This window comes from Abramis brama, assembly GCF_963993115.1.
Source record: "Abramis brama genome assembly, chromosome: 22".
Classification (NCBI taxonomy): Eukaryota; Metazoa; Chordata; class Actinopteri; order Cypriniformes; family Leuciscidae; genus Abramis; species Abramis brama.
Window position 1 is genome coordinate 26,438,016 of NC_139984.1, and position 144,179 is coordinate 26,582,194.

Genomic DNA, 144,179 nt, shown 5'->3' on the forward strand with positions numbered 1-144,179 from the left:
GCCATTTTTAAATGATCTCGCCATCGAGGCTGATCCCTAGTTGAGTCAGTGGTTTATGCGATTTTAGCGTTTAGTAATATTTTGTGTAAATATCTGCATGTCTCATTTCATTTCATTGAACTATTGCAAATATAAGTAGATGTACATATCTATATCACCACTGGAACAGCACATACCAGTTTCCCCCGAAAGAAAAGACTGTATTTTTGTTTCAAATTCAAGAAATAAATATATTTTTTCACAAATGACAGTCTTCTGAATTTCACTTAAAAAAAATTCTTTATTATTATTTTCAAACAAAGACAAACGTCAAATCAGTATCACCATTCAGGAAGGCAGACCTTTCTTCAACAGCGTAGACAAGAAACTGCCCAATTCTTCATCCTGAGGAAGACAAAGATAGTTTTAAACACTATGACAAACAGGTTAAAATTTCAAAACTTAACATGTAAAATCTAAATAACTCCATCAAAAAATATTATTGTATGAATAACAGTATATAAATTAGAATAAGAGATAAGTTATTCAATAACTTAGTATGGTATATTACTATTATTGCTTTCAAATCGATTAATCGCATCTAACATAAAAGTTTGTGAATATATGCATGTGTGTGTGTGTGTGTGTTTGTGTGTGTGTGTGTATATGTAAGGGATAATGTAGAGTGAGGCGGTTGTTATAGCGAATACAACCCCGGCGCAAAGCGGAGCCATTATTACATGGCTACCTACCAAATAAATCAATAATTTGACACAAAATATTGATTTAAAAAGGAGTTCATCTATCTATAAATTACAGAAACGTCTGTCTGTCTGTGTGTCTGTGTCTGTCTGTCTGTGTGTGTGTATGTCTGTTAACCACATATCTCTCAAACCGTTAGTCCGATGGATTTCAAACTCGACAGGTGTCTCGCTACGGGCATGAGTAAGTGCAGTGCCAAGTTTGACGTTGTTTGGATGAGAAATGCTAAAGATATGGTTAAATATATCATTTTTATGCGTCCATAGCAACGCTCTGTTTTTCATGGCAACGGTGTGTACATAGACTGTAGACTGTAATACTTAGCAGCGGTCTGTTATCAAGAACTAACAGACCGTATTCTACATTGGAATTCAGCCAAGCAGTGGCGTAACGAGCCAACACCGGGCCCTTAAGCAGGATTATCAAAGCGGCCCCCCTACTACAACACGTGATAACGCTACGCGCACCAAAAAAAAAACTGCTGGTGACGGCGCACCATAATAACACATTGTTACTGTTACTGTCACTGCTATACATAGGCCTATGTCCAAATACATAAAAAAAGATGCTCACTTACATTATAGCTGCATTTTCCGGGCTTTCCTCTGTGCGAAGTTGTCGATCATATCATTAAGATCCAGATAGCGCGCACGGGCATTCTCAATCGCTTCAGGTGCTTTACTCGCTTCACTATCTTGCTCCATCTCAATCTCGATCTCCCCCTGTGTCATCTTTTTAAAGAAGCTTACTATTATTGGTAATTTATTAATTAATTTATCAAATTCCTCTTTTCGTTTGCGCTTTTGAAAGCCACTTTTGTGTTTAAAATTTGACGACTCCATATCTGTCTCAAGTTCAACGTTTTTTACTGTTTTGCCCGGGGGCACCCGGGGATTCCCCAGTCCCAATTCGAAACAAATTACACCAAATTCATCATTGTTCGTTTCAAACATTTATTTAATGATCAGTCAAATATGTTGTTGTCAATATTTATTCAAATCAATTCGCAAAAAATTAAAATGCGATCAGACTAAAAGTAGTAAAATGCGATGGGGGACCCGGCTGTCAATCAATATTCCAGTAACGCGGGCGGGCCCCTGATTGGTCCGGGCCCGTAAGCAACCGCTTACCCTGCTTACCGATAGTTACGCCTGTGCAGCCAAGCCATATAATAAATATATACAGTATGCATGTGTGTATATATATATATATATATATATATATATATATATATATATATATATATACACACACACACACCCACGTTTATGTTAGATGCGATTAATGGTGATTTATAATGATTTATGATTTATCGATTTGACAGCACTAATTAATATGTGTTCAAAGCATAGACTGTAGGTTCAAAGGTTTGGGTTTTTTAAAAGAAGTCTCTTGTGCCGCACAAGTTGTGCGCACTAAGAAAATATATTACACTTCATAGCAACCACTTCCTATTTTAATATAGTATACAATGTAATTTATTCCTGTAATGCAAAGCTGAATTTTCAGCTTCATTACTTCAGTCTTCAGTGTCACATGATCCTTCACAAATCATTCTAATATGATGATTTGCTGAGACACATTTCACACTTTTCCCAGGATTCTTAAATGAATAGAAAGATGTTTTAGCATTGCAAATGTCTTTAATGTCACTTTTGATCAATTTAATGCTGAATAAAATCAAATGAATGAAAAAAACAGGTCTGTATAAGCGTTTGTTGCGGTTGGAGGTGTTTCTATAAGACGCAATATATTGGAGAAGGTGAAGTGAACCATGCGAGAAGATGACATCACTTTGACACTTTCTCTCCAGCATTTGTGGCCGTTTCAATCGTGATGAACTACCGCATAATAGATGGTGACATTTATTGTGATAGGTTTGTGTTGTGAGCTGGCGATACCCGGCCCTGAATGCAACCCGTGCTTGTTTGGAAACATAAGGGCAAAAACTTTCCCTCGTGGGCTGCGAGATGCTGTAAATTCCACTAGACCGACTGTATGACCACGCATAGAGGTTATATTATTGCTCACCTTTAAAATTAAGTGGTTAAAGTTGAACACAATATAACCCCTATTAAATTAGGAAGGGCATCAGTGGAGATGATTACCCTTACGGAAAATAAGTTTATTCAAGTGTGCTATTAGTATACTTCTTTTAAACTAAAAAATAAGAAAGTATACTTTCAGTCTACTTTTTATGTACTTCTCAGAAATATACTTCAAATTCCATTCAAGTTGACTTATACTGACAGAAAAGTCTTAAGTTTATTTGGCCTCTACTTGTTGATCGAGATATACTTAAAAGTATAATTAAGTATTCTTGGCTTGTACTTGTGTTTACTATTTTGATTGAGTAGCTTATTAAATACTTTAAAAAAAAAACCCCATAATATTACACACTGTCTTATAAACTAACATGTTCAAGTTTATATAGTAACAAGCTTTCTAGTGGAATAGCTTATAGAGTAAATAAAATAAGCATGGAACTGAACCTGATCTTGTACACAGCGATAATAATTCCCTTACGAAAAATAAGTTTATTCAAGTGTTCTATTAGTATACTTCTTTTCAACTAAAAAGAAGAAAGCATACTTTCAGTCTACATTTTATATACTTCTCAAAAATATACTTTATGTACTTCTCAGAAATATACTTAATTACACTTAAGTGTACTTGACTTATACTGAGAGAAAAGTCCAAGTATATTTGGCCCATATATACTTGTACTCAATCTTTTGATCGAGTTTAATTATTCAAAGTATACTTGGCTTGTAGTTGTGCTAACTCTTTTGATCGAGTAGCCTATTAAATATACTTTTTTATAGTTTTTCATATACAGTCTTATGAAACTTACATTGTTTGAAAATATTGATTAAAATATTGATATAAAACAGATATGTTTCTAATTCTGTGTATCTGAATTTTTGGGTAGGCTAGTCTGGTAGTGTATACATAGGAATTTACTTTAATTCTACTTCACTCTTTCCCCACCATTGACTGAATTTTCCAATTTTCCTATGACACATCTTCTAGTACAGAATCTCTGGATCAAAACACAGGAGAAGAAGAAGCTGAAACAAGTGATAGAAGATTGCTCACTCAAATGTAAAATAATGTGGTCATCAAACATTAAACAACTTGTAAATCAAAACTGCTTAATGTTTCCAAATGAAATGAAGCGTAACCCATGAAGAGAAAATGACTGAAGCTTTGGGGGTGTTGGACTCAATCTACTCCATCTGTGTTTGATCACGTTTCTGAATCTGATCAAGGCGTAGTCTTTGACAAAAAATAGATTTTCTCATCTTTTTTGTTTAAAATGTTGACTTTATTTATGAAACTTACCAACATTCAAGTGTTCATAAAAAAGGATGCATGAAGCTAATAAAATGTTTTTAAAATTAAAGTACAGTTAATGGTATTTTTCAAGTATAAATATAAAAATAACATTTGAACATAGTAGTATAGGCCTACTGCAAGTGCAAAAAATATATATAAATAGTAAACTATAAGTATAATAGTTCACTTAAAGAAAATTTGCAGTATAAAACTACTAAACTAGTAGTTTACTGAGAGTACACTAAAAGAAAACTTGCAAGTATACTTGCAGTATAAAACTACTAGTAGTTTACTGAGAGTACACTAAAAGAGCAAAAATAATATATAAATGGTAAACTATAAGTATGATGTTAAGTTCACTTAAAGAAAACTTGTAGTATAAAACTACTAGACTAGTAGTTTACTGAGAGTATACTTCAAAGTTGCTACAAGTATTAAAATAGTAAACTACTAGTATACCCATAAGTTCACTTGCAGTACAAATGAGAAACGTAATTATGAACTAGTTGTGCACTTAAAGTTTACTACTGTTACACTTATAGTACACTTAAACATATACTTTTATGTACTAAAAGTGGGCCAATTTAGTCCCAAGCGGTATTAAAATAGTACACTTACAAGTTTACTAGTACATATTGACATTAGTATACTTACTACATAATGTATACTTAAAAATATACTTGAACATTACTTAAGTATACTTCATAAAATGAACTTTAAGTATACTTCTTTTTCGTAAGGGTATTCACCTGATAGCTCCAAGACAGCAGAATGGCTTTGAGGTTGGGCTCCTCGGCCGAGGACGTCACTTTAATAACGATGGATTCCACTATGACGGTGCCATCTGGGACGTGCTGGATGCTGTAACTTTTCAATACACTGAAAGAGATCATGGAAAAAAAGACTTGACGTGTAAATGTCAGCACATGAGGACAAATACTGAACGAGGTTTGTGTATTTCAGTATTTCAAACCTCATTCAGTATTTGTCCACATGCGCTGACATTTACACTGTGGCTAGAGTGGTAACAGCCTTGTTTACTGAGGGCAAGCGTTTGTGTGCAATGACCCTGTACGTGATGAACCAAGCATCAAGACTTACAAAAATAGTAGTAAACTATCTATCTATCTATCTATCTATCTATCTATCTATCTATCTATCTATCTATCTATCTATCTATCTATCTATCTATCTATCTATCTATCTATCTATCTATCTATCTATCTATCTATCATTGGGCATAACTGAAAAAATAACATTGTTTTGTTGCATTTGTGACCAATTTAGCTGCAGTCTGAAGACCCGTTTATATGAATAATTTTTAAATCACGACACAAATGACTCAGTGATGCCCTCTGAAGTAAAAACTTCTTAAGATATCTCACCTAAGCTCTAGGTGCTAAATTCTGAGTGTAACATCCCACACCGACTGTAGACTTGGAAACACATGACCTTCAAGACGGACTTTTCTGAAAGTTTTAAAGTTCTTCATTACAGAATTTACATACCAGTGTTATTTTAGTATTATTTATAGTTTTATTAATATTTTGAAATAGCATTTATTTTTACATTTTCAGTTTACTTTCTAACATTCAAATTTAGTTTAGTTTTTAGTAATTTTTTGTGTTTTGTCATTTTTATTACATTTTTATATTACTATTTACTTAGGTTTTATTTTGATTTTTTTATTTTGATTTAATTTTACTTTTAGATTTAGTTCAGTTGTAGTTTTTATTTATTTCCAGTTAGTAATTTTTTTTAAACTTATTTCACCTTATTTCAAATTTTTGTTTAATTTAATATTTATATTTTACTTTATTTCAATTCACAATAAAAAAAAAGTTTTCATTTTATTTAACAATAATAACCCTGTTGCATATGGGTATAATATGCATAATTACACCCATAGAGGGGGGCATAATTAGCTGCATCAATTTAGCAAAAGGAAATTGTGTGTGTGTGGTATTGTTTGCTGACCTCTTGAGGTGTGTGTAGATTCGGCCGAGTGTGTCGGTGTCACTGTGGGGGTCGTGGAGCTGGACGCGGCAGGTGAAGCGCAGCTGATGTTCACTGAGGCCTAGCTCTTTGAGAGCCTGCTCTGGAGAAACCAGCCGCAGACTCTACACACACACACACACACACACACACACACACACACATATATTCAGAAAACAGGGAATTATTGTCATCCAAAACCTCACATTAGTCAAATAAATGATGAAAACCAACCTAAAGAGCTATGTTGACTTACATTGTCCTTCATTATTAATGTCCCGTGCATTGTGCGAGGTCTTTTAGCATCAGGCAATGTACCTGTGAGAAAGTTTCATATATTTATATTTATATTTATATCCATAGATAGAAAAGCAGAAACTACAAAACCTAACCACAGGACAGAAAAGAAATGATGGTACTGTAAACAGGTCAATAAAGCATTCAGTGGTGTACGTGTCATTGATCACCTCCGAGGGCCATCTCTCTCTTCAGCAGGTTGAGCGAGATGTCCACGGGGACGCTGGGGTTCGTCACTATGGTCGTCGTCTCTCCATTGGCTGGCATATAACAACTGACACCTGCATTGGGTAAAACAAAAGCGTTTTTCTCAGAAGAGAACATCTAAACACTGAAAAGTAAACTATTTAATTGATTGCATGCTTCAACATTGCATTACTCCCTAAAAAAGTAACTAATTGCGTTACTTTTTTTAAAAGTATTGCTTTATATTACTTTTGTGGTTACTTTTTCTCACCTGGGCTGGGCTTGCTTGCTTGTTTTTTATTAACAAAAAAACTAAAGTTCTATTTTTGGCAAATGTAAAGGCCCTTTCTCACCATAAGTAAAATGAATAAGCCATAGTAGGCTGAAGGAAATGCAAATTCACTCCTGTACAGTAGAGGGCGCAAGTCAAACAAACATTTCAGCTGTGCTGCTGTTCTGGAACGCAGAAGAATAAGATGCAGGAGAAGAAAGTTTAAGACTCTTATTCCAGCAATAAAAAATAAAAAAATGAAACACAAATGTGAAGTTAAATTATTTCCTTTTTGCTTATTAGGATGGTCGAACTGGATCATCGAAGGTCAGCTGCAAAAACATTGGTTCATAAAGTGAGATTAAGTACATAAAGTATATTTTTATTTAATTATTGCAGGTTTGCGTAATATTGTGATTTGCATTTCATTTTTTATTTATTTTGAGAAACACTGAATCTGTTTTTGTGCAAGTGAGTAAATGAATGTTTTAGTCTAGAACTACAATAACCATCATGATTACACTAAGCGGTAACCTTCTGGGCCCGTATCCCTAAAGAATTTTTGTGCAAAAAGTGGCTCCTAGCGGCCAAATTCTAAGAAAATTCTCAGAGTCATGACGTTTTCTTAGAATTTCCCCTAAAAGTGACACGAAAATCCCAGTTAATATAAAAGCTATTCCTCAAGATTCCTAGCGCTTAAAAGGGCTCCTAAGGCGAGATCTGCTAAGAGCAGGGAAGAGGACTTTTAGTGGCTTAGGAGTTCAACAAATCTTGCTCCTCAGTCCAGTTCGGCTTGCAATTCCTTTTTTTCTCCATTTTCTGTGTTTGTAGGATATTTGTTAACAAGCCTTCATAAATAGACCAGCCAGCAATCACAGACATTGATAAAAGCTGAGCCGTGTTACCCTCGTTAAGACCACACTGAGTTGTAACGTTGCAATTTCTACTTAAGGACAGCCCCTTGAGATAGGCCATCTTGTTTTCAATGGGGTCCATATGGGAGTGAAAGTACAAAATATGCCAGCTAAGATATTAATATGAGCAAATAAGACACGAATCATTATTTGAACAGGGTGTAATGAGCTTAAGTTTTCACATATTTTAGATTCTAATGTTAGGCTATAACCCCTACAGCTTACTATTCATTTTCCAGATATTTTCTTGAATGTGAAATATTATTTACAATTACAGTCTGCATAAGATTAGAGTGTATAATTATTTTTATTGATTTGAGGGTACATCCTTTGCTCATTATCACCAAAAGTTCATTTTCATCAAACTTGTAGGATCAACCAATCACGGCTTTTGAAATGATGACTCATACCTAGCAACGGGGTCAACCACACCTCCTCACTAAGATAGGATTTTCCATCCATTCCTTGCTCAGAGTTCACTGAAAATGTTCTGGAATCACTTCTAAGCTAAAACTCCTGGCAAGGAATTTTTAGGTTAAGTTAGGAGCTCTCTGAGAGGATTCTCAGAATCTTTAGGGATACGGGCCCTGGTCTCTAACCAACAAGGTGACTAAAACTGCAATTCATCGACTGGCCTCTAGAGACAGGCTCCAAAAGAGAGTCAATCACAAATACCATTCATTTAAAATGGACTGTGGCAAAGTGGAAAACTGTTCTGTGTTCAGACGAATCAAAATTTGAAGTTCTTTTTGGAAAACTGGGATGCCATGTCATCCAGACTAAAGAGGACAAGGACAACCCAAGTTGTTATCAGCGCTCAGTTCAGAAGCCTGCATCTCTGATGGTATGGGGTTGCATGAGTGCGTGTGGCATGGGCAGCTTACACATCTGGAAAGGCACCATCAATGCTGAAAGGTATATCCAAGTTCTAGAACAACGTATGCTCCCATCCAGACGTCGTCTCTTTCAGGCAAGACCTTGCATTTTCCATCATGACAATGCCAGACCATATACTGCATCAATTACAATATCATGGCTGTGTAGAAGAAGGATCCGGGTACTGAAATGGCCAGCCTGCAGTCCAGATCTTTCACCCATAGAAACATTTGGTGCATCATAAACAGGAAGATGCAACAAAGAAGACCTAACACAGTTGAACAACTAGAAGCCTGTATTAGACAAGAATGGGACAACATTCCTATTCCTAAACTTGAGCAACTTGTCTCCTCAGTCCCCAGACGTTTGCAGACTGTTATAAAAAGAAGAGGGGATGCCACACAGTGGTAAACATGGCCTTTTCCCAACTTTTTTGAGATGTGTTGATGCCATGAAATTTAAAATCAACTTATTTTTCCCTTAAAATGATACATTTTCTCAGTTTAAACATGTGATATGTCATCTATGTTGTATTCTGAATAAAATATTGAAATTTGAAACTTCCACATTATTGTATTCTGTTTTTATTCACAATGTGTACAGTGTCCCAACTTTTTCTGATTTGGGGTTGTAGTTTCTAAGTTGAAGACTACAACTTCCTCTTTGGATATTGTTTCCACCAGCGACAGAGCAACAGCTTTCACACACTTCACTTGATATAAAAACAATGTGCTTTTCTCTGTAATTCAAAGTCTTCTTCAGGGATTCAAGATAACTCCTTCAAGTGTTTGTATATTTTGAAAAACATTTAAATTATTATCGATGGTGCATGTGATTAGAATAACGGTTGTGCGGAGGAAACCAAACGTGTAACAAATCTCAAAAATGAAATGGATGCGGTCAGAAGCCTGACAAGTTCATGGCCTGATGTGACAAGCATGTGTTTTATATACAAACACTTTTAAACAGTATTCCACAATCTGAATAAAACATGATCAAGTCTGTATCATAGAAATGCTTAGAAGCAATGGAAATTGGATCCAATCACAGTTTTATTAAACAAGAAACAATTAAACATATAGAACACAGAGATGGGGACAAGTAATAGAAACAGAAGCAACTCAATACATAACAATATCATAGTGTACAATGAACAAATCTTCAGGTTTGCTGTAACATGGCCCTATTCAATACATATTCACACCCATCACCATGATTAAATACTAATCTATCATTTAGCAATGCTCAAAATAAATGAAACTCAACTTTAACAGCTTTGTCTATTGTTGAGAAAACGGTGTGTATGTCGCTCCACTGAAAATATAGACTCATTTTGCAGCATTCTGGTGTGTATGAACGTGACCAGAGTCAGACTTAACGCTGCTTTGACACGTATCACACATCTGGTGTGGTGCCATCCCAGTTGAAAAAAGTACCAATTTTATTTTTATTTTTCACTAATACCAATAAAATCTTCTTTTTTTTTTTTTGGTGTAGTAAAACGGCTAGTCTATGGCAGTCAAAAGCAGATAACCACATTCGATGTATAATCTTCGTAAGGTTCCATAGCGTAGAGTTTGACTGTGTGTGTGTCCCCTTGTCAAACACAAATCTTCCTACACGATCATCAGACATCGGAAAGTCTTGTTTCACAATATCTTCATCTTCACGTAGAAACTTTGTCAAACTAATTTTCTGGAGTGGATAGTGAAGGTCATCATCTGTTTAAGCTTGTTAACTGTTCAGTCCTGTTCATCTGTTGCTGTTCTTGTTGGTGTTACACACATCACTCTAGATGTTTTCAGGAGTTTTTGGAGTAGCATTGTAACACTAGAGTCTTAATTACTATCCTAAATCATATTTAAATACCAAATTTAGGAGGCTGGGCTGTAGGTGAGAAACATCCAGGGTTGCAATGCTCTAAGGATGCGACACCTTCATAAAACATCACACTTAGTGAGATTAACCAGTTTTTTTTTTTTTCTTCAAACAAAAGTGATTACAGTAATTTGCTGGTAAATCCTTGTACTCTGATGCACTGTATTTTGTTTTACATCATAGATTGTGAAGGTCTCTGATAGAAAGATGTCTTCACACCTTTGTTTTACGGTGTTTTTAAAAACATTACATAGATGTTTTATTACATTAAATATATAAGAGTTCCTTGTGCTGCATTCTATATCCACCCCAAAATTCATGGGAGCATTGTCTTATTTGAACAAAGAGAAGCCGAGAACACCTAGAGCTCACTAAAATTACAGCAGATTAGAGGAAACAGTTGTTTTTCAAAGTGTTACACACCCACACACACACCCACACACGGTTAACAGTTTCTAAAACAGTTTCAGGAAAAGTGCACACAAAACCAAAGTATCATAAAAATACAATAAAAAAAAAAATGTCTCCAAACTGTTACATGCTACAATTAAACTTTGAAGCAATGGAACTTTGGAAGAATGAAACGCATCACAATGAAAACGTTGTGCCTTGTGTGAACTTTGAGGCCAAGAACACTAGCACTGTTAAACATGCGTGACAATAACTGTTCCAATTCAACTCTGATGTGATTGAGCTTGTTTCACATATAACTGTAAATTATCACAGTAATAAACAGTTCACTTGCATTTGCTAGCTAACTATTGAAATTTATGATATACTAAAATATTTTGGTACTATGCTGATGTGAACAAAAACTGCATGTTTTCATTAAAAAAAAAAGAGAAAAAAAAGGAGAACAAAATATTAAGACATAAAACACACCGTCTGTTTTTTGGATCAAACCTAAAAGACAGACGCCTAAAACACTGGTGTCAAAGTATTGGCATGGACAGAAACATTGCACCTTTCACTTAAAATTACTACTTATCAACTGTAGTTCGTTTACTTAACAGTTGTTTAGAGACAAACACAAAAGAACTGTGTATCTATGACTGTTCGGTGAAGTGCAGTTTTAAGTGTAATAGTTTGAAAAGTTTGAAGTGTAATGGTTGAATAGGTAACAAAATAAACGGCATAACTCACTTTTCATGTTGGGTCGTTGTGTCTTGCGATCCCACAGCGTAGATAGACCAGAAAGATGTCCTAAAAGAAATTTCATTTGTTTAGTCTCAAGCAGTGTCATGTAGAAGGACTGACATTTAATTCTCAAAATGCGGTATTTGTTCATGTTTTCATTATTCCTATGAACATGTTTGACCACGCTCAGAGAGTCTTTACAAACTACAAAACAAAGAAACTAAATGTAACGCGGATCATCGATTAGTGGAAAAATATCATTTTACATACTGTATCGAAACTTTCACAATAGACCAGGAGAGAGGATTTCTGTATTCTTTATGGCTAATTTTCTCTTTTCCTATAAGCCTTACAATCTTTCGTAATAAATTGACCTCTTGAATTTACTTTTGTGCACAAATAAACCTTGGGCTGTTACAGTCAAGACCACCTTTGTCGAGTCCAAGACAAGGACTCGAGTACTACAGCCCTACATAAACCCTGTATAACGATTATGTTGCAGAAGAGCAAAAATTACAAAGACTTTTAGCACATATATTACCTTTATTTGAGTCAAAGAAGATGGTGATAACAACTGAAAACAAACTATAATCTTTAACGTTAAGCGGGACGTTGAAATAAACAATTCTGCGGACATTAACTTAATATAATATTAAGTATAATGTAATATAATATGAAATACTGGTTTGTCAAAAAGAGAAAGTTCAGTCATATATTTAAAAAGCCTCTTAAATGAAAGGCCTGCGTTTATCACACAAGTTTTCCCATGTGTGGAATAGCATGAACTTACATCGGTTTGTCTTTGCCTAAAACAAAAACACAGACCAACAAACAAAGAAAATGTGAACAGTGTCATCTCAACAAGATGACTAAATCTAGTGGTGTAATAAAGTGGTGTCATTTGTAAAACCATACTTACAAATGTGTAACAATACTGACGCTTTTGACATTTCGTCTACATCGAACGCACATGGCACCCTTTAGCGTCAATATGAGACGCACAGAGCTTTGTTAGGTTATGGGTAGGTTTAGGTCTGGTGTAGGGTTAGGGTTAGACCGCTAGGAGGCGCCTTCTGGCCCATTTCTATCTGCGTCTCATATTGACGCTAAAGGGTGCCATGTGCGTTCGATGTAGACGAAATGTCAAAAGCGTCAATATATGACGCCCTAGGATGAGAACGGGCTGAACAAACTTACAAATTGCTCATCATTTGAGTTATCTATATTCTGTATGCATCATAACATTTTTTTGTATGGCCTAACTTATTTTCTTAGTGATTTGGGGTCTTAATTTTACATGGTGATTTCTGCACACGTCATTTTTTTTTTTATCTGCAGGTTTTACCAGAGTGTGGCACTTTGTTTACCAGCCTCAAACGTTAATGAATGTGCAGCTCTCAGTGCAATAGTCAGATGTGATTCAGTTGTAACAGATTAAGTGTAAAACAGAATAACTTACTTTTCGTAGGCCTACTGATGCTTCATGTGATCCCACATCATAGATAGCTGTAAAGTTGCACTAAAAAATATCAACTTAGTCAAACACTCTCAAGCAGAAAGACTTTCACTTAAATTCTTAATTTGCATTTATTCCTATAAACACCGAATGTTGACAGTTCTCAAAGAAGAGTCCAACAAACAAAATAGTGCTATCTGAATAAGATGGATACTAGTGGAGTGATAAAACAACACTTACAAGACAAAATGAACAAACTTTCACAATTGCTCACGAACGGATTTTGTGTATTTATTAGGGGTTCAAGCATGAAATGCTGAAACCCTATTGTAATTGTAAGGATTCGTAAAACGCATCGTGCAGGACAAACCGTAAGGCCTAGAGACTTGAAACCTGGCCAGATGGTAGGCCTCAATTTGGGGACAACCTATCAGAGTATGACCCCGATTGGCCCATAGGTGGCGCTACAGCAACCAAAAGTTCAAAATCGCTCATAACTCTTAGACCGTTTGTCCCAGAATCAAGTGTCTTATATCGTTGGAATCCTTGGCTCAAGGCGGACAAAATGGCTATCTCCGATTTGGATGTAGGCAGGGAAAAATTTCTGCTATGTCGAATTTTGTCCAAAACCTACTTTTGCGAACTAGTCCCTGGTTTTTCGCCCGATCGGAACCAAACCAGTCTAGGACAATTCTCTGGACTCTCTAGATCAATAATTATCGAAAAAAAGTTGAACTTTGGCATTTGGGTGGCTGTAACAGGGTCATTTAGAAAAGGGGCGTGGCAAAATACACTCAAAAGCCTATAAATCCCAAATGAAAACTCAGAACTTCACCAAAATTGATGAGCACATGTGTCCGAACATGGTGAGGAAGCATGCAGAGTTTCATGGAGATCGGACCATAGGTGGCGCTATAACTGGCAAAAAGCCTTCATTCTTATTAGGGGTTCAAGCATGAAATGCTGAAACCCTATTGTAATTGTAAGGATTCGTAAAACGCATCGTGCAGGACAAACCGTAAGGCCTAGAGACTTGAAACCTGGCCAGATGGTAGGCCTCAATTTGGGGACAACCTATCAGAGTATGACCCCGATTGGCCCATAGGTGGCGCTACAGCAACCAAAAGTTCAAAATCGCTCATAACTCTTAGACCGTTTGTCCCAGAATCAAGTGTCTTATATCGTTGGAATCCTTGGCTCAAGGCGGACAAAATGGCTATCTCCGATTTGGATGTAGGCAGGGAAAAATTTCTGCTATGTCGAATTTTGTCCAAAACCTACTTTTGCGAACTAGTCCCTGGTTTTTCGCCCGATCGGAACCAAACCAGTCTAGGACAATTCTCTGGACTCTCTAGATCAATAATTATCGAAAAAAAGTTGAACTTTGGCATTTGGGTGGCTGTAACAGGGTCATTTAGAAAAGGGGCGTGGCAAAATACACTCAAAAGCCTATAAATCCCAAATGAAAACTCAGAACTTCACCAAAATTGATGAGCACATGTGTCCGAACATGGTGAGGAAGCATGCAGAGTTTCATGGAGATCGGACCATAGGTGGCGCTATAACTGGCAAAAAGCCTTCATTCTTATTAGGGGTTCAAGCATGAAATGCTGAAACCCTATTGTAATTGTAAGGATTCGTAAAACGCATCGTGCAGGACAAACCGTAAGGCCTAGAGACTTGAAACCTGGCCAGATGGTAGGCCTCAATTTGGGGACAACCTATCAGAGTATGACCCCGATTGGCCCATAGGTGGCGCTACAGCAACCAAAAGTTCAAAATCGCTCATAACTCTTAGACCGTTTGTCCCAGAATCAAGTGTCTTATATCGTTGGAATCCTTGGCTCAAGGCGGACAAAATGGCTATCTCCGATTTGGATGTAGGCAGGGAAAAATTTCTGCTATGTCGAATTTTGTCCAAAACCTACTTTTGCGAACTAGTCCCTGGTTTTTCGCCCGATCGGAACCAAACCAGTCTAGGACAATTCTCTGGACTCTCTAGATCAATAATTATCGAAAAAAAGTTGAACTTTGGCATTTGGGTGGCTGTAACAGGGTCATTTAGAAAAGGGGCGTGGCAAAATACACTCAAAAGCCTATAAATCCCAAATGAAAACTCAGAACTTCACCAAAATTGATGAGCACATGTGTCCGAACATGGTGAGGAAGCATGCAGAGTTTCATGGAGATCGGACCATAGGTGGCGCTATAACTGGCAAAAAGCCTTCATTCTTATTAGGGGTTCAAGCATGAAATGCTGAAACCCTATTGTAATTGTAAGGATTCGTAAAACGCATCGTGCAGGACAAACCGTAAGGCCTAGAGACTTGAAACCTGGCCAGATGGTAGGCCTCAATTTGGGGACAACCTATCAGAGTATGACCCCGATTGGCCCATAGGTGGCGCTACAGCAACCAAAAGTTCAAAATCGCTCATAACTCTTAGACCGTTTGTCCCAGAATCAAGTGTCTTATATCGTTGGAATCCTTGGCTCAAGGCGGACAAAATGGCTATCTCCGATTTGGATGTAGGCAGGGAAAAATTTCTGCTATGTCGAATTTTGTCCAAAACCTACTTTTGCGAACTAGTCCCTGGTTTTTCGCCCGATCGGAACCAAACCAGTCTAGGACAATTCTCTGGACTCTCTAGATCAATAATTATCGAAAAAAAGTTGAACTTTGGCATTTGGGTGGCTGTAACAGGGTCATTTAGAAAAGGGGCGTGGCAAAATACACTCAAAAGCCTATAAATCCCAAATGAAAACTCAGAACTTCACCAAAATTGATGAGCACATGTGTCCGAACATGGTGAGGAAGCATGCAGAGTTTCATGGAGATCGGACCATAGGTGGCGCTATAACTGGCAAAAAGCCTTCATTCTTATTAGGGGTTCAAGCATGAAATGCTGAAACCCTATTGTAATTGTAAGGATTCGTAAAACGCATCGTGCAGGACAAACCGTAAGGCCTAGAGACTTGAAACCTGGCCAGATGGTAGGCCTCAATTTGGGGACAACCTATCAGAGTATGACCCCGATTGGCCCATAGGTGGCGCTACAGCAACCAAAAGTTCAAAATCGCTCATAACTCTTAGACCGTTTGTCCCAGAATCAAGTGTCTTATATCGTTGGAATCCTTGGCTCAAGGCGGACAAAATGGCTATCTCCGATTTGGATGTAGGCAGGGAAAAATTTCTGCTATGTCGAATTTTGTCCAAAACCTACTTTTGCGAACTAGTCCCTGGTTTTTCGCCCGATCGGAACCAAACCAGTCTAGGACAATTCTCTGGACTCTCTAGATCAATAATTATCGAAAAAAAGTTGAACTTTGGCATTTGGGTGGCTGTAACAGGGTCATTTAGAAAAGGGGCGTGGCAAAATACACTCAAAAGCCTATAAATCCCAAATGAAAACTCAGAACTTCACCAAAATTGATGAGCACATGTGTCCGAACATGGTGAGGAAGCATGCAGAGTTTCATGGAGATCGGACCATAGGTGGCGCTATAACTGGCAAAAAGCCTTCATTCTTATTAGGGGTTCAAGCATGAAATGCTGAAACCCTATTGTAATTGTAAGGATTCGTAAAACGCATCGTGCAGGACAAACCGTAAGGCCTAGAGACTTGAAACCTGGCCAGATGGTAGGCCTCAATTTGGGGACAACCTATCAGAGTATGACCCCGATTGGCCCATAGGTGGCGCTACAGCAACCAAAAGTTCAAAATCGCTCATAACTCTTAGACCGTTTGTCCCAGAATCAAGTGTCTTATATCGTTGGAATCCTTGGCTCAAGGCGGACAAAATGGCTATCTCCGATTTGGATGTAGGCAGGGAAAAATTTCTGCTATGTCGAATTTTGTCCAAAACCTACTTTTGCGAACTAGTCCCTGGTTTTTCGCCCGATCGGAACCAAACCAGTCTAGGACAATTCTCTGGACTCTCTAGATCAATAATTATCGAAAAAAAGTTGAACTTTGGCATTTGGGTGGCTGTAACAGGGTCATTTAGAAAAGGGGCGTGGCAAAATACACTCAAAAGCCTATAAATCCCAAATGAAAACTCAGAACTTCACCAAAATTGATGAGCACATGTGTCCGAACATGGTGAGGAAGCATGCAGAGTTTCATGGAGATCGGACCATAGGTGGCGCTATAACTGGCAAAAAGCCTTCATTCTTATTAGGGGTTCAAGCATGAAATGCTGAAACCCTATTGTAATTGTAAGGATTCGTAAAACGCATCGTGCAGGACAAACCGTAAGGCCTAGAGACTTGAAACCTGGCCAGATGGTAGGCCTCAATTTGGGGACAACCTATCAGAGTATGACCCCGATTGGCCCATAGGTGGCGCTACAGCAACCAAAAGTTCAAAATCGCTCATAACTCTTAGACCGTTTGTCCCAGAATCAAGTGTCTTATATCGTTGGAATCCTTGGCTCAAGGCGGACAAAATGGCTATCTCCGATTTGGATGTAGGCAGGGAAAAATTTCTGCTATGTCGAATTTTGTCCAAAACCTACTTTTGCGAACTAGTCCCTGGTTTTTCGCCCGATCGGAACCAAACCAGTCTAGGACAATTCTCTGGACTCTCTAGATCAATAATTATCGAAAAAAAGTTGAACTTTGGCATTTGGGTGGCTGTAACAGGGTCATTTAGAAAAGGGGCGTGGCAAAATACACTCAAAAGCCTATAAATCCCAAATGAAAACTCAGAACTTCACCAAAATTGATGAGCACATGTGTCCGAACATGGTGAGGAAGCATGCAGAGTTTCATGGAGATCGGACCATAGGTGGCGCTATAACTGGCAAAAAGCCTTCATTCTTATTAGGGGTTCAAGCATGAAATGCTGAAACCCTATTGTAATTGTAAGGATTCGTAAAACGCATCGTGCAGGACAAACCGTAAGGCCTAGAGACTTGAAACCTGGCCAGATGGTAGGCCTCAATTTGGGGACAACCTATCAGAGTATGACCCCGATTGGCCCATAGGTGGCGCTACAGCAACCAAAAGTTCAAAATCGCTCATAACTCTTAGACCGTTTGTCCCAGAATCAAGTGTCTTATATCGTTGGAATCCTTGGCTCAAGGCGGACAAAATGGCTATCTCCGATTTGGATGTAGGCAGGGAAAAATTTCTGCTATGTCGAATTTTGTCCAAAACCTACTTTTGCGAACTAGTCCCTGGTTTTTCGCCCGATCGGAACCAAACCAGTCTAGGACAATTCTCTGGACTCTCTAGATCAATAATTATCGAAAAAAAGTTGAACTTTGGCATTTGGGTGGCTGTAACAGGGTCATTTAGAAAAGGGGCGTGGCAAAATACACTCAAAAGCCTATAAATCCCAAATGAAAACTCAGAACTTCACCAAAATTGATGAGCACATGTGTCCGAACATGGTGAGGAAGCATGCAGAGTTTCATGGAGATCGGACCATAGGTGGCGCTATAACTGGCAAAAAGCCTTCATTCTTATTAGGGGTTCAAGCATGAAATGCTGAAACCCTATTGTAATTGTAAGGATTCGTAAAACGCATCGTGCAGGACAAACCGTAAGGCCTAGAGACTTGAAACCTGGCCAGATGGTAGGCCTCAATTTGGGGACAACCTATCAGAGTATGACCCCGATTGGCCCATAGGTGGCGCTACAGCAACCAAAAGTTCAAAATCGCTCATAACTCTTAGACCGTTTGTCCCAGGATCAAGTGTCTTATATCGTTGGAATCCTTGGCTCAAGGCGGACAAAATGGCTATCTCCGATTTGCTCGCCCTTCAGGCGCCAATTTCGAGTAAATTGCATTCTTTTGAAAAACCTATTTTTGCAAACTTCTCCTAGGTTTTTGGCCCGATCGGAACCAAACCACTGCAAGAATGTTCTCTGGAGTCTGACAATCAATAATCATCCAAAAAATTCTAAATTTCAATTAACGGTCGATAAGGGGAACCAAAATATTTGATGGCACCAGGGCCACTTTTACTAAAACGGTTATAAATTGTGAACGGAAAGGAATTTTTTTGCTAAACTTGAAAACATAGGTAAATAGCTAAACAATAACGCCAAAATGTTAAACTTATGATAGGAACTGACAAAAAAAATTCACCCATGGATCATTTTGATGCTCTCACATGTTTGAAACGAACAATGATGGATTGTGATGAAATTTGTTTTGAATTGGGAGTGGCGAATCCCCGTCCATACTGTCATTGACCATTCGCAAAGACCCGCCCACTTTACTTACTGTTGCTATGTCTGACAAGCGACGCCACTCTCACGCCACACCAAGTTCTCACGCAGTGAAAAATACATTGCAGATCAGAGAGGAGACTGCGTGCTGACAGACAAGTACTTTTGATATGAAACAAATGGCGCTTTTCCACTACACAGTACCAGCTCGCCTCGGCTCGACTCGACTCGGCTTTGTTTGGTTTTCCACTGTGTAAAAGTTGTGCCTGTACCTGCTTCCAGGTACTTTTTTTCGTACCACCTCCGGTAAGGTTCTAAGCAAGCTGAGGCGATACTAAAATGTGACGTGAAAACACGGCAGACTGCTGATTGGTCAGAGAGAATCGTCACTATTCACGCGCCAGACGGAGTATCCTGAATAAAAAACAGCAAAAACAAAAACATCCAAAAACAGCATACACTTGATTTCCTCCATTGTCCTGTGTGTGTGGCAGCGGATGTATCTCGCGTAGAAGATTAAGTCACGGCAGTTTCCTGCGGCGTCGCTATGACGACCAGGTACTATTGTGGAGGTACTATCTGCAATGGAAAACGGAGCGAAAAGCAAGCCGAGTCGAGTTGAGCTGGTACTGGTAATGGAAAAGCGCCAAAAGTCTCACCTTTCAAATGTAGTCATTTTTTAGAGACATTTAAACAATAAATACCGTTTTGTGACTCTTTAATGTGTCTGACAGATCGCTGTAGACTCAAGGCTCAGTTAAAGCTGCTCGTGAACCGATCATTATTATGATGATGAGGAGGAAAGCTGGATGCCTGACGAACAAAACGTATATCTCCGATTTCATTTCCGCCATGATAGATTTTCCGCCATTTTGAATTTTGTCAAAAACCTACTTTTGCGAACTAGTCCTAGGTTTTTTGCCCGATCGGAACCAAACCAGTGCAGAAATGTTCTCTGGAGTTTGAATATCAATAATTATCGAAAAAAAGTTGAAATTTCGATTCACGGTCGCTAAGGGGCGCCAAATTGTATGTTGTGGGAGGAGCCTATTTTACTAAAACGGCCATAACTCCAGAAGTAAATGAGGTATCTTCACCAAACTCGGTACAATTCTTTAAGAGGTCAATTTGAGGTCACAGTAAAAAAATCGTGGCGATTGGCCACATGGTGACGCTATAACATGAAAAAAACATAAAACTGGCTATAACCACCTGACCATTAGTCCGATTGACTTGAAAATTGGTATGCAGTGTCTTGGTCCAAGGTGTCATGTATGTCTATGAGGACATTGGTGTATCTCAAAAAACATGGCCGCCATCGGCCAATGAAGTTTGAGCACCTATTAGACAAGGTTAACGGAGGCCGATCGGAACGAAACTCAGTGGGCATGTTCGACTCATGGCCCTAGAGGTCTGTAAGAATTTTGAAAGAAATCAGCCACTAGTTGGCACTAACGAGTTTTATGGCTCTGTAATCACGTGGTGTTACACTTATCGTAAGAAAATGCATATCATTTGATAGATCTGCTCATGCTGAAAAACTTTGCCTCAAGAACCATTGCTGTCAATCAAACCGTTCATTAAATATTCGCGAACATGTTAAAAACCTACTTTTGCGAACTAGTCCTAGGTTTTTCGCCCGATCGGAACCAGACCAGTCTAGGACAATTCTCTGGACTCTCTAGATCAATAATTATCAAAAAAAAGTTTAACTTTTGAATTTTTCGTATGGCTATAATTGGGTCATAAAGAAAAGGGGCGTGGCAAAATACACTAAAAAGCCTATAAATCCTAAATGAAAAAACACAACATCACAAAAATTGGTGAGCATATGTGACATAACATCATTAAGAAGCATGCCAAATTTTATGGAGATCGGACAATAGTTGGCGCTATAACTGTTAAAAGGCTTTAAAACCATATATTTCCTATGGTAAACTGCCTGTATTGGCTGTAAATGGACTTTTCCATCTCTGATCATATAATTTTTTTTTATATCATAATGTTAAAAACTAGTGCAATACAATTCTCTGGACTCACTAGAACAATAATTGTCAGAAAAAGTTGAACTACTTCATTTGGATAGCTATAATAGGTTCACTTCAAAATGTGGCCTTTACCAAGTGTCCCCGAAAGCCTATATCTCTTTAATGAAAGTTCAAACCTTCTTAAAAACAAGTCAGAACATGTGAAATATCACTCTGAACATGCATGAAAATTTTCAGACAGATCGGACAAAATTTGCCTCTATAACAGTTAAAAAGGTGAAAATGATATGAATATAATGGCATATTAAGCCAATAAGTGGTATTTTACTGCCCCCTGCTGTTTAAAATAGTAATTTTGTCATATTGTTCTATAATTTATATTGAGACTTTATAAAATCCCTATTTGAACATTTACAATTACATTTAGTCAAAATCCATCTGTTAAAGTATTAGTATTGACAGTTTGATCACATCATATATATCAAATATCTGTATCTACAACATTATGTGTGTGTGTAGTCTTAGGTTTCTGAATAAATTCTGAATAATCTGATTAATAGCTTACAAAGACTTTGTGAAATGTTTATAGACCATTCAAATATATTTTCATAATGACACATTCCAATAGCATTGAAAAAACAACAACATTTGTCTTTGTGTGTGTGTGTGTGTGTGTGTGTAAACATGCATTATGGAGTTAAAATGGAAAAACTGGTTTGCTTTAGTGCAGACAAATGGTGAAAATCATGAAGTTTAAAGTGAAAGTGAGCCAATAAGTGGTCTTCTACTGCCCTCTGCTGGTCATTCTACTTATTAATGAAGTCTACTCACATATGCTTTTGCATTCATTAGACACTAAAAATCACTTATATAACAATAAGACACTAAAAAATAACTTATATAACAATTACTATTGTAGCACAATCATATTTTGTCAGAGTTTATCACTTCATTTGTACTGATACTTCACATAATTGCTAGCAATGTGGTAAATCATGGTAAATCACGCTAAAAACATGGTAAATCATAATAAATAATACTAGAATGTGGTATATCATGGTAAATCATGCTAGAACATGGTAAATCATGGTAAACTATGCTAGAACAGGGTAAACCATGGTAAACTATGATAAATCATGGTAAACTATGATAAATCATGATAAACTATGGTAAACCATGCTAGAATCACAGTAAACAATGGTAAATCATACTAGAATGTAGTATATCATGGTAAATCATGCTAGAATATGGCAAATCATGCTAGAATCATAGTAAATAATACTAGAATGTGGTAAATTGTTGTGGGAGGAGCCTATTTTACTAAAATGGCTATAACTCAAGAAGTAAATGAGATATCTTCACCAAACTCAGTACACATGTGTATGGGTTCAATTTGAGGTCACAGTAAACATTTTTATGGAGATCGGACCATAGGTGGCGCTATAACTGTTAAAAAGCTTTAAAACCATATATATCCCATGGTAAACTGCCTGTATTGGCTGTAAATGGTCTTTTCCATCTATTATGTCCGTGGTTACATGCTTGCTAAATAAATCTTAATAACTTTTGATGCTTTTGTGCTTAAATGCCTTAAAGGCCTTAACTGCTTGAACCCCGATAAATGCTGCTTGCAGCTTTAATTATAAATGTTACTTTTCAATGTATGCTGTGCCCTCTTTTCTTACTGATTTGGTCTTTTGAATTTTACAGGTGTTTTGGACACACATATAGTAACTTCTGTATAAATATTATGTTTGAAAGTTATTCAAGAGTGTGAACACTTTGCATCACAGTGGTGTGACACACCCCTGACAGAATATGTTGGCATGTAAAAATACACACAAAGAGTTTAGCACAACTATTCACACACACACACACACACACACACACACACACACACACACACACACACACACACACACACACACACACACACACACACACACACACACATCTAACTATATATTCTGTCGCTTTGATAGAACCTTGATATCACCCATTTTTGGGGGTCAAAGAAGATGGTAATAGTCGAAACATCCTAAGCTCATCTCTTTAATTTTGTGCTGGATGTTGAAGGGCTAGTGACATCCATGATATTTTCTAGCATGAAGCTTTGTCTGGATCACTCAACACAAAGTTTTGTGTTCTGACCACACAAAGATTACACTAAGATTAGATTTCTTGAGTATTGCATGTTTGCACTGTACCCGAAACTTAGACGTCAACATGTATCCCTTGTGGTTGTTACACACACACAGGTATAATTTGAAATGTAGGTTTGTCAAAAGAAAAAAAGGTACAGGCATACATTTAAAAAGTTTTCTAAGTGAAAATTGTGTTTTACTCATGTGAGAAAACTGCTCAGCTACAGTACTAATAAAAGATGCTGGTCATCAGTCTGTTTTAAAGAATAAAATAAAGTAAAAGTTTTATTTAAACAAAATAGACAACTTTCCTTGCTTTTTCTATGGCAAACAAATGTATAAAATGTATACATAGACTGTGTGTCTTATTTTACTCAGAATTTTGAAGTAAAATATGTAAATTTGTTGTTTTGCAACACACACCCACACCATGGTTGGGTTAAACACTAAAACATTTTCTTTAAAAAATACTCAAGAGGAGTGGCTAGCCGCACACTGATCCACTCAAGACTGGAAGTCTACAAAAACATATTTTATTTTTCAAATTGCATCGTGCAAAAAAGTGCAAAGTGCATGTGGGTTAAAAACAGAATAGACACCAGCAAACGTTTCAGCACATTGCTATCTTCAGTGCTCATTTAGCAAACAACATTCACCCTTTTTAAGCAAGTCAGCAATTAAGGACAATCAGCAGAAAGCAATTATCTCAAAATCTCAATTGTCTCAAGTAGAATTACAAACAAGTATATATGTTTCAAATGAACAACTTCCAATGATAATACAGCATTACAGACACACACACAAAAAAAGAAAGAATGTATTTTACAAAAAACAAGAAAATTCAAGTTCTTCATTCATACCCTCAGGAAATAAAGATTTAAGTTCAAAGATCCAAAAAGCCTCCCTTTGCAATAATCAAATTTCAAATTTAGTTGATTCTGTTTTGAGACCTTTAGTCACTTCCCTTCCTAGTTATTTGAGAGACACCGCTGATTTCCTGCAACTCTGTAAAATGTTTGTTGTGATGCTATTTTAGCAACCATGGATGTGACCTCACTGCACTGAAAAAAATGATTCTGACCCCTTGTAAATGTTACATGTTTTTATCTGGTTAATTTCACTGATTATAATGTGTTATTTAATCCTACTTATTTTTTATTATTAATTTTCAAATTCACTGCTCTTGTTTAAAACAAGTTAATTTCATTCAATTAAAAGTAATTAGAAAAAAATAAGTTTAATTTAATTTCCATATACACTGTCAAATGAATACACTATATCTACTCAATAAAATTGTGCAATTACAAGCAATATTATTAATTAAATTTAACACATTAGAATTGAGTAATAATTAATAAAATTAATTTCTTAAAAGTTAACTATTTAACAATTTTAAAACAAAAATATCTGAATAACAGACAGACGTCAAAGATGAATTAAGAACTATTTATTTTGTATTGCCAACATTGAAGACACCTGATGTTAACAAGCAGAATCACTGAAGGAGAAAACTGTAATGTTACAACCGTAATTTTAAGTTACCATCATGGGGATCAGTGTGTGTTTTAGTTGGGCTCTTTACCCTGAAACCATAAACTTTAAATTTTGTTTGGCTGCTGTACTTGAGTTATAACAGCCAGATGAACAAAGAGAAAAGGTGATCTGATGGTGTTGGTTGTGTTTTAACATAATCATTATTTCACAATCATTTGACCTGAAACACTGAAACCGATCACCTCTGAACATAAGCTCATTATTTATTCATGCAGCAATGCATGATGGGAGCCATGAATGAGTTTTGATTAGTGGCACCCAGAATGCACTGCAACATGCTTTATAATTGTCACCATTGTTGAGATTCACAGGCTGATTCTTGAAAAAATTTAGTAAATTCAACTTAAAATAGTTTAGCTAAAATTATGAATATTATTAATCTGAAATTACTTATAAAATATAAGTACAACCAATTTACAAAATATAAGTACACTCAACTTAAAAAATATATCTGGATTTAGATAAATTTATTTTGTGCAACCCCTTGACGTAATAAAATTAAGTAAATTCAACATAACATTTTTTTCAGTGTGTATACTAACATCCCACATCATGAGGGCCTACTGGCTTTAGAACATTTTCTCGATTTACGCATTGATGATGAGGGTCTTCCGACTAAATTTATCACTGAAATGGCTGAAATGGTACTTACTAAAAACTATTTCTTATTTGAAAATCAATATTATTTGCAGGTTGAGGGCACCGCCATGGGGGCCACTATGGCTCCTGACTATGCCAATTTATATTTGGGTTTTCTAGAGGACCAATATGTTTTCAACAATAACACCTTCTTGGACAATATTATTTTGTTTAAGAGATACATTGATGATTGCTTTGTCATTTATAAAGGTTCTGCAAGTGATTTTGAAACATTTGTTTTGTACATGAATTGTCTTAGGCCCTCCATTAAATTTACATATCATGTGGGGTTCACTGATGTCAATTTCCTGGACACTTCTATATCAATTGTGGATAATAAAACAGTCTCTTCTCTTTATAGAAAAGATACAGCTAAGAACAGTCTCCTTCATGCTAACAGTGCTCATCCAATGCCTCTAAAACGTGGTTTACCTTACAGCCAATTTTTAAGACTTCACCGCATTTGTTCTGGGAGAGAAGACTTTGAGTCTAAAACCCAGAGCTTACATGGACTTTAAATCACGAGGCTATCCCAACCAGTGGCTTGATACTGCACTTGAGAATGTTTCCATCCTACAAAAACAGGAGGAGAGAAATTTGACTATGAAAAAAAGAAATAAGAATTTTTCATGCATTTTTAAATCCACATTTAGTCCACTGAGTAATGATATTAAAACCATTATCAAGAATCATTGGCACATTATTCAAAGTGATCCCCAGTTATTGAATGTATTTAGTGAACAACCACTTTTTGTCTCTTCCAGGAGCTCTAATTTGAGGGACAAGCTTGTCCATGCTGACACCCACATCTCCTCTCCTACTACTCTTGTCGATGCCCAGGGTAATTTTCCATGTCACAATTGCTCTTCTTGTACTAAGTATGTCAAATGTAAATCATTTACACATCCTCGTACACTAAAAACGTATAAGATTAGACAACTGATTACTTGTAAGAGTACATATGTTGTTTACATTATCATTTGTCCATGTTCACAACTATATGTTGGCAAAACTACACGTGCATTACGCACAAGAATGATTGAACACAAGTGCCATTAGGAGACAGGATGATACATCTTCAATTTCTCGCCATTTTAAGTCTGCTAACCACTCTCTGTCTGACATGAAGTTCCTGGGCATCGAGAGGATTCTACCTCACAGGAGAGGTGGAGATAGAGATAGAAAATTATTGCAAAGGGAGGCTTTTTGGATCTTTGAACTTAAATCTTTATTTCCTGAGGGTATGAATGAAGAACTTGAATTTTCTTGTTTTTTGTAAAATACATTCTTTCTTTTTTTTGTGTGTGTCTGTAATGCTGTATTATCATTGGAAGTTGTTCATTTGAAACATATATACTTGTTTGTAATTCTACTTGAGACAATTGAGATTTTGAGATAATTGCATTCAGCTGATTGTCCTTAATTGCTGACTTGCTTAAAAAGGGTGAATGTTGTTTGCTAAATGAGCACTGAAGATAGCAATGTGCTGAAACGTTTGCTGGTGTCTATTCTGTTTTTAACCCACATGCACTTTGCACTTTTTTGCACGATGCAATTTGAAAAATAAAATATGTTTTTGTAGACTTCCAGTCTTGAGTGGATCAGTGTGTGGCTAGCCACTCCTCTTGTTTATTCTATATGCCATTGGCTCTACGCACCTGTAGTACAAGGACCTGCAGCACAAGAACTTTTTTTCTGTTTGGAGCGCTACATATTTTTTCTAACTTAACTTTTCTAAAATACTAAAATAACAAAAGTAACGACCAAATTTATATACACTAAAAAGATGTTTTTGTGTGCGAGCACAGAGAATCACCAGAAAGCTTTTGATGAAGTGTCATTCTTTAAAGGAGCTGTAGGCTATGTAGGCTAAGAAATGTATTTCAATTAATCATAAAATGGCCCTGATATGGGGGAGGGGGAGGGGATACACCGCTCTACAGTAATTTGAAAGTGATTGCAGTACCAGTTTTGGCCACAATCTTACATACGGCTCCTTTAAACATCTAGGCTAGCCTAAGCAACTGTCCTAAAACCATTAACAAACCCATTTAGGATGCACTCTTCCCCTGCCAGTTCCACTCGCAAACACCTTCACTGTGTGTTATATAAATGTTTTGATTCTTTGTCTCTTTAACACTGATCCTATTGGCGTCGGGAAACAGATACAGATGTTCTAGAAAAAAACGACAACTTTTCTTGTTGAGAAGAATATAGCACGGGGTGTGGGGGTAATTAGTACTCTTTGGCTTGATGAACGTGTCTGATTCTTTGTCTTAGGCATTAACATAAAACCTAAAGTTCAGGTACTACTGATCCTACTGAGGTGCACACACACACACACACACACACACACACAGTTGTTCTTAAAAGAACATTTACCACTCTACAGATAAGGCGTTGCCTATATGTTAACATATAGGCTACCCTATTGATCAAACAACAACGATTTTGACACTCAGGGTGTCAACATTACGTAATACCTGCTTGGGTGAATTTCACCCCCAACAATCAAAGGAAAATACAATCAGCAACAGTTTCCCCCATACAGACGTTCCCCCTGTAAAAAACATTTGACACCCACTGACCAGTCAGTTTGAGTGACAAATGGATTCCCTGTCAATCACTAGTGATATTGTCATAAATCAATCAAAGGGGTCATAAATCAACCCAAAAGTGAAACAAAGTATATGTTAATACTACTTGTGTGGACCGCTACATCGCCACCGTCCACCCTCACACCTACCTGAGGCTCCGCAACACGAGTCTCCCAGCACTGGTGAGCGCCGCCGTGTGGTTGGTCTCTGGGTCGGCCATTTTGGCCTTCATGCTAACATGTCCATTGTCATCTAAAGAGAACATGTGCTTTGAGGGCTTCACTTCAGAAGACTGGGACTACTTGGCACCCTACAGCATATGCAGTCTCATTTTTGGGTCCCTTGTGCCTTCTGTGGTTATCCTGGTGTGTTACCCCTTCGTGGCCCGCCGCATCGCCCGGATCAACAACTCCACGGCCCGCGGGGCACGGAGGGTCATCTACGCCATCCTGGCCATCACTGTTCTGTGTTTCCTGCCTTATGTCATGCATCTAGTGCATCTCCTGTCCCGCTTGAGACAGGACGAACATAATGACTTGATGTACATCCTCCGTAGGGTGACCATAGCTCTGGTCAGTCTAAACAGCCTCCTGGACCCGATATTGTACTACTTTGCCACCGGACACTACAAGTGGAGGTTCAAAAGACTGAGGCTGAAGAAGAAAAGGGGCGTTTATTCCATTTCCAAGGGTTTTTAAGCTTCTGAAGGCTTTATTCTGACTGAGGCTATTTGTTTTAAGTGCCGTCTACCATGCAAGATTGAACTGAGGCAAGACAAGGTGACTCCTATCGCCCTTGAATGAAAAGACTGTATCTTTGTTTCAAATTCAAGAAATAAATATATTTTTCACAAATGACAGTCTTCTGAATTTTACTTAAAAAAAATTCTTTATTATTATTTTCAAACAAAGACAAACGTCAAATCAGTATCACCATTCAGGAAGGCAGACCTTTCTTCAACAGTGTAGACAAGAAACTGCCCAATTCTTCATCCTGAGGAAGACAAAGATAGTTTTAAACACTATGACAAACAGGTTAAAAGGGTACATTTCAGGTCCCCCTGAAAAAAAATAAAAAAAAAGGTTGTTGATTGTGGCCTGTGGAATGTTGGTCCACTCCTCTTCAATGGCTGTGTGAAGTTGCCGGATATTGGCAGGACCTGGAACACGCTGTCGTATACGCCGATCCAGAGCATCCCAAACACATTCAGTCATGCTGACTGCAGGAATGTCCACCAGAGCGGTCGCCTGTGAATTGAATGTTCATTTCTCTACCATAAGCTGTCTCCAAAGCCAAAAGAATTTGGCACTACATCAAACCACGTGTAACCACACCAGCCCAGGACCTCCACATCCAGCATCTTCACCTCCAAGATCGTCTGAGACCAGCCACCCGGACAGCTGCTGCAACAATTGGTTTGCATAACCAAAGAATTTCTGCACAAACTGTCAGAAACCATCTCAGGGAAGCTCATCTGCATGCTCGTGGTCCTCATCGGGGTCTCGAACTGACTGCAGTTCGTCATTGTAACCGACTTGAGTGGGCAAATGCTCACATTCGATGGCGTCTGGCACTTTGGAGAGGTGTTCTCTTCACGGACGAATCCCGGTTTTCACTGTACAGGGCAGATAGCAGACAGTGTGTATGGGTCGTGTGGGTGAGCGATTTGCTGATGTCAACATTGTGGATCGAGTGGCCCATGATGGCGGTGGGGTTATGATATGGGCAAGCGTATGTTATGGACAACGAACACAGGTGCGTTTTATTGATGGCATTTTGAATGCGCAGAGATACCGTGACGAGATCCTGAGGCCCACTGTTGTGCCATTCATCCACGACCATCACCTCGTGTTGCAGCATGATAATACACGGCCCCATGTTGCAAGGATCTGTACACAATTCCTGGAAGCTGAAAACATCCCAGTTCTTGCATGGCCAGCATACTCACAGGACATGTCACCCATTGAGCATGTTTGGGATGCTCTGGATCGGTGTATACGACAGCGTGTTCCAGGTCCTGCCAATATCCAGCAACTTCGCACAGCCATTGAAGAGGAGTGGACCAACATTCCACAATCAACAACCTTTTTTTTATTCAATACAGTAAAACTGCACATTTTAGAGTGGCCTTTTATTGTGGCTAGCCTAAGGCACACCTGTGCAATAATCATGCTGTCTAATCAGCATCTTGATATGCCACACCTGTGAGGTGGATTGATTATCTCGGCAAAGGAGAAGTGCTCACTAACACAGATTTAGACAGATTTGTGAACAATATTTGAGAAAACTAGGCCTATTGTGTACATAGAAAAGTTTTAGATCTTTGAGTTCAGCTCATGAAAAATGGGGGCAAAAAGTGTTGCGTTTATAAATATGTTCAGTGTATATATATATGCATGCATGTGTATATATATATATATATATACATATATACACAGTATGCATGTGTATATATATTTCTTAATTTCTTAGAGACTTCTTGTGCGCACTAAGAAAATATATTACACTTCATAGCAACCACTTCCTTTTTTAATATAGTATACAATGTAATTTATGCCTGTAATGCAAAGTTGAATTTTCAGCTTCATTACTTCAGTCTTCAGTGTCACATGATCCTTCAGAAATCATTCTAATATGATGATTTGCTGAGACACATTTCACATTTTTCCCAGGATTCTTAAATGAATAGAAAGATGTTTTAGCATTGCAAATGTCTTTAATGTCACTTTTGATCAATTTAATGCTGAATAAAATCAAATGAATGAAAAAACAGGTCTGTATAAGATCTAAGCGTTTGTTGCGATTGGAGGTGTTTCTATAAGACGCAATATATCGGAGAAGGAAAGTGAACCATGCGAGAAGATGACATCACTTTCTCTCCAGCATTTGTGGCCGTTTCAATCGTGATGAACTACCGCATAATAGATGGTGACATTTATTGTGATAGGTTTGTGTTGTGAGCTGGCGATACCCGGCCCTGAATGCAACCCGTGTTTGTTTGGAAACATAAGGGCAAAAACTTTCCCTCGTGGGCTGCGAGATGCTGTAAATTCCACTAGACCGACTGTATGACCATGCGCAGAGGTCATATTATTGCTAAAATTAAGTGGTTAAAGTTGAACACAATATAACCCCTATTAAATTAGGAAGGGCATCAGTGGAGATGATTGTTCACCTGATAGCTCCAAGAAAGCAGAATGGCTTTGAGGTTGGGCTCCTCGGCCGAGGACGTCACTTTAATAACGATGGATTCCACTATGACGGTGCCGTCTGGGACGTGCTGGATGCTGTAACTTTTCAATACACTGAAAGAGATCATGGAAAAAAAGACTTGACGTTTAATGAAACCTTTAGGAAAGCACAAACCTCATTCAGTATTTGTCCACATGCGCTGACATTTACACTGTGGCTAGAGTGGTAACAGCCTTGTTTACTGAGGGCAAGCGTTTGGGTGCAATGACCCTGTACGTGATGAACCAAGCATCAAGACTACAAAAATAGTAGTATACTATCTATCTATCTATCTATCTATCTATCTATCTATCTATCTATCTATCTATCTATCTATCTATCTATCTATCTATCTATCCATCCATCCATCCATCCATCCATCCATCCATCCATCCATCTATCAATGGGGATAACTGAAAAAATAACATTGTTTTGTTGCATTTGCGACCAATTTAGCTGCAGTCTGAAGACCCGTTTATATGAATAATTTTTAAATCATGACACAAATGACTCAGTGATGCCCTCTGAAGTAAAAACTTCTTAAGATATCTCACCTAAGCTCTAGGTGCTAAATTCTGAGTGTAACATCCCACACCGACTGTAGACTTGGAAACACATGACCTTCAAGACTGACTTTTTCTGAAAGTTTTAAAGTTCTTCATTATAGAATTTACATACCAGTGTTATTTTAGTATTATTTATATATTATAGTTTTATTAATATTTTGAAATAGCTTTTATTTTTACATTTTCAGTTTACTTTCTAACATTCAAATTTAGTTTAGTTTTTAGTAATTTTTTGTGTTTAGTCATTTTTATTAAATTTTTATATTACTATTTACTTAGGTTTTATTTTTATTTCAATTTTACTTTTAGATTTAGTTCAGTTGTAGTTTTTATTTATTTCCAGTTAGTATTTTTTTTAAAACTTATTTCACCTTATTTAAAATTTTTGTTAAATTTAATATTTATATTTTACTTTATTTCAATTCACAATAAAAAAAAAAAAAAACGTTTTCATTTTATTTAACAATAATAACCCTGTTGCATATGGGTATAATATGCATAATTACACCCATAGAGGGGGCATAATTAGCTGCATCAATTTAGCAAAAGGAAAGTGTGTGTGTGTGGTATTGTTTGCTGACCTCTTGAGGTGTGTGTAGATTCGGCCGAGTGTGTCGGTGTCACTGTGGGGGTCGTGGAGCTGGACGCGGCAGGTGAAGCGCAGCTGATGTTCACTGAGGCCTAGCTCTTTGAGAGCCTGCTCTGGAGAAACCAGCCGCAGACTCTACACACACACACACACACACACATATTCAGAAAACAGGGAATTATTGACATCCAAAACCTCATATTAGTCAAATAAATGATGAAAACCAACCTAAAGAGCTATGTTGACTTACATTGTCCTTCATTATTAATGTCCCGTGCATTGTGCGAGGTCTTTTAGCATCAGGCAATGGACCTGTGAGAGAGTTTCATATATTTATATTTATATCCATATCCATAGATAGAAAAGCAGAAACTACAAAACCTAACCACAGGACAGAAAAGAAATGATGGTGTGTGTGTAAACAGGTCAAATAAAGCATTCAGTGGTGTACGTGTCATTGATCACCTCCGAGGGCCATCTCTCTCTTCAGCAGGTTGAGCGAGATGTCCACGGGGACGCTGGGGTTCGTCACTATGGTCGTCGTCTCTCCATTGGCCGGCATATAACAACTGACACCTGCATTGGGTAAAACAAAAGCGTTTTTTCTCAGAAGAGAACATCTAAACACTGAAAAGTAAACTATTTAATTGATCAACATTGCATTACTCCCTAAAAAAGTAACTAACTGCGTTACTTAGTTACTTTTTTTAAAAAGTATTGCTTTATATTACTTTTGTGGTTACTTTTTCTCACCTGGGCTGGGCTTGCTTGCTTGTTTTTTTATCAAAAAAAAAAAAAAAGTTCTATTTTTGGCAAATGTAAAGGCCCTTTCTCACCATAAGTAAAATGAATAAGCCATAGTAGACTGAGGGAAATGCAAATTCACTCCTGTACAGTAGAGGGCGCAACTCAAACAAACATTTCAGCTGTGCTGCTGTTCTGGAACGCAGAAGAATAAGATGCAGGAGAAGAAAGTTTAAGACTCTTATTCCAACATTAAAATAAAATAAAAAATGAAACACAAATGTGAAGTTAAATTATTTCATTTTTGCTTATTAGTATGGTCGAACTGGATCATCGAAGGTCAGCTGCAAAAACATTGGTTTATAAAGTGAGATTAAGTACATAAAGTAAATTTTTGTGTTTTTAACATTTAATTATTGCAGGTTTGCGTAATTTTGTGAGTTTGCATTTCACTTTTTATTCATATTGAGGAACACTGAATCTGTTTTTTTGCAAGTGAGTAAATGAATGTTCAAATTTAGTCTAGAACTACAATAACCATCATGATTACACTAAGCGGTAACCTTCTGGTCTCTAACCAACACGGAAGTGACTAAAACTGCAATTCATCGACTGGCCGCTAGAGACAGGCTCCAAAAGAGAGTCAATCACAAATACCCCCCCCATGTTAAAATGCCCAACTTTACAGCAGAAAAAAATATATGTTTACAGCCTGGTACAAAAAGTGGTTTTGGTCTATAGCTAATTTTGCCCTTCATGTCAACTGTGAGGGGTAAAGCCCTGCATTTCAGCCCGAGCCCGACGGGCCCCGACTTTTTTACGCTCCTAGGGCCGGGCTTCGGGCCAATTTTCACGTCATAGTTCACATGCGGGCCGGGCCTCGGGCCTTTTTGGGGTTATCCTTCTTTTTATATTTTTAGACATTAATTAAAAAATATATGAGAAGTTGACGTAGACGATAGAAAAACAAACATAGAAAGACATTTAATAACCTCATAACTTTCATAATCTTATAATTACACTGACATGATTGACATGACAGTCGCATGCACGCATGCACACACACAGAAGGTTTCCCGTCAGCGGAACCAACGATTCACCTCATGTGCAAATAATGGAGAATATTAAGAGAAAAATCGCAGAGTGATAGAAGAGAGGACTGGGTTAAAATCTTCCACTGTGGATGCTATTCTTATTCTCCACGATGCTCTGTAAGAGACTGTTCTAACTTTTCGTTTGATTGGACTTTATTTTCGTTTAACTGTTGGAAACTACTGGAAAAAAGAATGGCCATGTTCTGTGTTGCATTTTTGAGGTAAGATAACCTGCAAGTTTGTTTTTGATTTTTGAATTATTTAATTTAATTTGTTTAGATTGACTATTGCTCATTTCGTTTGCGAGCACTGTTGCGAGCAGCCTGAGCCTGCCTCAGTATTTAAAAAAAAATTACTCACTGTGGTTTAATAAATAAACATTAAAAACTAACTGTCTGTGTGATATGCTTGAAGTGTTTTATATCTATGGATTTTATTGTAGCTAAGTAAAGTATTAGCGTTGATTTGAGAGGCTAAATTGATCAAACATGTTTTACTCGCTGTTGGCTCGGCTTGCTTGGTCGTCATTTTTTTAATTTATTTTTTATGCTCCAAACATTTGTCTAAATTAACTTAATAAAGAAATGAAAAGAAAAGAAACATAACTAACAAAACGGACATATTTTAATGGCAGTCTGCCGCTGTGGAAAAAACACACAAAAAAAACACGGGCTCGGGTCGGACTCGGGCTGATAATTCTGATGAGCTGTCGGACACGGGTCGGGCTAGGGCCTGAGCGTCTCGGGCCAGGGCCGGGCTCGGGCCTAGATTTGAGGCCCGTGCAGGGCTCTAGTGAGGGGGGTGAATTTTTTCTATAACTCATCCGTTTAAATTATATTAAACCTTAAAGTTCTGCATAATTAAGGGCGTGGCCACTTGAGTGACAGGTGGATTGCCGCCGCTGTCACTACTAGCCGTTTGTCTGCTGTCTGTTAGCCGTCACGTCACCTCAGCTAATCCTGTTTCTTTGCCCATTTTCAGTTTATCACAACACCATAAAATGACGCACAGTGTTGACGCGCTGCCAAGATGGCGACGACCAGTTCCGCACACTGGGCTTCAAAAATGCTCTTCAGAAACCTACGGGTGACGTCACGGACACTACATCCATATTTTTTTACAGTCTATGGTTTACATACAACACCTCTGCACTTATACTCCTGATTTCTCTCAATATAGGGACAGGAGAGCTGTCAGTCAATAAATGGGAAAACAAAGAAACTTATTTGAAAAAGTAACTCTAAAAAAAGTAATCTGATTACTCACGTTACTTGTAATGCATTACCCTGCCCATGAATAAATCACAGAACTGGAAATAAGTGATAGTAAAGCAGTCGGCAGTTAAAAACAATCCAATACATTTTGAGAGTTTGTAGACTTACTGAACTCCTGTTCGATCTTGTCTTTGAGGAACTCCATTTTCTTGGCCTCTCCGTGCACCAGCAGTATGTTCCTGGGTTCTGCCATGCGGATCAACTGCATGATGCCTTTGGCGTCGGCGTGTGCACTGAAGGACATGTACTCCACCTGCAGCTTCACCTCCAACTAAACACACACACACCACATATGAGACTAGGGCTTGCATAGACTAGTCGGGTGGTCGAATACTTCAACCACTAGTCAGCGCTGTCAGAAGCCATCAAGTACTCGAGCGTGCAATGTCGACGCGCTCGTTTTGTTTTTTAACCCAAACCAGCAAGCCATGACTGAGCAAAGAGAGTATGTCTTATTCTATATAATAAACTATTTTGAAACGGTTGAGTGAAGATCCAAGTGATGCGAGTACAGATCCATTATTGTTTTTTTGAAGATTTTTGAAATGTTAAAAGAGGAGGCTAATGTTGTATAATACCCCTAGGTTAACTGTTAAAATGAATTTTATCACATATTTCTTGACGTCAAAGATATGGATATTAAGGTTTTAATATTGAATCAATTAACATGTTAAATATAAAATGAAACACGTTACTTTAATGTTTTTACAATAAAGTAAGAGACTTGTTTGCAGACACTGGGCTATTCAGCCCATTCTAAAAGCTATTCTTATCAATGCCTTTTTTTACACTAACATAAACCACGAGTACTTGAGTTACTTGTTTTGACAAGTAACCGAACAGAGATTCAGACGTGAAATACAAAGGTTTGACATAAGAATAAACTTCTGGTTTGGTCAAGGAAGGTAAAAATGGCAAATTTTTATGGAAATTAAGGGAAACGGTGGACAATATAGAGACTACAGTTCTACAGATTACTACTAAAGTTCTCTGATGCCATCTAGTGAAGGTCAATTAAAATCTGTGTTTGCTGCTAGCAATTACCGTTTGTCTTCCCTCTATCTCCAGTTTCTTCTGTCCATTCAGGATCTTGTGTCCCACAGTGCCTTGCACACAGTATCCTGGCATGATGACCTGAGAAACAAATACATTAAACTCATATATTTTCTCTTTCGATGAACCACTATGAGCTGGAACAGGCATTGAATGAGCTGAAGTGGTACGCAAGTGTTTAGCAGTAACATCTTCTGCTGTTTCATAAGGTTTCTTACCATGTTCTTTTCATTCCCGGCCCATTTCTTGAAAATCTGTAAAGACTGCCCAGCATGCAACATTCCAGGGGTGGCGAACACAACCTGATGGAACAGATATCAAAGTCCCTGGCTGCTTTCTATAATATCATGCACTCATTTGATTCACTTCACAACAATCTATCAAGTCTTTTTGAATGCTATAACAACAGAAATGGCTACAAAGTTAATGTCTTCGTAAAAAGAATCAGTTCTACGATTCTGAGGAAGTTCTTGGGAATCGAGAGTCGAATCGAATCTCAAATCTTTTGATTCTGATCACCAAAAAGACTCGAGTTCAGATTTGTTCACCGACTTATTCTGTGACAGATGTGGAAAATCTTTTTAAATATTCCAGTTATACGAACATATTTAATATTACATTTAAAATGTAATTATTGTATTAAATAAAGGAAAATAGGATTTAAAGAAATAAGATTTAACATTTTCATGTTAAATATTCTAAAAGGTTTCTGAATGTATCAGTTAATAATAATAATAATAATGCATAAAGCAGTAGTCATAATAATAATAGTATATAAATGATCAAAGTATATCAATGATCAGATAAAAAAACACTTCTTTCTGATTAATATTAATTTTAGAATATTAACAATAATTAAAAACATAATATAAATTAATATCCTAAAAGGTTTCTACATGTGTCATTTAATAATAAGAAATAATAATAGACAACAAAATATGTTGCATAATATAATATTATTATTATTAATTTAACAATAAAGAAACCCATGAATATTCCACATAGAACTGCAGAGTATATTATCAGATTTAAAGAAATAAGATTTAAAAATGTAATTATATAATTTTTTTAGAATACTCATTAATAATTAATTCTAAAAGGTTTCTATATGTATCATTTAATAATGATAAATAATTGATATGATATATATTTTGCATAATAATAATAAAAAATGCATGAATGCCTCCTTATAGACTTGCAGAGTATATGAATTACACATAATTGTTTTTGTAGCGGCCTTACCATTGGTCCAGGGTTATCAGCATATGAGCGATCAAAGGCTTTGATGTGCTTGAACTCAAACATGTTTCTCTGTACAAAGGTCTTGCGGATCTTCTGATTGGTCCAGGTGATGAAGAGTTTGTAGTAGTGATTGGCTTTCTCCGTCAGCCCGGTGGAGAAATAAATGGGTGCTTTCAAATTCATTCTCTCCCTGTTAAAGTGAACAACCAGCAATTAGACACTGTTCTTCTGTGCCAATATACAGTTTCCATTAGCATCCTGACAGAATATATCAAGGTGATCAAGCAATTTTACAAGCTCACCAGAATGTTTCCAACAAAATACAGAGTTCCTGTGCTCTTCCCAGAGCAAACACTGGAATCAAGACCTAAAAGAGAGACACCAAAATGAACAAGACATAAACACACACGTCTGAGAACGTACAGGTATGATTGAACTGACATTAAAAAATGGATAGTTAGCGCTCTCAAATCTGATTGGATGAGTCTTGTCTACCTTGCCTCCTCTTTCTACTGTTTCGTGAACCTTCTTCAGGAAATCTCTTTCCCTGCAGCGTTTGGAGTCTCTGATCGTAGTGGCATACGTGGATTCTGATATCAAAATATCTGGCCGGCATTTGTCAATCCAAGCAGCTCTGAGTATACAAAGTCAGAGAATTTAAATGGTTAGTTCAGCCAGAAATTAAAATTCTGTCATTATTTATTCGCCCTCATGTCGTTCCAAACCCGTAAGACTTTCATTCATCTGCAGAACACAAATGAAGATCTTTTTGAGGAAATTTGAGAGCTTTTTGTCCCTCCATTGACAGCTACGCAACTACCACTTTGACACTTCAAAGCGTTCATAAAGAGATCGTAAAACTAATCCATATGAATTGAGCGGTTTAGTACAAATTTTCTGAAGAGACACGATCGCTTTATATAATGAACAGATTGAATTTAGGCTTTTATTTACATGCGTATAAACATTCATCAACTCACACATCAATTGTGGTAAACGGTTCAAGCATGTTCGCTTGACGTGTGAGAACCAATGAGGTTCATTCTCCTGTTACACGTCACGTTTGAGCTTCAACCAGAACCAATGAGGTTTGTTCTTGCGCGTCAAGCATGTTCGGTTGAGCTTCTGCTTATGTTTGTCTGATCAATGTTTAAATGTGAATAAAAGTCTAAATTCAGTCAGTTCATCATATAAAGCGATTGTGTCTCTTCAGAAAATTTGGACTAAACCGCTCAATTCATATGGATTAGTTTTACGATCTCTTTATGAACGCTTTGAAGCGTCAAAGTGGTAGTTGCGTAACTGTCAATGGAGGGACAGAACTAACTCAGGTTTTATTAAAAATATCTTAATTTGTTTTCCGAAGATGACAGAATTTACATTTTTGGGTGAACTATCCCTTTAAACATGACTTGAGTTACATAAAATGTGTGACAAAAAGAGATTTTACTCACCCCAAATGTCTGTCTGGTGTCATGTTGTAATCACCCTATACAAATTGATTTAGATATAATTAGCAAATTAAGTCAGTAGCTGGAACATCATGAATTTGAGAGTATGCAATAGTTAATGTGACACTCACTGTGTAGACAACAGACTCCGAGCCAACTTTGATTTGAACCATGGCGGCTCCCAGCACATGACCTGCATAGTACGCTTTGATCTCAAGCTCTTCATCTACCTTGATGGAGCAAAAAAACAACAACAAATAAATAAGTCAGATAAAATTATTCCAAAAAAAGCAACCATTAGCAACATAAACGCATTTATTTGAAGCTTAAATGGCATTTTATTTAAAACATTTTCAATAGGGAAAAATTTACAATAAAAAATACAAATTAAATTACTAAAATTATTTATATTAATTAGTTTATTAAACCTGTTTAAATTAATTAACTAAACTTAATTTAAAAATGAACTTTACCTGAACTGTTTGGTGGAGGTTGAGTGGCACAACTTTCTTCATACAGTCTTTGATCATCTGTGAAGTGAAGAAGTTGGTCTCTCCCTTTTTGTCGACTGTGATCTTTCTGAAGTCCTCCAGCAGGATGGGACAGATGGCTTTGGTGGGGTGGGTCATGTAGATGGGCCCGTCGTAACCCACCATCTCGCTCATGTAGGGAAGAGCACCGCAGTGATCCAGATGGAAATGACTTAGAGGAACACAAAGGAGGAAAAAGAAATCACAATGAACAGGAGGAAAACTCACACAACCATCACATGATACAAATCAAGTATAAACTAACCTTATAATGACACAGTCCAAGAACTCAGTGAGGCGACCGTTCTGGGTAATGTAACTAAAATCTGGGAAACGTCTCTGAAATGAAACACAGGAAGTTAAGGGACTAGTAGACTACATAATTATACACATATGATAAAACACATAATTAAATACACATATGTGAACGTAGCAAGAACTGTTGAAATGTACATCATCGTTGTAGCCCATGTGCATCCCGCAGTCAAGCATAATGTTTTTGCCTCCGATGGAGACCAGAATACAGCTTCGGCCGACGTCCTGACCAGCCCCTGCGAGAAAACACATTCAGAAGAACTTGGTTTAGAATTACTCCCATTTATATTATAAAATTATAAGTCAAAATAATAAATAATCACTTATATATATATATATATATATATATATATAGTTATTTTAATGTAGTTCTAATGTAGTTATTCATAATATGAAATGTGAACTCAAACAACACAAATGCATGTATACAATATATATGCTCACAATATGGTATTATTAGATGGTATATATTAAGTCTAATATACATATGTAAAATAAGTTGTTTTAAGGTAAAATAAGCAAATTAACATAAACACTTGAACTCATTTACTCGCTGATTAATATATAATATTTGTATATATTACCGGTTTTGTTAAGTATCACATGTTTGACAATGGCTTATTCATACACGTTTTTCAGAAATGTTACCTACAAAATGAAGCAAACGTCTTACCTAAAGGCGTGATTTTGATTTCAGGCATCCTGACAGCTTTGAAAAAATCTGAAATTAATGTTTTATGTTTAACGATACAGGAGACTGACAGTCAAACTCTTAACTGTAACGTTAGTAGATTAACGTTAGCTGGATATGAACACTTGGTGGGTGCATGTTAGTCAGATTGCACACTTTCAAGGGATGTAAACCAACTGTGAAGATTGTATAAGTGTGTGGATATGTTCAAATAGTAAAACAGGTTAGCACGGCAGCTAAAAAACTTTAGCCATGATGACGCCACAGCATAGAACAAGTGAGAAGCATATCAATAACCCTCTATGTGTGGGCGTGGCTTAGTGGCCCATTCGTTGTCTATAATTCTAATTAATAATTCTCTTATTTTACCTATTCACTGTGTATTTTCATTTTAATGGCTATCAAAGTCCTCCACGGTTATTATTCAGGAGTAAATTATTATCTAGACCGCTACTAAAGCGAAGTACAGACAGACAGTTCACGTGGTAACTGTTACTTTTCACAGCGCTGGTGAGGTTGGACCAATCATGTTCGTTTGTGATTTCTAGACAGTTTTCATTCAGATTTCAGGGGCGTATTTATGTTTTGTTATCAGCTAAAAATCTGTGGAGTTCATAAATTAAAAAGATTATGGTGTTCAGTGCATAAATGTCTCCAATAAGACTAAAAGCCTACAGATATTTGAATGCGGCTCAATGGAGAATTCGACTTTCTGAGCCCTCAAGCGCCCCCTCGTGGAAGACTACTTTGTGCTTCATAAAAAAGCTAGCAAGAATTGACGTCCAATGTCACGTCGTTGCGTGAATACGTCATGTTCAACCCTATTGGTTAAATTCCCCAAACAACCGCAGACGGCCAAGAACCAACGTCCAATCACATGGACATTTATACCATGTGACATGAAAAATGTGATTTGATTGGCGTAATGTTGCCTACGTTACTTAAAGAATGCAGGAAATCGCAGAAGAGAGGATAAAAGGGAAAGCAAAGCCTTTTAATGATATGATCCCAAAGAAGAACACATAAGATACTTTTTACTTGCTAATTAATAAATAAGGACTTGTATTCCCTGTTATAAGGATTTGTCCAAAATAATCCTTCGTTTATTTCGTGGTAGCTGAATAAGAAATAACAAAAATGGCAGATACATTCAGTCTTCAAAGGGTTTTAGAAACATTCAGATCAAGCCTAACTGAGAATAAGGAGGTTTACGTTGAATATTATATAGCAGGATGGAAAGAGCTGGTCAGGTGGGTACATGTTTTATTATTGTTTTACATAATGGTCTAATAGGGCTACTTTGAAAAGGGTTGCCACGACTCTGGCAATATGAAGGAATTTTTATTTTATATTTAATTTGTATTATGATTTCAAGACCTTTACAATTCACATGAATCAATTTTAATTCATGGAAGAGTCATATTGCCCATTTGAAAGTGTCTAATGCTCAGATATAGAAATAACTAATTACAAATGTCTGGAAAAGTAATGAAAGAATTAATTAGTACAAAAATGTAGGTACTATACGGTTATCCGGACCACACCTGACCACACGTGACCACAACCGATCTTAACTCCAGTGACGGGTAGGTTTAGGGGCGGGGTTGGGGTAGGTTTAGGGGCGGGGTTGGGATAGGTCATCACATGTGGTATGGATAACCGTATAGTACCAAAATGGATAAATATGGATTGCCTTATAATGGATTTTCTGCTCTTTTTCCATACCAGCTTCATGAACAGTTTAGGGAATGTGTTTTCCTTCATCTCCAAGGATGTGATCTGCAAAATCCAGATCCTAGAGAACTTCCTTTCAGGAGAAAATGGATCCCACTATGTCACCATCCAGTCCATGGTGAAGTATGAGTTGGAAAATGAGCTGGTGGACCTCACCAAAAGAGGCAGCCACCCAGAATCCGGTTGCCGGACTCTTCTGAGGCTCCATCGTGCTCTGCGCTGGCTGGAGCTCTTCCTCGAGAGACTGCGGACCAGCGCCGAGGACAGCAAGACCTCCGTCATGTGTTCGGATGCCTATAACGAGTCTCTGGCTCAGCACCACCCCTGGCTCATCAGGAAAGCTGTCGGCGTGGCCTTCTGTGCACTTCCAGGGCGAGACACCTTCTTTAATGTAATGAATGCGGGAGATCAGGTGCAGGTGGTTGCTCTGTTAGGAGAGTCTTTGCCCCTCATCTCTGAAGTATACCAGATCACAGAAGATTTATATGCCAAGAACAACCTCCTGGAGTTACCATAGATTCCTTCCACTAATTAATACATAGTTCTTGTGGCACATACTCACTTATTCACTACAAACATACTACAAACATCACTACAAACATTAGACTTATTTTACTGTCTGGCTGCAAAAAGTTCATTCATTTGGTTTGCCGAAGGCACATGCAATATGCAGATTTAATGCACATTTTAAGCAGGGATCTGCTCATTTTACACAACCTTGTTGGCCGAGTGGGCATTAAACGCTGGGTGTATTTGAATGTATTTGAGCATAGGGAACAATAGAAATGTTTATTTAAAGCTATCTGTTTATGATATATATTTCAATTTAAATTGAAAGTGCTGTATATTTGAATATATAGGTCATTTACCTTTTCCTTGAATGTTAATTATCTTATTGGTGATAATGTTATTTCACTTGAATTCATGTTGAATGTGTGTCTTTGCTGAAACCACAAAGGGGGAGATTTGGTTGATATAATCAATGTATAATTAAATATAATAAAATCTGTGTTTTTGTCATGGTTATTCTTATATTATATCTTGCATTTAGAGGAATACAAACATTGTTTTTTAAACTTAAGCTACTTTCTTTTTTAACTTTCCAGAAGATGAAATGCAATACATTTTACATTTATGATTTAATTTACAGTTTGACAAACAGCACACCACTTAATAAGACATGCAATACTAATTATTTGACGTTCAGCGTGCATTTTTAGGTTATTATTAATATTTAGCACAAAGCTTCCATCCAAAATACATTTGTGATTTGCAAACTTTAGTTTACCAGCATAGATACTTAATCATTCTGAAACTTTAATGCCAACATCCAGCTGCAATAAATGTTAACTTTAGAGGTAATCATTGTTATAATCATCGTTGAACGTTTGTTCACACCTTTTAAACTGCAATTATGGTCCGTAAAGGTGTTTAGGAAATGTAAATGTCTCTATAGTAAAATTTGCACCTAGATGCACAATTATCTGGTCAAAAAGTCCCACATAATTTCATGCGTAATGATATGAATAGAGCAGACTTTTCCACAGCAGCACCAGTGGACTCAAATATTTTTTTTAAAAAGAAAACACTAAAAAAAATGTAAAAAAAAAAAAAAAAAAAGTTTAACAGCATGGTTACTGCCAGAGAAATAAATAAATATATTATAGAAAAAAGTAAATCATATTTTTAGAAGGAGATAGATAACAACCTGAACTGTACCAAAGGAGATGTAGCTGACTGCACTGGTAAAATAAATCAAATCTGCAAAAGTAACCGTTTGGGAGCTAGTTGGATATTATGCAGTATCTCTTATTTCTTTGCAGTGAATACTGTCAAAAACGTTGTTCCAGTAATACGTAATTGTTTACAAAAAAGCTCATTATAGCACTTCCGCTTCAGACGCGTTGCCACGGAGACGCCAGCGCGTCGCAACACCAGCGCCTGAGGAGAAAATGCCTCCTCGCTTGATCTCTTCAACAACGACTGAAAGAAGCAAAACAACACAATAAAGGTACGACATATCTAAGATTTTACAATATAACGATTATTTATTGAATATTTGATCAAATTTAACCTAACTTATAAAAAGAACCCTATATTTGAAGTTATTTGGAGTGCATAAGGTAACGTTAGTTGGTCTATCTATCTATCTATCTATCTATCTATCTATCTATCTATCTATCTATCTATCTATCTATCTATCTATCTATCTATCTATCTATCTATCTATCTATCTATCTATCTGTCCATCTGTCTGTCTGTCTGTCTGTCTATATCTATCTATCTATCTATCTATCTATCTATCTATCTATCTATCTATCTATCTATCTATCTATCTATCTATCTATCTATTCTTTATCTGTCTGTCTTCTATCTATCTATCTATCTGTCTATCTGTCTAAGTTATCTGTCTGTCTGTCTATCTATGTATATCTGTCTTCTATCTATCTATCTATCTATCTATCTATCTATCTATCTATCTATCTATTCTTTATCTGTCTGTCTTCTATCTATCTATCTATCTATCTATCTATCTGTCTATCTGTCTGTCTGTCTTCTATCTATCTATCTATCTATCTATCTATCTATTCTTTATCTGTCTGTCTTCTATCTATCTATCTATCTATCTATCTGTCTATCTATTCTTTATCTATCTATCTATCTATCTATCTATCTATCTATCTATCTATCTCTATCTGTCTGTCTATCTGATCAGAATTCAATGTCCTCTGGAGACAGGATGCATGTGACCAGACCCAAGTCTTCTAAGGGGCGCAGCAGACCCATGATGGCTCAAACTTCGAGTGTGGATCCAGATACGCCTTCTCGGCCCTCGTCTCTTTCACCCCAACCTCCAGCTGCCAAGGCGAATGACAGGTCAAACCAGAGCCTTCGATCCCGAGCCATTCTGAGACGCGGCAGTCAAACAAGTACAGTCAGACCCCCGGATGAGCCTGTCTCACTCAACAAATACAGAGTTCTTCCATCCATTGAGAAAAAAACAGCTACTGACCGGAAGTACAGTCAAAGTGACAGCAGCCACACGATGTGTCAACACACGTCACATGTCCACACAGAGGTCCGGCAGGATGTGATGTCAGAGGGGACAGGAAGTGAGACAGAGGACTCAGGCCTGCTGCTTGCTATCAGAACTCCATGCGGTCAGAGATTCAAGTGTTGTTTCCGGCCAACAGACGAGCTCCGGGCAGTGCTATCAGCCGCAGAGGAGGAGTTCAGGGAGAGGTTTGACAACTGTGTGATCGAGACCATGGATGTACCACGCAGGACTTTCACTAACCTTACAATGAGCTTGGCTCAATGTGGTGTCCTAAACAAATCAGTTGTATGCATTTCCCAAGAAGACACGGATTTAACTTGAAACATTAATGCAGGGCAACTTTCTATGGACACTCGAATAACACTCAAAAATACAGATTTGCTGTCTGATAAACATTTCAAATTATGAATTACATACCTCATGATTAAATATGTGATTGTAAAATGTGTATATATCCAATCAGTTTAAGTTAAAAGAGTTAGAGGATAACATTACAAATAATATCAGATTGAACTGAAGGCAAAAAAATGTTTTATGCCAAAGTCAACTGGGAAAAATTAGTTATTACAGTTATCTAGATAAACGGTTATATATTATAGATAAAAAGTTGCTTAGAGAAAATGAAACTTATTTGTGAGACCATTAAGACTTTTTGAACTGACATTATTTTCTTGATGATTAAAAACATTTCCCCTATATATACACTGAACGTTTTTTTCTTTATGCAAAATAATGACAGTGAATAATTCTGACACAAACTGCACGTCGGATGCATGTTAAAACAATTGCAAACTTTGTTAAAAGTGCAAAAAGTGTTTCTCACAATAAATGCAGAAGTTGGAAAGACCAAAAAAAAAAGGAACAACAAATTAATAAAGTATGAATTCACGCTAAGATTATGACACGTGTTGCATTTAATGCTTGCAAAGAAGTGAAAATGATTGATAACACCACACAGAAATTAGCCATCTGGTAGTTTTATTAATATAAGAATATAGAGGAAACAACTATAAAACCCCAAATGCAGCAAAAGTACAAAAAAACTTGAAATGCTAAATGCAATCGCAAAAGGGTTTCAGTCAAACAAAGTGCATTACTTTGAGCAGCAAAAATGTAAACAAACTAAAATAATTTTGCTTTTCGCAAACAAGAGTAGAGCAGCCATTCCTAACAATATAGCTACAACACAACACTCTTCAGTAGCTCTATGTTCTTTGTAAAAGTGCTGCATTTCCTGCAACGCAACAGAACATGCTAGCAAATGTTCAAACAATTCAGTGCAGCTTAAAACTCAAACTAATATTTGGTCTTTCTGAACAGAACAAAACAAACTTCTTCCAAAAGGTTTTTGCAGTTCAAGTACAATGGCATCATTATCACAATAATACTCTATTGTGTTTTTACACAATAATTCTCATTACAAAATGTCTATTTATTCTTAAGTGCTCTTGAGGAATGTTAGTGTTTCGAGTTGGTCTTGAGGGACTGTGTTATTTGTGCGCGCTTTATAATTTGTGTGCGAATTTGTAGGATGAAATCCCAATGGTTAATTATATTTACCTGAGATTCTCTTCCTTACTGACTTTTCTCTTCTCAGATACTGTGATAGAAAAAATACTGAAGTCTGTTATGATTCTATTCACACGTAAGACCATAAGGTAGTGCAACACTGCAAGATATGCTTCATTAGTCAAGTAACAGAAAAAATGCCTGTGTTAAACTGTCTTCAGAGAAGATTAAATGTAGGAATTAGTATTGCAATTCACTTCTAAATCAAAACACACTCTGTCAAACTGACTCAAAAGGTCCTGTAATAACTAGAAGTTTAGAATCAAAACTATTTGGCATTAAGCTTGAGTCGAAGCGCATTCTTTTGATTATGCACTGATAATTGATGTAAACATCATAAGGTAACAGCAGAACTGATTTTTATGAATATTATAATGTGGATTTCGCTCTTCAACACTTCAGTTGGCGATTTTTTCAATTTCGTCGATATCATCCGTGTCCAGCCTCATAATTTTCTTATCTGTTGGGAAAAACAAACAAATAAAACAATCCAACATTAATTTTATATTATTATAATTAATTATTTTGTAATTTATATACATTAATATCCATTAATTAATTATTCAATAAAAATGTGCATTATATATATATTATATTATATATTATATACTATATTATAATTAATAATAACATTTATGTATATAACTCAGGGTTATTATAGTTCACTAAAACTAGAAATGAAACTATAACAAACAGATTTGTTGCTTGAAATAAAATAAACGTTCACTAAAATCAAATAAAATATACAAAAAAGCCAACATTTCTAATTTTCATTTAGTTTAAAACAGTTTAAAATAAAAATGAATAAAAACTATATCAACCAAAAACTATTAAAAATGACAAAAACACAACAAAATTACTAAAACTTTAACTAAAATGAAAATGGAAAAAATAAAAACGGATTCAAAATATTAATAAACACTATAATAGTATTTCAATGATACTACAATAACAGATATAAATTATATATATATAAAATATTATACAATTAATTACAATTTATAATTACTCATTATTTCTATAATTCATTAAAAATAAAATAATTGTTGGGTGAACTGTTCTTTTAAGAGATAAACTAATGGACAGACTTACTAAAATGCCTCTCGTATGTCTTGAGAATCTCCATGCTGCGCTGACTGTCCACCATGTTGACAGCGAGTCCTCTCTTGCCAAAGCGTCCAGTCCTACCGATCCGGTGGAGGTACGTTTCGTTGTCTGGATTGCCATCTTTGTCCAGTGGAAGGTCAAAGTTGATCACCACTGACACTTGTTCAACATCAATACCTGTGGATGGACCGCTTGATTATTTGAAGATGGCAGAATTTACACATTGGCCCTGTTTACACCTGGTATTAAGATGCGTTGTGGTCGATCGGATCACAAGTGGACGACGCAAAATACAGGTAAACGGGGTCTAAAATGTTTTGAGCTTGTCCACTTTTGACCACTTCCAGAGGTAGTTGAAAACTCATTCGACCAGATTGCTTTCGTAGTGTAAAGCATTCAGCTGGTCTTGTGGCTGTCAGAGCAGAAACTAAAGCTGATGCTCTCCGTGTGTCCATATGCGCGTTCAAATGTAAATTGCGAGAGCTTATTTTGTTGATTTAGATTGAAAGAGCTGGAAAAAAAGCCCTATACATTTACCCACCCGTAGACCCTTTCCTCGAAGAAATCAGGACAGAAGTGGTTGAAAGAGGTGTAAACGGGGCCATAGAGTAGTTATATTACAAATAATTAGAATAGCATATTCTATCAAGGATGTAAAAATCTGATTATATGTATATTAAGTAGTGCACTTGCCTCTTGCACAGACATTAGTAGTGATGAGAACTTTCTCCTTGCCGTCTCTGAAACGTTCAATAACTGCTGCTCTCTGCTCAACCACCATTTCCCCGCTGAGGAGCGCCACCTGGTGGCCCTCTTTAGACAGCTGGCTGGAAAGCCAGCTGGCCATTTTTCGAGTCTGAGAAAAGACGATAACATAAGATGATTGAGCGCAAGAAACAACAAAACACAGAAATATCAACCAGAGGCAAACAGGCTCACATGACAGAAGATCATAGCTTGTGCGATAGTGATGGCTCCATAGATGTTACAGAGAGCGCTGAACTTGTCCTCCTTGCAATTGCAGAGCACATAATACTGCTTGATAGTGTCCAGCGTCTCCTCTTCACGTTTTAGCTTGATGATGTTGGGATCCGGCACGACCCGCTCGGCAAACTTCCACACAGAGTCCTCAAAGGTGGCAGAGAAGAGTAACATCTGACAGCCTTTGGCCAGCATTCTGTACGAGACAGGAAATAAAAAACGTTTATACTCAATCTAATGCTAAACCATGTTGCCACTTCTTTGCATTTTAAAAGTCTTAAACCAAAAAGACAGAGAAGCTTAAGGATAAATGTGTTGTTATTTTTGTGGAAAATATGCAAAAGGATTAGTGGGAAATAAGAATGTCAAGAAATGTTATCTTTGTGTTCATATTAAAAAACAAACAACAAAAAAATTAACAACAAAAGCTCAGATTTAATGACTAATTTAAGTTGTGTAAGGAGGAACATATTTTCCTAGCACCTCGAAAATAAGTGTTTTCCATGGAATCAATTAAAAATGTTAAAATTATTTAAGACTATAAAAAAGCATTTATTTTACAAATATAATTTTTACTATCGTGATATTTTCTTGGGGTTTGACCTAACAACTTTAAATGTCAAAAAAGGTCAAATGATGGGACATTTTTTAAGATACATAATTTTGATACTTGACACGCAGTCATTAGGATCATGAGGGTAGACCACGTGTGAACTTGCAGTCATAATATCAGTAATAATATCAATATAATATCAATTCCTGTTTTGTCATTTTTACGTTACATGACAACAAAATTGCATCCTTTCATGTTGGATATGAACAATTCTCAAATACTAACAGTTTTTTTTAAAAGAAAAATGCCTCTCTGCCTAATTAAGTAATAATAAAAGTAAAAAAACTTTTTTTCTTTTTTTTTTAAACTTTAAGCAAAGTTCTTTCAAGAATTTCAGCATTGTAACAAAGAAAATACACTTTTTCAAACAAATATCAAATCGGAAAATCATGCACATATTTAAAAAGGTGTTATCAAGTCATTATATGAAATGCATTTTTTATGTTTTTTAATAATAATAAATTATTTATTAGATCCAGACACACACAAAATAAAAGTCTGTCTGTATGCATTTGCCTGGTTTGAAAGCCAATTCTCCAAACACTAGGGAACGTTCACCTCTGAATGCGGATGCTCTGGTCTTGGTGTCCCTGTGTAGCGATCATGACATCAGCCTCATCCAGAACAAACACTTTGATCTTTTTCGGGTCGATGAGCTTCAGCTTGACGCACCAGTCCAGAACTGTCCCAGGTGTGCCGATGACGATCTGCTCCTTGATCTTAACGCCACGCTCCACTGACAGAGGGCACAGAAGCCATCATGCATTTAGATCTGGTTTTCATGTTTACGCAATATTCTGAGGCTTAATTTAAGCCACTTACTTTTATGTCCTCGAACAGCATATGCCAGTGTAACTTCAGGATAAAACTTGCCCATTTGCGTGATGACTTTACCCGTCTGCAGAGCGAGCTCATATGTAGGAGAAATGCACAAACACTGGAAGAAAGACACAGATTGGACACCAAAGTATTATCAACATTTACTTATGACTTTTACGAGTTCATGCAAGAAGATATTTTGCAGATTTGGTTTTCTTTTGTTCCCTTTTTGAAAAACAAAAACAACAAACCTTTTTTGCAACTTTGCTTTTCATTTATTACTCATTATTATAGACAAGTGAACAGTCAGTAAACAAATAAGAATACACTAATTACAAGGCTAGATAAATACAATATAACAGTAACAAATAAAGTAAGGTCTAACAGTAGCATTCAGGTACAGAAATGTAATAATTAAATGTAAAATGACTATATAGTGTTCACTGTATAAATTACATATAGATTAATCTTTGTTAAAGCTGTGTTTTGTTGTTTGGTTAACATTAATGACAGGGTGCGTCTCCATCAGATCGCTTGCTTCCTAGGTCATGAATCAGTAGATCATCATGTAGTGAGTTGACTCACATGATTAATGTTTCACGCTTCAGAACTTCCTTAAGGGAACATAGTGAGCATCAATGCTCCCTGGTTTTCACAGTGCATTGTGGGACTTTTTTAGGGAGTGAAGTGAACGTTTCAGTGCACTGGTTGGATTTTGCGATTGAGACAGCTCTTAAAATGGCCGACTCCCTGATCAGTGACCTGACTACTGAACTAGGGAGCTGATTCGAGACGCAGACACCCATAGACAGCAGCAGGTATTTATAGGCTGCTGTCACTTTAAGACCTAATGCATGGATCCAATATAATGATACACATCCGATATCTTTCTCAACTGTTTACGACGTTCACTTAAGACATAACCGAGATGAGACTTGCCAAGACGGGTATTCTGACATAATTTTGTGTGTCTGTGTCCGTTCAAGTGCAAGGAGACATGAAAGAGGAATCAATTCGGTGTTGCGCTCAATCCGATATTGTAACAGCGCGCAAGTACCGAATTGAGTTCTCTTTAGCCTTTTATTGCGCTGGAATGGTTTAAAGTTGTTTGAATGTGTGAATTGGCAAGACAAAACGCAAGCAAATGATAAACTTTCACTCTAGGATAGTTAAAATTTGCAATTAATCCTCAAATCACAGACGTGCCGAACCGTGGGGCCAGGTCTGTATGGATCACAGATTAACTATGATCCGTTCCATGCCTGGCGCCAGGACACATGAATTGGGGGGCATTTATATTTCTCAGGGGCTGGCGATCGGAATTGAATTGCGTTCTGGGGGAGATGAAGCATTATCTAATAAAATGTGCACTAATTCGCATTAAAGTCCAGAACAGAAATCTGAACATTGGATCAAGTCAGGTTCAAAAATCTTGTTTCATTTTCTTGACATATTTGAGTTTAAAGATGGGATTTTGAATATCTATTTGTATCACTCCATAAATCAGAAAATACTGTCAACCGCTAGGAAAACAAATTCACCATTTTTTTTTATTCCTATGTATAAATCAGGCAATTTATACATAGGAATAAAACTGGAAAGTTTGGTGTATGAGAAAACGGCCTTTAAAAATATTTATCGTAATTGAAATCTACAGATGCAGACTAAATGTAATAAAATAAACACTTAAAGTAGTCTAAAATAAGGCAAACAAAATGGCCTAAAATGTCAAAATTGATCAAAGCTTGAAGAAACACTGGTTTTGCCTGTAGTATAGGGTTGGGCGATATGCCCCATTTTCATATCGTCCTATCGTCAGCCTGTGAGATCGGCGATACACGATATTATCGTGAGGGGGGCGGGGCTTACTTATTTGATTATTAACTTGCTTATTTACTCATCAATTTGCTTGTTTTATTACTTCGTTTTAAATGAGAATCTTTTTCTATTTTGCTAGCAAAGGTGGAGTGTTTATTAATAGGCTAAATCAGGTTATTTCCTGGTATAGTGAGGTAAAAAAAAGATCCTAATCATTCTTGTATCTGACCGTTCTTGTATATTTCAACATGTCAGCGGGAAATTTACGGACACACATTATCCTCTCATGCCATTACAGATGCAGCATTTTGCCTGTAGGCTACTTCTGCACGAGATGAGAACACGTTTTAATTTATTGGGTCAAGAAAGAGTCGGAGTCTGCGATATATGTGCTCTCTCTGTCTGGATGCACTTCACTTATGCGCACCGCATTTCAATAAGCCCAAATAACGCGGGTTTTAAATGCCGGGAGAAATCAGAGGCAAAAATCTAAAAGTCGATCGGTTATAGGCTACGCCTACTTAAACTTATGACTCGACTCTGATAAAGGAAAACGGGTTTATCCGTTTACATGACCACATGCATTGTCAGTTTATTCAGCATAATCGAGTTAATAACGTGCATGTAAACGCGATCATTCCCTGAAAACGAAAGCAGAAACGGACTGCGCTTTCGCTGCATTAACGGCGCGTTCTCTCAGAGACGACGGTGGATATAACGGTACAGCAACTATCAATTTACTGGCTTAATATTTCTCTTGTGGACTTACATTATTGACAGTAAAAAAATTAGAAGAATATTTCTTGTTAAACAAGTTTGAAGTTGCTTGTGATTTTCACAGATGGCAGAGTTTCACAGATGCTTCGTGAACTAAAGACTTTATTAGGCCTAGGCCTATATAATTTTATTGATATTATTATTATAATTAATATTTTGTAATTGTACTGTTTTTAGTGTTATTAGTGTCATTAAATATTTTGTTAATGTGCTATGGAATGTGCCGCGTCTTCATCTTGGCTCTGTATAAGAATGATGCGTCTGTTAAAACAAGCACTCTTGACAATTTGTGAATGGATCACCTTGCAATTAAATTTCGTTGTGGGATGTAGTTTTTTTAGTCTGTTTTAAAAATATTTTCTTTGAGGAGTCCTCATATACGCGCGCGTCGGTGATGTCGCAAGTGTGGTTATGTGGTGATGTCGCAAGTGTGGTTATGTGGTGATGTCGTTATGAATTTAGGCAAGGCAAATATAATTGTAGTTCCTAATTAATTTAATAACTATACTAGCTTAATAATAATAATGATTTAATACATTAATGGGAAAACGAGCCAATTATCGTATTGATATCGTCAAAGGCATCTGCCATCGGCGATATCTCAGCCTATCGTCGATACACGATACTATCGTCTATCGGCACAACCCTACTGTAGTATCTTGCCTTAGGTCAGAATGAAAGGGAACATTACAGTGAATCTCAGTTTTCAAGCTCACCTGAGGCCATTTTAAGCCTGGGTCCACATGACTGAGCATGGCCAGCACGAAGGCGGCTGTTTTACCAGTGCCAGACTGAGACTGAGCGATCAGATTCTGAGGTCTGCGAATGAAGGAAAAAGTCTGTTCATATGAGTGTTACATGAAACTTACTTCACACTTATACTCTCAGAGATTTCACATAACAAACTTTATAATGGTCCAATATTGTGCATCAAATATCCAATCTGTGTCAAATACTGTACGTTTATCCAGCACGCCCCACTAATCTCAGTGAGATAAACCACATTTGTCTCTCTGCACACGCTCTTTCTGCTCTCTAATGACAAACCACACTTTTAGTTAAACAAAATGGAACTATGGAACCTGCCAGAAGTGATTTTGTTTAATACTGAGTGTTTGGAGACAAAGTGGCTAAAATGCAATTCACTTTCGCTTCAAACCCTCAATATGACGTCTGTATTCAACTAAAATTGAATGTATAATATATGTGGACTTACGGTTCGGCGAGCATCATGGGAAGGGCATTCTCTTGGATTTTAGAAGGTCTGTTGAAGCCCATTTCATAAACGCCTTTGAGCAACTGAGGTTTCCTGAGTAACAAAAATTTTAAGTAATAAAATTGAAACATGCGAGCCACCCGAGAAGTGTCGAAGCTTCCAAATATATTGCATTGTCTTATTTCATCATTTTAAATATTCAACAGTCTGAATGCTAGCAATACAAACTCCAATTCAAAAGTGGTTCTAATATTCATCACAGCTGCATTTATTTGATCAAAAATACAGTATAAACTGTATACAAAATATTCTTACAATTTAAAATAAGTTACATGATCCTTCAGAAATCATTCTAATATGCTGATTTGCTGCTCAAGAAACATTTGTTATTATTATCAATGTTGAAAACAGTTGTGCTGCTGTATTTTGTGAAAAAGTTCGTTTTTCAGGATTCTCTGATGAATAGAAAGTTAAAAAGAACAGCATTTATTTGAAATAGATTGTTTGTAACAATGTAAAAAGTCTTTCACTTTTGATAAATATACTTTCTGAATAAATAAATAAAGACCTTCACAGTTCTTTTCCCTCAGATGTCATTACTTTAACACCATATGAAGTACTCACAGTCTCAGCTCCTCAAAGGTCTTGACTGAATACAGAGGTGAGTTTGGGTCTCTCTGAAGAACCTCCACTTGGTTTGTGTTGTTGACCACATTGCTTCTGATTAATTTATTCAGGAGAGACTGTGTGGCTTTGTCCTCTGAAATAGTATATTTGCAAAGAAGCAGGCTTACAATTATGTTTTTATTTGGATTTGTTTTATATACTGTCAATCAATAAAGTTTAAGTGTCATTTGAATAAATACCGTAAGATGCAGCCACTACTTAAATAGCTCAACAGTTTTAAAGTCAGAATTATTCACAATAGCACTAAATGTGTATTAAGCAAATTAATTGGCTCAATTTAGATTTTATGTTGACTGTAACGGTTTAAAAATGAACCTTTTTCCTCTTCTTCGGGTTTGTCAACATCATCTACATGAGGGGAAAATAAATGACACATAAGAAAATGCAAAGAAATCTTTTTATGCAATTCTTGCTAACAGTTGTCTTTTGTAACAACAGCAACACATCTCTATACATCTTTAATAGTTCACACACAAAAATCATGTACTCACTTTCCAAACCTGTATGTCTTTGTTGCTTAGAGGAACAAAAAAGGACATTTTGAGAGAAAGACTGGTAGTTTCTTCGACCAAGTACCAGATCTTTTTAATTAAATGGAAAAAAATCTGATTCAGTCAAAATAGTTCACCAAGGAATGCCAAGGTTATTAGTGAACATAGCATAGTTTTGGTCAGTTCCTCATAAAAAGCTGCTATACAGTATTGTGCTGGAGAAGACTTGAAATATAGCACACAAGTCATATGGAGATATATATATTTACTACTCAGCTATTTATTTATTACTGTATATTTTTAAATTGCAATTTTGTCTCTTTGCACTTCTGGTAATGTTAGATGCTAAAATGAATTTCGTTGCTGAGTAACTTGCTTGTACTGTGCAATGACATTAAAATGCTATCTATCTATTTTTTTGACACTTCATAGTGCTTTTGCCTACTTTTTGAAGCTTTAAAGCTCCAGTTCCCATTCAGTGACAAAAAAAAAAAAAAACTAACTTACATTTTTCAAAGGTTATTTTTGCGTTTCGCAGAAATCATACAGGTTTGGAACTACATAAATATAAATTTCTGGGTGAACTATTATTTTAATGTAATATAATAATGTTAAACCTTACTAACTTACCATCAGTCCCATGTAAAGCTGCATCTCCCGCTTCCAAAATCCGCGAGTTCTTAATCTGTTAAACAACAGAATTTAACGTTACATTTATAGAAAATATAAATACCATGCAGAGTCAATATTCACTAAAAAAACATTCACAAATTAAGCATCTGTCAATAGAAACGTATTAAATTGACCAATTATTTAAATCAAGTAACGTTAGACATATTTGAAGCTTGTGTAAGTGTTAGCTAGCCATAAAAGACACCACGTTAATTTAAATTACACAAACACTCACTAGCTTTCAAACAGCACAGGCACAAATCACATAATGTTAGATGATGACAGTTATGTACACTAACTTAATAGTTAAGTGGTTAAAAGTCAAACTGTAGTCACTAAAACTGTTCTAGATTTAAAATCTCATACATATATATCTCAAACCCATGATCGAAACCGTGTTTGGACATTCAGAAATGCCGTCTAGGTAGGAAGCTCACGTGGATTTGGGACGCAGCCCATCCCTGACTCACCGCCCGCTAGTGCGCTAATCCGTTACAACACAATTAAAATCACATTTTCACTCACAGACTTGGGTGTAGACTCTTGTTGGTCCACAGCTAAAGCCCACGAATCGGTTGACATGGCTTCTGTCGCAGATATATGAACTATTAAACGGTCTTGATAAGTCTTTAAATGTGCCGTCCACTTCACTGACTCAGCTTCACGAGAACGCGCAAACAAAACTGACAGTCGGCGCGCGCACTGAACGCTGTCCGGCCGGAAGTCAGCACATGTTACCCAGTTCCAGTTTACTATTCACTGCAAACAATTTCATGTGTAAGTATCTGTGTTGTAGTCTAAACCAGTCTTAAATATTAAACTAGGTTAGTCTATTTTTCTAAAAAGCAATTTGTGCAGACAATTATCACGACATTTCCCACTGTAAATACTCAGAGGCCTATGGTAGACCAATACCATTTTTTTTAATGTATTTTTTTATGCGTTAGGTTTGGTCCTCCAAAGTGTACACACAATAAATAAATCAATATTAAACATTGAAACACACACACACATATATCCACTATTTTAAGTTATTTAACATCTAGTTAAAAAAACAAAACAAATTGTGATTTTTGTGTGAGCGTCCCAGACAGCAACATAGTGTCGGCCCAGATCCGGCCCACATCTGGGCCATGTGGAATCCATGTGTACCAGATGTGGTGTGTGAATTCTGTCTGCCAAATTACAATTCCACTATATTCATATGGAAATTGATTTTCTAAAAAAGCATTAAAATCTCCCCTGAATATAATCACTGTTTTACTTTAAAATGATGTAAAAATTCCTGTTAACTCTGGTATTTTGGAAGAAATAGTAGTTTTACACTATATAGGGACAGAATACATATACACAATGTGTTTTGGCTACACATTTCTTGACTAATACCTTTGCATATAGGAAGCCATAGTTGATGTAACCATGGTAATAAGGTGCAATGCAGGTTTTCGTCAGTGGTTACTATGGTCTTATGAGAAATTCCACAGTTAAATTATGGCTACTGTGGAAGTGATTTCCATTAAAATATTTAAAATCTTCTTCTGACCTAATTAAAACCCAGTATACAGATACAGTCAAATCCTCATATTTTGTACTATTAAGGAGCCATGTACTTCACATTTGTTAATTTAGCAGATGCTTTTTTCCCCCCAAAGAAATGTTATCAGGTAGAAATCTTGTATATTGTCAGTTCTCATAAACCTAAGAAAAGTCATGAAGCTTCAACCTGATACCTCAGTTTTAGAAATGATTTATTAATTAACTTAGGTGCTTTGTCTCAAATACATTTTTGCATCACAGCCAATATGATTTTGTTTATTTGTGCTTGCTTATTCATGAGGAAATTCATCATAATTGAGAATCAAATGCATGCGTTCAAAGAATCTTTATTATTTAAAAAGATCAACATGTATCTGATGTTTATGCCTTACATCCATAGCGTTCAGACTTTAGCCGTTGGGTTTGACATATTTTCTTCTTTATTGCAGATGAAATGATCTACGGCCGCTGCAGCCCTCCTCCTGTCCCAGCAGATGAGATAAGAGACATTCAGAGAGCGAGCAAGAGAGAGAAAGAGAGACAGTAAATAGCACATGTTAATTGAATTGAGAAACAGAAGCTGAGATTCAAGCCAAGGCAGCACACATCACTAAACACACACACTTTCTCCAAACAACCTGTTGCCTTTTAAGAAGCCCCGGAGGCTCCATATTGATTGTCATGGTTACATCCTCTGCAAAAGCAGATTAATCACACACGCCACGGTCATATTAAAATCAAGGTAGTGAGCTTAGTAGTCACTGGAGGGAAAACATGAATGATGGAAGGACAGACAAAGACAGAGATGGAAACATGCATGATCTCTCGCCCTCCCCTCGTCTCCCCCATGGTGTTCATTTCAGCCTGTGGTACCCCGGCCATCAAATGGGATACATGAATGGGCTCTCGTCACTGATTACGGAGAGACAGAGAGGTGGATGAGTGGGTGGTACAGATGCTGAGGGGAGAATTGAGCGTTGGCGGGGGGTGTGCTGGGGTTCCTGTTAATCTGTTGCACAGGACAGCTTCCAGCGCCTGTGTTTCTGCCACAGCTCCTCTGAGCTTCATAACCACATGTTGCTGTGCTGATCGACTGCGTTAACGTTCCTCCAGCTGCTTCTATATCTGTCGGTCTCTCCACCTCCCTCCCATCTTCGTTCTGCTCAGTTGTTGTGCTCATCTCCAAAAGGCAGAGAGCTTTCCGGAGTTGCAGCCGATTATTTTGGACATCACCAATGCAGGATTCGAGAGAGAATTGTGACCGCTGCAGATGTGAGGTAAGAGTCCTGCTTTGCAAAAAGTGCATGAGGAACTGAACTCTGAAATCTTATGGTGAAGTAGGAGGCATTTTGTTTTAGGTTTAAGGTGAATTTGGGAAGTGTTTGGAAAACCTCTAAAAGAGATTTCACGACCTTGCAAAGTGATGCATCTGTAGTCAGCTGATGGAGATGCAGGATCAACAGGTGGTTGTTTCTGTGCCGCGTCTCCCGCGGTGTGTGTGGTGGCAGCCGTGGAGTGTGTGTAGTGGGGGATTAGGCTCTTTTTCGTTGGGAGTGATTCACACTCCATTGAGGATGGATGGGAGGCGGGGGTTGGTCATTGTCTGTCACTTTGGGTTCTCCTCATTTGGGTCCCCTTGAATAGAATATGGAAGAAGACCAGAAAGAAATCTTTTTTTTCATGCATTTTCAAACAAAATCAATCTCGTCATTGAGGGTGAAATTGAAATTGATTTTGACCTTTACCTGGTCTTTTCGGTCTGCTAGGGTTATATAAAAAGCTTAAATGATTATTTTGTGTTTTTAATATCAACGTTTCACTCTTAAAAATAAAGGTTTCCAAATACATTTTTTTCGCAGCGATTAGTTCGCTTAAAAGAACCATTTGTTTTCTTAGTGTGGAGAACATTTTAATAATCGAATCTTTGTTTTCAACAATAAGGAACCTTGTGCAGTGGAAAGTTTCCAGAGATTCTCCATGAAACCATAGAATAACCTTTATTTTAAATGCATGATTTATATCATGTTTTAAGATGATATTGACACCTTTGCTTTGTGCAGAAATGCCCGCTCCTCTCAGGACACATGATGGCAGTGTTTGACCGGTTTGCTGTGTGTGATGGCAGTCAGGGGCGAGGGGGAAATCTATTGTACTCGTCTGTCCGCTCTCATCTTGTCACGAGGCACTGTGCCAAAACCTAATCCATTAGAGAGGGGGTGGCGTTCCTCTGTCTCTGAGTTATGGCCATGTAGACACCTCGATGAAAGCGTCTGTTTCTTTTCTGTAATATCGGGAAGCTGTTTAATCTCAGACATGTATGTCCTCTGAGAATAATTGCTCATAAATCTGGAAACTGGACGAAAAACAAGTCAAATTTCCAAAACACTGACCCTCTGTGGACGTTAGATGGAAATTAGAGGATTGATATAAAGTTAAATCATACTGCAGTTTGCTTTTAAAATACTGTGGGATATTGTTGTTTGCTCAGACCTCAGGAGACTTAACGAAGTAGAGAGTTTGGGAAACCTGTTTGGAAACCATCAGAATTTTCTTATAATTCTGTTTGATGACTTGAGCTTTGAATACAAGCTTTATCAACATCTGTGATAAAGCTTATATTCAAAAGCATAATTCATCAAACAGAATTATAAGAAAATTATGATGGTTTCAAATAAACAGAGACACAAATGTTGATATTCAGTAGGACTATAACATTATAGCATTAATAGTTATCCTAGCAGTAGTCGATATGGGCTTTTCAATGCCTGATGCAATTGCTGTCACAAATGGCTGGACCAAATCGCAACAGTTCATTTTAATTAACACAAAATCAAAAAACACTCAGAACTCTTGAAAAAAGCAAACAGAACAACCACTATATACTGACGAAATACGGATTAAGGACACTTTAAACTCAGGGAAATATATACAAAGGATAATCAAAGGGAGGAAACAAGAAACAGGTGTGGCAACTTAATCAAACAATGAGTAACCATAGCAACAAATGCAAACAAAGGAAACAGAACATGGAAACAATGAAAAACCAACTCAAAGTCCATCTCAAACACAACAAACATGATCTACCATGACAATTGCAAGGTGTCTGACAAATAATATAATGTTTATATATTATAATGAATTCAAAAGAGATGTCAAATTAATATTAAATATATTAATGTTAAAAATACTAATATGATCACAATTTATACAATATACTCTACCATTCAAAAGATTGGGGTCAGGTAGAATTATTTTTGAAAGAAAGAAATGAATACTTTTATTAACTCTGAATCAACATGCTCCAATGCAAAATTTTCTATATATTGTAATCATTATGTTCACAACTTGTAATAATTACTTCAATGAGCTCATTGTTTCTGCCTTATTAAGTTCATACATTGTTAGACAACTACGTGATATGTATATGTACATTTCTGAAATACATTACTTGCACACAGTCACTCTAAATTGTAATGTAGACACATGCATTTTCTGTATTCTGAAAAGCACTATACAAATAAAAGTAAGTTGAATTGCGGAAGAATGCATTAAATTGACCAAAAGTGACAGTAAAGACAATTATAATGTTGCAAAAGATTTCTATTTCAAATAAATGCTGTTCTTTTGAACTTTATTCATCAAAGAATCCTGAAATCCAAAGACTCTTTCAAAAAAAATATGAAACAGTACAACTGTTTTCAACTTTCATAATAGCCAGAAATGCAAATTATCATATTAGAATGATTTCTGAAGGATCATGTGACACTGAAGACTGGAGTAATGATGCTGAAAATTCAGCTTTGCATCACAGGAATAAATTACATAATTAAAAAAAAAAAAAAAAATCAAATAGAAAAGTTATTTTAAATTGGAACTCTTTTTACTGTATTTTTCATCAAATAAATGCAGCCTTGGTGAGCATAAGAGACTTATTTAAAAACAAAAAAATAATTCTTACTGACCCCAAACATTTTTATGTTATAGTATAATATCACAATCTTAAAATGGCCAAATATGTCTATTACTCGACAGTATATAAATAAGATTTAAGAAAATGTTGAATCATATTGAATGCATTTTGAAGTCTTTTCTCAAACTCTATAGTGTTCTTCAGACAAATCTGAGAAGCAGAAAAGTCTAACAAAAGTCAACAAAAGTCTTTTATTCTCATTGCTGTGTAGAAGAAATAACTATGTACTGTCTGTATATAATAAGCCATCTCATTTCTGAAATTGTTATTGCTTGAGAAACTTAATGGAGATTTCACATGGAGAAAAAAAAACCCAGACACAAATAAGACGATTGCTGACATGAGTATAGAGATTTAAATGATTGCGGATAACAGCTCAGATCATTTGGTCTTGGAAGAGGGTTCATATTGAGACCTTTGATTGCAGACTTTGTATTTTTGCAAATTTGAGCACAGTTTGAGACATTATTCAGAGAGATCTGTTCTGAGAATATTGATGTCCTTTTCCAAGGAGAAAAATCTGTGACGCATTTGCTTTCAATTTCAGTTCCATTACTGTTGTCGTGGAAATATTGAATACGAATATAACCAACTAAATCTGACTTTTGAGCGTAGAATCTATTTCTCAGCTGATACCTGACATGACTCCCAAGTTGCTCTTTGTAAAAAATAAGTTTTATTCACGGCCAGGAGATCACTGGCCACAAAAACCAAGTGAGTCGCCTGAATAGAAAGATACATGTACATTTGAATACATACATATAGCTGAGAAAAAAATCAATGTCACTCAAGTCTTCTTCACTTTGATTTGTTCTGGTGATTGGTTTGTAATGATCTAAGCTAATCATATGACTGTTAGTTCTACTGTGTTAAGGACTTTTTGGTTAAGTATGGCCTTTGACCTGAGCATCCTTAGTCTCCATTTCTCTGGACATTTAATGTTGAAAATACCCATTACATCAAACATTTCTATCACACTGTCTAGAAGAATCAATTGAAAAGTTAAAGAGATCATTAAAGAGTTTTACATCACGTTAATCGCTTTTTCTGGCACAATCATTAAGAGAACTGAGACACAGACGCTGATCTGTATCGTATAACTCTTCTGGTTTTGTATTCCCATAGTCTGAAGTTCTCTGCGCTGACCTCAGGTAAAAACGGACGAGTCTGTAACAGTGCCAGTGGCTTTTTGATGTGCCAGAGGCTTCTGTTCCCTTTGATGGTGCTGATCCAGACCTGAGCTTTGTGTGCCACAAATCCACCCGTGGGACGGGGGGGTGGGGTGGGGTGGATCTGTCAGAGGACTTCATTTAGACACCAGAGAGGCATCCAGAGCGATACGGATAATAATGTTGTCCTCTCATCTTCATCAGTGCTGTAGGACAATGATGAGTTATGATGTGTGACGTCTGTGAATATGAATGTCTTGTTTTTTACAATGGCCACAATGGCCACAGAAATACTGGACACTTAAGCCACACATAAATTGTAGAAATGTCACTGCATTAGATACGAAATATTCAACCATCTGGATTTTTATGTCTCGTCATCTGTATTTATTAGAAGGGGCAGATTTGCACAAACACACTTTTCAAACAAAACTCCAGAGTTTGTATGTATGATTAAACAGTAGATGTTCCGTTCAAAATGTATTTTTAGTCATTTTCTGGTGATCAAATTTTAGTCAAACATGTTCTGTAAATATTTTTTCATTTTTTTTTCAGGTCATATATTTTGAATTAAGTTTATTATTCTTATTTAAAATTTTGTACTTAAACCTCACAAGACGGTATTATATTCATGCTTAAAACAAAACACATTGCAGTAAAAAAAAGAAGAAGTATTATTCAGGTCCTTCATGCAGTTTTGCTTTTTAAGTAAATTTAACTTGTTTTAAGGATTAAAACAAGATATTTTATCTAGACGTTCATACAATGTCCAAAAGCATAAATAAATGTACACAGGCCCCAAGGAGGGAGGGAGGGAGGGAGGGAGGGGTTGGTTGGTTGGTTGGTTCATTTATTCATTCATTCATTCTGCAAGACATATTGTAAAATATGGTTTCAATCTTATCTAGCCTTTCTAGGGAAACATCACCTATCGCCTCCTTCTCTGCATGTGAGAAGCTGTACTGGACAGAACCACCATCATGCCAGGCCTGATCAACAAGAGCAAACGGAGCGCTCTGCCTCTCAGCGTCTCTGACATCACTTCCTGTGTCAGGGGTTACACCCTGGCAATGACGGCCTCCTTGACCTATGAAAACATTGAAGATCACCCTGTTGAGGGTGAGTATGCTGTCTAATGGATGCATTATCACTTCTGATATTTCTGAAATGATATCCATCATTAGTGGCTCTTCCTAAGGCATTAGTTTTACACTCAAAAAATAAATTAGGCCTAAATTTAAGATTTATGTATTGCATTTAAAATGTACGCATTACTGTACGTAATGTGATGCATGTTTGTCAGACATAAATAAATGAAACGGGTATGATTTATCTATAGTACTAATAAACTGAATGTGTTTAATAACACATTATGGTACAATAACAATAACCAGGTTTATATATTTATCATTAATAAATCCAATCTGTTTCTATCTAATACATTTTGATCTAATTGAATATTGCTTGGTCCACAGCTAGCCATATTTGGCAAGGCAAGGCAAGGCAAGTTTATATTTGATCCATGTTTGTATATTTTACTGAATAAATGTAATGTTTGCACAATGAACAGATTTATGCTGATTTGAATAAATGCATTTTGAAAATAGGATCATTAAAATCAAATAGATGCAAATAGTTAATAGCCATGAGCCAAGAGTGCAGAAACATGTTTCTGACAAACATGCATTACATTAAGTTTATGACTTGTTAAAACTGTGTAATCCAAATGGATGGAAATTTTATTTGCAGTTATTTGCATAAATCTTAAATTAAGGCCTAACTATCCCCTCATACTTAAGGGATTTGAACCTAAACTTTAGTTTTAAATTTGCTATGTAACTCTTTATAACTTGTTCCAGTTGATCCAACTTCAAGTACTAGATTAAATATAATCTCAAAATGATGCATAATCAGGCTCTGTACACACACTCTAAAACATTATGTGTTGGCTCAACAAAACAAATTAACGCAACAGTTGCATCCATTTTTTTTTGTTATGACAACTTGGGGTGAAATTACGTTCAACCAGCAAGCTGCATTGAGTTAGAAGAGCTTAATAATTTTTAGCATAAATGTTTAGTCGCTCCAACTACTTGAGTTGTAGCCCTGGAACCAATTAATCTTATCTATTTCAGTTCAAATCCACAGCTATTGCACATTCTTAATGTAATTTATTTGGCATTTAATGAACAAGTAAGATATTACTTGTCACTGGCGTTAGCTCAGTCATTGCTTATAGAGTCAGTGTAGTGTTTGCATTCATGTCGTCTACTCTTCAGCACAATGGTAACCACAAAAACTTCAAAATTACAGAAACTCCTTTAAATGTCAAACATACTATCATTGTGCAATGGATGCTGGGAACTACAAATCCACTGCCTAATTTCTGAAGTTATCAAGACGAATTCATTGTTACTACAACTTGGTTTAAAAAATCAACTAATGCAGAAATTTTAGTTTACATTACACACAATATTAAGTTGATTCAATGATCAATATTATTGTGTCAATAGAACTCAAAATATTGTTTGCAACTTAAGAGGTTTCATTAAAACAATAAATTTGAATTTTTGCGACCATGCATTTATTTAAAGGTATACGATAGGTCACCCAAAAATGAAACTTTTTGTCATCATTTACTGGAAGTTGTTCCAAATCTGTATATATTTCTTGAAGAATGTTTGTAACCAAACAGTTGACGGGACACCATTGACTTCCATAGTATTTTTTTCAATATTTGGGCAAACTATCCCTTTAAGTTATGGTAACAGGTCCCCTGAATTAATTTTTAGAGAATATTTTATGACAAATCTATTAAAAAAATACAGCACTTCACTTTATCCACTTGATCAATGATAAGAATCAAGAATTAATTTGTAATTTCTCAAAAGCATTTTGGGACGAAATGCATCGAACTCTTTATAATCACAGTAATACTTTCTCAAAATTCCCTGAAGGGAAGAGAAACACTTGTCTTTCCCTCCCAACCTCATCCGCTATTTGTGTGAAGTCTAGAAATGTCACTGGCACATTGTTGCTCTGCGGTCTCCAGTGTCCTATTGACTCCAACAGATTGGATTTTGCATTGGTCAATGCTGAAAGCACTAAAACGAAGGATTTTATTTCTGTCAAGAGCAAAATTAGCTTTGTGGAAAGATGGCCTTTTGCTACTGTGTGATAAACAATGCATTCTCCTGAATCACTTTTTTCTAATCCTCTTCCTGTGATTCATGCAGGAATCTTTATATATCCTCTGGACGACAGCAGCGTGGTGGTCGGGTTCGAAGCGATGATTGGCAGCCAGATAATAACCGTGCAGGTCAAAGACAAAGCGAAAATCGATGACTGTTACTTTGATTGCTGCAATGCCAATGGAAACCCGCAAAGCGGAGGTGGTAAGATTGCATGCTCATTTATAACGCGCATCAAAGATCTTAGTTAATCCCCAATTCAGAGCTTAAACGGAAGCCCTGTCACGGTGTCTGTTGAATTCAGTTAACACGCAAAATCCTATTAAGCTCTTTCATTGACGTTGACTGTACATTTCAGAGGCTTTACTGATGAATCATCTTGCTGCAGGACATATCGTTTTGGACGAGGATCAGGAGAGGACAGTGCTGGTGGTTAGTCTAGGGGTCATTCCTGCTCTGGAGACCATTAATATACTGGTCAGCACATCCTCGGAGCTCAGCACACTCACTAACGGTGGAATCCGGGTAACCTCACCACCCGTCTGCTCTCCAAGAGTCCAACGTTCTGTCAAAGAGGAGCAGGCGTTTTCGCCCAGCACTTCTAGGAGGTTCGGATTCATTAGTGTTTAAAATTCTGATAATTATAGTATTTGAATGGCAATCCTGTATTTATAATCCTCAAACATTCTGGCTTCTGCTCTAAACTCCAAACCCTAGTAGAAGTATTAAACTCTGCAGTTCATTCAGCTTGAACTGCTTCTCATACAGACTGCAATTTAAAGTCTCAAATTGTGTTTGGTAGATAATTTCAGCTTTATTTATGCTGTCTATTTTCGGGTTTTCTAAACGTTAAACTTTTTAGGAAATTTAAGATTAAAGTTTAAAAATCTCCCATTTACTTACATTGACATGTTTAACATTAAAAATATGTAATAGCGCTGTAATATTGGCATACTGAATTGTGATTGGTGCTCTTTCTTGTATTTATTTGCATACTGATTTTTTCCCCTTGCATCTATTTCATTTACACAGCAAAATCCCCAGAGTTAAATTAACTCTGTTCAGAGAACATTTGGTCCCTCTCTAAAGAGAGTTAAAATAACTCTGAATCAGAGTTAAAGTTAATGAGATACTTAAGTGATTAATTAAGTGATGATTGGGCATTAATGATGAACACCTGCTGTCAACAAGTTCTCAGCAGAGGAGGATTAAACAACTCCACAAACAGCATTACCAGCTTCACTTATTACTGACCAGACTGACTGTATTTCTGTCAGACGTCTACAGAAGGTCTTATTGAGAATTAACAGAGGTTTAGATGTTGACGATTTATTGAAAATGTATGATCACCATTGTGGTGATGAGTGTTTCCTTTAGTTGGGCAGAAGTAGTTTTTAACAACACATAGTAGAAACATGCACTTATCTCATGTGTGTCTAAAAGTGATTATTTGATGTTAATAGATTATATTCACTAACAGTACTCTCTAGCCACAGATCGGACATTCTGAATTTAGATTTTTAAAATACATTGTAGGGATTTTTTTTTTATTTAGACAAAGACATCAAGAATCAGCATATGAATCTCAACAATGGTGACATGTTTCATGCTGCAATGCATGCTGGGAGCCACAATAGTATAAAACTCATGGCTCCCAGGATGCATTGCGGCATGAAACATGTCACCATTGTTGAGATTCATATGCTGATTCTTGATGTCTGTGTCTTAGAAAAAAAAAATTCCCCTATTATGTATTTAAAAAATTCAAAATGTCCAATCTGTAGCAAGAGAGTATTGTTAGTGAATATAATCTATTAACATCAAATGACCACTTTTGGACAGTGATGATATAAGTGCATCATTCTACTTTTTGTTGTTGAAAACTAGATCACCTGAACATCTTTGCATCTGGCATTCTTTGCAACAAATTACGTGTTTTGGTAAAAACTGTTGCAAAAAACACAAACTCACAAAAAACTACGCTAAAAGTCAAACTGCCCAACTAAAGGAAACACTCATCGCCATTATGGTGACCAAACATTTTCAATAAATCGTCAACATCTAAACCTCTGTTAATTCTCAATACGAACTTCTGTAAACGTATGACAGAAATAAAGTCAATCTGGTCAGTAATAAGTGAAGCTGGTAATGCTGTTTGTGGAGTTGTTTAATCCTCCTCTGCTGAGATCTTCACAGATTTAATGTCATATTTTGTCTTTAGTTGATTTCATCTGTGGCTGGAAGTCAGTTGTAGTTCTTGTGTTTCTCTTTTTTCTGTTCTTGTTTCTCTTTCCTTCAGTGATTCTGCTTGTTGACAGCAGGTGTTCATCATTAATGCCCAATCATCACTTAATTAATCACTTAAGTATCTCATTAACTTTAACTCTGATTCAGAGTTATTTTAACTCTCTGTAGAGAGGGACCAAATGTTCTCTGAGCAGAGTTAATTTAACTCTGGGGATTTTGCTGTTTATGCAGAATCACAACACCAACCTTAAAATGACCGCAAATGAAAATTCTGTCATTTACTCACACTCATGTTGTTTCAAATCTGTTTGACTTTGTGTGGAACACAAAAGAAAATATTTCGAAGAACTTTGGGAACCAAACAACTTTGGGCCCCATTGACTTCCATTGCATGAAAAAAAAGCAACACAAAATATATTTTTATATGTTCCAGCACAGAAGAAAGAAAGTTTGGAATGACATGGGTATATTATGACAGAATTTCATTTTCCTTCAAGAATTTTAAATATAGTTGAGATGTCTGCTGCTCAACAGAGCGGAAAAAAAAGGAGCCATTCCTCAAAATACAGATACTCCTCAAAATATCTTATTTCATGTTACACAGGAGAAAGTTTTGTACACTTTTGGAACGGCATGAGTAAATGATGACAGACTTTTCAGTTCTGATTGAACTATTCCTTTAAATCATTGCTACTGTTCTTTTACTGCCTTGTAAGCACTGTTATTTCCTTTGAAAAAAGAAAGAAAGTTGAGCTCATATTATACAGTCATATTATTACCTCAGGACTTAATGAAACTGAACTTAAAATGAAGCTTGAATGTGAACCTGCTGATGTGTCTCAGGAGGGATCAGCATCATTGTGCACAGGGAACACACGAGCAGACGGCCTCAGGTGTGTGTTTGGCTGCTCTGATGGAGGAAGAGACCATCAACTCCATTGACTATGAGTTCAACTTCCATCTTGAGATCAGAGGACCGTATTTACTCGCAGGTCAGTTCCTCCATCCTCAAGCATGAGTCTTGGATTAAACTGGGCTTGATTTCCAGAGAACACAAATAAATATTGAAACGTTAAAAATCATGAATGCACTGCAACTTTATTTGGATTAAATTGCCTGGCAAATTTATGGAAGCTAAGTTCCACCATGGAATAAAAATAATTAAAAGGTAATTGCGGCTTTTAATTTCACAATTCTCTTTTTTTTCCTACCAATTTAGACTTTTTTTTCTCACAATTCTTAAAAAGGAAAGTCAGAATTGTGAGATTTAAACTTGCAATTACGAGTTTATAACTTGCGATTGCAATATTTAAACTCGCAATAGTAGAAAAATTGTGAGATATAAACTCAGAATTGAAAGAAAAAAAGGGAAAATTCTGAAATTAAGACAATTACCTTTTTTATTTTTTATTCTGTGGTGAAAATAAGCTTCCATATAAATGCATAATTATAAAACCAATGATGTTTGATGAAGTTTGATGAGTTGATTTTCACACTGATAACATCCAGTTGCATTGGATAAAAGCTCCTGCCAAATTCATAAATGTAAAGTGCAGCACATGCTTGTCTTTCAGCTGGGACTCAAGCCCAAATGATGTTTAATGTGTTGATTGTCCAGCTGTAATATATAGTATGCATCTTCCTGCTGGAGTTGCGGAACGGTTTAGTCCTCGCATGTGGTCTAACGTCTGTTGCTCCTGCTTATTTTAGATGCTTTAGAAGTTTCTCTGTGCAGGTGTGGAAAGCCCCTCACATGCCATCCGTGCGGACGCGGACCCTTCGGCCCGCTCTGCCACCAGTATTGTGGTCACACTGGCAGACAAGTACACCTACGACTGCCCTGTGGAGATACTCATCTACCCCAGTGGTGTGTAACACACATCAATACAATAATTGTGTATCATGATCTCAATCTACAGTTCGAAACAATGCTGAGCTAGTTCTTTTTAGTGAATCAAAAGTATATAGCGCAACTAAATAAACTTTTCATTCAAGCTGATGCATTCAGATTTTAGGTTCTCTCAACTATTGTCTTAATAATTGTCCTAGCTTGTTTTGTCCATTTGAATTTGATCATTCACTAAATGCTAAATGCCTTGTTCAGTCAATAACTTTGTCAAGGCAACTACTGATTTCTTGTTGAGCATATTTTCAGTTAGTAACACAATAAATTGATCTATCATTTTGAGAGTTTTGTACAATAAATTCTGTTTAATTTGTTTAGTTGATTATTGTTTATTATATAGTGAACACCAGTTTTTGGATTTGCATTTACGTATGCCACATAAAAAGATTGTGAAAAGTCATTAAAATATTTGTGTAACGCATTTTGCAAGAATTGTTTTAAATGTATTTATTATTATTGAAATGATCTCATAATTTTGCAATGCAATTGCATTTCTTATTTCCAGTTTAAGTCCTAAAAGAATCATTAAGAAGTCAGAATTGTTTAAAGGAATCAGAATTCAATTCTTTATGACTGCCATTCCTAGAAATTCTTAAACAACACTAAAAACCACTCAGAGAACATCTTTGTAACCATATCTCCCTAGCAAACGCCTTAGTGGCGACAAACACCACACTCATTTTTAGTCCCTTTATGAAACCGTTTTCTTTCTGGACCTTCCCAGCAATGTCCTTTTCTGTCAGGGCATTTGGTCCCTATGGACAGACAAACAAGATCACAGTCACTCTGACCTGTGTTGACTGGACAATAGAGTCTGCCTTTTGAGAACAAGCCAGTGCTAATCTCTGCATGTGCCTGAAAGCTTGTCCAAACGAGAGGCTGTTTATTATATCAGAGGCTATTGAAGCATCATTCCCAGGCCCACAACCATATAACATCATTTCTTGCTCTATAAGCACTGTTTAGTTGAGCTCTATATTTCTTCAGCCACCCCATCATGCATCTCAACCTCCATCGGTGTCTGGGAGGCATAAATGGATCTCACGATGCCTCATAAGATTGCCTCACTCCGCAGGTGACCCGAGTGCAATTGAATTAATTTGAAAGCCTAGTCAAGGGGGCAAACGTTCAGCTGTATTGATGGCCCACTAGGAGCCAACACACTCTGTTCCCAATCCAGCTGCTGTTTTTAAGAAATACTGCCACCATGGGAATCCTTCATGTCTGGTAGTAATGTAACTCATCGTCTGCTGCCATAATTGACTGTTGTGCCTCCACACTGAGAGGTTTTTATGCTGTACAAAAGAGAATAATTCTTCCTTTCTTTGCATAGAGCCCCATCTGCCACACGTTCTCATCGAAGACGGAGACATGACGCCGGAGGAATACGATGAGCATCTGAAAGGACGGAGCGACTACATAAAGGCCACGAAGAAGGACTGCAGTAATGAAAAGACAGTGAGTGGAAGAAAGAGAGCGAAGGAATATGTAAGAATGAGGGTTGTATAAAACAGTCTGAGTGTTTTACAAGGACGAAAATGAGCAAAACAAGCTTGAGACCCTGAAGAAGTTGTTCAACACCGTGGTCTGTGACGCATATAATTGGCAAAGAAATCTAGAAGAGACTATTGTTTCGTTTTGGCAGCCAGGATCATAAACTAAATAGGATGTGGTACTTATTTGAAATAATGCTCTCAAGTCGTGGTTTGGGGCAGAGAGATCTTTTAGCAAATTAGCATGTAATATAACAGATTAAAATACTTTTAAGGAATGATTTTGGTCACTGAAAAGAAGTACCTAAAAGTATCATGGTAGTTTTTTTGACATGGAAACCATAGCTTTAAAATTTCCCACAATTAGATTACTGTTAAATGTGTCAGCCTGAAGAGAAACATGAAACTGTTAATGGAATAAAATAATTGTATTTTATATCATTATTTCCAACCATTCGAATTCAGAAAATGTCAACTTATTTATTAAATGTTAATATTGATAAATGTAATAATTTATATGATATTTATTATATGAATAAATAAAATTAATATATACAGTGTGTATATATCCATATATCCATATATATATATATATATATATATATATATATATATATATATATATACATAATATTGATGAAGAGTTCAGATGCAAAAGCCTCTAAGTGCCATCTGAAATTTTCTTCTAGAATGATCATTTTTATCAAGCTCGTATATTTAAGTTCAATAATTTCACTTAAATGGCAAATGCAAATTACCTATTAATTGTCATTTAAGTGAAATTACTGAACTTAAATATACAAGCTTGATAAAAATTATCATTCTAGAAGAAATGGACATAACGGCATGGCATGATATTGGCATGATAGCATGACGTAATTGCTGCAGATTTGTCGGCTGCACATCCACATCTGCTCTTCTGGATTGAGATCTGCTGACTGTGGAGGCCGTTTGAGTTTACTGGACTCTTTGTCATGTTCAAGAAACCAGTCTGAGATGATTTTAGTTTTGTGACATGGTGCGTTGTCCTTCTGGAAATAGCCATCAATAGATGATACATTGTGGTCATAAAGGGATGGACATGATCAGCAACAATACTCAGGTGTTGAAGCGATTGTCAATTGGTACCAAGGGTCCCAAAGTGTGCCAAGAAAATATCCCACACCACCAGCAGCCTGAACCTTTGATACAAGGCAAGATGGATTCATGCTTTCATGTTGTTTACACCAAATTCTGACCCTATCATCTGAATGTTGCAGAATCATCAGAATATTGTACTTATTTGTAGTATTTAAGTACAATATTGAATATTGTACTTAAGTAGTAGGTCATCCGGGTATTTTTTGCCTACTTTTCGAATATTATGCATTCAAACATACTATTCTTTTGGCGTACTGTTTTTCGCATACTGTGTTTTAGGGAAGTATTCGATTTCGGACACAGCGCATGTCTACCACTTAAAAGCACTGAGTTGCTGCCATGTGATTGGCTGATTAGATACAGTATTTGCGTTAATGAGCAGTTGAACAGGTCAGGTGTACCTAATAAAGTGGCCGGTGAGTGTGCTGTGTGTGTATATATTCATTTTATTAATGTATGTGTGTAATATTTTATTAATTATTAAATGTATCAATATTAATGTTAAAAAGTAAAAAAGTATCATTACTCCGGTCTTTAGTGTCACATGGTCCTTCAGAAATCATTCTAATATGCTGATTTGCTGCTCAAGAAACATTTCTTCTTATTACTATTATCAATATTCAGATATTTTGTGGAAACCATAATACAAAAATAATTTAGGATTCATTGATTTAAAAATGTCAAATGATCAGCATTTATTTAAAATAGAATTGAGTATCACTTTAGTATCACTTTGGATCAGTTTAATGCATCCTTGCTGAATAAAAATCTTTCGAAAAAAAAAATAAAAGAAAGAATTTGCTGATCCCTAACTTTTGTAGGTTCCAGTCATTTTCTAAAATATCCCGGGGTTTTTAATGTCAAGCTGTTAGATTTAGCCAAATGACAACCATACACTAAATCCAAAGCTTCAATTGCATCCTTAAGTGAGTGCTGTTCCTCAACAGGAGGGAGACAACATTCAGCCCTAAAATGATCAGCAATGAATGGAGGTTTCTATGGAAACTGTCAAAGGTCTTCAGCTGAGTCCATAGTGTTTCTACCTATTGCATAGCGAAATAAGAGTCAACTTCACCACCTTTGGGATGTATTAAATCTTTAAAGCATGAGAGGGGAATCCATGACCCGTAAAAGATTTTTAAAATTCTGATCTTGACTAACAGCTTCAGTATCTGTCTCTATCAATCCTTTACTGAAGTGAGCTGAATAACATTGAATATTCTCAAAAAGATTGTTCACACAAAAATGAAAATTCTGTTATAATTTATTCCCCACGTTGCTCCAAACCTGAATGACATTTGCTCTCGTCATTTTTTTTTTCTTACAATAATGACTGTGATTGTACTTGAATCTGAACTTTGAAAATAGTCAAGTGATTAGCAGCTAAAAAGCATGGAAATTAAAATCTTTGTCCACATCCAAGCAAGCTCGGTTTTATACAGGGCACGTTTATGTATGTAAAAGACAGCTATTTCCTCCAAAGGTTAATTTTGTAAGTGAGCAGAGAAATGGCAGATTTCGAAGAAGTAATTTAATGTACAATGGAACAACCAATTGAAATGTGATTTTAAGTGGTTGAAATACATTGCTAATCTGAAGTACTTTATTCAGAGAAGTACACAATAAGCTCATTGCCATCCTCTAAACGATCTTGAGCTCTGACAAGTGCACTGAACTCACATTTATATTCACATTTATACTCGTATATACTTGTATAAAAAAAAGTTTTTTAAAAATATATGTATATTCAGACAATAAAAATCTGAACCGGTCTGACTGGGCAAATTAAAAGTTGTTATATATTTTAAAGCCTAATAAATGTTAAAATTGACAGTATACTGTAATACTGTAATGCTGAATGTCTAATTAATGGGTAAAATTGAGAAAAAATCTATTTCATAGAGACAGTATTGGTTTCGGTGATACTGGCCTTCTTTCTAAGAAAGATTCCATTCAACAAATACTTAAAATATAGTCTACTGTCTTTGTTGTTTCTACATTCATTTGGAGATTAAATGTGAAATGATTACAATATAAAAATATATATAAAAAAGTAAATGTTAGGCGCGATTAATCACAATTAATTACAGAAAAAATGTACGATTAATTAATTTTTTAATCGATTGACAGCGCTAATGTGTGTGTGTGTGTGTATGTGTATGTATATATATATATTTATAATTTATAGACCCTAAACTTTGAACTGTATGTATTTACTCTAAATGCAAATGTTAAAAATTCAAAATAAATTGTTAAAATATATTTCTCACACTTGTCTGTTAAATAAATGCAAGGCAGAATTATATTTGTTCATATTTATCTATATAGGCCATACAAAAAGCCACATGGGGACTTGAGTGAACATTAAGAGATACTATATATTTAGTTAAAAAAATATTTGCATATTATTTATGTATTTTTCTCATATAATTAAGCATATTTTTTCTACAAAATACTGCATGAGAATAATATGCACAAATAATATGCAAACAATCTCTTAATATTCCTAAACATGGGCTTTATGAAAAGAAATAACTTGTTTTAGTTCTGTTGTGTAATGTGTGACATGTTTTCATGAGGTTCACCAGCTTTACCCATTTTTCGCCTTCAGTAATGGCTCTGTCACTGGCTGGTGTGTGTTGTGTAGGTGGACATCATTCGGAAGAGGCTTCATAAAGACATCCTCCACAACCCCGTAGTCATGCTCAACTTCTGCCCAGACCTCCGCTCGATGACCTCTGACCTGCGGAGCATCCAGGGGGAATTCATCTTCCTCATTGACCGCAGTGGAAGCATGAGCGGGGTCAACATCAATCGAGTTAAGGTATGATGCTTCTGCTTCTGCGTTGAGCTAACTGTGCCCCTCATTCCCAATGCTCATTAACTTTTGAAGACATCCTAATTTATTCAAGGGTTTAAAACCCCAAAGTGCTTCAGTCGTGTTAATGACCATTAATGGAAAAGGGTATTTATATACACACACAGCGGTGCTTATTTACCGAAGAGACTCTGATTGGATGGTTTTATGTAGATTATGGGAGTAAACAGATTTATAAATTCTTAATGTAATAAAGTTGTTTACTGTTACATTTTGCAAAGTTTAGCATGAGAGTTTATCATGAGGTTCATAGTACCAAGTAGGGCTGGGCAATATATTTAATATTTACAATATATTCATAATGATTTTGCTGAAGAACTTAAAAAAAAAAAAAATGCATTAGGGGCTTTCGCACCGGAGGAACATTTTTGTAGTTCTTATAACGATTGCCGGAAGTACCTGCTTTTTGGCGTGTTCACACCACAGGAACTGGGAACGATTTTAGTTATATTAATGCATTTTGGCGGGACTAAATTATCACCTACTTCTATTGTCTAACCCAGCACAAAAAGAACTATCAGTGACACACTGTAAGTAGTAGGCTACATTGATTGACCGAACACATGCCATACGAAAGCCTTAAGCCTTAACTTTTGAATGGTACTATATATATTTAAACTTAAACAGATTCAACATGTTTCATGCAAATGTTAAAAATCAAGCCGTGTTTCTCACGTTTCCACTAGAATTATATTGTAATGTATCTTTATGTACCATACAGAAAGCCATATGGCGACTTTATTAAACGTTTTAGAATGAGATTAGTTAGCTTTTTAGTTTTACTGTTTTTGCTACATTGAAATAAAGACATATTTTACCGAACATCATGCTGTACCGAACATCATGCTGTTCTGAACAAAATCAGACCATTTGAGCAGCCTGTTGAAGGGGCTCTGTAATAAAATAGCTTGTTGCACTGAATAGCTCAAGCAGCTACGATAATTGAACTTGGTAAGTCTCCCTGCTGAGATTAGAGATGTGTGAATGAGTGTGTGCTCGTGTCCTCTGTGGACGGGGCCGTGCAGCGTGACGCACGAGGCGGCGATGACTCACTGTGGTTTTGATTGAGGACGTTCCCCTTCTGACCACAGACACCAAATGGCTCTAATCTAAAGGCTCAGGTCATTCTAGCGGTAATATCATCCCAGAATATCCTTGACCCTGAAGAAGACTTGCTCCATGCTGAAATGTCATATGTCCATTGTGGTGGGGTGCAAGTGGACAGCCGCAGATGTATCCAGTTACACTGAAAGGAAGATACATTTATTACAAGGAATAGTTCACCCAAATGAACATTTTGCCATTGTTTACTAACCCTCACGTGTCTATATCTTCCGTGTAACACAAAAGCAGAAATGTTGAAAAATTGAGCTTGTCATCTTTGCTGTGAATTGACAGTGAGTGGCTTTCAAAATTCCAATAAAGATGCAAAAGCACCATCAAAGTATCATAAAAGTATGTTTATACGAAGATCTGCTATATTCAAAGTCTTCTGAATTCATTCAATAGCTTTGTGTGAGGAACAAACTGAAATTTAAGTTGAGATTTAGTGAGTTGGAGAAATGAATCAGTGCAATTTGTGAATGAATCATCCAGTCTGGTTTTGTGAATTAATTGATTAATTGAAAATCCAAATAGACATTCTCTCATCAACTCTTGTGAAAACATTTAAAGTGATTAACAGTTTCTCGTACAAAGCTGTCGTATGACTTCAGAAGATTTCGAATATTTTGTATGGTTGTTCTTTTGAGCGTTTGAAGCTTGAAAGCCATTCTTTTGTAATTGCATGGGGGGGGAATACAATTCTTCAAAAGTTCCCCTTTTGTGTTCCACAGTAAATTAGGATATTTTAATTTTCAAGTGAACTATCCCTTTAAGAACTAAGCATCTTTTATAATTGTGTTTCAAGTTCAGTTTGAATGTGTAAGGAAGTGCTCTGAGAAGGTGGACCTGTTTTATTATGCAAATTATAGCAAAATTGGTGATTCGTTTTTTTTGAATAATTTAAAAATGCTAAAACTCTTCTTTAATAATCACATTCATATTTACAAACTTAATTATAACCTCATGCTAATTACCCACTGCTGTACTCGCTGTCAGTCTGTCGAAAAGCAGCGCTATAAATTATACCACTACTTTAGATGAGACACAATGGAGGCCTGAATTCTTGTGTTCAATATGCAGTGCTGTCTATTGGCATCAGGTCTGGAGGACAAAGATTGCTGGTTCAATCCAAGCAAGGGCGACAGTTGAAAAGCCATTAGCGATCGACCACTAGTCTAAACATTTGTGGGAACATGCCGCCCTCAGTGTCTATGATGGGTACAGTCCTGCCATCGAGCACGGCACTTAACCCTGCAATTAGTTTAATGTGAGTTGCTTTAAATAATATGCAAATGTTACATGGCAAATTACTACAGTATCTGGTAATGGCTGTAATGTATTATTAAAGCAATATGAACATGTAAACTCAGAGTGAACCTGATATTTTACATATATATATATATATATATCACTATAAAACAAGTGGAAATCGGTTAGATTATTTAAAAGTTAAAGTAATGGAAAAACATGTTATCATGACTTGAATGTATTTATTAATAAATATAGTTCTTGATTATATAATTTTTTACATACACATACAGTATATACACATGTATATTATAAATTTCTTATATTAAGTGGACATATTTTTATATATATCTATATATCTAACCTGCTTATCTGCCACCCTCATTCGCGTTGACCTTCCCATTTTATGTGTTCACAGGACGCAATGGTCGTGATTCTGAAAAGTCTTTTCCCAGCATGCTTATTCAACATAGTGGGCTTCGGATCCAAGTTCAAAACGCTGTTTGCCACGAGTCAGAGCTACGATGAGGTAGGTCACCCGCAGGGACCCACAGTCAGCGTCCTCAATCACTGCCCTCATTAGGTCGCCAGTTACACTGAGCACTCAAGATGCTCAATGTTTGTGTTTTTCTGCTGGGATCCAGTGGCAAAGGTCTGGGTTTACATGATGAATTTCTATTAAAGTTTCTTACTGATTTCATAATGCATAAAAACACTGCCTATTCAGAAGTCTCTGTGGCAAATAGTTTTTTTTCTTTTCTTTTAAGCATAAATCTAATAAAGATTCACTGTGGATATAATAGCAAACAATGTCAGTGTTGGTCAGAAGGTGCTCCCCGTTCCTCTTCTTTCAAACGTAGCAAGACAAGTTGACACCATTGTTACTAAACGTTTGCTAAGTAGTATTTCCTACTCAAGCAAGGTAATATTTGACACTCAAGCCTATGCAATAGGAGCAGACTGGGAGTGGCCTTGGACGACAACATGCCCAGTGCATTATAGGTGTTGAAAGAGTTTTCACTAGTCAAGTAGCAGAGTTTTATTGTAAGCCCATTTTGCCAGTACTACTGTAAATTACTCTTTGACAAACCTCATTTATTTCACAGGAGAGTTTGGCGTTGGCTTACGAACACGTGAAGAAGATCCGGGCTGACATGGGCGGCACAAACATACTGGCTCCTCTCAACTGGATCTTACAGCAGCCCATGCAGAAAGGTCAACCTCGCCTGCTCTTCCTCCTGACCGACGGAGCCGTCAGTAACACAGGGAAGGTTATTGAGTTGCTCCGCAGCCACGCCAAGTTCACCAGGTCAATGTTTGCACATTTACATTTATGCATTTGGCAGACACTTTTATCTAAAGTTACATTGCATTTAAGGTCCATCTCATGTCGCGCTCGCTAATGAGTTGATCTCTAATGAGCCATCTCTTGGCTAATTTTAGTTTAAGTTTGAGCTTTTTTGTTTTGTCTTAGCTTTTTTTATTTTGCTTTCATTTATTTTTATTTCAAATTTTGCCTTGGCAACTAACTGCAATAAAATAAAGTTAAAATAAAGTTTAAGTTTTTCATCTAATATTTATATTTTCTTTTATTTCAGCTTTTTTTTTCAATTTATGAAAACAATTTTTACTCATTTAATCTTATTTAACAATAATAACACTGATTGCGAACTCTAAAATCTGAGTCATGATTCCACTTTTATATTTAAAATAAAGGAAATATTTGGACAAATTTGGATAAGAAATTTTTGTGCATTAACTATTGATCCAATAAAGAAGGATAAGGCACACTAATGCAAACAGACGTCAAAGGGACAATAAATGAACATTCTGTTATTATTTACTTAACCTCATAAAAGATATTTTGAATAGTTGAGTAGTTGAATAGATCATATTTAATATAGTGCTCAAGTCAAACAGACATTAAACAATGACTTTTTTGTGTTAATCATCTCCTCATCACAATTTTCATTTATATGGAAAAGAGCAACTCTTCAGTTCAAAATATCCCATTTTATTTCCCACAGATGAAAGCCGTATGCATTTGGAATGATTTGCTGATTAAATGACTGATGTTTCAAATTTTTCATTTTCGGATGAACTAATCCTTTAATATCACAGGTTCAAGGATACAGAGCTGCAGAGCTATTCAGGTAATAAGATCATAATCAGATCGGCACAGACGCTAGCGACAGTAAATTGATGTCTCTGTCTAATCCTCCTAGATCCGCACTAGCCATAACGCTGCTGGTATTCACAGGCTTTGTTTCTGCAGTCCGTTGCTTCCTAGAGGCTTCCGTCTCCCACCTCCAGTCAATTTGTCACATGCCGAGATGTTCACCTGAGAGGAACACTTCATTTCTTCCTCGTCCTCCTAGAGCAGATGCAACAATAGCTTTCTTTTAAAAGAATTGAAGAAACTGTAGGTTTTAACAGCCATCCTGCAGTACAAAAGACACAAGCTGAGGTCAGACACAAAGAGGATGGCTGGGAAATGACACTGCAGTGTAATTTACTGCCTTAAACAACACTTGCCCTCCCCAGACGATCGAGAATAATCACAGTTGTGTCTTACTATGCACTTCATTTCTCTGCTGTGGGGACACGACTCGGCTTTCTTTGCTTGTTAGGGAAGAATGTTTCCCAGTAAACTGATCAGACGCCGAGATCTCCAGTCCACACTTTAGTAAATGGGCAGATGTGTTCCCTGTTAGTGCAGTGAGCAAGCAGTGCACCTTGTGTCTCGCACGCAGTGAGCCACAGATGTTGCTGCCAATGCGGAAGGTCACTCATCTTCAATTACGACTGCCTTCAGATACTGTGCATTAGATCTGGTGTTTTACAGACCCCACTCCAGTTAGGCCAATATCTAGAGATCGTCGAGAAAATTTCGAAATATATATCTTCAAAATATTGAAGATATATATATATATATATATATATATATATATATACTGTATATATCTACAAAATATATATATCTTCAAAATATTAGCTTGGTTACAAAACCTAGTGCACTGCCTAGACAGCATCCTTTGCACTGTAGAAGAACACAGCATATCTTCATGCCTGAAAGTAGTATCAACACTGACATTACGTTATGCTCATTTCAGAACACAATGACATGTAATATTAAGTTTGCTTAATTAGAAGCATTTGACCAAATTGTAAGGTAATCACAAAATGCATTGGGACAAGCTCACTGAAAAAATCCAAGATGATGGATGAGTATTTATTTTATTTATATTTATGTATATTCATTATATAGTTACTTATATACTTAGATATTTAAATTGATTTAAATCGATTTATTTAAAAAAAAGGGTCTAATGGAAAATAGACTGTTGTACCCATCACTGGCACTATATTTATATATAAACACATTTTTATCGTATATACAGTGGGTATAGAAAAGAATCCCCCCCCCCTTTAAAATTTTGCAGCCTGAAATAAAGACGGACACGTTTTTTGTTTTATTCAATTTTTGTTTTATTCTGTTTTAAAAAATAGAATCACTGAAAAAGGATTACCTCTCTTCTAAAATTGACTTGTAAACTCAATCTAATCACCTTCTCAATGGCACACAAAGCCATTTGACTTACAATTGTGATCAGCTGTGGTCATTTTGATGAGCTCAGAATGAGAAGAGCTTTACTGGAGCATTTCAGTCCTTTTAGTAGTGCAACTGAAGCAAACAATCAACTATGTGTGGCAAGGCACTGTCAAAAGATCTCCGGGATAAAGTTGTGGGCAGGCACAAGTCAGTGATGGATTACATTTTTTAAAAAGGCTTTATCAATGCCTAGAAGCACAATGAAGTCTATTATTAAGAAGTGGAAGGTATTTGGTACAACACAGACCCTCACTGGATCAGGACGTCGCTCCAAACTGAATGAAAGAGCCAGGAGGAAACTGCTCCAAGACTCTGAAGCAGTTGCAGGAATTTATGACACAGAGTGGTGACTGTGTGGATATGACAACAGTATCACAAATTCTCCACAAATGTGGCTTGTATGGGAGGGTTGCTAGAATGGCCACATGCAGTCACGTCCGAGCTTTGCCAAAACGCACCTTGAAGATTCTGAGGCCACATGGAAAATGGTGTTATGGTCAGATGAGACTAAAATTGAATTATTTAACCTCAACACCAAACGATATGTCTGGTTGGAAATCCAATACAGCTCACCATCCAAATAACACCATTCCTACAGTAAAGCATGGCGGTGTTAATATCCGGTTATGGACTGGAGCACTTGTCAGGATAGAAGAAAAAATGGATAGGGCAAAATACCGTCAAATTCTTGTGGATAATCTGCCATAAAGTTGTCATAACGATGACCCTAAACACAGCAAAACAGACCACACAGTGGTCGAAGGAGAAAAACGTCTTAAACCCCATTGAAAATCTGTGGAATAACAAGACTGCCAACTCTCACGCATTCACCGTGAGACTCACGCGATTGACACTTTTCACACATCCATTTTCTCACGCACAGAAAAATCGCAAAGCAAAGAGGACACGGAGACCGACAGACTAGACAGAGCAGGTTATGATATAAAAAAATATCAGCTCTCAGATTCAGTCAATTTTATTACGAATTCAAACAATAAATACCGTTTGGGCGCTTGTAAATGTGACGTGACAGATCCCGGCACGTGAACCGATCATCTCTACTAGCTAATAGTAAATAAACACGAATGAACACTGTTGAAAGATACAGTACAACTTACCGAAATGTACATTGCTTATACATAATATCGATCCATCAGTGTTTTTCATCCGCGGAAAGGGGTCAATAAAACAGCTGGAGAATTATGTCACATAACATTTACCTCAGGAAAGCCATTTAATGACCATACTTTTTATTAGATTTTTACTTATATCATTAAATAAAGTTATTATAATAAAAAAAACTCATTATATTTAATTTGAGTTATTTTTAACCTTAAATAATTCTACCAGCTGATAGGCCCCGCCTGCTTCCATAATTCTCACTCCAAGCTAAACTCAAAAGTTGGCAGATATGCAGTACACAAACGGTCACCATCATATTTAACTGAACTTGAGCAGTTCTGCAAAGAAGAGAGGGCTGGGAAAATATTGCAAAGTTAGTAGAGATATATCCCAACAGACTAAAGGCTGTAATTTAAAGCAAACGGTGGTTCAACAAAATACTGTCACAAGGGGGTGATCCAACTCAGTGACTCTGTTATTTAATTTGTTGGTGTTATATATTTCACTGAAAAATGTACTGTTGTACCCAATACTGGTATGCAGTATTTTATTTTTAGTTATTTTACTCTCATTAGAATATTGTGTTGTTAGCTTAGCAATATGCTAACATGAAACTGTATTGGAATTAGTTATTTTAATCAGCCTAAGCTGGTCTTAGCTGGTCTGTTTGCAGGACTGAGTGGGGTTTTGAAACCATGTAAGACCAGTTCAGGCTGGTTTAAACAGTTTTTCAGCATAGTAAGCCTCTGTGTCTGCTTGTATGCTATATGCAGTTTCAGCCTAGAGCATTCAGTTTCAGTGCGGATGCTTCCTTTGAAGGCACCTGCCAATGTTTGGAGACAGAGTTTCTGAAGAAGATTTGATGCTTACTATTCTAATAAGCAATATGAATAAGTTCTTTCTGACAGAATTAGCAAACCAGTACATTTCAGAGAATTAAATGCATTTTACCTGGAAGAGCATCACTGATTTGAGATGCCGTTTCTTCATTATGTGATGCTCTTTTGATGTTTAATAGACTCACCGCACCTGTCCTGTCTCCGTGTGTGTGTTTGCATCATGGCAGGTGTTACACGTTTGGCATAGGTCCGGGTGCGTGCAGGAGGCTGGTTTTAGGACTTTCCGCTGTTTCCAGAGGCACAGCTGAGTTCCTGGCAGAAGGAGAACGACTGCAGCCCAAGGTCCTCGTTTCCTCTGACGTGTTTATCTTCCAGCCTGTTATTTTGAATGTCACCGCAAAGCAATTACAGCAGCCACATAAATTGTGGAGTGCCCAAATGTATTAGCAATTAACAGTTTGTTTTGTTTAGTCAAACATAAATTAGGATAATAATCAAAGCTGACAGCACATTTCACATTTGTTTCTTCTCTCCCTGCTGTTTAAGACTAGCGTCTATATATTTTCCTGTTTTATTTATATAGAGTATTTTTACCTTGATTAAGTTCACTATGGTGTTTGAGTTGGCTGTTATTTGTGTGATTGGCAGATGATTAAGTCGCTGAAGAAGTCCATGACATCAGTTCTGACTGACATCTCCATTGAGTGGCTGTATCCAGAGACGAAAGAGATCCTGCTCTCTCCAGTGGGAGCGACCTGTCTGTTCCCCGGTGACCGGCTGATTGGATACAGTGTGGTGTGTGATACCTCCCGATATCACCCCAACCCCAAATCAGTAGGTCATCCGTTGTCCGTCCATAATTATTCAATTATATTTTAATATTATTATTTAGATAATGTTATTTTAATGCTGTATTTGGACCACAATACTGTATTTTTATTATTACACACACAAACCACATGATTTAGATAATATTGTTATTATTTTAAAATATACTCTATTTTGATATGTTATAATAACAAATATACACTAAAAACACAGCAACGGTTAAACTGTAATTATACTATATTTTTATACTACTATTAATAATAATAATTATTATTATTTTGATAATAGTTATTATGTTAAAATGTACTGTATTTTTTATATATCAAATATACACAAAACAGATTTTTATTATTTAGATAGATTATATTGTTATTATTTTAAAATATACTGTATTTCTACGTAGTATAATATGAAATATACAATCTGTGATTATTAAACAATTTTCTACACTACTATTAATAACAATAATAATAATTATTATTTTCATTATTTTGATAATATTATTTTAAAATATAATCTATTTTGATATAATATTGAATATACACAAAACAGGTAATTATTATTATTTAGATAGATAATATTATTAATTTAAAATATACTGTATTGGTTTGGTTTATATTTAATATTATATTAAAATAAAGTATATTTTAAATGAAATAATATTATCTATCTAAATAATAATTGTTTTGTGTATATTTAATAATATTATATTGAAATACAGTATATTTTAGTATTTAGTTTGTTAATTAGATTAACATTGCTGTTTTAATTGTATATTTGATATTATAATATCACAATTTTATATATTTTAATATTATTAACAATATTGTGTATTTAAATAATAGTAATAATCTGTTTTGTGTATATTCAATATTATATTTAGATAGATGATATTGATATTATTTTAAAATATAAAAAAAATTGATCTATTATATTATCAAATTTACCAAAACAACAACAGTTTTGTTAAAAAATATATATATATTATTTATTTATTTTTTAATGTTTTTTTTATTTTTTATCTTTGTTAATGTGAATATAGATTTATTCACCCACCTTCTAAAACATCTTTTCTCTGTTGTCACAGGACAAACGGAGACGATACAGCATGATGCGTTCCAACGAGTCCACCAGTTCCGTGTTCTATCACTCTCAAGAGGAGGATGCTGGGAAGGTTTACTGTGACGCTCAGGGGCCACACAGGGACGATCAAGTCGGCTCGCTGTTTGACGGTTGCCAGGAGACCATGTCTGAGAGCAGTCTTATTGCCACAGAGCAAGACGTTATGGGTAAAGTACAGCACTAAATGAAGTAAAATTGTTCTACGGTTTCAAACGACTTGAGTGTTACAGAATTTTCATTTTTGGATGAACTATTCTTTAAAGTCTCCTGATGAAAGAGAATAAAGGAATATAGTCAGCAAACTACTAGATAAGAGAGGAAATGAAAGAGAAAAGGTGTTAAATTAGTTTTTTCTACTTTTGCACAGGAACTGACATGAGCACCTCTCCGAGAAGACGTGCTTATAGCACCAATCAGATCATAGATTACAACCCCATGAAGAAGGCCTACACCCCCAGTGACCCCAGCTCCGTGGTGGGGAAAAACCCTCTTAGACGAGCAAAAGTCCAGGAGCTCATCTGTCAGACTCATCCTGACTACGGAGCTCAGTGGAAAATGGACTACCAGGTAGGTCATTTAAGCATGTGCTATGCAAATATGTGAACGCAAATGCTTCTTGCTATGCGAGTTTGATTTTGTGTGCCATTGCATTGAAAAATGTGCCTATAGCATTAGCATTGGGGAAGCTACTTTGAAAAGTAATTTTAACAGTTTAAAGTAGTCAAACTACTGTACACTTTGCTGTACTAACAATTTGTTAAGTATAAAGTATTTGCTAAAAAAGTTGCTAAGTACACTCAAGCTACATAGGTTACTTAGAAATATAGTCCAATTTAATCAGAGCTGATTTTTTAAATGAGGGGGTTTGTATTAATGAACACACAATTAGGAACTTGAACAAGCAAATTTATACTAAGTACAACCAAAACACCCTAATCGTTTGAATTTTAGCGATTCCGATTCCTATTCTGCTTATCAATTCCAATTCCTATCAATTGCCAGTTTCGATTCCATAAGGTAGAATCATTTATATCAAACATGTTTATTCTGTGTCTTTTGGCACACAAAAAAATCAGCAGCCTAAAGAACACTAACATTTTCCTATGGTTTTAACAAAATTGCCTCAGCAAAAACAACTGGACTAACTAATATAAAATGTAAACATTATTGAAGACAAGTAAACAGTGATAAATGTAAAGGCCCTTTCACGCCAAATGTGAAATGAATAAGCCATAGGCTGAAGGAAATGCAATTTACACCTGTACACTAGAGGGCGCAACTCAAACAAACCTTTCAGCTGTGCTGCCATTCTGGAATAGGATGCAGAAGATTTTAAAAATAAAAACAAATGAAAAACAAATGTGGTTTATGTAAAGTCATTTTTGTTTATTAAAATGGTTGAATTGGATCCTTGAAGGTTAACATTGGTTAATAAAGTGAGATTAAATACATAAAGTATTTGCACCTTTCTCCTAATTGAATATGGGGACAGGTGATGTGCATTCAATAAATGGGAAAACAAAGTAACTTGCGTTACTTATTTGAAAAAGTAATTTGTAAATTCAAAAGTAATGCATTACTTTATTAGTTACTTGAAAAAAGTAATCTGATTACATACTGTAACTCACGTTAACAGTATCCCCAACACTGCTTATAATACACATCATGAGTATGCAATAAGCATTATACTTGGAAATAATCAGAAAACATCTGTATCTGTAATCTCCTTATGCATGTGTGTTTTGACACAAAGCAGATGGTTTATAGTTTTCTTAGAAGAAATATCTGTAGGCAGCCGTCACCATGCCATCTGCTATAGCCGAAGCATCTGCTATGATATAAAAACAGCCCCATGGATTCATTTGTTCTTTCTGAAGGGTTATTTGAACTCATTTCTGAGCTCGGTGATGAGAATGTAATTCATAATTCAATGTTCTTATCGCCACATGCACACAAATAGAATTGAGATGGAACAGCCAGTGGAAGATGAATTGCAGTTTCCTGGACATTTAAGCAACGGATGAATGTGAAAAAAGTAAAAATGCTGTCTAAGAAATGAGGTGGACACTTTTGTAATGTGCACCCACACACTGAAATAGAAATGCACCTTTGAAGTGCAGTGGGAGACAATAAGGGTGTTGCCCATCACATGCCAGTGTTTGAACAGGGCTGAAATAATGAGGCCAAAAATATCCCTGACCTGGAGACAAATGAGTATGTAAGCAAGACCACAACGGAGAGACCACAACGAGTGTGCATCCTTTGTGTCTCATAATGATGGCCGTACTCATTTCATGCATGACAGTTGAGCTGAAAAGCCAAGGGAAACCCTTTCGATTCACAGCAGGCTTTCTGATGAGACTTAAAGATTTATTTATTATTTATTTTATTTATTTATTTATTTCAAGCAAATAGTGTGACAACAGAAAAAAATACATAATAATAATAATAATAACTTATACTTAATAACTTATAACTTAAGATGCTTGTATGCTTCTGGTATGTCTGCTTTGCTAATATACTACAGTAATTTTATTGCTCTTCGTTTATTAATTTAAGCATAGCTCAACATTTTGGATACCCTGTTACAGTTTTTGTGAGGTTACCTAAAATTTGTACTTTAAGTTAAACTGGTTTCATTCAAGTAAAAAAATAAAATAAGTTATTGACGTATTATACCAGAAAGTTATACCAGTTATTGACATTTAAATAATATTTTTAAATACTTTTTTTCATGTTGGTAATCGTATTCCTCAAGCCAGTAATAATGGTATTTATTATTTAAATATGAACGTATTTAAATAATATAAACAATAAAATATTTAAATATTATTTAATAAGCATTATGTTTCAGTGTTAGTAATTGCATTCCTCAACATTTTGGGTACCCTGTAACATTTTTGTCAGGTTTCCTAAAAATGTGCTTTATGTGGTAACACAAGTTAAACTGGGTTTATTAAAGTCATAAATATGACTATTTAATGTTTAATTAATACCACTACTGATTTTTTTTTTTTTCTGAGAGTGTTGCTGACAACTTTTTACTGCTTCTGTTTCATGACATTGTGTTTCGTATTCACTGAGTTCAGTGATACTCCCGCATTGCCGACACCCTGCCAAGAGACATATCGAATATCCAGCCACTTATGTTCATCTTCCGGGGGACAATTAGTTCTGACAACTGTGACAAAACCCTTGATGGCCATGATAACATTTCCAATGTCATGCTCTCTGAATGGGGAGAAGATATCAATAATCCAGGCGACACTTTGCACTGCAAGCAATTGGCCATGGAAGTTTTATCAAAAAGGGAGTGAGTAATATTACAGGAGGGCAATAACAAGAGTCCTTGATTTCCCCTCAATGGATGCAATAATGACTTTAATTATCCTTATTAATGTAGCTCTTCAGCAGGCATACATTTCTCATTATCCAAACTGCCATTAGACCAGGTAAACAGAGAGACACGGCTATAGGAGCTGGCATGGTTAAGGCGAATCATTGTGTTCATAAACTCTCTCCACACAAGGTGAAATAAATTAGATTTGCTTTTGCTATGCGCTGCCTTCATGCTGGAAATAACCGGGGGAAACTGCATGCTCAATGTGAGCATAGAAACACAATCAGACTTGTCAGTATTAGCGTCAACATGAGCGCTACTACTTTGGCATTGTGATATTTTTCATAAGCTCAAGAAACATACAAAACAGCTGTTTTGATTGACCACTGGACCTGAAGCTGTCCTAATGCTAACTAGGTAAAAAAAAAAAAAAATCAGGTCAAATAATAATATTTATTTTTATATATTTATTGTTATTAACTTAAATATTAAATTTTAAACAGTTATTCAAGTCAAAATATAATTATTTAATATTCATATATATTAATTTAATATATTTAAGAATTATTATTATTTAAATGTTGACATATTTAAATATTTATTTATTATACATTTTTATTTTTATATTTTTGACAATCTTTATTTAATTTTTTTTAAATGTTACCATATTTAAATAATAGTATTTACATTTTTATATTGTGTATATTCTTTTATTTTAATTTTAATATGCTTTTATTATTTGTTATTATTTATAATTAAGTTATGACTGATAAATGTTTGATATTATACAGTAAATGTATATTATATTTGTGTGTGTGGTCTGCAGATTTCAAAGTAAAAAGTAAAATGAATAAAGATTGTACTTTTCCCAGTAAATTTACGGTAAAACTACTGAAAGCCTTTAAATATAATGCATTCTAAAAGTATTTTTAAAGCATTAATTATGCCTTGTAATGCACCTTATAATGTATTATATGAGCTCATGAATAATTATAACCACAGTTACAATGCATATACAATGCAATACATTACAATGCTTATCTATTTATTAAATACACCTTTAGAAAGTATAATGCATTAAAACACCTGACAAACCACCAATTTCAGATGCAACAAGGAATCTGCTAATATTATAATGCTTTTAGATTTAATTACAATTATGAAAAGATATAATGCATTATAATGTGCATTATGAATAACTTTTTTAATGCATTAAACATGAAGGCTTTAAGTAAAGTGTTATAGTACCAAATTAACATTTGTGCCTAAATGCACACAGCTCTGCTCTTAAAGGGAAAGCACTCTTTAAGAGAAATCAGAGTGCTCTTAAAGTGTTAAATATTTCCCATAATCTTACACTGTGACTTGGAGTTATTGCTAGATTATCTAAATATTAAAAAACATTTAAATACAAATAAATGTAGGTACCAGTGGATGACCGTCTTGTGCTTCAGTTAAGCATTTGTAATAGTTTTGGACATTTTAGTTCGATTCAAGTAGAGTGGCCTTGCCAAGATGACCGCAGAGTGAACAAAAGGACTAATGAACTGTTTCATTTCTCCAAAAGCCACAGTTGGCCAGCCTGTGTGCCACATCCTCAAGAGGACGTCCCATCCCTGCTCACAAACCTCCAGTGCAGCAACACGAGGGTCTCCAGGGGGAGTCTAAGGTGGATCAGACCCACCCTGGCCGCTCTGCACAGGGTCCCGTGGTGGAAGACGGCTCCAGGTCTTCAACGGACAGCCCTTCTCTAGGCAGCACTGGCGATGCAGGTTAGTCCTTCACTTCAGTGCTTAAGTGCAAGGACAAAGACGTCAATTTCTAATGCATATTAATCTTAGCGCTGCTGGGGCTCAAGTTAAGCTGACTTTTAACACTGTAATTTAAATACCCATAATCAGCTGCGCAGTTTGGGGGCGTAGAGAGTAGAGACACTTATCATATTATGTGAGCAGAGACTGAAAAACTACTCATGAATCATCTAATAAGTTATAGTTGTAAAAAGCAAAATTATGAAGTGAATTTTTCCGATTTTGTACTGCTTTAACATTTTTCATCAGCCAGATATCACTAGAGGAGTAAAAACTCGCCCGGTGGTAATAATATCAATCTGTCCATTAAGGGTCATACTGTGGATGACTGTAAACACTTAAACTTCAAGTTATTCAAACCTGGTACATTCATGGTATTTCCCAGAAAACTATAAATGATTTTTATAGTGGAAAAGTCATAGAAATTCAGTGGTCAAAAAGTGTGGAAAGGAAACCCTGGGGTTAAAATATTTGATGCATATTTTTAGAATGGCTTTCTTCGGCTATGGTGATATTGCAGGGATATATATGCTAGAGTTTTCTATGTAATTTATTATAATGAAAATGTAATTTATTCCTGTGATGGCAAAGCTGAATTGCAACATGATCCTGGAATAATTCTAATGTGCTGATTTTGTGCTCAAGAAGCATTTCTCATAGTTACCACTGTTGAAAACCGTTGTGCTGCTTCATTTTTTTCTTTTTTTTTAGAAACCATGATCTATTTTTTCAGGATTCTTTGATGAATATAAAGTTCAACTGAACAACATTTATTCTTTTTCAGCACCATGAGAGTTGCATTTTTATGACGTCAAGTTAGAAGAAATTTCAAAACTACTTCTCAGGTTGTAAAACACGTTTCAAGCTTTTGCACCCTAGCTGTTTTTTTTAAAGCTTAAACATGCTAAAAATGGCGTCTGAAGTACCTTGCTTATGTTTTGACAGTCAACTAGACTCCGGGGTGCCCAATCCTGTTCCTGGAGATCTACCTTCCTGCAAAGTTCAGCTTTAATGCCTGCTACACATTGTATGATTTTGGGCTGTCCCAGACAAAAGATGACCAATCATGGCGATTTCTGTGGCAATGGCTCCTAAATGGTGGTCCTACGTCGTACAGTGAGAGAGGTTCAAAGATGGCCGTTGTCATGGTCTTACGACCAAAGATAATCCGTGATAATTTTCGTAGCATGATCATCTCACAGTGTGTTTGCTGCTACGACCTACATCTACTGACTAGCCAATAAAAATGCACCAAGAAATTGCGTATTGTTCAGCGTGACATTGCGCTAAAACTTTGCAAAAATTGGCATGCCAAGTTGGCGTCTATTCTCTAGCCTTGACTGCGTCCATATTGGCTTCCAATATTTGGAAGTCAATATGGCTTCCAGAAATTGTTGGAATTTTTTTCAATGCTCATAAAAACCACAATTGCCAAAGTGTGATTGATCTTGCTCTATTTGTTTTCCACTAGTGCATGCTGATGACGTGTTGTATTTTGCTATACTAACTTGTGTCGTAGCCTTCGATTTAATAGGTGTCGTCATCGTACAGTCTGCATACATGTTGTACCCAAGTTTAATAGATCCATGTCGTACAGTGTGATTTGTAATGATCTTATAGGATTGCCAAAACCGCACAGTCTGTAGCAGGCATAACCCTGATCAAACACAACTGAGCTAATTACTGAACTCTGCAAGTAGATCTACAGGAAAAGGAGTGGGCAAGGATTTAGACAAACCACCAACTAGACGATTTTGAGAATATCCATCCGAAACGTCCTCTAGCCAGACCTAGCTCTGCAAAGCACATCAAGTAATGCTTTATTTTTACAGTTTTAACGTAAGCTCATTTAAGTCATTGAAGAATAGCTAAACCAACTTGTTTATGATGTTTTTCATCAGGGAATGCATCTGTTAATACTCTGAATATTATGTTTAATATTGAACAGATGGCTACACGCATCAGCTTTGCGAAGTCGAAACGCCTCAAGATCCTCACGCACCAGAATTCAGGGCCAGTCATGTAAAGGGAGATTGCAAAGCGGTCGTGTCAGGACTGCTGTGCGGGAAACCCGTGAAATGGGAGGTGGTCTTTGACATTCAACCCTACCTAAAAGGTCGAGAGCGGGAGGAAAAAGTTCACGAGGACCTGTGGAACGAAACCTTCCATCACCTGGCGGGACGTTCCATTATTCAAGACTTTGAACATATGGTGGACAAAGAGTGTGAGATTGAGCATGGTGAGGAACTTGACTCGTAATTACCAGTTATTTAGCTGATGAACTCTTATCATTTGTGGGATGTGAATGTCCAGTGTTCAAAACATTACTTGCATATCTGACAAAATCCCTCAACTGTGCCGTTTCTTGTAGGTTCTGGGAGAAGGTACCAGCTTTATGCCATCCACACGAGTAAAGCCTGCAACATCTTGAGCAAATACACAGCGTTTGTACCTATTGATCTGGACAGCAATGAATATTTACCCACCTGCGTTGAGTATAGCCACCCTGGTAAGTCATTCTTCTAATTCATCTGAGCCTGGTAGTTGCAATCATTACGTCTAAGATACTGTTCTCAGGAAGAAGAAAACAAAGGAGAGCGCAGGGAAACAGATGAAGCAGTCGCTCCTGGCTTAAACACACAATTAGATTATGGTAATGACTCTTTGTATATCTGTTTATCTCCAGGGGAGGATCATAAACGAAGTTCGCACTGCAGTTCTCGTTCCGGCAGCAGGAAGACCCGTGGATACTCCGTAGGTCTGGGTCGGTCACAGTCTGGAGGTTTGTCTGGGCAAGATGACGCAGCACTACCCCACAGTAAGACTGAAGACAAAATACTGAATTTTGGGTTCATTTACAAGTGAGGAATTATGGGAACATTATCTGCTGTATATATTGCATGGTTTGATCCACTGGGAGCAAAGAACGGCAAAAAAAATTCTCATTTTTTTCTCTGATTCGATCATAAACTTGCGCATTACGTACCGTTTCACAGCTGGCGAAGGATCCCGGCTTCAGCGTCATCACTACGACACGGCATTATTATGGCTTTTGTTCACACAGCGCGCGTTCCGGGACTGAACGCGGCAATGTTACTAGGTCCCCAACCCGGCATCGATCCCGGCATCAATCCCGGGTCGCGTTGCGTTCACACAGAAGGCGTTCTGGCAATTTCCCGGAAATTTGCCGGGATCGTCGCGCTGTGTGAAAGGGGCTTTACTGTACTAAAGTCCACATGAATCATCTTCAGTTCAGACCCATTTACAAATGCATTTAGATTCCTTGGGTCACATTCAGAAAATGGTTTTCAGTCTAAACTCTGACGTCAAAAGGACTCATGTCTGCACCCTTAACACTCTTCTTTGATCTACAGATGTAGACGATGGATCCCGATCCCCCTGCAAAACTCCCTCCTCCTCCAGTTGGGAACGATGTAGCTCTTCTGAAGGTACTTTTTTTTTCTATCTGGCTGTATTCAGGTGGTTATATCAGTTATTACAGACTTGCAGGTGTCCAAACAAACACAGCAGCATTAATCACTCAAGCTTGTAGCTGTTGAATTCATTAATTAGATTTGACCTAAAGGAGCATGGGTGTATTTGAGTGCTCTTTGCCTCGGAGTGCAGTGTATTTGTTTGGGTGTTTGTGTGTGTGTGTTGGGCAATAGAAATGATCAGAATACCAACCTGCTCTCTCTTTCAGCCTCTCAAAGGAGTCCGTCGGTGACCTCCGACCACTCGCAGAGATCAGTCGAGAGCCTTTTCTCTGCCAGGTATGTGTCGATAGAGGGAACGAATTGGGGAAAAGAGCAAACCACGTCCACAAATCAAGTTTTACAATTACAAACACTGTAATTCACAGAACACAAATGAATAATTCAGCAGTTTGCATCACTCATGCACCATTGTTTTAAATCATGAGTCGAATTTGCATTTTGATTGCTTTTGGTATTCTGTTGGGTGCATGTAATGAGTTCAACACTCACCGAAGACAGACATTCATTAGTCATTAAAAAAATTAAACACAGGAGATGTGTAGACTGACAACACAACAAAGTTCTGTGCAGGTATTAAGCCTCTTTTACAAATCATTTCACCATTCTTTCTTACAATTAAATGAGTCAGTATGAAAATGATCTTTAATGAGTGTTTGTTCTATTAACTTCGCTATTTGCAATTTCCTTTTAAAAAATGAGGCTTCTTGAGTTTAAGTGAATGTATGAAGTAAAGAATACTCTAGCTCGAAAAAGTGTGAAAATTACAGGATATTAGTCACACAAACTCATTTTCAGTTTTAATAAGTTTAAAGCGTTGACATCAATGGCAGAGGGTGAATAACCTGCAGGGTAAAGCAGTGGGGGAGGGGCTCTGGTTGTGATGTCACACAATACTGTAGGCTTAGCTCATGAATATTAATTAGGATATGCAAGAATTGGATTTACTTGACCTTTGATGAATAAATAGTTTATGTAATACTTTAATCTTTGATAACTTAATTTGATTTTGTCTGGTTCAAATCCGGCCTGGATCTTATCTTAATCCAATTCAAATTCCCATGTGTTAAGCAAATAAAACCAATATTTAAGACAAACGAGGGATGGTACACCAGACACCAAAATAAACACTTCCCTTTCGTGTCTGGAATCTCTATCCCAGTTTTACCTCTAGCTGTCACTTGAAATGTCAGCCGAACTAATGACCAAAACGTGAGGAGCGGCGCTATCAGGGATGTGTACATGCTTTGCAAATTAATGAATGTGAAGGGGCACATTTCACCAAGAAAAAGCACTTTAGACGTGCCTGTGCATTTAATGATGATAGTGAGGCACCGGAGTAAAAGGTGCTGTTTCTTTTTGCCTCTAGCAAGCTGAGTCTGAGCAGGACGCGTCTGCTGACGAAGGCGGCCAGGGGCTTCATGAGCCGGTCACAGAGCAAATTCAGCAACTCCGTGGGAGAGAGCGAAAATGACAACAAGGACTACATCCCTCTGGTTTCTGTCGACATATTCTGCTTTCAGGATGTTAATCCTCTGTGGCTTCAGTAGAACTTTATTTAAAGTCAACATGAAATTGAAATTGCCCCCATTTACCTTTTTAATGGATGGTATTGTAATATATAACAATTCAACAATAACAAACAATTTATGTTGAAAGGTCAGCATAAACTTATTTAAAAAATGCCTGACGTCATTGAGTGTATTGCATCCACTTGCCTCTATAAATAGCCGGTCAATACTCACCTTGCAAGCAAAGGCAGGAGTTTTTAAGTATAGTGAGTACCGGTAATAGATCTGGTGACATTTAACAAACACCGATCAATAACTCATGATTGCTAGGTCTGGTTAAATGAGATGTTCTATTTGAGTAGAACATATATGGGTCATGGGAGTTACTCAAAGTAAATGGTGATGAGTCGAGCGTATTTTTGAGGCTAACATAATTAACAATGCTTAAAGACCTTAAACTGCTCCTTGAAGTTCAATCTCTGAGCTTGTTTGTATGATTAAAACTGATTAAATAGACTGCATTTCTACTTCCTGTTGCAGGTGTCATTGCAGCTGTCCTGTGGGGCGTTCATGTTGGACAGTGCCTTGTGTGACGCCATCAACGTGCCCATAGACAAGCTAAAGTGGACGTCACCCTTCACCAGCCACAGAATCAGCCTTACCCACGTGTCCTACTCCGGGTCCCGGCGCTCTGAGAGCCTGGAGGTCCACCGCGGCTCCTCGCCTCCTCCAAAAGACTCAGACTTGATCTCTGAATGTGAGGAGCTCGCTTCCCGCACGTCCTCGTCCTCTTTCCAGGCCCGAAGCCCTCGGATGGAGGGCGAGCCCTCGCTGCTGGCCGGCTTCTCGTCTATGTCGACCGAAGCCCCACCGTCGCCCGTCAACTCTGTGTGCGACAGCGGGCGAGGGTCTGAGTCTGAAATTACAGGGACGCCCCTGTCTGGCTCGTCCGGGAGCCTGCGAAGGGGTGTGCAAGACACCGAGGGGATGGTGTGGGCCACTGCTGTAGCTCTGGCCTGGCTGGAACACAGTTCAGCCAGTTATTTCATCGAGTGGGAGCTGATCGCGGCCAAAGCAAGCATGTGGCTAAATGAACAGATCATCCCAGAGGGCCGAGACCTGGCATCGGTCAAAGCCGCAGCCAATCAACTCTTCATCATCCTCAGACACTGGGATGAAAACCTGCAGCTCAACATGCTCTGCTACAACCCCAACAGCATGTAAGTCCTTATGGGGTAGGGACTAAACTTCAAACTATGCTAAACGAGGATTTTACTCTCCTTGATTTGTTTTAATGTTTATTGTGTGGGTTTTGTTTTAGTTTTATGAATAGAAATCGTATTTCATCACCATCCATCCAGAGGCCAGAAACATACTTTGCACAGATATGTAGGCGACAATTAATGTAACTTACGTTCTTGCGTTACTGTGGCAGCAACAAACCTGTAAAAGACTGTATCCACCTAAGAGAAAAGCCCGGTTCACAGCGACAAAGCAACGTGATCCCATTCATTTCAGTTGAGAGTTGGCAGTTTCTGGCTTTTCAGTTGGCGACAGGATTTATGCGTGTCCAACGACAAAACATAGTTGAGATATGTTTAACTTTATGCCAATTAAGAGTGACTTTCAAGAGCGATAACCAATAGGAGTGAAGTCAGTGGGGTAGGGCTGCTCAAATCATAATCACAATTATTTTGGTCAATATTGAAATCAGGATTATATGATCAAAGTCTTATTTCATGACTTACAGTCATTTTAAATATCAGTGAAATTTCACAATTATCGATATTTCAGCAAAAACTAATACTAGGTTAACTATAATGTAAGTAAAAGGTCCTTTAACAGTTAAAGACAAGTAAACAGTCAGCAACACCATAAAAACAAAGAAACTGATCCCCCCCAAAAAACTGACAAATAAATACAACAGAACAAAAATACAAATTAAATAAACTTTGCTTTAGGTGTATTAGGAAGATGTACTAACAGTGGAATTCAAATAAGTAACAGCCTACAACAGAACCTGAATAAAGCAATCAAAAGCTAAATAACACTGCTGTGTACATTAAATATAGACTAATCCTTATTAAAACTACAACAGTTTTTCATTCAAGAGCAGTGAGTGATTTTATCATTGTCTTTTGTTGTTAATTAACATTAATCACTGCAGCAGATTTCTTAGGCTGCTGTCACTTTAAGAGCTGCACGGATCCAATTTACTGTTACACATGCGCTTTCTTTCTAAAGGTGCGTTTTACCTTGATTATCTTGTTTTCATAAACGTTGGAAGCCAAAATCGAAATCGAATTACAATTGATCCGTCACTACACCCTGTTGCCTGTAGCATCGGCGGAAAGATGGAAAAGTTCATTTTAGAAGTCAGTAACTTTATATTCAGTTATATTCCTATAATTTATGATATGTCTCTGTGTACATTCCAAAAAAAATGTGTGAACCAGGATAGACAGGCGCTTTCACCGCAGATAAATAGCCACAATGGCACAGAGCACTTGCTGTTTCTCGTTCATCTTTATTATTAAGCATTTTGTGTACCGATTCCATTTATATTTAGTCCTTTTCCTTCAAAATATTTGTTTTTAGTGGCAACTTATTTTTTGTCTACAGTATGGAATAACATCCGTAATTCAATCGCAGTACTGTCGAAAAGAAGTAACGGGAGTAGTAAATAGCTGTTATGGCAATGTTGGCAATGCAATCCATTCTTGTTGAATTCTGAATTGACACATTTCAAAACTGTGAAATCGAGTTTGCATGCTGTAGCTAAAAGTGTTTGCGATCACATATTTGCGTAGAGTATATTCCGGGCCGTCACCACCCAAAATATTTGCATGTCTCCGCATTTCTTGTCCGTAAAATGGAGAGATTGGTTGTATTTTTAAGCTTGTCTCTGAATTAATAATGTGCATTTGGTTTAATGAACTGTCTGGTTGCTGCTTTGGAAGATTTTGTGCCATAAACATTTAATCGTACAAAGCCTTATAGTGACTTTGGTTCATTAGTTGATGTGGTTGATTGCTACAGTCTGTACATGTGGCATTTCAGTTTGTTTTTGCTATCTGAGGATCCAGTCACTTGATAAGATGCAGTTACATGTATAACAACACACAATGTACATTAGTTTGCCTTTACGATCATTAAAGATGTCAAATCGTGGCTGGAACGACACTTTCTATTGCTGTAAGCGCTCTCCAGTCTTAAGTGCCTAACCCTGGACTGTTTCTGGACTGTTGACATGAACGTTGTACTGTTACTGCAATGCGTAATCTAATTGATTCTTTTTCAATTGTTATTACTTTGCTGATTATATTTGTGGCCGTGTATGTATTCTTATAGTATTTTTTGACGTCAGTTGAAAAATTGTACAGAATAAGTATAATAGAGTGGCTGTAAATATATGTTAAAAAAAGTTAAGAAAATACAAAAGCTAACATTCTCTTGTTATATCGCAGCGGTTTATTTTATTATTATTATTATTATATGTATTACTCCTCAGGTATTGCTCTTGAGTCCTGTTGTCGATGTAGATGCATGAGTGGTTTGTGGAAAGATCTTTCATCTCAAGGTTCTTTACTGATTTAAACCTCTCCCATGCGCTTGTGACGGTGGCAGCTGCTTTGTGAAAAGTGCATCGCGTCAATCAAGTGTACTTTGTACTTAAGTGTGGAGTTCTGTTTAAGTTGTGCGTAAATTCTAGTGCAAATCTGGACTGTGTAACTGCATGCAATAAAGTTTATTGGATGAAAAAAGGGGTCTTGTTTTGCCATCACTATTTCCACTAAAATGCAAAATATTAAAAACATAACTTTGCAGGATTTCTGGCTGCGTTCACACGACAGTATGAAGGCCCGTTTCCGCCACATATGGAAAAAAAAAACATGCTTTTGTAAATCATAATTACTGGCATTATGACTTATTGTCATAATTTAAACTTTCTCATGATTCTAACTTTTTATGTCATAATTGTAACTTAATTTTGACTTTGTCACTTATGACTTGTTAGGTCATAATTATAACTTAAGTCATAATTTCAACTTTTCATCTCATAAATATGACTTAGTATGTCATAGTTTCCAATTTAGTCAATTATGACTTTGTAGTTCAGAATTTCAACTTTAATGTCATTATTATGACTTCAATTTCAACTTTTAATCTCGAATATGACTTAGTATATCATAATTGAAACTTTTATGTCACAATTATGACTTTTTAGGTCATAATTTTGAATTTGTAATATTATTTTGACTGTCAATTTCAACTTTTGATCTAATAATGAATTATTTAAAAAAATTACTTGATTTCGTCTTTTTGATGTCATAATTATAAACTTTTCATCTCATAATTGACTTAGTATGTCATAATTTTGACATGTCACAATTATGACTTTTTAGGTCATATATTTTACTTTTTAATGTTATAATTTCGACTTAGTATGTATGTCATATCGAGTATGTCATAATTAGGCCTATGACTTTTTATGTCAATTTCCCAAAGCAGGATTATTTTCTTATGTGGCAGAAATGGGCGTCCATAGTATTGTCCATTCACAGAGAGCTTTATTTCCTTTTTTTGTTGTGCCTCCAACCTCACCAAAGGCAATACATTTTGCAGCCAGTAGATGTTGCACCACACTTTCAAAATCAAGAAAGAAAGGGTGCTGTTTTTGTCAGAATGCCGCATTTACAAACCATATGACAGCTTGATATTCTCTCTCTCTCTCTCTCTCTCTCTCTCTCAAAAATGCATTGTAGAGTTTAAGCTTATTAGTCAGGCATTCATCAGGGAATTAAACTGCAACTATAGCTCAAAACAATGAAATCTAGCGTCTCTTTGTTACTCATGAAATCTCTCTCTTTTATTATGAGTCATGCTAATGTCTGTCCTGCAGCAGATGCCACGCTTTAATTATATCAGTTACCACTCAGTGGGGTAAAAATGGCTTCAGGCATCAATGATAGACAATGATAGTATGCTTTTGATGATGCCATGATGCACAATTACAAGAAAGAAAGAGACGGTGCAAAAGTTCAGAGGGCTGCTAATTAGGGTTAATTAAAAAAATACCAGAACCAAATGGTTTTCATGACATTACCGATAGGAGTTCTTGAACGTTTGCACTGTGCTAAAATACTCTGACAGTGTTTCTTGGAATCAGCAGTACAGTGAATCTATGGTGACGCAGCACACGAAATTGTATTGTCCAATAATATGTCTTAGTAAGATTATATTTAAATGCTTAGTTTTATGATTAAAGCTCTGTAGTTTTTTATTTTGGGGGACAAAACATAATTGGATACTTATATTTGAACATGACTTTTCTAAAAAATGATCTATGAATATAATCAACTAAACCAAAGTTTATTTTATCTTGAAATATTAACAATAATTTAAAAGATATGCTTATGTTTACTTAACATTTAACAACAAAAAAATGCCACATGTACCACGACCTGAAGGTGGACATTTTGAGTTACTAAAAGGCCTTGCTTGAAAAATATATACTGTCAATCAAATCACAGAAGGCATGTAATAGATTGTGTATAAAAGGTTTTTCAGCAATCATGTTCATAATTTAGAGTCGTGTATCACATATGATACAGCCTAGCTTTAAAGTAAAATGTTACCAAAATGTGATAAATTAAAAATACGGGTTCTTTGTTGGCATTGATGGTTCCATGAAGAACCTCCATGGAAACTAATTTGCACAAAGGGTTCTTAATAGTGGGAAAATGTTCTTCACACTTCTAAGAACTGATCAGTGATAGGATGGAGAACCAAAAATGGTTCTTCTGTGTGAAAACCCCCTTTTGGAACCTTAAGGAATTTTATGAGATGTATTAATAAATGAGAGATGACATACCAATGCACAATTGTTTGTGGTCAGTGTAGGCTTTTTGTTTCTTGCAGTGATTATGGTTTTCTCTCAGCCTTGCATTCACAATCATAATGGTTTCCATTAGCATGTACTCTAGAATAGTCTACAGACATTAGCATAATTACATTTCCTCTGTCCTCACGCACAACCAACTACAGGTCTCATTACATGACGCAGCAGGTTTGATGCAGCAATACCCTGTAGAGGGACAACATACTGAGAAAAGGGGAATATACTGATTTTGAAGGGAAAAAAGCTCATTTTGAAAGGAAACTCCTGGGCTTACTGGATAGAACTTCTGCTTCCTGAACCATTCTTTTAGTACTTGACTCTTAAAAAGGTTCAAAAATGGGGTTTTCACGCTGATACCATAGAAGAACTATTCAGTGAACAGTTCTCAAAAGAACCAATTTTTCTTAAAGGGATAGTTCACCCAAAAATGAAAATTCTTTCATCATTTACTCACCTTCAAGTTGTTCCAAACCTGTATGAGTTTCTTTCTTCTGCTGAACACGAAAATATTTTGAAGAATGTTGGGAACCAAACAGTTGATGGACCCCATTGACTTCCATAGTGTTTTTTTCCTACTGTGGAAGTCAATGGCAACCGTCAACTGACCAAGATGAAAAAATACTGTAACAAATGCATTGCTCATTGTTAGTTCATGTTAGTTAATACATTTAACTAATGTTAACAAATGAGATGTTGTAAAGTGTTACCAAAAAAATTAATCTCAATTGTTTTTCCTAGTTATTCTCAGTTATGAGATAAACCTGACAAAGTCAAGTCATTTATTTACATAGCCTTATATACAATACAGATGTAATTTCAATGCATCTTCACAGTAATACACAAGAAAATAACCGTATAAATGTTGCAAAGCAATTCATTATAAAGCAAATACAATTTTGTCTGTAGCAGCCCTAAAAGACAAAAGTGTTATTATTCAGCTCAATTTAGTTCAATAACAGTGTGAATGCTGCAAAGTTCATTTAGTTATGAAGTGAACTCAGTTCTCTACTGAAGATAAGTGTCATGTCAGTTCAGTTCATGTCGACGTTACAGAGTTAATCAATTCTGAAATGAATTTGATTTAGCTAAACAGCTCTACAGAAGACAATTATCATTATCCAGATATCCAAAAAGTCTCAGTAATGATTTCCAATTTGATTCCAATCAAAAGTCAGAAACATTTCCCATCCAATTTCCAATAATTGCTTCATTTTATTTCTTCTAACCAATGATATTACCATATGATATAACCACTGATTAACTGGTGATGAAACATGTGATCTCATTTGCATACAGGAAGTTAGGTTTACTGTTCAGAATTCCGCAGTCATCAAAGATTCATGGATATCTGTGCAGATATCATCTATAAACCACTGATCAGTAGGAGGATGTCACCGACGGGACCTTTTGATGTGTTGTACTGATAGTCCCTGATGTATTACCCAACACTTTCACACGAGGAACGGATTCGCCCTTGTGCTTCACTGCTTATATTCTTCTCTCATGTAAAGACTCTTATTTAGAAAGTATTAATTGTGTGGAACGGGAAACACACCTTTTACATGACATCTTTCACACCTTTGCACACAGCGGCGAGGTGTTATTTGATGTTTTGATAATGACCGCCGAGCATAAGGGGCAAAGCACGCGCAGAAACAACTGAAGCAAGAATCCTGATGACAGGTCTGTAGTTAGCACATAAGACATTAGAGACAGCACTTTTAAGGCTGCACAAAAACAAGAGATATTTTATGCTGTGTTTTGCTTGTTTCTATGGCAACTGTAAGCATTGTTAAGCAGGCCTTGAATAATGTACTTGACATAAGAGCTAAAATAAATAATAAGAAACTAAAGTTTTGGTATTTTGATCAAGTCATGCTCAAACTTATTAGTGGTGCATCACAGCTACTATTGGCCATACTTTGGTGTAATAAATCCTTTTTTAGTTTATAAGACCTGGTGGACAATTTTCATTTTGTAAATGTTTTTCATATGACAATTATGTGACCCTGGACCACAAAACAAGTCACATGGGTAAAATTTTTTAAATTGAGATTTATACACCACATGAAAGCTGAATACGCTTTCCATTGATGTATTGATTGTTATGATGTCTTATATATATATACAGTAGGAAATTTACAAAATATCTTCATGGAATATGATCTTTACTTAATAGCCTAATGATTTTTGGCATAAAAGAAAAATTGATAATTTTGACCCATACAACATATTGTTGGCTATTGCCACAAATATACCCGTACGACTTATGCCTGGTTTTGTGATCCAGGGTCACATATTTAAAGTAAATTTTAACTAGTTTTTATTGTTTTTATTTTAGTACAGCATGATCTGGCTAAGCTTGCTATGTCTTCTTCTCATTGACAGAGCTAAGTTCCCTTCAATGGTCAATCAGCAGTGAACTGTGATGGATCACTTTGAAAAACCCAAACTGATTATGCACAGTATTTTGGGCATTGCTGTCATGGCTGGTGATAAAATCAATGGCTGACGAGTTCTGACCTACATCACTGCGTCGCTGTGCATCTTGTCTCTTTAGAGATTCCCAGAACAGTCGTCTTATCTTCCAAACATTGGCTTGGAACATTATTTCATTCAAAATTGAGTTAATTAAACCACTACTAGCATCTCATCAACAGTTCCGTCCTGAAATAGCAGCCTGTTTGTGCTTTCCAACAGTTGATGTCATTGAAACGCCGTAAATTAGCTCATGCATGATGTTCGGTTTTTCCGAAAAAGCACTGAAAAATGTCATCCGTCCCATTAGGTGAAGCTCAATTAGGGGAAAATGTTCTCTGCAGGTTCCTCATCATGACAATACGAGTAATCTCAAACAGCTTTCTTTTTGGACTCTTGTCCTTGTCGGGGGATCAGAGAGAAGCTTAGCTTTTAATTAGCTGCGGTTCTTTTAGTGCAGTGAGACGGACGCCTCAACTGAGGGACATACAAAGAGCTTTAATGATGTCCGACAAGTTTGTTTCCACTGGGGTCCAGGGCTGATTAAAAGCTGTGTACCAGCGCTTCATTAAAACACTGAGGTTTGATTAAAAGCAAAGCCACAGAGAAAACATACTTGCCCTAAATGACTCTCAATTAGCCCACCTTCACACCTGTTAATAACAGTAATGGTAGAGTTCACTTGCTTTTCTTTGCCATCCCCTCCAACGCCACCTCTGAAGCTTCGCCTAATTTGCTGAATTAAGCAGTGCTTAAAAGTTAAGTTCTATAGAAGTTAAGTTTTAAAATCTATGGCATAATGTCAGTTCACAAGGAAAATAATTTGGACTTGTTTATGTTGTTATTGTTAAAGGTACACTATGTAACTTTTGGTTGTCTTGCAGTTAAAAAAAAAGCATTTTGCAGAAGAACATTGTTTTGGTTGTGCTTGCGGATGAATGTGACCCTTCACAATAGATAATGTTTTACAATGAACTCTGTTAGAGAGCTACATATAGCGAAATATATCTGTTCAATAAAATACCTGTAACATTGGCAGTCCGTTTTGATTTCTGTTCTTGTCGGTGTCTGGTTATCTGTTTATTACTTCAGTTTAGTCTTCCTCCGCCACTGCCTGTTTGTTTCTATGGTTACATATTGACCTCTGTTGTGTTGGTTGAAGCAGAGGAGGAAGCAGGATCCATGTTCAGCAGTCTTTTTATTAAATAAACTCAAAACTTCACAAATACAGACTCAAGAACAAGACTCGGGAACGGCACAACCAACATAGTACAAAGTTAAGAACTGACAAAGACTGAACTAGACACAGGGCTTAAATACACAAACAAACCGGAGAGCTAACAAGATGAGAAGACACACCTGAACAGAACTAATCAATATGTAACCATAGAAACAAACAGGCAGGGGCGGAGGAAAACTAAACTGAACTAAGGCCTCGTTTACACTGTCAGTGAAATGTAACCCAATTCCGATTTTTTGCACATATGTGACACAGATCGGATATGTTCTATGACAGTATAAACAGGGAAAAAACGCATGCATTCGGATATTTCCAGATCGGTTTCAGGCCTCATTCATATGTGGAAATAAATCCGATATGTGCCAATGCGACTGTCATGTAAACAGGCAGATCGGATTTTCTGAGGCATTAGGCAACGTCTCCGCAGTTTAATGACGCCGACGCGCTTCTGCAAAAGGACGGATGGCCCGACGAAACGTTGTGTCGTCGTAGGAGAGGAATGTGAACAAACGCTGACACAACATATCAAAGGTTGGCTTGCTCATCCTAAAATTTCGGACCCACTGCTTCTTGTTAAAGACCGCCACAATATGCTCCCACCAGTCCTGAGATCTCTCTCGCACACAATAACTGAATCATGCGCAGGCTGCAATGATGGCACTTTTCGTCGTCCTCCGCCTCATAATCATGGTGATGTTTGGCGAACTTCGCATATATCGCAGAGCATCAATCATATTTCGCGTTCGTCCATCTGTGCAAGAGAATTTAACCCTTTAAGCATGCGCGATGTTTCAGATAGTAGGCTATGGCAAGTGTAAACACATGAATCGGATATGGGTCACAGTTGAAAGAACGTGTTAACGGACGGTCAAAAAAAATCGGATAAAGGTAACAAATCAGAATTGGGCATCAAGACCTGCAGTGTAAACGAGGCCTAATAAACAGATAACCAGACACAGATAAGAACAGAAATCAAAACGGACTGCCAATGTTACAATACCTTAGTCACCCGTTGAGTAATAAAAACACCCTCTCTGCATCGCTTTTTACAACATTTCAAATCCCTCAGTTCTCGCCATCTCAGAAATGCAAAGCCAAAGTTGATTCTTGTTTTATTACAAGCTCTGTCACGTTCTCTTTTTCCCAGCAGACTCTCCTCTATTTGGCTTTTTTTTCTTTTTTTTTTTTTTTTTAAATGTATTCATTTTTTTATGAATGGGTTTTAGATTTTGTTGTATATTTCACCAGCACCAGTTTTTTTTAGAGGGCTCTTAGCAGCTGGAAATAGTTGACGAATGGGAATGCTTTCACCAGATATTATAGACCTGCTTGATTGAAATATACATGACTGACAGCGTTTCAAACTTAAAAACACATTGGTGAACACGGGTGATTGAAATGTGATGTTCTTTATTCATAATTAAAGGAACCCTTTTCCTTTCACAGTTGGGATGGGATCTCGCTGTTAATAACGATTGCCATGGCTGGATTTGTTAGTGGTTTGTGGCCAAAAACTGAAGATCTGACCTGCCTAAGCTCATTAATACTTTGACCGAAGAGTTATTCTGATAAGAGAGCTAAGAGGCTGTGCTGTACGCAGTGCACTGGCCGATGTCAGTTTTTTGAGCTCCATGTATCGTTTAGTAAAAATATACTAGCAAACAGCTTTATCTGTAAATTGATATGCTACTGAAATTTTTATCTTGTTTCTAGGCAACCATTTTATATGCAAGAGCTAAAGCCTTTTTTGACAGAACACTTTGAAGAGCCCTTTCCTTTTAAGCGAGTTCTCTCAATAGCCTCTATGTATCATGTCTTTGAGGAAACATTCACATGGGTTATGACACCAATGAAACTTAGATATTTGATTTGTCCCATTGATCCAAAGGACATTATTGGTCAAGCAGTCATCTAATGATGTAATGTCATGTCAGGGGGAAAGTTGTGGTGAACCTCAGATGAAGCTTGATTTGGCTTACAAGGATAAAAAAGATTTAACAGTAGAATGTTTCAGAAGGACCATTTTCTAGCCAGCCTTCTGATTCTTCATTCTGAAGCTTTATGTTCCAGTACTCATTCCCTTTTATTATATTAAGAAGATCGCCTTCATGAAAATCACATGAAGGAAAATAAATCTGCGCTTTGTAATAAACCCCTTAGGTTAAGAAAACCATTACAAGTGTAACTAAAAGTGAAGGTTTTATTAACTTTAGGGCTTGCTGCGAAGTGCAAATTTATTCACCTTCATGTGATTTTCAAGTGGTTTAAGCACTATACTTCAAGTCTTCTGAAATAATATGATAGCTTTCTATGAAGAATTGAACACAATTCAAAAAGGTTGTTAACCACAGAAAACTGCCCTTGATCTCCTTGAAGAAAAGCACCCTGTGAAAAAGTATACTACAAATACATTTACATATTCATTAATATAAATACCCTGCATAATATAAATACTAAACTGTACTGTACTACTATGGAACAACTCATTTTGAACTTAATGCACTTTACTTTAGGAAATAGTGCTGAGGTCCAACTAAAGATATACTATTTGATTGTGCTAAAGTGGAACTATTGCAAGTATACTTTATGTACACTTTAAATATCTTGCATTTAAAGACTGATATTATACAGAGATCATACTATCCTTACTAATAGTGATATAAAACACATTTGTGGCTTAATATTAAGAAATGTGCATTGTTCAATAAAGAAGTACTCCAAATAAAGTTTATTTATAATATTTATATCAGTAAGTCTCAAGTGATACGTCAGTAAATATGTTAATGGATTTGTAGTATAGTTAGTATGAAATCAATGTATTTTAAATGCATTTTGTATAGGTTTTTTTTCACTAGGGCAGCGATGAACCATTTTGTTGGATTGAATCTTTTGAACATCTGGTATTTTGCACTGTTTTGAATAATTTGGACTGATTTGGTTCTTGTGTTTATGATCAAGTCACAATGGTTAACAGCCCACTGGATTGGAAGATGAACAATGCCTAAAATAAAAAAATTGAAACATAACACACGTCGAGACAACTTTGATCAAAACTTTTGATCAAGCTTTTTGAAGTTTGAAGGCCTCAGTCCCTGTTGTAACTGCACTGAAAAGTATTTCGAACGAAATTTTTGCTTTTGTGTTCCACGGAAGAAGCTTGAAGCTTGACGTTTTGAGAAAGCTCTTTCCATGTTTTGTGTGCAACATGTTCAGATGGTTCAGGAATGGTTTGTGGGCGGTACGTGGGCATGCCGCCTGAGGCTGAGACTGGCTCCAGGTCTGCTAAGAAACTGTAAAACTAAATTTATTGAACCATACTGAAAAAAATTTGATTTGAGGTAACACGTCTTATAATGCTTTATTCCATTCGCTTCATATTTAAACAACAGCTTTTCGGTATCGTGAAGCATGTTTATCAAGTGTCTCCCATGAGCCAGAACCGTGTCAGTGCATTAACACTGAATGTCTGACTGATCAGATGGGCACAGGAAGGCTCTAAATGAATTATGTTGGACTCATGAATGAACACATTGGGCTTTATCCCTGCCGTGGCTGAGGATCAAGTGTCCGATACTATGCTTTTTAAGAATGCTTCATGTTATTTGATAGATTATTGTTAATTTAGCAGCCCGTTTGTATTATTGTTGTCAATGCAAGAAATGATGCCTACAAAAGGGAAGTTTCCAGTCAACTTTAAATGATCTATGTAGTTTATTGTTACAGATGTTAGATGACACTACTGTTTACTGTTTGGATAAAAAGGTAACTTCTTATTTAACAGAGTTCACTCAAGTTCACTTTTTGTCTTAAATGCCGCTTGATGTAAAATCGAGTGGGCTGAAACATGATACATGATATATTTTGCATAGAACATTTAAGTGTGTACATTTTTAATAATTGCAGACAGTGACACTGTGTCTACACCAGACTTGAGCGAAAAAGAACCCATTATAATCAGTGATGCTGTCTACACTGGATGTGGTGCTATGCAATGCGAGAAATCCCAGACAGTAAACTGAAACGTCTATTTCTGACGTACTCCAAGTGCTCGCGCTACTTCTGACACAAAGAATAATAGATTTGCAACAGACACTTTGTCGCACACATGGACAACCTCAAGCTGTTGCGACGCGACAAAAGCATAGAACCCATTATAATCACTGATGCTGTCTACACTGGATGTGGCGCGACACAACAAATTCCCATCTACAAACTGACGTCCCTTTCTATTTGTGATGTACTTCAAGTGCACACGCTACTTCTGATACGAAGGAAAAATATGCAATGGTCACTTTGTCATGTCCAGCCTCTAGCTGTTGAAGCACAGTGTGATGCGACAACTGTCACATCCAGTGTAGACGGTGTAATCATTTGAATAATTTAGAATTATTTTAGTTTAATTTCAAAAAGAATCATTCTGATTCGTTTAGTGGCCATTTTTGCAACGTTTGCCAGTAGGTGGCGACAATTGAGTGAGTTTGGGGGTAATATGAGTCATTCACGCAAACGATTCGTAATAAGAACTGATTATTTTATGACCTAAACAAATCTCATTATGCTTCATTAAAGTACTAATCTACTAAAACTCAAAAAGAGTTTAAACATTGTAATAGTTTATCTACCAACTGACAATAATGCATATCTGTCAACTGCTGGGCATGACTATCACGACTTTTATCAAGCTATAGAAAAAGACAATAAAGCTAACCTAAATAAAGTATTATTTCCATTAATGTTGTCATGTCAATGTACTTGCGTGTAGCATCTGCGATGTTTATGCATTCATAATACTTCTGTGCCCTTTCTCTCCTTGTGTGCATGAGATTGATTCATTTGAGAAACTGAACGAACGATGCTTCCCCTTATTAAGTGAGCTCATTCACCAATGAGATCATTGAATTTGTGAAGACTCAAATCTCTGACTCGTTTAGTGAAGTGTTCTAGAGGTCTGCACCCGATCCGATTTTAGTGGGATTTAGCGGGATCAGTCGGGTCGGGAAGAAAATCCTTCTAAAGCTGGGGCCACACCAAAAGATATTTAAAATCTTATAATATTTTCAAAATGTGAGAGACCACAAACATGAGGACAAAAAATCGATGATTTAACAGTTTTGCTCCTAGTGTGTGATGTGCCGCGATGTGAAGAAGTTTGGGTGAAGTCGTGAAGACTGCGGGCGTATGGACTTTACATGCTGTTATGATTCCGTCTTCTGTCAGCTCGCTTTCTGATTGGGTATCGTTTCGTTCCACCTGACAATCAACAGAGTACGAGCGTGTTTGTCCTCGGGGTTCCCCCCACACATCAGGATTTCTGATCGTAAATATTCAACATGTTCATTATTTACGTTTCGCGATCGGGGCGACTCCGACGTTCTTCCTTGCAGGTTCGGTCACTCTTAACACACCTCACACCACAAGAGAATCTGATAAGATAATCTACCAAGACTACCATCAAATCTAACCATTGAAATGCTCCTTCTTGACAGTCTGCAGCACTCAAATGCTATTGGTTTTGCTACGGTCAATATTTGACAAGTGACAAATTACAGTAAAATACAGATTTTTTGTGTCATTATGTTTTATTAACAAAGTTCGGGAGGAGCACGTTCAGATAATTAAACCTAATTAAACACACGTGGAGCATATTCAGACAATCAAACCTAATTAGACACGAGTGGACCACACTCTGTTAATCAACCCAATCAACGAGGTAAGAGGTGTATATATATACTGCAAACTTACCTCCGTTCGTTGACAGTTTACTAGCATCCCTCCACCACTCCATCTCCTCACTTCTAGTCCTTAATACTCTTACAACAACGGGGGGGGGGGGGGAGTACTCTGGGTTCGGGCAAAATTTCCGAGCTCGGAGCCCTCCCCCGGACAGCACGCCAAATACGGATAATCTTTACTCTGTTTAATTGATGTAAGAGTGAACTTGTGAATGAAAAAACCTTTAAAATCTAACATCTATAACCTCAGTGGCAATAAATAAATATTAATGCACAAAAACGAAAGATAATTCGACTTTTATTCATTTTAATTCACAGTTTTAGAAAGGATTTTAAGATTATCCAAGATAATCTCAGTGGGCTGTAAATACCTCACTGTGGGCCTGTAATTGGGATAGTGAGAACTGGACTTACCTGATGTCGATCTGCAATAGCTGAGTGAATGTGGAAAAGAAACATGGTGAGTACCATGGCAACCAACAAGGTCACAGAGGGCAAAACATAAGAGGGAATTGGCATCACTTCAGGCGTTCACAGTAGGTGGAGGAACAGAAATAAGAATCAAGAGCAGTAGGGACCAATGGGTCTACAGGAGGGAGGAACGATACAGAAGGTGCAATGGTGGAACCCAAACTTGCGGAGGCTTAAGCAGTGGCACGGTGACCTGAGCGGCAACTGCAAGTCAATTTGGAACAGCAATTTTCTTTCTACACTACAGAAGATGGGATAGAAAGGGAGCAATATTTCAGACAGGAAGGTTAAAGAGTCCCGCTGAGAGCTGCATTGGTTTTAGAATGAGAGGAACAAAAGCTAGAGATGTCAAGAGTCTCAAGTAGTGTGGCAAACCGCAGTTCCATGTAATTCTCATCTTAGCTCAGCGAATTGGTGCAGCTCCAAAGTGGCAAAGAGGTTTACAGCATGCAGACCTACGGGTGGGCGGCTGGAGTTTGCAAAAAGCCATGTGAGCTAATTCTAAAGTTGAGCTCTTTGGCCTGAAAAGTATTATGTACCATATGTACTGTAGTCAACAGTTAGATAATACTCTCCAAAATACCAAGCAAAGCAGTGGCAGCATTATTTTAAAGGTCCATTTTTAAGAGGGGTATTGAGAAGTTTGCATCTAACTCTTAACAGCAGAACCAGTTTCAGTTGTCGACTGGTGAATATCCACGACCTGAAACACAAAGCAAAATCATATAAGAATGGCTTGGGAAAAGTAAGCACAGAAAGAGCTCTGAATGTAAATCCAAAGTATGAAAATTGCTGTCCACTGGCATGACTTGAACTGTAAAAGGTGGCTGCTGTTTGTTTGTGGCTCTCAGTGACTGACGTCTGTCTAAGAGACAGGCAGTGAAATGGGGAAAAGAACGCAAGGTCTCAAGAAGCGGTTTTAAAAAGTTGAACTTCTTTTAACTTGAGCGCAGTGTTTTTAAAACGCAGTGTAATGCGCGAAACATCACATGTCCGTCTAACGCGTGTTTACATTGAAAAACACGTTCTGTGTGAACGGCCCCTAACTCTGCATAGCATGAAACGCGCTGATGACGTGTGATGTGCCATACGTGGAGGTATGGAAATACATATGTTGACAGGCAGGTAGGACATCCTATCTTTGCATTCGCTCTGAATGCAATGATTGGATAAACATTTTATGGTCCTATGCCTTCCACATACACTGTACAATATATATATACATATAAATACATTTAGACCATTTAGCCTAGTGATTGCTATCAAGAAGTGAAGAGACTTTCAACCAGCATAACAAAAAAAACGTTTCTGGAACAAATCGCCTATACCCTGCCTTGAAGTTGCCTACTTTTTGCAACAAGCTACGAGTCACGAGTGCACCTATGCTTTCTTAAAATACTGCCTCTGTAGGCAGCACACTAGGTTTCGTAACAGCTTATATCTCCCATATACACCGTTAGTGTTCAGATTTGAAAATAGCTGCTCCACAGTGAAGACTTGCATGACCTTTTTCATCACAAACTCTGAGCTATAAACTTTATTGTTAGTGCAAAATTATGTAACAGAAGACAGCAGAACGATCTTTAGATAATACATGAACGCGAACGGAAACAGAGTCTAATCTGGCTCTTGCATGACTTGCATTACACTATCTGTCACGGTAAGTCAAAATAAAGACAATGATACATCACAGAATACATGTCTGCGAGACACATGCTTCATGCTTTGTGTGGGAGACTCGCTGAGCCACAATAAAAAAATAAACACGGCCTCATCTTCCCGGCACAGGCTGTCGCTGAAGCGTGAGAGGCTGTGGGGTTACTATGGCAACAGTGCTGGCAATCCATGTTTTGTTACCCTGTTTTACAGCTATCATGCCAAGAGTATGTCACCATGTGTTATCAGAGCTTCCTATAGGGATCAGAGTCACAAACACAGATTCTGTAGAAATGCACATGAGGGATCATCAAGCAGAGGTGAGCTTGGATGATGAGTCTTTTATGGTTGAATGAAGAGATGTAATGTAGTAATTATAAATATTTGGAAAAACTGTAGGTACACCCACATATAATTTTTGTGCTCATTTTCACTATCAGCAGGGTTAGCTAACCATGCTTAAGACAGGAGAGCCGTGTTGGTGGGACGACTTTAGTGACAAGGTGACGGGTGTTTTTGGGTAGCTAGTTCATATTTAGTTAAAATTAATAAAAATCACCCATAGCTGGTCATCAGTTTGTTTGTTTCTTTTAACCAATACATTTTGAGCCTTGCATCACCTTGGTTAGAAGTTTTCAAGCTCGTTATACTATTATACTATTCATATTTTGGTCACACTTTAGAATAGGGTCCAATTCTCACTTTTAACTATGACTTTTGTCTCAATAAACTCCTAACTACTGCTTATTAATAGTAAGGTAGTAGTTAAGTTTAGGTATTGGTAGGATTAAGGCATGTGGAATATGATCATGCAGAATAAGGCATCAATATGTGCTTTATAAGTACTAATAAACAGCCAATATCCTAGTTATATGCATGCTAATAAGCAACTAGTTAACAGTGAGAATTGGACCCTAAACTAAAGTGTTATCAATATTTTAAATTAACGTTTATTTTTATATTTTCAGTTTTTGTTTTAATTTTAGTTTTTAATTTTTGTCTTCCCCATTTCCAGAAAAGTTGGGACATTTTGTAAAATGCAATAAAATCAAGAATCTGTGATTTGTTAATTCACTCAAACCTTTATTTAACTGATAAACGTATAAAGAATATATTTCCAATGTTTTCACTGACCACCAATTTAATTGTGTTTTTGATGGCTGCAACACACTCCAAAAAAGTTGGAACATTCAGTTGAATAAGTGCGTGTTGTAAAATACTAGTGAGAAATTACAATTGTAGTGATTAAATATGCACTTGGTTATCACCGAAGCTCTCTCTATTTTGCTGTAGAAACAGTTACACTGCCTTAGAAGTCTGTCCAAAATCAGTTTCGTGAGGTACCTTCGTGCGCAGGCAACAAATCAGCTGCATACGTTCTCGGACACAGTCCCTGACTTGATCTGAAAGGGAAGCTTGACAACAGTTCTCCTAATGATTGGTAATTGAGTTGTAAAACAGATCTAATTATGTCACAACATGTGCTGAAGGGGGTGACTCACCTCTTTTCTGCCTTTAAAAAATACCTCTTGAATTGAATCAAGGATCCATGAAGCCACTGGACATAATGAATTAAATTCCACCTTCATTCTCTGCCGGTACTGTTGCTAAAACACGTCTCCCAGAGCCAATTACAGTCACATTATGTGCTCCCTTCAAACCGAAAGCCTGTTTTTATCCTGATGAAGACATGCAGAGGGTCTTACAGATAGAAATAAATGACTTTTGACATCGTAGATTCTCAGTGTCTCAGAAATCTCACTTGTGTCTAAATACATATTTAGTCATAAATACTATTTTTAAATGCTGTAATGTTTATTTATTCCGGCTGTAAGATTTTTCTGTATTTAAACGTCACTGTGCAAAACAACTCAATTATATACAGTAAATGAAAAACTTAAGATTAAATAAACTAAACAATTAATATATAATTTAAGAATTAATATACACTCTAAAAATGCTGGGTTGTTTCAACCAATGTTTGGGTCAAATATGGACAAACCCAACAGTTGGTTTAAATTGTTTAATTACATTTTCAAACCAGTGGTTGGGTTTGTCCATATTTGACCCAAACATGGGTTGAAACAACCCAGCATTTTTAGAGTCTATATTTATTCTTAAATTATATATTGGAACAATTAAATACTAAAATATTTTTGACAATGAGTTTAGCCTGTTTGTTTAGACATTAAAGAATTCTTTCAAATTCTTTAACAGGACATCGTCCTGCGGATCAAAGCAAACGGGGTTACAGAAAGTAAAGGTCCTCCCCAGTATTTTGTTCCAATCACCTGGATTTGCTAATTAGCACAGTTTTTCAGCCAGGAGATAATTAGTGAAATCAGCTGGCTGAGTTCATGGGTGGAATAAACATATGGCAGGACTTTTACTTTTTGACCCCTGGACTTATGATGTACACCTCTGGGTTATGATGTCACATTTCAATCAAGCACACAGAGAAAGTATGAGTGTGAATCAAATTATTCTTCTGTTTGATCAAATCCAATTAAAAACTCTTAAGCTTATAACTCGCTCAACCTCTGACATCTGTATAATGATTTATGTTCAGCTTAGATTTTCAAAGAGTTTTTGTTTTGGCTTCATAGTGTGATTATACCCTTACAAAAAGCATTATGATGGTATCTGATCATAACACAATGGCATTTTTACATATATAGGGTGACTTCAGGTTGATTGGGACATTTTTCCCAGTCATCTCATTGGCAAAGAAGTATCCTAATAAACCTGAATTCACCCAACATGGTAGTACCATATTCATATACCATGATATTTACAGTATATGGTACCTTAAAGTATTTCAAAGTACTTCATTATAATGGAAAAAATTGCATGTCCATGCTTTTTCCAGTGTACATTTCTGATGTACACTTTTCCCAGTGTACATACGTACATTTTCAAATTCTGAGACCATGGCACTTTATATTAAGGTCAATAAAAGTTTTAAATGGGATTTAGCACGCATTGTAATATCTTGTACCTGCAGAAACTAATCATTTAAGTCAGTCTTTATGTTAATGTGTCTGCTGTAGTAGAATAGATGGGTTCAAATGACTATAGTTGCTCAAAGAACCAAACAAAATGTATGAACCCTGAATTTATTGTGAATTTAATTAGTATTCTTGCATCACATGCACATATTGAACATCACATTTTGAGTGAAACTCATCCCACAATGTTTTGCTATAGACATGAATGGTGTGCTGTTACGTTTCTAAGGGTGTTTCTGTTTACACAACAATGATGTACTAAAAACAGAAAAGTTTATCCTTTGCGTTTTCCTTGCATTCACACGGATCTGCGAAAATTACTAAAAACACTGTATCATTCATGCCAGGCCAGTAGTTGGCGATGTCACTTTGTAAAGAAACACTACGCACTTATAGACTGAACATACAATACGCATACGCATGCACATGACGTCACTGTTTCCACAAATTTACGTTTTTGTAGTTTTCACAGAGATGATAACGGTATCATTTTCAAAAACTTGCATTTTCAGGCCCCTAAAACGCCGTTGAAGTATTTGTTTTTTCCAATTATAAATGACCGGTCAAAATGCATGAAAATCTTTTCTGTTTTTAGTTGAAAACGGTGTTGTGAAAGCACATCTAAGCACAAAAATATCATTGACACATCATTACCTCAGTAAAATTCTAGGAGATGATTAGAAGTTAAGATACTAATGAATGTGTTTCAAGAAACCAGTTAAATGTGATGCTACTTTAAAGGCGGAAATCATCCTGAGTCTCCATTCAGTTTTATTGCCATAAGGCAATAACACATGAAATCTAATAGGGTGTGATACAGCATGATCAATTTGGCTTTAGTGCACTACAGCAACCAGAGGAATCAACTCATCTCAAAACCAGAGTTTTATCCTTTTTTTATGTATATTGGTGAAAATACCAACTCTGAGATGTTTTTTCCAATTATTTTCGGCCAGACAGTTCAAGATGCTGTAACCAGGCACACATACAGTCTGCTGTCACGTAATGCCTGGTTAGATCAAACAGGCTCATTTGCAAATATCTAACATGACTTTAGAATCATTGACATTTATACCTTTTTAAAAGAGGCAGAGAGGTGAGCGAACGATCTGTAGAGTGGGTGGAGAGTGTTTAACTGTGCAACCCTCTCAGAAGCAAATGGGAAAATTATGATTTTTATCACAATAGCACTCTAGTTATTGTGTGATGACCTGTGCTGTTGTTGGAAATGCATCAAGGAGAATTAATGATATGACAGGAGCATCATTCTGATACCTCCTACGGATCACTGCCAACACGAACGGTGCACTAACTAGGACAACTTCCCTTCTCAACACACATTTCCATAGCAACCACCGTGGAACTTTCAGATAAACATGGTCCCAAAGCGAAAATCAGTCTTTTACGGCAATTAGTGCCATGATGCCTTGCAACAAAGCAGAATTTAACCTTTTCATCAGTATTTGAAAGAGAAAGATATATGGTAATTAAGGAAATAGCGTGTATTATAGTTTCTCCAGGAAGCAAAAATGTATGACCATTTTAAGTTGTTCAAGTCAAGAAAGAATTTACTCACCCTCATGTTGTTCTAAACCCATATGATTTTCTCTCTTTTGTAGAAGGTGAATTTAAAGAATATCATGGCCACTATTTTTCATTTCATGAAAGTGAATGAGGACTGTGGGGCTGCTGAGATCCAAAATAAAAAATAAAAGTAAGCCAACATTAAAAAGCACCATAAAAGACGTCCATAGGAGTTGTATGCTATATTCCAAGTCTTGGCTCTAAAACGCTCTAAAATAGACTACAAAAGTCATATTAACTACAAAAAAACCTGCCGACTGTAATGTAAATGAAGGTTTTCGACATAGTGAACGCTGTGGCCATCTAAAGGTCAAAACTAATCGCAAAACTTCTGTGGCCTGTCACAGCCACTGGTTTCACGTCTGGTTCTTGATTAAACTAATGATTCATTTGATTTAAGAAAAGTCATTTTTGAAATCGTTTGGGTATATTGACACTAAAATACGTAAAACATGAATTCACAGGCCTACCTTCATTCTGTATATTTTAATCTTCGACTGTTATTTTACAGGCATGTGTAATGGAGACCAGTGAACAAGAGCTGTGTAAGACCTCACTCCCTTGGCCACACTTTAGCATCCTTGTTAGCGCTCGCCTCGCATGCAGTAAACGACGGTTCGAATCCCATTCAAAGCAGTGTGAGTAGAACCGGAGGGGTTCCACTGGTGCCGTGACCCGATCGGGAGTGAGGTTTAGGGAGGTGAGTGTAATGGAGGCCATCTAGTAAAGAACTCTGCAGGTAAACCTCACTCCCCTGGCCTCAAGAGTCACATTATCGATTGGTGTTAGTGGCTTGTGACCAGCTGAGCCTCAAGGACGATCTCAGCATAGCCTGAACCACGGCACTTATGGTTAGTGATCATGCCGAGGTAGTTCATGGCAGTATATAACTGCCCTGGGAGGACTAGGTGGTGCTTGTATTTCTCCGGGAACTTCCAGACAAGTGGCAGAGCCTTCATGCACATGCCCAGATTGAAGGTGATGATGGTGTACTTCTGACCGACTTCAGCTGTAGCCTCCTCAGACTGTCATAATGTCCTATAGTCCTCAAAAGTCCTGTTTGCTAGCATGAGTCAAAGGAGCCAACCGCCATGTCTCTACGATGTTCTGATACAGAGATATAGGTCTTGCTAAACGGTTGCTAGGGTACTGTTTGGTTGCTAGGGAGTGGCTTGATAGCTTCATGGTGATCCTGAGAGACCACTCCCTTGTCTCTATGAGAGTTATGTTGAATACAAAATTCCTATGCAAGTTTCCATAGTAAATACATATGCGCAATCCCTGTTTCATGGGCCGTCACCCTTTTATGTCTATGGGGCAACTTTGGGCAGCTCTTGCCCCCCAGTGGTACAACTTACACCCCATTGTGAGGTATGTTCTTACAGAGCATGCCAGCCTCTTCAAATGTTGTAACCCATATGTTTCTCCGAAATCCTCACTCAGAGCTATGACTCGCCAAAGTTTGTTGCAATGTTAAGTCTATGGGATTTTTTACCCAATTTTTTGCTCGCTTATAAAAGATATAGCACACCTCTCCTCAATAATCCGCACGATTTGACGCCTCATTCATGGTTCTATGACAAACATGACTAATGCAGGAAACTATTGCGAAACAAAATAACAAAAGTTACATCGTTATGAGCCTAAAATTTGTTATTTGCCTGTTTTTCACCAATAAAGAGTGGTTGTACCATGTCAATGACCTTTCCATTCGATTCCTGGTGTCATAATTATACGAAAAAGTGGGTTCATTTGTCTTTGTATGTTGTGTTGTTCAGGAGATATGAAAATCTGTATTTTTCGCCACTAGCGTTGACATCACTTCAAGATGGCCGCCAAACGAAGCCCATGGGACATTAATTGACCTCTGCAACATCAATAGTTCTTAACTAAACACCATTAGGGTCCCAAAAAACTGCCAAGCGGGTACACAGGAACCTATTTCTCCTGCTAGACTAATATAAATACCAGAATATAAATGAAATTAAAACAGGTTTGGAACAACATAAGGGTGAGTAAATGATTTGACATTTTTGGTGAACTATTCCTTTAAAGATGCATTCCTGTTGTCCTTTGACACAGTTAGCAAAACAGGTTACACTTTATTTTAAGGTGTCATTGTTATAGTGTAATTATATATTTAAGTACTGAGTAATATTACAGTTTTTCTCGATTGCTTAAACACTATAACCAGGCTTTTGAACTAAAATTTCAAAACCATAATGCCATTTATCAAAAAGCACACGCATTTCACTAAACTATAAACACTATTCTCTGTTTTGACACATGAGTCAGATTTGTTGAACTGTCACTGCAAAACTCTACACACAAATCCCTTCATTTCTCATTGCCTAGACCATGTTGTCATGTATAAAGCACTAGCATTCAATATTGTTCACTCAAGTCAGAACAGCTTCAGCTCAGTTAGCACACAATTACCCAGGTGGAAACACTAAGAGTCAAAATTGAACACACATCAATCAGATCCTTCAATAGATAGATCAGTTTATTGAGTTTTGGAACAATGGATCCAGAAAGACATGAAGGAAGAGATCAAGGAGGGATAAGAAGGAGGAGGACGAAGGGCAAGGCCAAGAAGACAAGCAGTCCCAGATGAAATTCAAGCCACTCTAGTTGCCCATGTCTTTATCAATGGTGTGACTATGAGGGAGGCTGGACTATGAGTAAGGCCAAATTTGAGTCGCTTTACCGTCGCCTCGAGAACCTTCATGGGAGGAGTGGTGTCAAACAAAATTCTATCACTGAATAAAAGACAAACATTTCCAATAGTCTTTGATGAGGTGTATTTTCTTGCAAGAAAAGGCCAGCAGCCGTACAGTCACACAGAGCGGCTGCAGAGTGTGACAGTGAGGGGAGGGCATCCTTCATCCTTTATAGTCTTGACCCCCAGAATGTTATCTTTCTAGGCCAATGATGGTATTTCAACCATATGTGGATGCTGCACATTGGTGGTGGTTGAGGAGATTCCCCCTTCTATGTAAAGCGCTTTGAGTGCAGAGAAAAGCGCTATATAAATGTAAGGAATTATTATTATTATTATTATTATTATATGTGGAACATCCTTAGACGTGTTCATCATATTGTCTCCTTGAGCGGAGGCCCTCCTGTCACGTCCAACACTCTTTACCATTCCAGTACAATTCCATATTTAGAATAAGGTTTGTGTGTGCTCTTTTACTGTCATATGATGGTCACACACATCTTACTGTAAGGAAATATACAAATGTTCTTAGAGGAGAAGAAAAAAAACGTAAAACGGGGAAAAAAAATTGTTTTGTTTTGTTGTGTGTGTGTTGTACTGTGTAGTACATTAATGAATAAAAATGTGCCAATGTATCCATTGGTTGTGTCTTTTGTGTTCATCATGTGAAAAGGTTTGTGAGGGAGGGAACCAGCAGCAACATAACTTACCAGTTTTGGAAATGTTGTTTTGAATTTATTGCACCAGTGTGTTAGACTATGTTGTAGTGTGTGTGATTTTGAGGGCTTGTGTGTCCTGTCTGAGGGCAAAGTTTGGTTTTTCAGCAAGAGTGAATGGTTTTGAGTCTAGAGCTTCATTTTGACCTGAAAATAGGATGTTTGGGGAACTGGGTGAGACGTTATGGATTTGTGTTTATAGTTTTGAGAATACGAGGCATAGTTTCAAGAAATGTGTTTAAGCAATCGAGAAAAACTGTAAGCAACTACATGTACTTACTATAGGGTATAGGATTGGGATTTGGTTGAGGGTTAGTTGCATGTAATTATGCATAATTTACTGTTATTACTATGGTAAGTACATGTAACATATGTAACAAGGACACTGTAAAATAAAGTGTTACCAAAGGTTTCATCCGAACCACGTGGCTCTTGAGAGCAATATCATTCAGAGCTGAGGCTTGTGAGGCTGTCAGCTTAAGTGGAGAATAATTAGAACACATGGCTTTGATGCAAAGCTGAATTATTTGCATAGAGAAAAGGCACCAATTGGGGCTTTTGCTCACATCTCTGCCCCAAGATAACACTGAGCGCATCTGTTGCCATGGCAGCCAACTGTACCGTTAGCACTTTTATGTCTACAGAGTGGCCAAAATAATGGAGAAGTGGATGCACGGCCGCCACACACGCCGTTCATGCTTCAGACCCACTGAGCAGCTAAACATCATCTGCTTGTGCTCTAATGAGATGCCAACATGCAATAACACTTTTGTTTTCTTGTTTTTTGTCCCCCAATGTGTTCATTTTCTGTGCTGCTTGAGGCCTGGGAGATGCAGTTCAGTGTTATAATGGACTCTTTTCACATTTCCGGGGCTCTCAGAAGCAAAAGTCGTCATAGATGGGTAAACTTCTAAAGCGGTGAACGAGAGATGACAGCAAATATAATTTTTGTATTTCCATTTGCTCCAATAGAAAAAAAAAAATCTGTGATTGTGTTTTGATGCCTTTTTTTCCAAAAAAATGTGGGAAAATATCGAGAGATTGATTACAGCAGTCAAAAGAAAGAAAAATGTAAATTTCCGTCACTTGCTCAGCCATTGTATAGACCTTATGTAGCCCCGCCTCTTTTCAGCTCTGCTCATTGTGTTCTGGCTTCCGGGTTTGTATTTCCACAGCATGAAGGTAAGATCTTACGGATTTATGAACGAACCACTGTTTTAAAATCTTCCCGGTCTACTAACATTTGTTATGACATCTGCTTCAAACATTACAAAGGTCATAATAACTTTCGTTAACTCTACAATAAGTAAATCCACTTCACCAGCTAATCACTCTTCGACAGCGATGCCATAGAAATATACAGAGTATATATACGGAAGCATTTTTTACATTCATTTCTCCCATAGGGATTTTTAAAAAGTCTTCGTTAAAGAGTTATAAGCCATGAACCAAACCAATCAGCTATGAGGTGAATCACAACATTACAAACTTTGATTTGAAGCAAAAAAAAGTATTTGAAAATCGAAAATGACAAATTGACAAAGGTACAAGACTGCTTAGCCAGGGAAAGAACTACAATCCCATGAAGCTTTGCAAACAGCATAATCAAATTAAAAACGATGGAGAAATAAAGCTTCTCATGTACAAATGTTGATTTTATATATATATACACAATATATTTTAAGTTTATTGCAAAATATGCATATATATATACAAATATAAGTATTTTGAGAGCTTAGAGAGATCGACACGATCACATCATTCGCAGTGCTTCATGGGAGTGGGCGGAGCTAAAGAGCTATTTTGGCAGGTGTTGCTTTTTTCAAATCACTGATTGGTGTAATTTTCTGTACAGCATTATGGGTAATGTAGTTATTCACTAGGAATTACATTGTTAAATACGATTATTTTAAAAAATAAGCTGAAATAACGCAAGCTGACAGCTTCAACAGAAGCAAATTCCATTAACAACCCCATAGCTCACAGTATGTTTGTTAGGGAAGCAGGTTGAGGAGGGTGATGATAAGACGCCAGATAGGAAATCTATTAATAATGTCACTGGCTATCACTCAATAAAATATGTTTGGTTTAATGATTAAAATTTACCTTTGCAAGGTAAGTTTGTTGGCTTGTGAATTAGCAGAACTTGCACACAGCCACAAAACTGTTCACAAGCTTCTAGGGATTTGTTGTGAGTTAAAAAAAAAAAAAAATATATATATATATATATATATATATATATATATATATATATATAACATTGTGTGCTTTCTGCTGATTGTGACCCACAATCTCTGATTCCTTTCTGTGGCCACGGGTAAGTGAATGACAACAATAAAACTTTCTCAACAAAGAAATAGATTGGCAAGTGTGTAAGTGTTATGAAGGATGTTCAGAGTAAGAACAGCACATTCCTACTCTTAATGCACTCTGCATTTTAAAATAAAAATGAAAGTAAATAAAACCTGAACTCAGTTTGCAAAGTCATTCTAGTGCTTTCTAAATGCATTCAGCTCACTTCTGACTGTAGAGAGAGTTCAGTAATGTGGGAGAGAGAGCAAATAGTACCATACTGCCTTTCAAAGCAACACAAAGACACTGAGTAGCCTACTTTACTTTCTTCATAGATTTCTTTGCGATTTCCCCTGCAGCCTCATGTTTTCTATATAAACCGCTCATTTGAGCAGCTCTGCTTCATTTCCTTTGACAAAATAGGGTGGAAATGTTATAGTTTCTCTCACCTGATTACCTGCTCATCCAGGGGGTCCTAATGACCTGGAGGGGAATTCCCACACTTTCAGCAGAATCTGGACATTGTGATGAGGATACATTTGAATGTTCAGTCTGAACACATTTACAATGGAAGTCTGTATTCGGGCAAGGTATTCCAGTGGCTTAAAAACAAAAATGTGAAGCTTAAATTTTCATTATAGCAAGATTTTTTAACGTTTTTTTGGAAGAAATCTCCTATCTCTTAAAACTTATTTGCATTTATTTGATCAAAAATACAGTGAAATATTAATACAATTTAAAATAATATTTCCTGTGATGGCAATACATTACTCCAGTCTTCAGCGTGACATGATCCTTCAGAAATCATTCTAATATTCTGATTTGCTGCTCAAGAAACATTTCTGATTATTCACAATCTTGAAAAAAAAAAATTCTGCTTAATTTTTTTATGTGGAAACCGTGATACGTTTTTTCAGGATTCTTTGATGAATAGAAAGTTTAAAAAAACAGCATTTATTTAAAATTTAAATATTTCATTACAATATAAAAATCGTTGTCAATTTTGATCAGTTTAATGCTTCCTTGCTGAACAATAGCATTAATTTCTTTGTTTAAAAAATCGCACTGACCTCAAACTTTTGAATGGTGTATATTGATTCTGTTCCAAAAAAAAATATTAGCCGTAAAGTTTAGCATCATCATGGCTATTGTTTTAGCTAAAGGAACTTCCGGTTGCAATATTGACGTAATTCCTGTAGGTCGCGCTTGCTCCACGCTTACCAGGTTTACATGCTTTATGGTCGTGATAGTAGTTGAAAGACGAGATGTAACTTTGCCCAGACAAGTCTTGTCACTAATATCATTCTAATGTTTAAATCTTTATTATATATATTTAGAAAAAGTGTGTTTTAACATCTACTTAAGTACAGTTCCTTGCTTTATATAGCCTTTTGCTGCAAAAGCATTCATTGTAAAAAAACTAAAAACAAAACAAACGTGTTGTTAAAGGTATAGTTTAGCCAAAAATGAAAATTATGTCATTAACTGCTCACCCTCATGTCGTTCCAGACCCGTAAGACTTCCGTTGATCTTCTGAACACAAATGAAGATCTTTTTGATGAAAACTTTCTGTTCCTCTATTGACAGCTAGGCCTACACAACTGACACTTTGACGCTTCAAAAGTTCATGAAGAGATTGTAAAACTAATCCATATGAATTGAGCGGTTTAGTCCAAAACTTCTGAAGAGACACAATCGCTTTATAAGATGAACAGACTGAATTTAGGCTTTTATTCACATATAAACATTCATCAACTCACACATCAGTTGTGGTAAACGGAAGCTCAAGCATGTTCGTTCGACGTATTAGATTTGGTTAAACAACTGAAATGCATTCCTCATTATTGACCAGACAGCTCTTGTGATCAAGAACAACTCTGATTGTTATATCCGGACATGCCTGTTTTAATGGGAAAACATTTGTTTTAGAAAAGTGCCACCTTACAATTGATAAAACAACCAAGAGAAAAAATTTCACATAACGTACAGTAAGGGTGGTAGAGTTCTGTTATGTAATGACATTTTATTGGTCATACATTTCGTTGCAAATATAGCCCTGTTTAACAGTATAGAGAAGTGCAACATTCACGATATTCAAGAGTCTGAGGTTCGTCATTCAAAGTAACATTACAGTAAATATATTAGTAATTCACTGCCACAGAAGGAGGCATTTGTGCCATTCTCATGCAAAAAAGCCGTTAGAAAAGCCCTGAAACATATGAGAGGCAGGCCTGGAAAACTTCACATTACTCGGGTGAACGGAAACACAAGTTGACTGGCATATTTTTGCAAAATTTTGGCACAAAAGTGATAAAAATCCATTTAGCTGACAACCACGTTTGAAAGTGCTACGACTATTACCCAAATAAGCAGTTTTTCCTCTTCAGAAATAGCTCCTTGATATAAAAAATAAGCTTTTGAACTCAGGATAAGCAGGCAGTTTGCAGCCACATCAACAACAACAAAATAATAATAATAATAATAATTACAATATTCAACATGAAAAAAATTGCTTTAAAAAAAGTAGTCTTTCCTTTCTCATCCTATAAAAAAACATTTGTTCTGTCCATCATCTCTGCAAAAGAACACAAAATGTATCCAAGAGATCATAATAAGGATATTTAAAGTGAAAAACACTCTCATTGTGCACAAAAAGAAACGAAGAGTGCTCAGTCTCACGGCAAAAATAATGAACAAAAGTTGTCAGATTTGTGCTTGTGATTTATATCAATGCATTCCTCTCACAATATAAACTGAATCTGGACCACTACAGACCAACTCCACATGTATTTTAAACAACATGTCCAGTGTAAGATGTCACTTTATAAGAAGGGATATGAAACATGCCCTTAAAGAGAGAAAGCAGACAGAGCCCCGCTTCCTCGGTTCGGATGCCCGCAGTAGGGACTCTCTCCTCGCCTGCTGCCGCACAGTGAAATTCAACCCATACTAAGAGGGACTGCAAAGTGCTTTTGATGCAGAATGCACGTAACCCACGATTTCCTGCCGCTTTAACGTCCTCCTTGAGCGTTACACTCCCGCCGATGACTTCTCTGCTGTGTTGTTCAGAACTTCATCAATTCTGTCATCTTCTATGACAACTGAAAGAGAAATCACATGAGGCACACGGGGTCAAACATGCTGCCCTTGGAGAAATGACAAGACTTTAGTTTTATTGACAAGAATAGGACAGTCAGGCTTTGCAGACTGCAGAAAAAAAAAAAAAAAAGAGAAACTGACTAATGTAAATAAATACAATAGAATGACGTGCTAAAATTCCTTTAAAATTATTAACAATTTTTAAAAAAAAAAATTCTAGTTCTGGTATTATAATTATGCATGCCGTTTTGCATGACCTGATAATACTGGATAGATGCACATTAAAAATAATATTTGTACTTCAAAAAATAAAATAAAATAATTTGTCACACTGTTGGACTAATTAATTGAACTCCAAAAAGTTAAATGGTGATTCAAATTTGTGAAAAACCCACATCTGTGGAATAAAATAGAAATAAAGTTTAAATAAAATATCTGAAAAATGTTCATGCTGCTATCAAGCTCAAGTATGTGTGTGTGTGTGTGTGTGTATGTTCTTTTTGGAGCTTGATAGCTGTCATCTGGACTATTCCTCAATAATAATATACATAGCCTATGCTTTTATATGTAAGAATGAAAAAGTTTCTATGTGTCAATTAGCAATCAACAAACAGCAAAATCTACATGATGTAAGATGAAATCTCATTATGAACAGGCAGGCAAGTAAATACAAACGATCACGCTGACATCACCACGTGATGCCACAAATTAGCATATTTAAGTAATTGGTATCTTATTAAAGGTAGTGGAAATGAGGCATTACTTCGACGCATTAATTAGCTATTTATGTAGTTTGTTGGATATCAGAACATTAATATATACTTTAAGAATACAATCCGCACTTATTTTTTATTTCACCTACGACACAAACGACAACGTAAAAAAAAATCGTTGTCTCACCTCTCTTACTGCGTCCGATCTGTCCGAGTTTCGGAGCTCGTTTGTTCTGCGCAGAACTGAAGAAGTTACTGTTGTTGTTCTGCAGGCGACAGGTGAGGGATATCTGCTCTTCATCTCCATCATCACCGTAAGGAGAGATGTTCTCGTCGTAAGGCAGCACTTCTGACATGATTCCGTTCACAAGAATCGATCGGGATAATAAGACACTCGGTAACCGACGAGCGAGGGCTCTGCAAGCAAACGGCGCGCGAGGATCTCAACTGTCACGATACGATGCAGCTTTATTTTACCTTCACACTATGGGAGTCACTTTCACTTTTCCTGTCGTTACTTACAGGCGACGAGCTGAAGTCATTCGGAAAAACTGATGTAGATGCAAAAACAGGAGCGATGCAACAACACACGGATCCTCAGAGAGCAGAGAGACGTCACTCAGACTCAGACTGCACGGCACGCGCAGAAGCTCCTCCACCCCCCCTCCTCCTCCTCCACTCTCGCACTGCTGCCTGCCTGCACCATTTGGGTACTGTGGTGTAGTGGTTAGCGTCCTAAAGGATGTGGGTTTGAATCCCACTAGGGTTGAACATCATTGCCAACCCAGAAGCTTGTCTCATTCTTGTCTTTGCACATGGGTACTGTGGCTTAGTGGTGAAATATAGGGGTTTTAATACATATGTGACCCTGGATCACAAAACCAGTCACAAGTAGCACGGGTATATTTGTGGCAATAGCCAAATAGCCGATTTTTCTTTTATTGCCAAAAAACATTAGGATATTAAGTAAAGATTACAAACATAAATTGACAACTTTAAAGATAATAATACGAACATAAATGGACAACTTTAAAATGGATTTTTTCAATGTTTCGATTTTTTTTGCTCCCTCAGATTACAGATTTTCAAATAGTTTTATCTCTGCCAAATATTGTCCTATCCTAACAAACCATGGCATCAATGGAAAGATTATATATTCAGCTTTCAGATGATGTATAAATCTCAGTTTCAAAAAAATTACCCATGTGGTTTTGTGGTCCAGGGTCACATATAGGGTTGATTGATGCTGTCTGAAGTTTCCCTGCCCAAATCATTTTGCAAATGTATTTATTTACAGAGACAGTGCACAGTCATGGCTGTAAATGTGCCATGAATTAGCCAAAAAGGCTATTTTTCATCTGTAGACACTTGACAGAATGTTAAGATGTCCCCCTAAAAACAAATCATCTTATATGAATACAAAAAAACAATATATACTAAATAATTAAAATGGCATGACATGGTTTAGGTTGTAGGTTTGAAACCCAAAAGGGCAAATTCATGAACTGAGAGACTGTTGTGTTTGGTAGAGTATATTTTGTTTAGTTTAGAAAAAAAAAAATTCTACTCCAAAACTTGCATATTAGGATTATAGGAGTTATTTAGCTAATGAAATCTGAGCTATTAAATCTATACCCCCCCCCCCCCCCCCACCCAAAAAAAAAAAAAAACCAGTAAAAAAAAAAAAAAATACAGTAAAATGAGAGATGACATACATAAGGTACATTACAGTTAACCATTTTACCGTTTTTACATAGTACATGAAGATATTTCTAATGAAATCTGAGAGTTTTCTGTCCCTCCATTGACAGCTACGCATCTGCCATTTTGACGCTTCAGAAAGTTCATAGAGAGATCATAAAACTAATCCATATGAATTGAGCGGTTTAGTCCAAATTTTCTAAAGAGACTCATTCCCTTTATAAGATGAACCAATTGAATATGCTTTTATTCACATTTAAACATTCATCAGCAAACATAAACAGAAGCTCAACCGAACTAAACGAACCGAACTAAGGATTATTTTTACGATTTTGAAGCGCCAAAGTGGTAGTTGCATAGGCTGTCAATGGAGGGACAGAAAACTCTCAGATTTCATCAAAAATATCTTCATTTGTGTTCCAAAGATAAAAGTCTTGCGATTTGGAACGACATGAGGGTGAGTAATGCATGACAGAATTTTCATTTTTGGGTGAACTATCCCTTTAAGAGCATCACCTACATTATATAATGCTAAACAGAATATCATTTGTTATTCAACAGGCATATAATTTGACTCATATATTTGTTATACTCGTACAACAATCTTAACATAAATGATTGGTTTAGTAATGGTTTATGTGATTTAATCTGTTTTATTACTCAATCTTTTGAAGATTTCTGGTGGTTTTAATGGTTTAAAGGCATTATGTTGATAGTTCTGCATGGTATCTGGCTCTATTAGTGTCATAATTATGTAATTTACACAATTGGCTGATCTCAGTACTATACAACCCATAGTGATTGAACTGTGATGGTAAAGCTAGACAGGTATTTATCTCCATCTACTGGTCGGACACAGTAATACTCTCTGCTTACATGTACAATTAATGCAAAATAAAGAAATCTACATGTTCTTTAATCGTTTACATTTTTATAATATTGTTTGTAAAATATGCATAACCAATACAGCTTTTCTTAATCGCAATATAGATAATAATAGCTAAGATGAAAGCAAAGAAACAAACAATAACATATCTCCTCAACCCTTCTAAACCAGGAGCATCTAAAAGCTAATTCATATCTTCATTTATATCTTCTCTGACAGATTGTATTATTCTAAAGAGCTCCTGTATATGTCTGAACTTCCTAACTCTTCTCCTCGGTTTCCCGCACAGCATGTAGAGGAAGATGGCGCACACAGTCAGGCCAAGCATCACCTTCAAGACCCCGCAGAGCCACAGGTCTCTCTCCTGCTTCTTCAGAAGAGTGAGGTCGTGCTGGAGGTCCAGAGGTGGGACGCAAACCAGATGGCTGTCTTGCATCATCTTGCACACAACACCAGTCAAGCTGTCAGAATGCATAATTTTGATAAAACATATTTTTCAGATGTTCAAACTGTCATAGCAACATCAAACAAGGCCAGCAGAGCAAAAAGTTGGAACATTTTAAAAATGTGATTATAAAACGGATAGTTCCGGTCCTTGATTCTGATTGGCCGAGCCTCGTTTGAAGCCGTTGTAAATTACTCTACAAACATTCACCTGTGAAAACAAATATTTTTATGGAGTAACGGTTTTATAAAAGCAAGGTTTATAGTGATTTTAGAACAGCTAAAGGGGGAACCTTGAACCATATTTACACTACTGATTGGTATAATTTTTTGAAAGGAGTCTCTTATTCTCACAAAGGCTGCATTTATTTGATATAAATTTTGTAAAATAGCTGTTTTCTATTTGAATATATTTTAAAATGTATTTTATTCCTGTGATCAAAGCTGAATTTTCAGCATCATTACTCCAGTCTTCAGAGTCACATGATCCTTCAGAAATCATTCTAATATGATGATTTGCTGCTGTTGAAAACAGTTGTGCTGATTAATATTTTTGTGGAAACCATGATACATTTTTTTCAAGATTCTTTGATGAACAGAAGATTCAAAAGAACAGCATTTATTTGAAATATTTTCTAACATTAGTACAAATGTCTTTACTGTCACTTTTGATCAATGCATGCTTTCTGAATAATATGATTTATTTAATTCAAAAAAGATCTTTAACTTTTGAATGGTAGTGCATATTAATTATTTTGCACAGAAATGCATTTTATTTGAAAGATAATTAATTAATTACTAGTATTAGTATTTTACTAGTATTACTAGTATTTTCAAATCAGTGTTATTATCATTATATTTTCAAATCTTCTTATATCATTCATATTTACTTTAACTTTTCCATTACATGAGAGTGATACATAACTGTTACATTTTAGTGAAGGTTTGTGTTTTGCATAAAGGAAGTCAGTGACTTCCTTTATTATTGTCAATGACTTCCTTTATTGTGATTGGTGGGTGACAAAAATATGTATTGCAAACAAAAATCTTAACTGTGGATCCTATAGATCTATTCACACAGAGTGAAAAAGTTATTACATTTTTTAATAGGTGAATTATCTTTTTTGTTATTCTGCAGAAAACAACTTTCTTTTATCTCACAATTCTGAATTTATATCTCACGACTTTATAACACGCAATTGCGACTTCGTATCACACAATTCTGACTTTATAATTGTTTGAGTTTGTCACACAATTCTGAAAAAAAAGAGTGAATTGTGAGATAAAAAGTCGCAATTACCTTTTAAAATGTTAATTGTGTGGTGGAAACAAGCAAACAAGCTTCCATAGAAGAGTGATATGCAAACAATCTCAACAATTTGCATCACACTTGATATGAACAGTTTGAGTGTGAAAAAACCTGTTGCCAATTGTGTACACACACACACACACACACACACACGTATACGTTTAACTGAATCCATACCCTTCCAGGTACCATATAGGCTACTCATAATATTAATCATTTTAATTTATTATTAGGTAGCACTTTATTTTAAAGTCCCCTTGTACATATTACAGTAATTGCAATAACTGGGTAATAACTAGGTACTAATCCTGAACCTTCTCCTAAACCTAACCCATGTAGTTACCTTATATTATCCAGTACTTCCTTAGGCAAGTACACTGTAAGAACACATACTGTAAAATAAAGTGCAACCCATAATTTTAATATTAATGGGCATATACAAATTTCTAATATTTACCAGACATCTGTTGTGTGATTCAGCACCCTCTTCTCTTTCAGGACCCTGTTGCAGTTGTCGACAAAAGGGCTGTTCAAGGTTTCCTTGACTTTCTGCAAAACGCACGGAAACTGTACAAGAACAAATTTAATGGAAACGCGCAGAAGTTGTTGAGACGGCATCTGGTGAGGCTTATCTGCTCCCTGTGCTGGACAAAATGACTGTTTTCTTCATAAGGTAACACCTCAGACGTGCTCCCTCTCCATCCACGATAATCAATAACTATAAATAACTGTAAACAACAAGGTGGTGTAATTTAAAAGCAGGATGATGACAGAATGTGTTTAGGCTGGAAGACTAAACTGGTTACACTAAAATGTGTTTAGGCTGGAAGTATTTGGAAAAACTGATATACAAAAGGATGCAAATTACAGTTAGCTCAGAGACCAGGTAGACACCAGTCAGATAAATATCACCTGCAAGCTACTGCTCCTCCCCTTTCCATTTGTTTTTGCCAATGTAGATTAGTGGTTAAAAATCTGTTTGAACATTAAAAAAAACTGTTTAATAAGCTTCCACCTTCATTTTGCCCTTTCCAGTTCAATTAGGAAACACATATAGTTACAATATATAATTCTAAATACTTAGTGGTTTAATTCTGTTTGGCTTTACAGACTATTGTTAGACTTTTAGTACTTCATTGTGGCCTTCTAAAGTTAAACTAGTATATATTTATCTCCTGTTGTGTAAAGTAATGTCACTCTCACACATACACAACTGGTACATGGAAGTAAACATCAACAATTGGCAAATTCAGATCACACAGACTGATCCACTACAGAAAAAAACATTTTTTTTTTATTCTTTATATCATTATAATATTATTTGTAAATTATGCATAGCTAATATTAAACCATACTGAAGAACAAAGGAAGAACAAACTGATTAGGTTCAACAAATTCCCATTTAATAAATCAGATTAAAGCTTTAAATCTCCCGCCGCCCTATTCTTAAAAAAAAAAAAAAAAAGACAACAAATAAAAACAATTAAAATGAAAAGTAAAAATTATGATAGGACACCACAAAACTTAAACTGGCATCCAACTAACATGTCTTAAAGAGAGCATGTCAATATTGAACCCCAAAATGAAACTTTATTTTACATAAAGGAAATGAATCTTGTTTTTAGGACCATTTGGTACTGTAACATTTTATTTTATCAACATTTTTAACTTCATTAACTTTTATTAACATTTACCTTATATACTTGCAAAGTAAGAAAAACTAAAACAAAAAAACAATGTATTGCGTTTACCTTTTTTAATAAAAAAAATAAAACCTGTATTATAGTAGTTTTTACTGTAATCAAAAAATACTATATTACAGTAGTAAGAAATGAATGTGAACCAAAAAATATTCACAATGCAAAAAATCCTAATGGTCCTAAAATAAGCGCTTTTATTCATTTTTTTTTTTTTTTTTAATAGAAGAAACCGTCTTTATTAATTTTCTTTTGTTTTGATTTTGGTTGAAATACAACAGCATTGAATTTCAGTTCACACAGGCACAAGTGATATTACAGTTGCCAACAGTGCGATCAAATCAACAGAATACAAAAAACAACTCAAACTGGAAGAATCTTTTTTAATGCAGAGTATTTGGATTATGGCTGATATTACATGGCAAGAAATGCTCTGCTCACATCCAAAAACCTGCCCTCAAAGTCACTCGTTTTAAAGCGCATAATGCATATTCACAATAAGGCCTCTAGCTGTTATACAGAGGGACAACCCTGTCTATTTTAGCCCTGCATATGGGGCACTTCTTAGGTTCGGGGAGGGCCCTATAGCATTCCTCACAGGTACACACGTGACCGCACTCTAGAAACACGCAGGAGCGCTCCTGACTCAGGCATATTGTGCATGTAGTCGGAGACACATCACCCTCCGCCAGGTCGAGCTCCTCTAAACGTCTGCTCTGCCACTTTCTGTACTCGTCCAGTACGCTGCGCTCTTTCCTCCGCTCCTTACGCAGCACGTACTGTCGCCACAGCAGGTAGAATAGCGTGGCACAGGCAGTCAAGCCAAACAGCACCGTCAAGACCCTCCAGAGCCGCAGGTAACCCTCTTGCTTACTCAGCAGCGTGTCGTAGTCCAGGCGGCTGAGGAAGTACCGCAGGCCCTGCTTAGGGGGTTGAAGACGAACCAGGTTGTTGTCCAGCACCAGCTCCCCTACGCCAGTCATGCTGGCACCCAGACGGAGCATTTCTTCCGTCTCCTGGATGCCCTGCGGCCGCTCGCCGCTGATGAAGTGACCGATGACGTTGGTCAGAGACTGCTGGGAGGGGTGGAAGTTCTCATAGGTGGTCTCCAGATCCAGTTCAGCTGCATCGAGCGGGCGGACCACTCGCACTGTTGTGGGAATGGTGTCATCGTGCGGGGCCAGGTCAAAGGGCACGGTGTTGGTGCGTTGGTGGATGAGCTTTTCACAATCGTTCCTAAAAGAAATATGTATTGGCACAGTGAATTAAGTAAATATATCATTTTAAAAGATAAAATTAAAATGTAAAAAATATTAGTTTTAAATATATATATAATAATAAAAAAAAAATTAATAAAAAAATATATATATAAATTAAATATTTTTAATGTTTAGAATATAAAAAACTATTACAATTATAGATAATAAATATTATTGTTATATTACAACAATAAATAACAAATATTTAAAGTAGTATCTAATTATTTAAAAAAATATCGAGGTAAATTTAGAGATTTAAATAAATGATGATATATTATAATTATTAAAAACTAAATTTTATAAGTATTATTTTAATGTTAAGACTATACATATTTAAATTGTAATCTAAATATTGACAAACACGTTTGTAAATATAAATACGTACAATTGAAATAGTGTAATTATTAAAAATGAAATATTACTATACACATTATTTTAATATTAAAACATTAAAATAATAAATATTTATATTTATATTTAAAAATTAATATTTAAAGTATAATGATTAAAAACAAAATATTATTCTACATATTTTATATTAAGAACTAAAGTTATAAAAACAAAACGCTGATAGCGTAATTGCCAATATATCATAGTGTACAGATTATACAATAGTATTAATGGACAGTTTTACACATTCAGAACAAGTACCACAGATGTGTTGTGCGATTCCACACCATCTTCTTCTCCTTTAGGGTCAACCTCTCGATGACTCCTTTACAGTTGTCCACAAACTGGCTGTTCAAGGTCTCCTTCACGGAGCGCACAACACCTATAGACGTATGAATAAAACACTAGAACATTACAGCACACAAATCCTATTTTTGCTAGTGTCCTCTTATTATTTTCCAGCATGTCTTTGTTATAGTGGGTCAATAATTATTGCACGGTTTGACCAACAGCAACAGTGGATTAATCTCAGAAGCCATACCTTCAATAACTGCATAAGGAACACATTTCCCTGGTGCTTCATTGAGGATGGTGAAAAGGTCTGGATTTAATGACATCTTCTTGGCCTCCTGTTACACAGGTCAGGTTTAACTATGATCTACTTCTTCAAGTGGTGGTGTTATTAAAAGAAATGCACCAGGGTTGTTTTCTTACCCTTAATCTAGCCACATGGCTCGATTTCTTCTTGTATATGGTGTACAAGACGGCAGTCAGAGCCGAACTAGTGGCCAGCAACACAATCTGTGCTGTGGAGGGTCTGCCACTGGCATCCATCCTTCAATCTACAGACCAGCTGAGTATAAAAAACACAATGAACAACAGCTCACAATACAACTCTAGTCTACATACTAAACATCGACGATTAAGCTGCAATGGACAAGACAAACTTTCTCCAAGTCAACCCATTCCTAGCCTATGAACTAGGGATTCTTCGAAAGGGTTAAACCTTTTTATTTACAGTTTAAAATATTTATTGTATCATAAAAAATTAAATGAACAATATTAAGCCTTGCTTTACAGTTTTTTCCCCACAGATATTGTAAGTAACTTTTATAAAAACAAAACGGCTATGAAATTAGCCTGAACTGCTAGCAATGCCTTCCGATAACAACACATAAACATGCGCTCTGAAAACGCAAATCCTTTATTTTATCATTTTAGAATCTGGCGCTATTTGTAGTTGAAAAGGACACCGTTCAAGTTTAGTGTTCAACAGAACAAACATGCAACAATGAAAAGGGTTATTTGACTACCTTCACTAAAGCTGTGCTGCTGTTGTACAGTACAACTCGCTGTCAGCTCAGTCCCCTTCAAAATAAAAGCCTTTTCTGATAAGTTGACTTTTAAAATACGATATAAAAATATATTTAGAATATTAACCCATGCAGGGCTGTGCACAGACCTTTTGAGGGGCATGTGTTGAAACTGAAAAAGGGCACTGAATTTTTTTTATTTATATATATATATATATATATATATATATATATATATATATATATATATATATATATATATATATATATTAAGATTTTTTAGTAAGCCTACATAAAAGGAAGAAATGGTCACATCATGACAAATTCAATAACACAAAATAATAGTCTCAAAAGCTTTAGATTTATTCACTATTAATAACAACCATAATAATAATATAGATAATACAGATATACAGGGTTTCAATGCTAAAGCCCTAAAAAAAAAAAAAAAAACATGTTTTGCAACATTTATACATATATAGAATACTATAGATAATTATTTTTAGCTAGATAGCGCATACGTGCATATTAACAGCCTTGAATTAACCATAATTTAATATTATTTCCATAACATGATTAAATGTTAATAAATTAAGTGTATCAGCAATCATGAATCAAATAAGAAATTTCTTAGAAATATATGTAGGTGACGAGGATCACTCAGTCGCTTTGTGTAAGTTCCAGTACGAAACACTGTTTTTTTGTAGCTATATGGGCGCTCAGTTTTTCCTGTTGTAAAATACATTTAGCCAAAATCTCATTTTATAAAAGATTAAATGCTGCTGTATGCACTGGGTATTTAAGTGTAGGGTATTGACTATGACTAGATGGGAAATGCTAGAACTCTCTCTCAGGTCCCACATGTCTCAGTCAGACATCAAATAAATAAAATATGAGCCTTTATAGACACAGTGTTTAGTACTTATTCAAACAACAAGATCTTTGTTTACCCTTGCAAAACTTCCTTCAGCTGCTGTCTGCTGTTCTTCAGTTCATGAACTTCAGTTCATTCAGTCCAGATAGAGGAGGCGGAGTTATCAGGTTTACTGACAGTTTGAGGATCGATTTACACAAGCTCTTTAAGAACTTTAATTGGCTAAATATTTGTAAAACAAACAGACAGACGTAAAGGGTGACCAATAGCATTGGGGGTTTTTTTAAGAAAAAAAAAGAAGAAAAAAACACCACCACCACCAAAAAAAAAAAAAAAAGGGCACTTCGTAATGCACATGTAAGGGCATGTGCTCTGTCTGCACAGGTTGAGCCCTACCCATGCACGTGTCTGAACCCATGCAATCAATGCTATTTTAAATAATTTTATTTAAAATACTCAGAAGAACATTTTATAAAAATAAAATAAATAAAACCAAATCTATATATTTTTTAAATAAATTCCAAAGATGTGCAGAATATACCAAATCCAATTGCAATATTGTAGTGAGTATTTCTCGAGTCATGTATGGGTGTTTTATATATAGAATATAATTTTCTGGTTTCATAATGGAAATTTTCATCAAAAATAAACAGTCTAGATCTGGAGAATTTTGGAATTTGACTCCAATGATATATTTACAGGTAAAGGCGCGAAAACAAGTTCGACCAATGTGAATGCGAGAGACTCAATCTTCCGCCAGCTACTACAAAAGGTAAAGATAAAGGTAAATTAAATTAAATTGACATTTTAATAACTCAAAATGTTTTGTAAACTTATATGTGAAGCCATTTCAGTCTAGACTTGATAATACAAAGTGTAAACTCATACAATAAATGTAAGTACGATCAGGGAATTGAATTAGCTTAAAAGCTTGTTACTGTATGTTTATTTTGGGGGAAATAATAAGACATGCCATGATTCTGCCCTCATCTGAGAGACTTTTTTTTTGTTTTGATTTTTATATTTTGTTGTTGCTTCCAAAAGTTTGGTAGTAGTTTATTATTTGTTATGATTGTTTTTTGTTTTTTTTCTCTCTCCAGTCATCAGTGTTGGGTCGTCAGTCATTTTTTTTGTTGAAATATTAAAGGGACAGTTCACCCAAAAATGAAAATTCTGTCATTATTTATTCACCCATGTTTTTATTGTTACAAACCTGTATTCTTTCTTTATTTTGAAGATATTTTGAAGAATGTTGGTGACCAAACAGTTGACGGGCCCCATTGTCTTCCATAGTATTATTCCCCATACTGTTTCTGTTTTCACCAGAAGAAAAAAATTCATACACGTTTGGAACAACTTGAGGGTGAGTAAATGATGACAGATTTGTTTTGGGTGAACTATCCCTTTAACTGTTCCGCTTGCCTTTGATGACACTGCAAACCTGGCTGTATTACTGTAGATGTCAGTGTTCAGTCATGCTCGGAGAAAACCCAGACAAATAACTAATATTCATATTCTCCCTATCAACAATGGGCCATTGAGTTATTGCAAACATGTAATTCAGTCTTCTGAAAGAAACAGCATGACTGCATCATTAATAAACTGCAAGACCTTTGCCAAAAGTCAACAGCATGAAGCTCAATGTGAATTTGCATTACAAAAACTGACAGCCACAGAGATTCAGTAAATAACTATTCATCAGAGTTACATACTGGATGATCCATTCATAAAGAACTCTCAATCTCATCTTCAGCACCACAAATGCACAGTTCGCTCTTATTCGCACTAATTCATGGGATAAAAACCCAGCAGCTCTTGTTGATGAAAAGCCTATTTGAATATTAATAAACTTTTCACCAAGGAAGATTATAATGATGTCCCACAGGGTGTAAAACAGACTCTATATAGATCATTAAACTAAAGACAGATGATTTAATGATGACAGTTAAAAGCGGCTTGATGATTGATGAGCTGTGCACAATAGAAATGGAAAATAAATGAGAATTTTTGTTTTGCTCTAGAATGCTTGCAACTGCTTGCAATGAAAAAAATTAGCGTGCTGGTGGGATGATTTTTGTGTAAGATCACCTGCAGAATATGATAACAGAAAAACTTAGCATACAACAGTATTCAAATTATATATATAAATATATATATATATTTATAATATATATATAAATTATATGCTAGAACAAAGCCTGTTGAGACCTCATGCTGCCATGATTTTACCACAGTTAAGTGTTATCTAGAATGTGGGGTAACTCATTACAGGTAACTTGAGTTACGTAATCGGATTACTTTTTCAAGTAACTAGTAAAGTAATGCATTACTTTTTCAATTTACAACAAAATATCTAAGTTACTTTTTCAAATAAGTAACGCTAGTTACTTTTTCACATTTAATGACTGACAGCTCTCCTGTCCCCATGTTGAGAGAAATAAAGTGAGGAGGTGTTGTGTTTGCTGCGTGTGTGTGTGTGTGTGTGCTGTGTGAACATGATGGTTATTTTAGTTCTAGACTAAATGTGAACATGCATTTACTCATCTCACTTGCACAATAACATTCAGTATTCCTCAAAATGATTAAAAACAGTAAAATGCAATCTCAGAATTTTCCGCAAAACTTTTATAATTAACTATATTAAATTACACAAATATACTTGATGTATTTAATCTCACTTTATTGACCAATGCCTTTGCTGCTGACCTTCAATAATCTAATTCAACCATACTAATAAGCAAAAATTACTTTAGATTAGATTTAGAAATAAGAGTGTTGAACTTCCTTCTGCTGAATCCTATTGTTCTTTAATCCAGAATGGCTGAAAGGTTTGTTTGAGTGGCGCCCTCTACTGTACAGGCGTAAATATGCATTTCCTTCAGCCTGAGGATTATTCACTTCACTTTTGGTGTGAAAGGGCCTTAACATTTGCCAAAAATATAACTTTTTTTGTTATAAAAACAAAACAAAAACACACAAAAAAAACAAGCAAGCCCAGCCCAGGTGAGAAAAAGTAACGCAAAAGTAATGTAACGCATTACTTTTAATAAAAAGTAACTAAGTAATGCAATTAGTTACTTTTTTTGGGAGTAATGCAATATTGTAATGCATTTTAAAAGTAACTTTCCCCAACACTATGTGCATGTATATTAAATGTGACTTACGGTATCCAATTTGATTTTACACACAGAAATATCCTTACATTTATAGTAATTTTTATAGATTAGATTAATTGAATTATATGAAGGAGGTGAAGTTATCTAATCTTTTCATAGATTTTCAAGTATAAAATTTACATTAGAGATTAATTAATATTTGTATTTATTTGTTTTTCAGATATCTTCACTTTTCATCTTAATCGGCTGCTGGTGATTGAATATCAGTTTTATTGGCACCATTAGGAGGGGTTTTAGAGAAAATCATCCAACTCTTATAATCACAGGTAATGTAATTTTTTAACATGTTGTTTGGATATTTACAAAACTTTTTTAAATAATAGACATTTGTTTGAAGTGATAAATGTGTAGCTTAACAGTGAGACAAAGCCCAACACAAAGATGAAAGTACATTTTTAAACATTTAGATTGCAAGAAAATATTTTATTATCATTATTAATAATAAAAATAACAACTGCAAAAAATGCAGGTTATGTTTTTATTGTTGTAATGTAGTTGTCATTTAGCTATTATTATTAATGTTTATAAAGAATATAATGCTGATTATGTTTTTATTGTTGTAGTCTAATGATCATTTAGTTATTGTGTCAAAAAAAGCACTCTCTTATTTACAATCAGTAATCTTCAACATGAATGGAGTCTGTATATACCCTGTGGTGAAAATCCAGCTTTTAAATGTTGTTTATATGTCTATGTGATGTTTTTGATAGGCTTTAAGACAAACCATGTGCAAATTCATAAGTCAAAACCATTTCTCTTTAAAACTGCAGTGAACCAAAGACACTCTCAAAAACACGGTTTGAAATCGCTGGTGTTTCTGACGTCACAAACTACCTTGATCCTAACCAATCAGATCAACATGTGATCGTCAACAAGTGGATCTCTGAGCTGGTGAGTGAGTGGAGGTGGGGCTCATTTGCATATTCATAGAACTGTGTTTACTAAATGAGGCAAGGGTGTAGTTACATTCAAGGTATTTTAAGGTAAAGTTTTTTTCAAGGAAAAAATGATTGACTACAGGGGGACTTTCAGTGGTTCGGATGAATTATTGCAGTAGTTTGATGGGTTTATGGGTTTGCGTTATGAACAAACATCAAATAATCTTTGAGGAATATCATCCCAGTGTTGTTGTGCAAGAATTATAAATATAGCATTTGAGAGGAGAGGTCTAAAATACAGTAGAGTGAGTTTGTCAGGCCATTCAGAGACCTTTAATAAGTTCCTCAAAAACACCAATCACTTAATCAAGAGGGGTTGTTCACCTGACAGAAAGTGATGTGTTGTTCAGTGATGGCTGACTAATGCGATCATCAAGCAGAAGCGAGAAACATGGGAGAAATGTCCTTTCCACAACAACAGCTGACTCACCAGAGCTCCCGCCTCAGGCCTCAGCTTTAACATTGCTCACCTTGTTGAGGGAATGAGCAAACTGTTTGTGTAGTTTGCCGTTCCTTACCCCTGAAGAGACTCAGACAAGAGAAACACAGTGCCCACTCAAGCATGGATTAGAAAAAGTGTAGACAGATGGGCAGGCGGGCAACAAATGGGAAGTGCTGGATACCAGATGTGTCTGCATTAGTGCCGTAGAGCGCATAGATGAAGGTGTGCAGGGATGCTGATGTACTGTACATCTCACACACTCCTGCTTTAAACTAAAATTACAGAATGTTTCCAGATTGACTGTATTTACATGATGATTCTAAACAGGACATTTGTCCGGAGGGGACATGGTAATGGAAAAAATATGGGACGTAGGAGGGAAAAAAAATATTTCAATGTTTTTTTGCGTTATCTCTGAAAAGTTTTGCGCACCATTGTGTTTGTTTGTTTATAGTTTTTGGGAGCCAAAATGCTACATGATGTGTGGCCTATAGTTTGCACATTTTATTTAGCAAGGATGCATTACATTGATCAGAAGTTACAGTAAAGACATTTATAATGTTACTAAAGCTTTCTATTTCAAATACTGTTCATATATAATATATATAAAGTTATATAAAATTGTATTTGAAGCAATATACCATACACTCTCAAAGGTACAAAAGCTGTCACTGTGGCGGTACCTTTTGAACCCCTTTGAAGGGTACTGTCCCAGTGACAGCTTTTGTACCTTTTTTTCTGAGAGTGTACGATTTCAATCAATAGAAATACAATAAAAATAATTGTTAAGTCTTGCACTACAGCACAAAATCTGTACTCTACTAATAAATGGTTATTTTTCATAATACCATTTTGCTGTCTGTTGCAAAATCCCACACTAAATAATGAAAAACGTCAGCACTGTAATGCATCATGACCAAGTTTCTTAGAAATCAGACATGATTAACTGTCAAAACTATGTAGAAAATGAGTAGTAGACGCATAAGAGAATTTTAGCATTTTATACTTTATGCATTCTTTGTCCTGCATTGTCACCCAAAAACTGAATGATGACCAACATCCATCATCGGTACTTAAAGTTTTGCCATTTATCGTGAGCCATGATGTGATTGGAGAGCCTCCTCAAAGGATGAATAATGATTCTTTTTGGCACCGGCCGGCATCACTGTAATGCTAATTTCCGCTCTCTACAAACTTCAGCAGAGAGCCTCATTTGCATTCGTAGCCTTACATAATGAATATGCAAAAAAGGCTGAATCAGGCCAACTTCTTGGATATTTTGTGTCATAATACGCAACGCTGTTTAATATTTGTTTTTCATTTAATTTCCAATGTACTGCTGATGGAGAGGAAGTTAGGGGGCAGAAATTATGCTGCATTATGCATCAAAACAGCTGAATTCAGTCAAACATTGCATTAAGATATGGTCTACGGTCTCCATTAGACCATTGCAGCAAACCATACATAAAATAATGAATCAAAAACTAAGGCCACTTAGTTAGGCTGCTCAACCAAGTCTTATTTATCATATTTTTATTTATTTGCAATGTAGCCATGTAATATATCTCTTACATAACACCTCTTAGACATTTCATAATAAAACGGCAATTCCATGGAGAAAAGAACAAGTGAATCATCTCTTTAAAAGTAAATGATACAACCCTCTGCGGCTGCTTTATATTCGTTGAGTACTTCTTTGTTTAGTTGCAGGTATTGCTCGGCTCTTGGCGCTGGCTCTAGTTTCTAGAGGAGAGTGTTCACTCTTATCAGGCCAGCTCATTCCTTAGAGCGAGCGGTCCACAGACCTTGTGTTCGGCCATAAATCACACATCTGAGATCGACCCCTTTTCCCCTTCGTTCTGCCTAAAGCCTTTGGTACATGACACTGTATTGGCTTATTAAGGACAGCAGACGCTGATTTGATTAGATGGCTGCTGTCTGTGGGGAACAGTTTAACAAAAATGGCCTGACAGTTTAGTGTTCTGTAGAAACAAAATGAGGAGACGTGTGTTTATGCTGATTTGCGCTGCATCCAAAATCAAATACTTCCCTACTATATAAT

The 144,179-nt window shown here is 36.4% G+C and overlaps 10 protein-coding genes across 12 annotated transcripts in view; 5 read left to right on the forward strand and 5 right to left on the reverse strand.

Moving 5' to 3' along the window:
* Window positions 1-245, forward strand: part of LOC311073637 (uracil nucleotide/cysteinyl leukotriene receptor-like) — a 2,343-nt gene extending 2,098 nt beyond the window's left edge. For both annotated transcript variants that reach the window (XM_084099541.1, XM_084099542.1), the window contains exon 2: window positions 1-245. This exon is cut by the window's left edge. The gene's annotated coding sequence lies outside the window, so the exon portion shown is untranslated.
* A 21-nt stretch (window positions 246-266) lies between these two features.
* On the reverse strand, window positions 267-12,607 carry LOC311073638 (integrator complex subunit 11-like). The gene is made up of 7 exons (XM_084099543.1): window positions 12,554-12,607; window positions 11,641-11,700; window positions 6,543-6,653; window positions 6,332-6,393; window positions 6,058-6,200; window positions 4,830-4,959; window positions 267-384 (listed from the first exon to the last, which is right to left on the reverse strand). The coding sequence occupies exons 2-7, from the start codon at window positions 11,645-11,647 to the stop codon at window positions 328-330; spliced, it is 510 nt and encodes a 169-aa protein (XP_083955669.1). The 5' UTR covers window positions 11,648-11,700; window positions 12,554-12,607; the 3' UTR covers window positions 267-327.
* A 12,948-nt stretch (window positions 12,608-25,555) lies between these two features.
* Window positions 25,556-28,889, forward strand: LOC311073174 (P2Y purinoceptor 4-like; the record flags this gene model as incomplete). Its single annotated transcript, XM_084098656.1, has 3 exons — window positions 25,556-25,599; window positions 26,359-26,435; window positions 28,282-28,889. 3 exons carry the CDS (start codon window positions 25,556-25,558, stop codon window positions 28,887-28,889), a joined length of 729 nt encoding a protein of 242 aa, XP_083954782.1.
* Window positions 28,890-29,060: 171 nt separating this feature from the next.
* On the reverse strand, window positions 29,061-41,250 carry LOC311073133 (integrator complex subunit 11). The gene is made up of 17 exons (XM_084098605.1): window positions 40,954-41,250; window positions 40,419-40,516; window positions 40,231-40,304; window positions 39,909-40,137; window positions 39,567-39,665; window positions 39,439-39,473; window positions 38,480-38,618; window positions 38,287-38,351; window positions 37,985-38,174; window positions 36,961-37,044; window positions 36,734-36,823; window positions 35,798-35,960; window positions 33,043-33,153; window positions 32,828-32,889; window positions 32,570-32,712; window positions 31,367-31,496; window positions 29,061-29,184 (listed from the first exon to the last, which is right to left on the reverse strand). The coding sequence occupies exons 1-17, from the start codon at window positions 40,979-40,981 to the stop codon at window positions 29,128-29,130; spliced, it is 1,797 nt and encodes a 598-aa protein (XP_083954731.1). The 5' UTR covers window positions 40,982-41,250; the 3' UTR covers window positions 29,061-29,127.
* Window positions 41,251-41,898: 648 nt separating this feature from the next.
* Window positions 41,899-43,714, forward strand: cptp (ceramide-1-phosphate transfer protein). Its single transcript, XM_084099680.1, has 2 exons — window positions 41,899-42,221; window positions 42,700-43,714. Exons 1-2 carry the CDS (start codon window positions 42,109-42,111, stop codon window positions 43,220-43,222), a joined length of 636 nt encoding a protein of 211 aa, XP_083955806.1. The 5' UTR covers window positions 41,899-42,108; the 3' UTR covers window positions 43,223-43,714.
* Window positions 43,715-44,634: 920 nt separating this feature from the next.
* ubxn10 (UBX domain protein 10) lies at window positions 44,635-46,451 on the forward strand. 2 transcript variants are annotated; one of them, XM_084099904.1, is made up of 2 exons: window positions 44,635-44,716; window positions 45,445-46,451. In XM_084099904.1, exon 2 carries the CDS (start codon window positions 45,446-45,448, stop codon window positions 46,082-46,084), a length of 639 nt encoding a protein of 212 aa, XP_083956030.1. In that variant the 5' UTR covers window positions 44,635-44,716; window position 45,445; the 3' UTR covers window positions 46,085-46,451. The 2 variants fall into 2 exon arrangements, with proteins under 2 accessions (XP_083956030.1, XP_083956029.1); XM_084099903.1 differs by having other exon boundaries at window positions 44,683-44,716; window positions 45,422-46,451.
* A 273-nt stretch (window positions 46,452-46,724) lies between these two features.
* Window positions 46,725-57,208, reverse strand: ddx19a (DEAD-box helicase 19a). The gene is made up of 12 exons (XM_084099297.1): window positions 57,039-57,208; window positions 56,472-56,526; window positions 55,666-55,698; window positions 55,288-55,423; window positions 54,664-54,756; window positions 54,164-54,266; window positions 50,856-50,970; window positions 50,592-50,769; window positions 49,379-49,616; window positions 49,133-49,295; window positions 48,425-48,616; window positions 46,725-47,792 (listed from the first exon to the last, which is right to left on the reverse strand). Exons 1-12 carry the CDS (start codon window positions 57,093-57,095, stop codon window positions 47,731-47,733), a joined length of 1,425 nt encoding a protein of 474 aa, XP_083955423.1. The 5' UTR covers window positions 57,096-57,208; the 3' UTR covers window positions 46,725-47,730.
* A 2,022-nt stretch (window positions 57,209-59,230) lies between these two features.
* Window positions 59,231-99,827, forward strand: vwa5b1 (von Willebrand factor A domain containing 5B1). Its single transcript, XM_084099977.1, has 22 exons — window positions 59,231-59,326; window positions 64,097-64,307; window positions 66,425-66,583; window positions 66,768-66,987; window positions 69,470-69,618; window positions 70,362-70,493; window positions 71,866-71,990; window positions 75,813-75,989; window positions 78,814-78,924; window positions 79,502-79,704; window positions 84,197-84,311; window positions 84,618-84,803; window positions 85,885-86,086; window positions 86,287-86,486; window positions 90,827-91,031; window positions 93,019-93,309; window positions 93,442-93,579; window positions 93,757-93,888; window positions 94,445-94,519; window positions 94,774-94,843; window positions 95,934-96,060; window positions 96,616-99,827. Exons 2-22 carry the CDS (start codon window positions 64,169-64,171, stop codon window positions 97,297-97,299), a joined length of 3,840 nt encoding a protein of 1,279 aa, XP_083956103.1. The 5' UTR covers window positions 59,231-59,326; window positions 64,097-64,168; the 3' UTR covers window positions 97,300-99,827.
* Window positions 99,828-125,575: 25,748 nt separating this feature from the next.
* Window positions 125,576-128,309, reverse strand: camk2n1b (calcium/calmodulin-dependent protein kinase II inhibitor 1b). The gene is made up of 2 exons (XM_084099653.1): window positions 127,876-128,309; window positions 125,576-126,977 (listed from the first exon to the last, which is right to left on the reverse strand). Exons 1-2 carry the CDS (start codon window positions 128,042-128,044, stop codon window positions 126,907-126,909), a joined length of 240 nt encoding a protein of 79 aa, XP_083955779.1. The 5' UTR covers window positions 128,045-128,309; the 3' UTR covers window positions 125,576-126,906.
* A 5,100-nt stretch (window positions 128,310-133,409) lies between these two features.
* Window positions 133,410-136,752, reverse strand: mul1 (mitochondrial E3 ubiquitin protein ligase 1). Its single transcript, XM_084098959.1, has 5 exons — window positions 136,688-136,752; window positions 136,089-136,227; window positions 135,916-136,003; window positions 135,636-135,756; window positions 133,410-134,961 (listed from the first exon to the last, which is right to left on the reverse strand). The coding sequence occupies exons 2-5, from the start codon at window positions 136,206-136,208 to the stop codon at window positions 134,232-134,234; spliced, it is 1,059 nt and encodes a 352-aa protein (XP_083955085.1). The 5' UTR covers window positions 136,209-136,227; window positions 136,688-136,752; the 3' UTR covers window positions 133,410-134,231.
* Between the last annotated feature and the right edge of the window lie 7,427 nt (window positions 136,753-144,179).

Excerpts from the sequence above, each read along its gene's own strand:
- LOC311073638 (XM_084099543.1), bottom strand. Across the intron at positions 6,394-6,542 it reads GAGAGAGATGGCCCTCGGAG|GTACATTGCCTGATGCTAAA; the intron begins GTGATCAATGAC and ends ACTTTCTCACAG. Across the intron at positions 6,201-6,331 it reads CATTAATAATGAAGGACAAT|AGTCTGCGGCTGGTTTCTCC; the intron begins GTAAGTCAACAT and ends GTGTGTGTGTAG.
- LOC311073133 (XM_084098605.1), bottom strand. The coding sequence starts at position 40,981 with ATGCCTGAAATCAAAATCACGCCTTTAG. Across the intron at positions 40,305-40,418 it reads ACATGGGCTACAACGATGAT|AGACGTTTCCCAGATTTTAG; the intron begins GTACATTTCAAC and ends GTTTCATTTCAG. Across the intron at positions 33,154-35,797 it reads CAAGATCGAACAGGAGTTCA|GTGTCAGTTGTTATATGCCG; the intron begins GTAAGTCTACAA and ends TACCCAATGCAG.
- cptp (XM_084099680.1), top strand. The coding sequence starts at position 42,109 with ATGGCAGATACATTCAGTCTTCAAAGGGTTTTAGAAACATTCAGATCA. Across the intron at positions 42,222-42,699 it reads GGATGGAAAGAGCTGGTCAG|CTTCATGAACAGTTTAGGGA; the intron begins GTGGGTACATGT and ends TTTCCATACCAG.
- ubxn10 (XM_084099903.1), top strand. The coding sequence starts at position 45,428 with ATGTCCTCTGGAGACAGGATGCATGTGACCAGACCCAAGTCTTCTAAG.
- ddx19a (XM_084099297.1), bottom strand. The coding sequence starts at position 57,095 with ATGTCAACCGATTCGTGGGCTTTAGCTGTGGACCAACAAGAGTCTACA. Across the intron at positions 56,527-57,038 it reads AAGAGTCTACACCCAAGTCT|ATTAAGAACTCGCGGATTTT; the intron begins GTGAGTGAAAAT and ends GTTGTTTAACAG. Across the intron at positions 54,757-55,287 it reads ACCTTTGAGGAGCTGAGACT|GAAACCTCAGTTGCTCAAAG; the intron begins GTGAGTACTTCA and ends TTTGTTACTCAG.
- vwa5b1 (XM_084099977.1), top strand. The coding sequence starts at position 64,169 with ATGCCAGGCCTGATCAACAAGAGCAAACGGAGCGCTCTGCCTCTCAGC. Across the intron at positions 66,988-69,469 it reads TCGCCCAGCACTTCTAGGAG|GAGGGATCAGCATCATTGTG; the intron begins GTTCGGATTCAT and ends GATGTGTCTCAG. Across the intron at positions 79,705-84,196 it reads AGCCACGCCAAGTTCACCAG|GTGTTACACGTTTGGCATAG; the intron begins GTCAATGTTTGC and ends GCATCATGGCAG.
- camk2n1b (XM_084099653.1), bottom strand. The coding sequence starts at position 128,044 with ATGTCAGAAGTGCTGCCTTACGACGAGAACATCTCTCCTTACGGTGAT. Across the intron at positions 126,978-127,875 it reads GATCGGACGCAGTAAGAGAG|TTGTCATAGAAGATGACAGA; the intron begins GTGAGACAACGA and ends TTTCTCTTTCAG.
- mul1 (XM_084098959.1), bottom strand. The coding sequence starts at position 136,208 with ATGGATGCCAGTGGCAGACCCTCCACAGCACAGATTGTGTTGCTGGCC. Across the intron at positions 136,004-136,088 it reads GCCATGTGGCTAGATTAAGG|GAGGCCAAGAAGATGTCATT; the intron begins GTAAGAAAACAA and ends CCTGTGTAACAG. Across the intron at positions 135,757-135,915 it reads TCCTTATGCAGTTATTGAAG|GTGTTGTGCGCTCCGTGAAG; the intron begins GTATGGCTTCTG and ends ATACGTCTATAG.